Source organism: Psittacula echo (assembly GCF_963264785.1).
Source record: "Psittacula echo genome assembly, chromosome: 10".
NCBI lineage: Eukaryota > Metazoa > Chordata > Aves > Psittaciformes > Psittacidae > Psittacula > Psittacula echo.
The window spans coordinates 6553045-6674940 of NC_137741.1; the positions used below are offsets into that span (position 1 = coordinate 6553045).

Here is a 121896-nt window from a genome sequence, read left to right on the forward strand (position 1 = left end):
CATGCAAAGGACCAGAGTTCAAAGGAACTACAACATCCTAAATGTAAAACTCCACCTACACTAATTTAGGATAAAATATGATATCCTCACTTATAAGATACTGGTTACTGTGGATGATCCATCCATAACTGATTGGGTTTTTGTTTAAAGGCATTAAATAATGTGCTGAAATTTGCATTGCAAATTGTAGGACAGTGGGCTGTTTTTCTTTACAACTAGATCAAGCAAATTCCACCAAGGCCCTCTGTATACAATAGTCCAGTAGTGAAAAGCATTTTGGCCACCCTGGTTTTCATCCTTTGTTTGCTTAAATTATTTTCTATTGAGTGTAAGGGATGGATATTTTTGTAAAGTCACTGTTAGGATTCACAGATGAAGGTTTAAGGAGATTATTTGTGCTTTAGGATTTATTATCTACCAACATGCTGTTCATTTGCCTGATCTCACTAGGGACTAGTTCTTTCATTTGCAATTTATAAATCCTCATCTTCAGACATTCAGGTTTTCAGATAGCTGAATGTTGGAAACATCCTGCAGTTATTAATATCATGAATTTTCTCTCAAATGAACTAATAGTTTTTATTCAACTATTATTATATAAGCTTTATATATGATAGATCCAGTTTATATAACAGATAATGCTAACCTAGTGGCTTTTTGAGGAGTCACCTTGGAAGCTCTCCTTTAGTTTTATGCATATTTGATGAGGAATGCTGTTTTCTTGTGCCCTCTACTGATACAATTGGTTATCAGCCTTCCAAAAGCACAGTAGCTGAAGCTCACAAGCACATAGACTTCTTCCTTCCATAAACACTGCATCTGCTATGAAGAAGTCAGACTTGTGCTCTGTGTGACTAATGAGACCCCAAGCCTTGGCAAAGGTTGTAAACAAAGATGTGATTGAATCTTACATCAAAGCCTTATGATGCCCGAGATAAGTGACCGTAAATTGGTTGCAGTAGCTTATGAGGTCTTACACTCTGTGCAAGCAAACTATTCATATTCCGGTAGGGGCAGCTCCATGCACTATGCTTTGTTATATAAGTAGTTTATTCCCTGTAGTAGTCTAGATGTAAGCTGCCAACTGATGAGATTCTGCCACTTCCCTTCTAAGCAATATTCTTAAATTGCATAGGTCTAGCAGCCAGTGCTTGTAGCTGTTTTCCCCTGCCCCCGTTTGTTGCTAAGCTTCACGTCGGCTCAGCTATTTCCTATCAGATTGTACCAGAGACAGAACTGTCAGGTCCAGAGAGAACAGGAGCTGAGACTTGCCATGCAATAAGCGATAACCTTCTCATAAAGCAGGGTGCTTAAAACATTAAAATGCAAGAACAGACGGTGAAATCAAAATGCGAGTCTTGCTTGAAATGTCTGAGTTAGCTAAATCTCTATTCTGCTTTCAAAGTACACTGCCTGTTCTTTTTTAATTAAAGCTTGAAATTATTTTATGTATGCTGCATTGATTGATTTCAGAATGAGAGGAAATTTTTAAAATTCCTATGAGATAAAGCTTCATTATAATTAACCATATTATGTTAGAAATTTGAAAATAACCCTGTTTCTTTCTCAGTGGTTTTCTTCCTATTCTTGGCAAGCATTTTCCTATGCTGCATTTCTTGTACTATGACAGCCATTCTGAATTGCTGAAAGGCTTGAAACTCAAGCAGTTTGTAGTCAAATACCTAGATGCCTTGATCTGATCAGTCTGGTCTGGGATGCTGTAAGCTTCCAAAATGCAGTCTAACATTTTATAGAGCGGCTGCAGTCCCCCCTGCTTACCAAGGGCTCATGCTGTATTCAGTTTTCTCTGGACTATGAAAAACAGAGGACAATTTCCCCTTTGAAGTTTTATTATGTTTTCAGTACTACTAAATCAGAAATGCATGTTCTGTTATACTGTAATGTTGTAATATAATACCATATTTTGGTACTGCCAAGTGCCACAAGATTATTAATATTTCATGGAATTTCCTTCCCCCTGTATTAAAAAATAATACTGTCTTGTCTGACATTCAAAGGCTAGAAAAATGAAGAGAAACCAGAAAAAAGACTATGGAAGAGGCAAACAGTTATGTATCATTTCTGCACTTGTGCAAAGGTACTTTTCATGCACTAGAGAGCCATAAGATGCTGTGAGATAAAGCCTGCAGCATGTCAGGAATGATGAAACAGGCAAAGCCAGAGGCAGAACCTCTGGATCCATCTGCTATCCTCATGCATGTAGTGGGAAGCTTCAGTAGGTACGACAGAGCAACTGGGGGAAAAGAAGCCCTCTTTCCCTTTTAGAACTAGCAAATTTTCCCATTACACAACAGACATAGAGTGCTATACTCTGAGAATAAATTTTGACCTTGAAAAAGTCGAAGCGTTTGTCACAATACTAACCGTATGCACGGAAAGGTACTTGATTTTGTGCATTTAGAAGAGGAATTCATTCTTCCATGCAATGTCTAATTTCCTGTATTTCTCAGTCGTGCTTACTAAAACTGCTGACACAGGTATCTCCAGTTTTTATATAGTTGCAGCTGTTCCTGGCTAGATTTACTGTTTTGTTTCATGGTTCTACTAAAACTGTAAATGAGACCTGTTCATGAGGCATCTTGAACTACATACAGAAGTACCCATAGGGCATTGTATAAATTAACATTCCATCCATGAATGTAGCTAGTACTTTGTTTACATTTGGCAGTGAGAAACAGATTATGCTGAACAGAATGCTCACGTGTATGCTGAAGCAAAAGATTAACATACTAGTGATGGCTTTTTACAATCTATTTTAGTAGTGTTAAATTTAACAGTTTAAGAAACAACTAAGAATGGTGGTAAATATTATCAATATTTTTAGTTTAGCTAATTACATTTTTATGACTGGCATAGAGGATTTGAGTTTGTGGAATCTTCAGGTTTGGCATGGAGAAATAGAAGAATTCTTGAGTTGACTTTTGCTGTAACCTGTCATAACTTGTTATGCTGTTTCCAACTCTCTGATTTAAAACAAAACAAACTTATAATTTATTCTTCAGTAGAAAAGAGAGGAAAGAGAGCCCAGAAACTGCACCCGAGCACATGTGAAATAATACCATGATTGCTGTCAGTGACTATTTGGAGCAATTGCATCCAACGATCACCTAAGAATAATTAGGTCTTGCCACCTGGGAAGATGCTACAGAAAAATACCATAAGGGAAATATTAATGAGCTACTATAATCACCTGATATATAGCTATGAAATGAATTCTAGATAAACAGAAGAATATGGCCTCTTAAGCATACACAGACAAAAAAATGAACAAACAAATCTCTTCTATTTGTGTGTGTGCAAGGAAAAGAGATGCTCTTGAGCCTCTTCACCTTCAAACATCTCTGCCCTAGGTATATCTGCAGTCATATTTGTGAAAACATGGCTGCTCTGCATTAAAACTTGTTTTAGGTTTTATTTCAAACAATTTAAAATGAAAAATATCAGACTTTTCAGTGTTCCTAATGAATTCTTTTGCAGTATCACAGGGCCATATATAGTCTGATGTGAAGTATGTCATCCTTAATTGATGTCTGTGGCAAAGGCGTACAGTTGTGTTAAGGGCAGCACTGGTTAGGGTTGGCTGTTAGCTTCAGGATGAGGCATGGACAGGGACATTAGTTAATTCTAAAAACCTCTGTCAGACACTGTAGATCTAACAGAGATCATGTCAGAAAAAAACTCGAGTTTTTCACCCAGTTCTGTAGTTCAGTTTTACTGACACCATCTTTAGTCAGGACTATTCTTTGAATTTTCTATTGGTGCAAGAAGTGATATCAAGAATAGTTATAAAAAGCAGTGTATCAAATTATTTAGGATTTCAGTGATTTAGGATTAAACTGAAACCTTATCCAGGTGAGCAATGCTTGGAAAAAGAAGAGGCTCTGGGCATGTCCCATGTAATCTCAGGAGGGATGAAACGTCATAGCAGGTATTGATTTACAAAGCAGTGTGCACATTGAGCTTTTCTTTTGTCATTGTTCCACCAGTTAGGATTTACTGTGTTGATCAGTGGATTCAGACCACCTGTAATGCTACAGCATTTAGTATGTTTATTAAGGAAGCACCTTTACATTTACATGGAAAGAGTCCTTCAGTTCTTTCCTGAGATATGAGTGCTGTGGAATCTCCCACATGACTTTGCATCTCCCTTTACCTTAAATAAACTGCTCATATTGCTTTGGAATAGGAACATTTTGATTATTGTTAATGTTTGAAAGTGGACAACAGCTACCATCTTTTTCTTCCCAGTATTCTGACTACCTTTTTTCTTATTGTATTTTTATTTTAAAAACACTGATAATGTACACTTTGATCTTACAGTAAGATAGGAGTTAGGTGTCTGCAGTGTGTGCTTGTATTTTGGAATATATTTTTTCTATTTGGTTTCCACATTGGTACTTTGCCCTACTGGTTTTTAATAGTGTATTTATCTTTTTGTGTCCTATCATTTTCTCTTTAGTCATCCTTGCTTCTTAATGCTACAAAACCCATTAATTCCTTAATTGAGCTGCTGCAAATATGTTTTATAGCTACATAGTTATCTGACTTGGTTGTTCCTGATATGCTGCTTTATACATATGCTCCATTTTTGTCTCTCTTCAATGAGATTCTCTTAGACTGCTTCCTTAAATTCACCTAGACCTTAGTGCTCCATGTAAACAAAATAGCTGCCATGCTAACAAGTGTCTTCACTAGGTTGTTCAGCGAATTCCTCTGCATCATGTCAGGATTTTACTGCTGAAGAATTTTGAGAAAAAGGCTTAAATTCACTTGAGCTTAAATGAAAGGTGAAAAAGTACAGGGGGAAAAAAGAAAATCTCAATTAGACGAGGTTTGTCTTGAACAAAGATAAGCTGCCTGGAGGCTGCAGTTTTGCAAGAGTATAGTTGTAGTCTATTAGGCTGGTTGAGAATTGGAAAGAGCATTCTCATTTGTAATGCAGCATAATCAAAGCTGATGCAGATCTGCAGACCTGCACAACAGTGATAAGGAATCAACATTTTCATGCTGCATGAAGCAAAAACACAAGTAGTCTGGGGTATAACGTAGTGGGTTTTTGCCAGTGTTTCATTTACTGTTTGTAACTAGTGACATGCAGTGATTTCCTATGGACAGCATAGAAAATAATTGTGTTTCTGGATGCAAAGAAAAGATTTCTCAGGATGGCAACTAACAATTCCAGAATAGAAATCACTGGGTTTGACAGATTAGGCCCTAGTTCAGTAGCTAATCCTCAGCCCTCAATGCCATTTCAGAGCCTTCCGTTTTACTGCTTGTATAGTAACAGTGAAACTATTCACACAATTAAGGTTTTACAGGATTGGGCTTCTTCATTACTGAAGCACTAATGTTTACTTTTAAGAAGGTGCTTTAGTCCTTTTTTGGCAGACATTCATTGTTCTGCAGGCTGCTCCTTCACAGTTTACAGTGATATTTTTTGGTCTGCAGTTGGAGCAGAAGAGGAGAATGGAAATAAATAACGATAGCTCTTGTCATTATGGTTTGAAATTGAACTGATGAAATAGAATTATCTTTGCCTAGCTGCTTAAAATCTGCAGTGACTACAGTAATATGGATTAGAGGCAAATAGGAACATTTTGGAAGGGATTTTGAGAGACATCTCATCATAATCCTAATAGGCTACAAAACAAGTGATGATGTATTCAGGGCTACTTAGGATGGATAGGACAGAATTACATGTATTTGAGATTTTTACAGTTTAATATCTGTTTTCCACATAATGTACAAAGGGATCATTTACTTACTGACATTTGCATGATGTATAGGAAGGGTTAGGGTTAGAAACTGCAATGGAACTTAATGAATGAGCTATATACTCATTCACTGTAAATTCAGATTAAGTCCAGGAATTTCAATAATAATGTGGAGAAAATTAGTCTTCGTCACCCAGAAAAATATACTAATGGTGGAATAAAGATAAACCCTTTATAGGAACTGTGTTATGTATCTGTAGCTTTTTTCGTAGGGGTCTTAATTCACTTTTCAGATTTTAAATATTTTATTTGCTGAAGTCCTGAGTGCTCTGGTACTGTACAGTCTGTTGATTTTGCTCTCCATGCTACAGCTAACAAAATGGATGAAAGCATATGGGGATGATTAGACTAGGGGTTCTTCATCTTCACAGCACTGTACACATACTGGTTAATTAATCACTCCAGCACTGCTGCAAAATTATCTTCACTTTCTCATATCTGAACATTTTATCCATTTTTTTTTTTCTCAATAACCCCCCCAAACCAAACAAAACAACAAACAGACAAACCCACAAAAACCCCTCAAAACCCAAACCCCAACAACCAACCAAAAAAACCAAAATCACCACCAAACCCCAAAACCTATCAGAGAATACTTCAATTTTGCACAAGCAAAATGTTGATATTCTGTTTTATTTAGCATCTGGGACCTCAGAGTGCAGTACTTCATTGAAATCATCATGTATTTGCATATAGCATATAAATTAAGCCGGTGTGGTATTCTGAGTTTCTCCAAACAGTTTCTTCAGAAATCAGAGAAACAAGTTGTTGTTAAATTGCTGGCACAAGCAAGAAGTCTGTTCATGTCCCAGATCTGAGTAACTGAATGAAATCTGTCTGGTTTTACATAAAGGAGCTGAACAAAGTTTTAGGGTAATAATTACAGGACTTCAGCTCTTTCTTGAAGAAAAAAATCTTTTGAATTTAAGCTGACATGAAACATTTCATGTCAAGTAAAACTAAATAAATCAGCACTGTCAAATATATGTTTTTATTATTTACATTTTATATGTACACGGACAAGTAATTTACTAGCATGTGATTTTAGTGGTTCATAGAGAATGACATTAAGGAAGGTTTTAGTCACTGCCAAAACCACAGAGCATTGTAAGGAAGAATAATTAATGTGCAATTTATAATGTAGCTTTGGACTACAGAGGAAGCATCATTCAAAATTCTGTAACTGGACAGAGGCTTAAAGGATGTCTTCACACTGCATTATGTGCATTATCCCCAGCCTAAATATAATTAAGGTAGAGCCTGTCTAGTTTATAAGGAAGAGTACATATCTCTGCTTATTGGAGACATCCTTACATACTTTCTTGAAGATAACATGACAGTACTTAAGGCATTTAGCTCTTTACATGATCAATGTAATTTATGTAGTACCAAACAGAATTCCATCAAGAGGAATTTTATTTAGTTCTCTTGATAATTTATTTGAGAAAAGCCCACATACTGCCCTAAGACAGATCTCATGAAAACATATAAATACTTCAAGATGAATTGGAATAGGAAAACAGATTTGGTTTTTTGTTTGTTTATTTAGGAGGGGTATGAGAATATTCCTTGACTCCTGCAGTTTATAAGGTCTTAAAAGTATACTTTTTTAATGGTGATCAATCTATAAACTCTAGTGGACTAACTGATCAGAAATAAAATGTCTGCTCTTTCTGTAGAGTAACTAAGCAAGAAGTTGTCTTTCCCTGAAGCCCTCTGCTTCCCAAATTACTCACAGTAATAAACTCATAATTTATTAATAATTGTCAACTTGAGTTATATATTTGTTGTATGAGTTCTAGTCACTCAGAACTGCTGTAAAAGCTCTGAAGATTATTCCCCCACTGCCAAGGAAAAAGTCCTACATGCTCATTATCCTTACTATCCACTAGGCACAGTTTTTTTAAGCCTTTTGAGAGAACGTCCTTTGTGCAACATGGTAGCCTCTGTTTGCCTTGTTAGCCTCCTATTTGTAGGAGTGTTAGTGCTCTGTTTTGGTGGTTCCTTTACAACTTCATGCCTCAACCTGAGGATAAAGAGTTCTTTTCTGCCAACATTATAGAGTAAAGCATAGGCCCTTCCCATTCAAAAAAATAAGTTATTCCCTCCTTGACCTTTAAAATACATACTTGCTAAAGCTTTGACTGAAATCTATAGGGTTATTCTGCAGGTCAGATTTGCAAGGAAACCTGGCAGTGTTTCTGTACATGTTTTCATTGTAATGCTGCTTATTAATTCAGAGTGTACACATGTTTCTGTGGGTTTGATTTAGGAAATTGCTGCAGTATGGTGCAGTGGTACATCAGCTCACTGCCACCTTTTGGCATTGATCCCAAGAGCTGAATCTTATCGCAGCCAAGTTTTGCAGTACTTGTAAGCCCTACTGTGTAAAGGACTTGAGAAAATGAACTGATCTCTTACTGTAGATCTTAAGGACATTATAATAAAATAATGTAGAAATATAATCATGTACAGTGAGGTATAAATGGCAAATCGTATAATCCTAATGTACAAAAAATGCATCTCAATAAGCAGAGAGAATGTGTTTAGAATGCTATGGAACCAAGTTATTACAGCAAAATCAATTAGAAGTGATTGACCTCAGAGGCCTATTTAAATTGCTTCAGTAGGAAGCATTAGTATCTTGGGTACAGCCTCTAGGAAATGTGCTATATTAGCTGTAACTTTCACAGACTTTCAATAACAGAACAGAGAATTTGCTGAGTATGTTATAAAAGACTGTATATCTTAAAGCAAAATAGTTAAATAGAGTATTAACTTTAAACAAATTTCAGTTTTAGGAACAGCACTAGAAATTGTTTTGAGTCTAAAACCAAACCCCTTCCTCTAAAATTTTTCAAATACTTTAATTTCTCATTTCTGTTGTTTAAAATCTCTTAATTTGCATGACTGCAGTTGTAGAACATGAGGGAGACCAATAGTACAAAATTTGCAGATAAAAAAAGACAGACACACTGAAATACAGAGAACTTTCCTTTTGGTACTTCCTGTTGCAAGAATTTCAGCTATTTTTATTATAGAAAGTTCAGAATTAACTTCTCAAGTTGCCTGTAATGTGTGATAAGAGACAGAAGTAACAACATTTTGATGTAAATGTAGTTGCCCTATATAACACCTTTGTAGTCCAGTTTAACCAGTTTTTTGAGGACTGTTCTATCCTATTGCAAGACTAGCAAAGAAGTGATGTGGAGGATGGTAGAAAAGAAGCTTAAAAGGGTTCGACAGAGCTACGAAACAAGTTGGGAAAGTTTTCTGGTCATTAGTGAGAATTTCTGTCTCAGCCACGTAGTCTTGCTGCAGGTCACCTCAGACATAGTCAAACACATCTGCAAACTGAAATGATGGCTATAACTAGATCCTGTCATGGCTTAGTCACTTCCTCTGATCAGTCAAGGCAACACCTATGCGCTAAAAAAGACTTATTAGACCACTAGTCTTTGCTCATGCTCACTCGGGGCTGGGAGAAATCCCACCCTTACTCAGCTAAGCAGAGCAGTAAGCTCTGGAAGCTCCCTAGTCCTGTAGCACTGTGTGCTACAGTGCCTCCAGTACTTCGGCAGGCACAGAAGTGGTTGCCAAACTAGGATTCTGAGAACCCAATTATGTTACACTGGAGTAGCCCTAAACAATGCCATTATGAAACAATATACATGGTAATAATTGCATGATTATTCACAAAGCACTTGGAATATTAATGCTATCACTTACTCTAGGTGAAGTTTTTTCATGATCTGATCCAGTTTGTGCTGTGTTTCTCTGAATTGGAGTGTTTCCATTACCCTTCTTCAGAGATAATCTTTGTAGAGTCTGGTCTGAATCCTAAGAGAGAGGGGAAAAAAAGATATTCCAAATTAAGACATAATTCTTGCTATAAAGTGTTCAACTGCTAATCAAAAAGGGAACTATGTATGGAAAACTTAGATTAAAAGTAGCATTGCAAATAAAAGCAACCTAATTTCATCTACCAAACCAGTTTATCACATCAGTTTATTTTTTGTATCCTAATTATATTCTTATTGGTTTGATGAGGATACTTGGTAGTTGTCATGGTTTAAACCCAGTCAGTAACCACACAGCCACTTGCTCACTAATGTATATATAACATATGCATTCTCTATGCCTCAAATGTATATACTTATGCTTTAACCATATTAATTGCCATATTTTACCATATGCTTTTACCTAATATTAATACATTTAAATATGCATGTATTGGAACGAGCACATGGGGTTTTGATTCAGTAGAGATGTATATAAGGTTATGTGTGGTTTTACTATTAAAAGATTGAATTGATTTGTGAGTTTTGCGCCAAAAATGAAGAATCAGTAACATAGAAGTACTGTTGTCATTAATGTAGTGGGTGGAAACCCTTTTACAGGTCATTTTGTTTCTTATTTCAACTCCAAATACAACTTTGTAAGACATTGTGATCTGAGAAATGGATGCTGTTCCAAGAAATGTAATGTTAAGAGAAATGCATCTCAGTAACATCCTACAACGAACACATGCCTGTTTATTTAATCAAGTGGATTGTTTTTATTTCTTTTGATACTTCTGTGTGTAGGAAAAACACTATTACACATTTTGTGGAAGAAATTAGATGTTACAGCATTTGCATTGGCACATTATAAGTACTAAAGATGACATATATAAAAATTTAAGGATGTAGAAACCTACCCTTCCTTCAAGCTCTATTCCTCTGTGTTCTTTGTGCTGGTAGGCTGAACTTCAGTCATCTTATGACATATGTAGAGCTCTTTTGTTTTGAGACTTCTCATTCTGGTGGTCAAAGCTCAAAACCATCACTTTGTTCTCAACAGTCCTTGACATTGCCAGTATGATTATTTTTTTGAAATTGTGCCCTTTCCTGTCAGTCTTTCATGGCTGTATTGTTTTCTGTGGCCCTAAATATTTTTTTCAAGATACCTTCCCAAGGACTCTTTCTTTTCCTGTAGGAGTCTGTATGGTTCTGTCCATTGTTCTGGCTTCTTACCCTTTGTCTCAGTAATGTTAAACACAAATTCAGTTGCCCTTTCCAGACTAAGAATTTACACTTGCACCTCTATTTCAGATGTTGTGTTCTGTTCAAGATTTTAGATCCTTTCTCAATATTCCTGAAATAGAAACATCCCAGCAACACACCTCTAGAACAGAAGTCTTTAAAATCTGTACTCCTGTGTCTTCCTTGGTCATTGCAGGTAACATCGTTTTTTTACCTATAATTCCTGCCTGCAAACAGCATATCCCTTTTTGTGTGCCTTCTTAAATATAGCATATTCTCCTGTATCATATCCACATAAGTAAACTTCTTTTACAAATTCTAATTAAGTCATGTCTGATTTCTGTAATGCTTTCTCTGACATCAGTGAATGCAATTTCTCTCTTCTTATGTCCACTCAAGCTATCACTACAAAGATTATTTTCTCACATCTCTGGTGTGACCACATCACCTATTCTTTTGTCAGCACTGCATCCTTTTCCATTACAATAATAATAATAATGATTAAAAAACCAATCTGGTTGTTCAAATGAAAACCTTTAAAGTTCTTCCTCCTCTCTTTTATTTACGACTCCGCAACCAACTAGAGAGGTGGAACTTTATTACTCATTTGTTAAATTTTCTAGTCAGCTTGTTAAGCCATGCTGGCTTTTGCATATAGGAGGTATTATGAAACACTTGAAATTATTTATCCTGGAAATTAATTATGAAAATTTTATTTTATTGTACCTACCCCCCCAAAAAAAAAACAAACAAAAAAAACCCCAAAACTGCCAGAGGCAACTGAAGTGCTGATAGTGGTACTCACAGTGACTGACCGAATATTACTGTCTTTTATATTCTCCTTTGCAGGAGTCTTGTTGGTTTTTACTTTGTAACCGGACTATGAACTTCTTAGGATGTGGAAAAATCTTACTCTTTTGTATTTGACTCTCCATTGCAGCTACTATGTCTAGTACTTTGTAATATGAATAGTAAACCATACTAGACTCAGTTAATTTTCTGTGACTTAGCATACATGCTGGCACAGGAAGGAGAAATGCGTTGATTTCCCATCTTTCTCAGGAGAGAAGAAAGTATGATATAGCTCTTTACCAAATCCATTTCAGGTCATTCTTCTCAGTTGCTATTGTACTAATAATTTCTTTTGTCCAATACGATAACAGGCAATTTAAATTTAACTTGTATCTTTCTCCAGTAAGAATTACTAAAAATGGTTATAGAGTATAGGAAATCATCCCACTTCCTCTAGAAGGCAGCACAAATTAATTCCTTTTAGATAATACATAGATAAGCTATGAAATAAATAGAGTAAGTAACTGGATTCTACTGCAAATTTTCAGCTTCTGTATGCATGTCATGTCCATTGCCTTAACCTATTTAAAATTTGCAGGTATGATCTCTAGGGAGATGAATGAGAACTTCAGTCTTCAGAAGTTTGTCAAGGCTTGTATTAGAAACATGGAAAGGAAATAAGTTGTGCATAGAAGAGTGCCTGTGTTTCCTGGTGTGAGATACCTTGCTTATTCTAAGTCTTAACAAGTGAGATAGTTTCAGATTATCTGAAACTTCCAAATTTTTTTACTAAAATTTTTCCTTTTTCTCAGATTTCCCCCAGATATTACTCAAACTTTATTTATTACTTTTCTAAGGTCATGACATCTACCTTGCTTATAGGCCTAGGAGATTTCCTGCCATTGTTCAGAAAAGGTTGATTTCTGTATGATTTCAATGTAAGGAGTATTCACAGGTGACACATCTATGTCAAAAGCAAGCTATTTAACCACAAATTAAAAGATTTTGGTATTGTCTGTACTTGAACAGATGATGCCCTTATTCATTTTGTAAGCATAAATTACTATTAAGCTTAAAATAATTTATTCATTCCTTAGGACTGTAGCCAATAGCTTACTATCTAGCTACATGAGATTTCACATCCATCAGCTCAAACCGTGATATGAAAGCAAAACTCAGCTCTTGGAACATTATGTTCATTTTGTGACACTTCTGGGAGGACTTTAGGCCTCTGAATCATTTCTTTCATTTGTGAAATAATACTATGGAGAATCATCTTACTATAAAAACTCAAGCATGATTCAATACGTATTACCAACATAAATTAAAATGAAGCTACACTTGTGGAAAAACAGTACAGTAGAAATTGCTTCAGGCCACTTCCTATATATATTGTAATTTCAAGTAACTTACTGCTAGTTTAATTTTCTGATTTTTTAAAGTTCCTATAAAGCTGAGGGTACATTTGAAGAAAATTACTGTGTACTTTGGTTTTTCCTGTTCTTGGGTACATTTTGTGCTCAGCTGTTTGGACAAATTTCAGCTGAGGTGTGAAAACACAGTCAAAGAATGAGAAAATACTGTTGAAGGATGACCGTAGAGTAATACTAAAGCCTTTCAAATCCTACAGGTACAGGATTTATAAGCATATAGAAATAGAGTGCTCTGAGGCCAATACACAGTCAACAGACCTGTGAAAAATCAGAGTCTACTAATTGTATAAACCCTGTGAAAAAAGAAGCATGTTGATACCCTCTAAGTCACTATCCCTTGTCTACACCAGTTTATTCTAATACATGCATTTTCTTCTATAGGGAATCCCTTGTCTACCCTTCACTTTAATTCCTTTGATCCTTCTGTACATCAGTTGAGCTCCAGAGAGGTGTGTCCAGCCAGGTCACAGCCTGGACTGCAAGGTCCTCACTGCTTGCATGCAAGACTGATCCTTAGCCTGAGCTGGTTGGTTGTTACTAGTCTGAGTCTGTTGCAGCAGATTTGGTCTGACTTTTCTGTGGATGTTGAATGGTTGTGTGATGGACTTTTGTTCTTTTGGCTATTGGGTTAAATTAGAGAACAATATGTTGGTTTTGTTGGGGTTTTTTTTGGGGGGTGGGAGTGACCATCTATGTAGCTTACCTTCCTTAAAAATGGGCAAACACTATTTTTTTTTTTATATGGACATGTTACCTGAAATCCAAAAACCCACCGAGTCACCTTATGCTAGGAATTGTCAAAATATAGTTGGAATAGCTGTTCTTAATACATGAATATTTTTACTTACGGACTTCCACAGTTTTACTCTAAATACTTTGTCCCAATCTGTAACTGTCCATATTTCTTCACTAAACAGTTCTTCTGCATGTCAAGAATAAATCAAGCATAGCAGCAATATCTCTTTCCTCTAGCCACCTCTCCTTCCCCTGTTTGGTTCAGGTGCAGCAGAACAAGAAACATTGCAACTTAGCTGTCCCTGGATCCACTTGCTCCAGGAACGCTGAGCTTGGCCATTAAGCTAGCTTTCTAGCTGCCACAAACCAGGCTACCAACAGGCTCAGGTTTCAAAGCCATTTTCAGTCCCTGTCTCTGTTGATTTCTTGCACAATAATTTCCTAAAAATGCTCTGAATTCTTATAAGCTGTCTCTGGGTACAGAGGAATCAATTTCAATATCCTATTCTGATATTACTTATTTTATTTCAAAATATTATAAATTAAAATACCGTAAATAATACATTTTTATTTAATCCATTGTTGTTCTTTAACAAATATGTACATGTGTACTTCAGATCTGGCAGATACTTGCCTAGATAACACTTGACTGAAAGCAAACTAAATTTTTCTCAAATAAGCATGCTTTAAGAAAACTGCATAATGAAACAGAAGATTCTCTTAGATTTTAAACAGTAGTTTTTTAATTTAGTTATGCTTTAATTTTCACTCTGGAATTAAGAGTTGTAATACAGTTTTTCTGGGCAGCTGGAGGCATCTGAAGTCTCTGGTGTTATTGGGCAGCGAGAATGGAGATTATTACATTCTCAACAATAGGATTCAATTTCACCTATTGGCTTAATATAGGGAGTACTTTTGATAAGAGAAGTCTATTGTGGGGAGGAGAAGAGCAGCAAAGGCTATCCTCCAGGAGGCTTTGAGCGCTGCCCCAAGCCCCTATCTTGCTAAATGGTCTTCCACAAACTTACCTGAACATCAAGTCTTTCTACACTATGAGTATGTTTCAACTGAACAGTAATGATGGCAGTGGAACATCTCAAGTCCCATGACTAAATAATGTTTTAACTACACTCCCTTCAGTGTATACCAGAATAATAGTTTTGTGCTGCTTACTTCATCATCTCTGCTCTGGCTTTACTGCAGTTTACCCATTGATCTTGAATTGTGGCACCTCCATTTCTGCCTAAAAGAAACTATGAAGTTTGCTCACAAATAACCATGCGTGTTACATACTCTGTTGGTAATGATTACTCTGAAGAGAAATGCAGGTAATACCATGTCTCTCTTCACAAGGGAAATACTTCTATGAACATGTTCTGAGGTGAATGGTAAGCCTCAGTGCTCAACTTGAGATAGTCTGGCACTGTCTGCTATTAAGCCATCTGATTAGCTGGGACTCTTAGCTGCTTGTGGGAGCACACTAAAAGTAAAATGTCCTTCTTTGTCCTCTGTTTGGTGACAAAAAGCTGTGGCCAGCAACAGCAGTAGTTCTTCCTCCAAACAATTAATGCTTGTGTGAATCACAAAATTTACATGCTGAACTGCAGGGATACAATTCCACACTACATATAATAGACCTTTGTTTTCGCTGATCATTTAAAGAAGGAAACAGAGAAACATGCATTGTTTCTGAGGCTTTGACACACTGAAAGTGAGAGAGTAAGGAGCATACAACTAGGTCTTCTTTTAGCGAAAATGATGATTGTTAGGGAGGGAGGAGAAAATTGAATCAGAGTTCTCCCATTTAAAAGTGTTGTTAGTCTTGGACAGAATTCCCTTTTTTTTTTTTTTCTGCTGCAGTTGCAATCCAAATATTCTCCAGCATATGCACAGGAACTACTCCAAGGAGAACAAAAAAATACCAATCTGAAATAGCCAGCCCAATCCAAGTTTTATAGACTAAAGAAACACTGGCAGTATAATTTATTTTAATGGACGTATTAAGCTTTCACCATCTGTTCTGCCCCCAATTATGAATGCCAAAAGAACATGTTTCACAGTTAAATGAGTAAAAAGACATTATTCATGCACTTACATGTTACTTCTACACTAACACTTCTGCAATGTTCTCATACTGCCTACGCAATTCAGAGCAAGCTGCTTACATCTGAAATTGAACTTCTTGGTAAAAAGTATTTTTCAATAACTGTTTCAGTGGGAGAGTATTTAATATAAAAGGTATTTTTAAAGAAAAGTAACTGGGAGAATGAAAGCCTGTTGTATTGGTAATAGCTTCTTGAAGGCATATATTTATATTTCATATTAATCCCAAATTTTTCATGTGGTTGTCAAAATTAAAACTAAGCAAAATTACTCAGGTGCTCAGTGTTTAACAAATATGGTGCTTTTAAGCATCTTTTTTTGTCACAAGCTGAACAAATTTTTTACAAAATAAATTTGAAGAAGCTATGAAATTACCAGTCAATTCACAGAAATATCTGCCAGCTATTTTTCTTTTATCTCTAATCCTGTATTGAATGTGTTCTGTACTTATATAAAATTTCATTACTTCAGGGAAAAAATAAAAATAGATATAATAAAATTAAAAAGCATTAAAAATAAATTTATGTGAAGTACCCATACTTTGCTGAATTAAAGTGATCTAACAGGGGGTTTCTAACTTGCAGTGGAGGAATAAAGTTGGTAATGGATTAGGATCTAGACCTTTGAACTGGTTCTTGGTATATACATAAGACTTTAGAGAAAGGTGGAGGAAATAGAGAAACCAAGTCATATAATGACTTGCTGAACAGACTTTGGAAAGTATATTTTTCTCTACTTTCCTGCATTTTGTTCCCCTTGTCTGTCTAGATGTGTATGTTATCTGTGTGTGTATACTTAGAATTTCATCCTGTAGATGTATTGACTGTATGATACAAGAGAGAATCCTGAACTGTTCTTCCTGCATGAGACAGCTCTGCACCTTGGTCAGTCTTTGCTAGCTGGCACTGTGTTCAACACACAAGATAGTTTTAGCATTATGTAAACTAGTATGATATTAAATACCATATGACATCTGATATTGCAGATTTTGCCATCCTTTATCATGCATTTAAGGAAAATAAGAGAAATTGTCCCTTTCAGTCTTCATAAATTATGCCTTGTTTTGGTCTAGCAATTTAGTGCTTAATATGTACCCTGTAAAGACATCAGCTTGACAGGAAATGGCAGGAAATGTCCTTAAAAATAATGTTGATTTTGAAATAAACATAACCTATTTGTTTCTGCAAACAATCTGACATGACTTCCTAGACTGCTTAAGTTCAGAAGGACTTCTATTCTAGACTTCTGCAGACTTTTTTTGATTGTAGGAAACTAGACTTTAAGCTTGTTGAATGTATTTTTTTCCCTCCTTTTTCTGGAACCTGAACTATTCTGAAGTTGAAACTTTAGTCTGTAGCTGTTGACAATGCCTACTATCTAAAAAGAAAGAAAGGATAATACATTCATTTTTCACTTTCATGTATGCTTATGCATGGATATATGCGTGTGAGAATATACCTCTGTGGGCATACAGGAAACTATCCAAAAAGACTTCTATGTATGTGAGTACATCTGACATTAAAAAGTATATTGGAAAAGGAATCCAGTGTCAATTGAAGGCAATGGAATAACATTCCCCAGTACCAACAGGGGCTGAATTAGGCCTCAAGTAAATCTTAGCTGAACTAATGCACATATACCTTTTCCTTTCCTCCTCATATTTTTACACACAAAAATACTAATATTTTCAGGGGAGAAAGCTCCCTCCCAATGAGTACATTGGATGCAGAAGTCTAGGTTACTCTAAATTTTGGCACAGTATAGGACCCTACCTTTTGGTATAGAATTTTGGGGTTTGTGAAAAACCTGTTCTGCATGCTCCTCAGTTGTATGAAACTTTCTTTTCCTTGCATCCTCAGCAATGTGAACACCCAACCCATACACGTAACCCTGTAAGTCTGAAAACTATGTATTTTTTTCATAGAATCACAAAATGGTTTAGGTAAGAAGGGACCTTAAAGTTTATCCAGTTGCAGCCCCTTGCCGTGGGCAGGGGCACCTTCCACTAGACTGGCTTGCTCAAAGCCCCATCCTACCTGGCCTTGAACACTGCCAGGGATAAGGCAGCCACAGCTTCTCCGAGCAACCTGTGCCAGTATCTCACCACCCTCATGGGGAAGAACTTCTTTCTAATGTCTAATCTGAATCTCCCTGCTGTCAGTTTAAAGCCATTCCCGCTTATCCTGTCACTACAGGCCCTCGTGAGTCCTTTCTCATATAGATGTGGGCAGAAACAGCTGGTCAGAGACTGTAGTTCGCTTGCCATCAGTTTTCGTTGTATTCCTGTTGGATGTTTTAATTTTAACTTAGGAGAGAGGTTTTAATGATGAGATGAAAGTAAGTAGTTTAGAAGCAGTAGAAATTACTTGTCTATTCTAACTCCTTAGCTGAAAAAATTCCATTTTCTTATAGCACCATTTAAAATTTCCTGGTTTCATAATGCAGTTTTTTTTTTCCTTGAAGCGACTAAGTATTAATTACAGTAAATTCTATGCACATTGTTTTGAAAAGGAAAAAGGAGATTGATAGACAAGAAGTTGACTAAGAAATTTAAAGGTTGAATTTTGTGCACAGTCTCTGTTTTGATGGAGACACTGTATGTATGTCTTTATATACATGAGTACATGTAGAAATAAGTTCTTGGGTTATTTGTATAAAATATGAACATTGAGAAGAGGAATTGTTTTCTGAAGTATCTTGTGTATTTATGCTGGCAATTATAGAACTGCTTTAATGAGACCTGTAATATGAAAGCTTGAGAAAACACATGTTAACATATATCCAGATCCAGTACAACTATGAAGCAAAATCCCTTCTAAGATGGAACAATACTTGGATCATCTTTCATTTCCCACTTTTCATTGTCCTCAACGATCTGGAGCTCCTGAATTCTCTCGGAGACACTATGCAGTATTCTTTTTTTTTGTGCACTCTCTTTAATTACAACAGTCATTAGGAAAAACACTGTCTGCTGTCAATGTGCTACATGAGCAGGTCGATTTGCTAGTCACATAATTTTAAACTGACTGTTGTTCAAACATAAACTGATTTACCTTGTGTGCTTTTGTTCCCTCACTTCATAATGTTGTAGGTATCTGATGCAGATTGTTAGCAATGGTAAAAATTAAGTGTTACTAGGAGAATTAGATACTGCCTTAAAATAATTACTAAGGACAGATTTTTCCTTGGTGTGTTTTTATACTGATTTTCTAAAGTCAATGATTCTACATTCTGTCATACTACCTGAACATGGCTGAAATTTTCAGGCAGAAAGTGATCTGGAGATGCAACTTATTTAGGACAGCCTGTTATTAACAGCATGCCTGCAGTCATTTTGAGCCCACATTGCTGGTGTTGGGCAGAGACACCTACAGCATTGCTACTGTAGCCTCTTGTCAGCTTTGCAGTGTCAGCGTGAAGAAATTCTTTTGATGTGGAAAAAAATAGAAGGCATTCAGTGTGTGCTTAGCACCATTTGTGACTGTAACCTTTAAAGTGATACCGTGGCAGCCTGTAAATATAGAAAATGCTTTCTCCTCCAAAGAATGTTTCCTTAGTAGGACTAATACAACGCTTATAGATGACCGCAATGAGTAAAGGAGCAGCTTCGATTTAATTTGGGTTGGTTTTTTTGGTTGTTGTGTCCTCCTCATCTCTCTCCCCCCGCCTCCATCCCCCCCATTTAACAAATTCTTGACTGCTAGCATATGTTTTTCTGTAATTTGAATTAACTAGCCTCATAGCTGCAAGTTAATGAGCTAGATGAAAACAAGCCCTTTCTCCTGCCTCCTAAAATAGGTACTTTTCCAGTTCCAGTTCTTCTGTTCTTGCACGTTTTCAAGTAGCCCTTGCACGTTTTCAAGTAGCCCTTGCAAATAATGAAGATTTAAAAAATGGAAAACAAAGTGCTACTCTCAGAAATGCTTGTGGCTGCCACCCAACCTGTGCAAGACCAAGGGCCATGACTACAGCTGGTTAAAATTGGCCAGGAAGAATCTCAGAACCAAATGCTATTAGCACATACACCAAGTGGTGAAATGCCTCCTTTCCTAGATGTCACTGTCTCCTGGTTGGCATTACAGAAATAAGACTCAATTAAACCACTTTATCTATAGTACGGTATAGCAGTATAGTACAGGACTTTTAAATATATTACGCATGTGTTCTGCATGAACTTAAAGAAATGGCTTTTACAGATATGAGAATTCAGAGATAAAAGCAGGTTGGTTCCTGTTTTGTTTTTTTTTTTTAAATTAGCACTAAGGAAAATTCTCTTTCCATTAATTTATTTGTAGCACTCAAAAGCATTTATATTTGCATCAGTAAAACAAATTAAGGACATCCTAACTAAATATTAAAACTGAGTTAATGCAGAGGCATAGTACAATACCCTTAACCTTTCAGAAGCTGGAAATGCTTTTGAGAATCCACGTCAAGATTCAGGAAGGGTTTGGAAGCAAAATAAACAGGGCTTTTTTAAATAGCTTGCATAGCTCGCAGACAAAGTATAAGGCCTTTTAATTTTTTATTTAATATATTAAATATTAATGTATTTTTATATTAAAATATTAATATATTTTTAGTTAACATATTTTAGATATACATTGTTTCAAATTACTGGTTACATAGTTTTATATTAAGATTAATAACAGTATTTATTGTTTATTGAAGACTAACACATATCAGTTAGGATCAGAATTTTTTTACTGGTGATAAGCTCTTTTAACTCTGCCCCATCCTCAAAGTCCTCACCAATAAAAAAATGCCCTGAACCCCTTTGGTTTCCACATTGCTTGGCAAATGGTGAAAAAGAATCAGTATTAATTTCCTTCTATTTGGTATTTGAATAATTACACCTATGAGATATGATGGGCAATTGGATAGCTAAGCTTAATGCAATTTGCTCCTCCAACTCTTACTTGCTCCCAAAAATATGTACAGTCTGGGCATGGATTCTCACTCTGTTCATTTTTTACAAATGATTGTTCTCTTTTATTGACTGGAATAATCATCTTATATAAAAACTGATCGCATGAAAGCTAAATAATGATTTCTAGATTTGGTTGGGTTTTTTTTTTTGTTTGTTTGTTTTTTAGTATTGAGCATTTTAGTGTTATTTCTTACTGTACTTTACAAACCAGGTGAAAATTCTGTCCTTTTGTTCATAAAGAATAGCAAAAGGGCTTAGGAAGTTTACTGGAATGTGATGCATCATATTTAATTTTTTATTTGTATTATGTTGGATGATTGGCTTCATAGATGAATTGTGCAAGACATCCGATTCCCACATAGTATTCTGTGTTGTTCTTTCAATTCAGACTAGTAGTGCACAAATTAAAACACTGTGTGTGAACAACAATATATTCAATATACATCCACACTAATTCCTGACAGTTTTCCAACTCTGTACTGCAGATAACCAAGCAAGGAGTTACAAAAGTGGCTTAGTATAGCTCGCAAGCCCTGTGCTGTGAGTGGGAGCTGCTAGAGCAAAATGCTAATGATTCAGCTCTTCCTTCAACTCTTCCCTTACCTTGGGTGTCCCGAGCTTATGGCTACATAGGCATGCAATCATGCACAGAGACCATGACTATTAAAATGGAACAAGTAGGATTCCCATAATCAAATTGAGAAACAAAATTAAATTGGAAATGCATTTTTTCTCATCAGTGGTAATTCAAGGAGGGTCACAGTAGTGGTGTGTGTTTATGGATATTTTCTAAATCCAGGTACATGGAAATTTGCTTTTGTGGCTAAAATGTTAAACTGGAATTTCAGTTGAATTTTAAATATTTCTGATTTATTTTTATTTGATTTCTTTTTATTTTTTTAGATGCATGTGTGAATTTTATTCAACTGTTCATGTTCTGAAAATGTTTCTATGTGTTTTATTTAGCCAGTGAAATTCTAATTTCTCTTCAGCAGAATCTAGGGGAGTGTTTATGACTAAGCAGGACTGACATTCTGAGCAAGATTACCACTGAAAGTAGATAGAGTAAAAATTAGGATATTTGGATACAGGTTTGGAAAATATTTGGAAAACATTAACAGGAAAGCTTGATAGCTAATTAAAAAAAAAACAGCTTAAAGTAATTGAGTTGATTCTTATTTCCCTCTGCCAACTTTGTTTTTTCGTATATGCAAGTGTTTCCCCCCTGACAGTGATACTCTCTTCTCAGCAACCGTATGAAAGGCCAAGCAGAAATTGCATATGTACAATCTTTGGAAATACTGAAATTAGATAGACCCAAAGCTGCAAAGATAAACTAAACATACTGGAGAAATTAGTTTTGTTACTCTTTTTTGGTCACAATATTCTTGCAGGGTGGTAGTTATAAGAAAGAATTATATATATGGCTATTACAAGTTGAAATCCTTCTAAATAACATGATAAAAATATTAAAATAAAGACAGTTTTTTGGTAAAAGCTGAGTTGTAACACTTCTTTCAGGCATTCCTATCTCTCAGGAACAGACAGCATACCCTGAATGCCATTTAAGATAAATGAATTAGTAAACACGTTTTCTAAGTGAGTCAGGAGCAAATTTTATCCATTGGAACAACACTCTATAAATTCGTAGATGCATTATAGATGAATGCCTTTGATCCCTAAGCTAAGCATCCAGGCAAAAGATAGTCAAGATGTGCAACAGCTGTGATTTACTTTGAGCCAACAAATCTCATTATCTTTGTGTTACCAAATGTTAAATCATTGGCTTGAGGCCTGCTTCGAATAGCATTCACAGCTTAATCATAAGAAAAAGATGGTCCTTATTTTGAAGAAGTATATATATTATATTTTGCGACAGAGACATAACTTTAGCATTTTGGACAACGGTTGAAATTACAAGAAACCAAAGCACAAAAAAGGAAGATGTGTGATAGAATGAGATGTGGAAATCTAAAATTTAAAAACATCTAGTCTATAACACAGATTACCAATGCACTGTTCTTAAGCGGGAAAGATATGGTATAGTTTTCATAATCCCAACACTTAACAGAGTTCAGTTATTTTGCAGTAAGACCCACTTGTATGGCTTGATAATGAAGTTGACAATAACAGGAATGGAATGAAGGATGAGGGAAGTTTTAAAATATGCTGGTAAAAAATAGAATAAACAGGAGACTGCTAAAAATGTGTTTTTTCTTTACAATGTGGAAGAAACGTACTCCCCTTTTCAAAGTCATTAATTCAGAGAAGAAAATGTGAATGTGAGAAAGGATTTGCACTGAGATTTAGATTCATGTGTCATATGTTGATGGAATGAAATTACAGTGCTTTTGAAAGGCTCACGATGCAGTAGCCTGGAGACTGAAGTACCTGAGGCATCCACAATGTAGACTTAGTACAAGCACTTGAAATAACCTTTTTTTTTTTTATTTCTTAGGCAGCAGTCTTCGTATATGGAGATAATTGTTTTAAGGTGTAAGATGGACTGCATGGTCAGTGTATGGCAAGCTAACAGTTTTTAGCTGTTCTCCAGAAACTGTCTTCATAGGTTTCTAAGTACTCATACATACTGGTGAGAATAATGAAGACATGAACTTGAGTATCTGTAAGCTAGCAAAGGGTACTGCTATGAAACTTTTGAAAAGTTTGTTTTTAAGATAAAATGAAGCCTCCTTATTTTTCTGGTTATGTAGTCAATCATACTAAATAAAAGATGGTTTGCCTGTAATTATGGCAGTAGCTGTAGGACTTCTCCCTGAGCAGCATTTTATTCTTCCTTGGTTGAATATTTCGTTGAGAGAAGGCTTGTTAGAGAAACACTGGCCATGAAAAAGGATGGGAAATCCCAAATCAGTATAAAAATCTCTTCTACACTGTGTTTTACTGAGCGACCATAAAGAATTGTTGTAACTGATACTAACTTCTGTTGGGCTTTAATACTTGCTAATGAGATGCCACAGTGCTCTACAATTGAAATGCAACACTGTTGAATGTATTTCTCATAAGGTATTAATGTTGTAGAAAGCATGTTATTCTTATGGTTTTGTGCTCCTTTTTTTTTTTTTTTAATGAATTTCAGAATGATTGCTTTGAGCAGCTTCACTCTGTAAACACCTATTACATCTCTCCTTAGAGACAGCAAAATTTCGTGGAACACTTCCTCAGGTTAATAATTTCATCTTTGATTGCTAATTTTCACCAAATTAATATGATGTGATTTTTGCAGTGACTTTGTCTGGTATGTCCTGATGACAGTGAAGTTTTTTGTATTTGGCATTTTTTAATTTTAATGAATATTTCCAGTGATAATTAACTATCCTCCATGGACAAAAGTCTCTTTGATCTAAACTGTGGATCTCAGCAGAGAAGAGATCAGATTCTCTGTAGTATTGATTACAAGAGAATTTTGGCCTAAATGTTTAGAAAATTGATGCATATGAACTTTAATTTCCTATCAATCCAAATTTAAATTTATACAAATAATGTTTTTTTAAATACTCCTAGTAAGGATTCCTAAATTTGCGTGAATATAAATCAATATTTAAAATTGATACATACCTCCACATAAATCACCTTAACTTATCTGAAAGGGTAGGACTATCTTACAGCTATGCAATGGCAGAGTTTGTCTTACGTAACACGCTGTGCTGGCTTATGAGGAAAAATCATCAGGCCCAGTACCCCATCTCTCAAATGCTTTGGGAAGACAGGAACAGAGTAATAGCTAGTGAGACTTCCCCAAGAGCTGCCTCCTGGTTTCAATGAGTTTGGGACTAATTTTTTAATTTCTTTTTGCTTAGAACAACTTCTTTGGAGAGAAGAGACAGATTTTTTGTCAAATTCTTTATTTTTAAAAAAGACTTTAAATGAATCTCAAATAAGTGAGACCTCTTGTACAGAAGAAAAATGCAAGTTTATTCTGTTTTAGCTAAGAGACACTTCAAGGTAGGTCTTATTCACTGAGTACTCTGTCTTCTGTAAGGTTAGGTCTGGTCTGCATTTTTCAATGCTATATTTTCCAACTTACTGCTTTAAACTTAACAGAAATAAGATGTGTTTGACTACAATGCTAATTTGGGAACAGGGAAATACAGGAGTAGCTCACAATTTGGGTACTTTAGCCTGGGTCTTCAATGGATCATAAGTGTATTATTATTATGTTTTGAAATCAGACAGGCAGCTCCATATGATAAGGATATGGGTCTTACACCCTGATGAACTGCTCCTATTCTCAGAATGGAATGCTTCTGTATATGCTTCGCTGTACGAAGGCTGAAATACTATTTCAGGTAAACTGTGCAATACACAGATATGAGCCTTAGTTCTTCTGGATATACTAACTAAGGTCCAGCCTGCTGCTTGAATCAGCTTGAAAGCAGTGGGTGTGGTATTTAATAAATTGCCCTTAGAGGTGGGCACTGCTGGACCTACGATAACTTAGTGGAAATCAGTTCAAGTAAAGATGTCGAACTACCGTTAGTTTTCCCTTTATGCAGCATGTCCTAATCCCCATAGCCATAGGGAATGGAGAGCTGACAACAGAAGCTCGCAATAATTCATTTTTCAATACCCATTTAAGATGCAGAATTCTTAGTTTAGAATACATATCCTTCATGGGCTCACACACAACAGCAGTATGTATGTCAGGTCACTGTGTGTCTCTAATTCTGATACCATATAATTGTTTAAAGCATTGTGGTCAGTGCTTTGTTTTCGATAACAATTTATGTGTAAACCTACTGAGCTGTAACAGTATTGTTCAGAGCACATTTAAATTTTACAGTCAAAATACTATTTTAGAAGAAATGGCCTTATTTTCATAAGATGTATACATACAAATTTTCTGCTGCCTTCTTATGGAAAAGCTGGTGGCTGTAAAACTTTCAAGCCATCTTGACTGTCTGCTGAAGTGACTGATAGAATATTTATCCTCTAACTAGTTGTTATAGATTAGAGAGGATTTTACTGATGTGCAATTTATGCCTTAGAGACAGAGAGAGAAATCTTTCTAATCTTACTTCTCAAATGAGGTGATCATCCACTATAGAGCAGTATGCCTGAAACACAACGAGCTGCAAGTGGCAGATTATTTTTTCAAAGGTTAGAAATGCAAAATCCCGTAACATAGTTATGGGATTCCCTGCTAAGAGAACCTCTGACCAAAATTATCTAATACACGTATTAAATTTTTATTTTGTAAAATGTCTCATAATTTAACCCTGCAATTTACTAATTCTGCTTAACAAAGGCAGACTCTTATCTTGAATTAACATAATAGTCTTTACCCTTATTTTATTATTTCAAAAGGATTTTTATTTACTGAAATTAGGTAGCAGCACAAGTATTTGTATGAGTTTCAAAAAGACAAGGTTCTGCTACTAGGAGCAAAATGCAACCTAATCCTTTGTGCTAATTGAGTGAGGAAGGTGTTAATGGCTTTCAGCAAGATTTTAGAGGTTTGTTACTGGGAAGAATTTAATGCAATTTCCAGAGTACTCCTCTATAGTTTCACTGCAAATACTACTCCTCAGTGATATCTATTCTTGACTGTTATTCCACTAGCAAAATCTCTTCCTTATTTTTGTTTGTTTGTGGTTTTTTTTGGGTTGGGTTTTTTTTTGGGGGTAGGGGGTGCAGAGGAGAGGGGGGAGACAAACACCCAGATGTGGTGAATAAACAGCAATCCAAGAAATCATTTTATACTTTTTGGACCATGGTTAATGATTAAATTTTGACCCGTTAGACCTACCTGATTTCAGCTAGCCAGCTGGAAGAATAGCTAATATTAAAAGCCTGTAGACTACTAGCTATACCTAATTGTTATGCCTTAGTAGATGCTGCTTATGGGAAATGCGTCAATTGTTAATGCCTTCACATCTAATTTCTGTTGAGGTTTGACTCATTAAATTGATGTTATCAGTCCTTTCCTGTAACCTTTTCAAGAAAATTTCATTTTTTCCTATGATAATGTTAAGTAAGCACCCATGGAACTGTTTGCAGGACTTGAAGGTCAGTAGTAATAAAAAGAGGTCTTTTTGAAGTGTTGCTATACACTGAGAATCAAGAAGCTGCAAAATTTGAGTGTAAATGTTTGGTTGTGAACCAGTAACCTGATAGCTAAGCCCCGAGTTATTAGAAAGTTGAGCAACTCCTTTCTTTTACAAATGAGGCCTTTCCAATGACCTACCTCCACAGCTATTGTAAATTGGCAGTCTGGATATTCCCTCTAGCCATCTAACCATTCATTGAATGGATGCTCTTGGAATAAGGTCGAGAATGTTTGGCTTACTGTTCTTAAATGGTACAGTTTGAAATGTTGTTGTGCTGAATCACTGGTTTCATTTAAAGTGACCTATTCTATCCCTCTATTACCTTCTAACAGTATTATTCAAATAATATATTTTATTTAATTCTGCCTATAACCCGAAATTAGTATTCATGAAAAGAAAGCAACAGTTTTGCATGAGGCTGGGGAAATCATGTTGCAATGATTAATTAATTGCCTGTGGTAAGTATTTCCAATTTTATTGTGTTAAAAACTTTAACAGATGCATCATGTAAAAAAGAAATAAAATCAAAGAATCTTTACTTGATAGACTGTAAACTGAAGCTTAAAATGCTAATCAAGTAAGTTCTGAAACATTAATTGCTTGTACACCATGTATTTTTAAATAAGTTTAAGAATTTCTTTTCCTTCCAAATAGCAATATTACACAGGAAATTGCAAGCTGAACATACAAAGAATACAAATTAGCAGGAGATAAGAAGACTGGCAGACTTCTGAATAGCCTCCATAGTCAGCAGAAAGGTACCCTGCAAAGCATTTTACAGCTTTTTCATAATCCATTTAGGACAGCCTAAAAATTCTACCACAGCTCTGGGTGGATTGCAGGTTGTCTCAGAGTAGCCAGAATGTGCTTTAATTGGATTGGCATATATTCTTTATGTATATAAAGACTATATATACTTTATTGTTCCTTTATTCCTGTATTTCTTTCCCTTATTCCTATACATCCTATACTTTCCCCTTATTCCCAATGAATTAGAAAGTACTTATGATAATCATAAGATACTAAAGCTTATATTAAATATGAAATAAATTTTGAAGTTGAAGCCTCTGCAGAGCTATCAATGGAGTATTTGTGTGCAGGTCAAACACAAGGGATACTTTTTTGATATTTAAAACAGAACTTGGAGCTGAGCCGTAAGAATCGCACAAGAACAGGCCGTAAGATCTCACTGCCTTAATTTTGGAGGCTCATCTTACTCTGTTAAATAAAAATATTCTGCTTCCATCCCTCCCTCAGTTTAAGATATCTATAATATATAATATACTTCTCCTGTTTTTTTCTTTATAGCTGGCACAAAACTGCAGAATTGATACTAGTCCTAAAATCTTTACTGGAACAATTATATGGATATGGCACTAAAGGTTTAGTATTCCTCTTTGAGCTGTGGAATTAAACTCTAAAGAATGCTTCAGCCACATCAACAATAAATGATAATTAAATATTTGATTACACATTTTTATTACTTCATCTGTAAATACAAAAGCTACATTCAGTTGAGATATACATTCAATTATACCATTTCCGCAGTGGCATACAATTTTACTTGTCTTTAGCATATCTTTGTCTCTGTTCTAGTTTCTGACGGTGGGTTACAATTAGAAAGCATTTTTACAATGCCATTTACAAGGTAAGTATGGCATTTTAAAGGCTTCTTAGATTAAGCCAAACAAAGCAAATATTACAAACCATGAAAAGAAATGCAAGAACACAGTTGAGAATGTACAATCTTTTCAAAATATGAAACATAGTTTATGGCATCTCAGAAACCTCTTGATGTCATCTGGTGAAGAATATGAAAGGAAGGTTGTCTGACCTGTAGGAAAGTAATTCTAAAGATTTCATTCTCACATAAGGTAATGAAACATTTCAAGCAAGCCTGAGGGCCATACATGCTATACATGACTTACAAAGGGGTAGAAAGTTATATCTCTTTAGAACCAATTTAATAGCTTTTTCTTTTTACTGCATATTTAGGAAAATAAGGATTATTGAACAATTTCAGGGAAGTGAAAATTGCATGGGAATTTTGTCAAAACAAACTCCCCTTCAGATCACTAGGCATGTTAAATGAAAACTGTCAGAGAGCTTGTTTTGCTCCCACTAGACTGCTATTGAGCTTGTGAATCAAGTACATATGTAAAGCAGTTCTTTAAACACAGTCAGGAATATTATTCTGGGTATTTCACTTTCTCACCATGTTTACAATTGTGTGCCATTTCCCATTGTTAATGCTAATTTAATTGGTCTTTCTCCATGGTAAGAAAATAGTAAAGATACCTTTCTACACAGGTGAAAAGTTGTAGAAGTGTTAAGTTCCATAAACCCTCACTGCAGCTGTCTGGGATTAGATGCAAGGAACTCAGGAGAAAGCTAATGACTGTAACAAGCACTGATTAGAATAAATTCCAGCTGTAAACCAGTAGTCCTGTTACTAGGAGCAGAAGAGATTGGTTCCCCTATGCATACTCCTTTTTACTGCCACAGAAATGCAGCACGTGTTTTCTGGAGATTGATTTCCTTTTCCTCTCAAAATCAAGCTGAGGCAGGGAAGTTTAAGAAAAATAAAGCAAAACCATTATTGAAAGGAAAATAATTTGAGAAACCTGTGTAACTTGGGCCCTTAATCACTGTTCTTGACAACAGCAATGGAGCTTCAGTGATGCACCGTACAACACAATGAGCATTTGCTTGGCTCAGCAAGATAAAGTTAGTGAATCCTGAGGAGAGGAAAGAAGGATACAACACTGACCCCATGTTCCCAGGAACATGTATTCTCCCCCCAGCCAGAAGTTGAAAAATGCACATGGAGTGATACAGCATTTTGACCCAACTGTCCACTATCAAGGAGGGAGCTGAGGTATCAGAAATAGGAGGCAGTCTTAGACCAAGCACAGGAAATGACCTGTTGACTCAGTTGAAGCCCTTACTCATAAAGTGCTTCTGGATCCAGCAAGTCATTACTCTTATCTTCACTTCAGAGGATATTGGAATAGTATTAGTTAGAAGTATATTCTCCAATTTCAAGAGCTTTCTCAGTAACTGATATGTGAATATTAGCTATGAAACCTTCTAATACCATGGATACCCTGAGAAAATTAGGAAATCTTTGCAGTAGGTGACTTGGAAGGCTTCTGCACAGTAGACTGAGTAGCAGAACATTTGTATCTATTGCATTTGTCAAAAAACATCCAGGTTCTGTTTTTGTCCTTCTAAAGCCTGCATACATTGAATGCAGTTGTCATCAACATAGATAAACTAACATCTCTGTAGGTGAAAAGACAGAAGAGTCTGGACCTCTGGCCATCAGGTACTAGTACCTTGCTGTGTGACAGGAGACAACTTAGAAAAAGCCTAGACAGAGAAATATTTTAAAACAGAGAAAACAAGCTAGGCTACCTTGGCTGTTCCAATATTTGAATTAAAATGCAGCTGTCTGCAGCTCCATAAAAGCAGTTCTCAGACTTCTGTTTGAAACCTGTTTAGTGATTCAGATGTGTCAGTACAGTTGTAGAAGTTCCATTTCACAGCTGAAGGCAATATAATCAGTGCACATTGTCTGCAATTCAGGCTGAGAATGATAAATTCTGCCTTTTTATTTTAATGGGATTTATTTTAATTCATTTCCTAAGAAGTAGTGCCAGACTAAGATGGCAAAGGTAAGGAGGCCAGCTAGAACTGTAATTGTTGTGCAGGATTGCTTTGCAACTTCAGTTTCCATAGCATTAAGGTTAGCTTTGCCTCTTACTGAAAAGTCAGGCTTATTTTACCTCCACTGGGAATATGTGCCTCATTTCAGCATGCAGGGGTAAAGTGCTGGTTTCAGTCATGGCCTCAAACTGAATTAACTGAAAACCAGTTTCTTAGTCCTTCTAAATATGTCAGAGCTACACATGCTTGAGAGGAATTTCTTTCTCTATTTCATATCACCTATGCCCTAAAAAGTTTCCAGTCTGCCACTATTGAAGTTCTTCCTTTACACTCCACTCCTGCAGTACAAATGCTATACTTGCACGTGGCACTGGTGGGGGAGAACCACAGCTGCTGCCATTAGTGCTGCCCCACTGAGAACTGTTCCCCCAGAGCATCTGATCTGGCAGTTTCCCCACAGCTGCTGTAGCTGCCATACATCAGCCATCCATCCCTCCCTTTCTAGGCTCATATCCTGTCTCACCACTGCCCTTTGGCTCTCACAGGACACACAAATGGCTTCCTGTGAAATGCAGTGCTGCTATGCAATATCTGACATGGAGTGGAATTTTTTTTGCAGGTAAGTAACATCTATGAATATTCAACTACTAGAATTTATGAAAGAGGATCACTGCAGTGATACCCCTTAAGGCAGTTTCAGGGCCTAGATACTAAATGAAGATTCATAGATGTGGGTGGAAAAACTCCATCACACTGTCTGGTTAAAAAAGGGTTCTCTTGTCTCCATATGCTTTAGGAAAAGGTAAGTAATGAGATTCAAATCGTGCTTGTTACATGCTTTGTGCTTCTTTATCTTCAGCTACACTGTAGTGACTTGTGTGTAGGGTCTACTGCGCTGTAAATAGACTGCAAGTATTAGTTAATATGGAGAACATTTCCAGTGAGTAGTGGACAGAGCCCACTGCAGATGAGAACAGTTCTTTCCTTGAGACACTAATTTGTTTTGTTCTCAACAAGAGATAACTTTAAGACAGATGAGGTGTCTGTATTTCTTTCTTGCATTGCCATTCAAAAATACACTTTTTGTAGCACTTTGACTTGTTTCAGTTTTAGGCTCATTTGTATAGTGTGCTCACCTGTTCCTGATATGGTCATATGAGCAATTTAGCTGCTCTTGGGCAGTTTTTTTGCAGCCTGTGCAGAACACCACAGTCTTGTGACTAGATTGCTACTTTAATCCAGTTTAAAATAAGTTTTGTTTTTACTGCAGTCTCAGTACAGAAACATCTACAGTTTGCAGTAAGTAAACTTAACTAAATGAGAGGCAACACTAGTTGACTTGGTGCTCCGAGATTCTTAGAATCGGCTCCGAAGCAAGAGCTGATACCTATATATACCTATACTGATACTTAATGTATGTTAAAGCGATTGCAGTGAGTGTACAGATCATATTGAGAAAGTCTTATAAGTCTGCTAGTTTTTCTAATAGTGAGAAGGTGCAAATAATCACTGGGAAGGCTCTGCCTTCTCCAATTTTCCAGTTTGAAACTTCACTTTGAGTATACTATTTACTTCAAAGCTTTCTGTCAAGACTAATTCTGCAAGGTATCAATAACTAAAAAGAGCTTCACAAACTTATTTATCAAATATTATCTAGATTATTTATAATATTTATTTCTATAACATTTATCAAATATTATCACTTATTATCAAATCTATTTATCAATAACTAAAAAGAGCATTCCTTCCACATCTTCTGTGACTAACATGCATCTCTGCTTTGTATCTCAGAATCTAGAATCAGTGTTTCAGAGAGAGCTTAGATTTGCCACATGGTGCCATTGCTACAATCCATAGTAAAAACAGATTCCTGGATTTAACACAAAGTAAAGGTTTGGGGTTTTCCTTGTGATATCAGAAATTCTGCAGGGATATCTATGAGGTTTTATGTTAGTGACAGGATATTTTTGTTAAATTCAGATTCCTAGGAAATTAATGACTATATAGCTCCTTTAATTCTCTAGCTCCATGGTAGCTTTATTGCTCTAAGTGTGCACCCAAGACTTGGGAAACTGGTTATGTCAAAATGATCATTGGTTGGCTGACATGCCTTTGTTATATGCATACAGTAAAACAGAGCTCTGGGATTTCTGCATTTCAGAAGCCTATGTCTGAGCTCAGTTTACTCCAATTAAATAACTGCACAGGTCAAGCTTACCATAAGAATACAACAATGAAATACAGAGAAACATGCATACTGAAAGTACATTGTTCCTCCTACACAAATCACACACAGCAGATCACAGTTGTCAAGCTTGTCTAGAATTAGACATTTTCTTTGACTATTTTTGTTACAGTTCATATAATCTCTGCTTACTTATTTAGAATCCAGTATTTAAACAAAAATACATGATCTTATGTAGCACAAATATTTAGTGGGAACAATTATTGAGCTTTTATTGTGTCTTTTTGTCCTGGCATATAGAATAGATTTTTTGAAAAACAGTCTTGCAGAGGAATCTAGATAGACTGGAGTATTGGTCTATGAATAATGGGATGAAATATAACAAGTCAAAAAGCCAGATTCTACACCTGGGATGGAATAACACTGGACAAAAGTGTAAACTGGGAGAGGAGTGGCTAGAGAGCAGCCCTGCAAAAAGGAATCTGGGAGTGCTGCTAAACCTCAGGCTCAGTGTAAGTGGGGTGCCTGGGCAGCCCCACAAGAGCAAACCGCATCCTGGAGTACATCAAACCCAGCATGACTAGCCAAACAGGGCAGTTACACTGCTGTATTCAGCCTTGGTGCAGCCTCACCCGGAGCACTTAAGCTGTGGTCCCCACAACTTAAGAGGTGCGTGAATGTCCTTGTGTGTGTCCAGAGGAGGGCAACCAAGCTGGTGAACAAACTGGAAGGAATGTCCAGTGAGAAGCAGCTAAGGACTTTGGGCTGAGGGGCAACCTCATTGCTCTCTACAGCTGCCTGCAGAGAAGTTCTGAGCAATTCTCCGTGGTATTCAGTGATAAGACATGTGGGAATGGTTCAAAGCTCTACCAGGGGAGGTTTAGACTGGACATTAGGAAGCATTTATTTACTAAGAAGGTTGTCAAACACTGAAACAGGCTTCCTAGAATGTGGTTGATGCCCCAAGACTGTCAGCATTTAAGAGGCATTTGGACAAGGCCCTTAACATGTTTTAACTTGGTCAGCCATGTTGGTCAGGCTGTTGGACTAGATGATCATTGTAGGTCCTTTCCAACTGAAATATAGTCTGCTCTATTCTAAACCCAATATTTGGATTAACAATGGGAGGTACTTAATGGCATACTGCTGGTAAGAACTGAAAAACTCGTAAGTGATTTAGAACAAACAAACCAACCAAAATAACACCACCCCCCCGCCCCAAACATTAACAGTACTGCATTATGCTTTAGTGTCCTGTGTGACTGCCAAGTTAACAGAATTATTTTCCTTTAGTTTCAGTAAGAACAGGTCAGATTTTCAGTACACATTAAAGAAATGCCTAAGCTCAAAATTGAAGAGCTCCTTTATACTGCACAGCGATCAAAGCATGACCCCATAATGGCAAGAAGAAGAAATTGAAAACTAATTTCAAAATTCAGCATTAATTCTCCATCAAATTGACAGAAAGGAGCCTATAATAGAATACATTTATGCTAAATATAGAACTGTCTCTTTATCTGTTCCTTTCAGAGTGCTAGCTGTTACTTTGAATTCATGGTTCCTAAACATGAACATTTTAAAAGTCTCTGGATCTGGTTTAAATTTCTACAAACACATCCTTTTTACCAAATAAATCTGACTGTGTTTTTCTATCTTCCCTACAGTAATTGCTTAGAAATGATTGTCATATAAGGACTTGGCTATGGCAAACAGGAAACATCAAAGCACTACTGCCAGCATGCTGGATCACAGAGCAAGAGCTTGCCCTACTTCATCTCACAACAGGGAACCTGAAAATGAAGAAAGTGACCTTCCTATTGAAGATTATGCAGCAAAAGAGGCAGAACTAGCAACTGTCAGAGCAGATAGTCCTCCACCTGTAGAACATGAGTGCAATGATCATAGTGCAGATGGTGATTCCAGCTCTGACTATGTGAATAACACTTCTGAGGAGGAGGACTATGATGAAGGCTTGCCAGAAGAAGAGGAGGGGATCACATACTACATTAGATACTGTCCAGAGGATGACAGCTACCTAGAAGGAATGGATTGCAATGGGGAAGAGTATGCTACCCATGAGGAACACCATGTTGAAACAGATGAATGTCAGGAAGCTGTAGAAGAATGGGCTGAAGGTAAAATTCAGCACCAAGATAAAAATGAGGTGATGGACAGGCAAGAGTGGCAGGAGGGTCAAGATAATGGTGCTCAGACTTTGGAAGATGAAACATCATCTTTGGAGATTCAAGATCAAGAAGAAAACATACAGTATTGTCAAAGTGAAGGTGGCTATCAGGACTATTACCCAGCAGAGACTAATGGAAACTCACAGGGAATATCACCATACCATTCCAGAAAAGAGGATGCAGAGCTGGAAGAGCAGGAAGAGGACATTGACCAGATTGTTGCAGAAATCAAAATGAGTATGAGCATGAGCAGTATTAACAGTACAACAGAAATGAGTCCAGAGCACACTGGGACTGAAAACATGGCACATGACTATAAAGAGACTTGTTCAAAGGGGGAAGCTGTTCACAGTGCTAACAGGCATGAGGGGAGGCCAAAATCACTGAATATCCCATCTGCTTCTAAGCACAGTGGAGATACGCCTCGAGGTTTTAAAGCAAAGTCAAGAACTCCGGAGGACAGGCAGAAGTGGCCACAAGAGCAGGTATGAGGTTCTGTGTTTAAGCACACTGTCAGAAGCATTATGCAAATGTTGTTAGTTATTCTAAACAGAATTAAGAAGCAATATTTTTACTTTTTTTACTCTGTATTGCAGTCACAGCTACATAATCACATGTTCAGAAAAAGGTGCTTAGTGTAGTCAGTTTAGGTGGAGAACTGGAAAAAAGGTTTTGCACAGAGAACAGACAATTCCAAGTAAAACAAGGTATTCCAGATGCAAGGGGCAGAACTAGTTTACTTATGCTCTTATTATGGGTGGTGACACACTAGATAAACTTAAAACTGGGGTCAGCATTGAAATAGTCAAGGGTAGGGTTTTTTTTTCATTAAGGGTTCCTGTTCCATTGCCTGAGTGGGTTTTAATTTCTTTTTGTTTGCAGTAGAGCATATGTCAAGGCTAGATACTGCATATGTTAAAAACAACTGCAACAAGTGCCTGCATATTGCTGTGGTTTTGTACTGGCTGATCATATCTTGACCTTGGCAAGAAGGAAGAAAGACTTATTAAATTTGAGAGGTGTAAGTTTCCTGTTTCAGCTTTATGAAATCTATAAATATTGTGATTTTCTATAGTTAAGTGCCCCACTGTGAAACAGTTTAATCTAAATGATTCAATTAAGAACAGACATTAAAATATGTCAGTCCCTCTGAAAAAAGAGTAAAAGGAAATCAAATGTTGAAGTATACACTGTTGAAACAGCCAGATCTTTATTGTAACTGTGAACAACAACAAAATTATCTTAAAGGGATATGTTCAGATTTCTCATATCTACAACAAGTTTTTAATATTAATTTCTATATTGTATTTTCAGAAGTACAATTAGAACCAAGTTGTGTAGCTTAAAATATTCAGTGCCTTACTGCCAGCATGGAAGGTCTAGTTTGTGTGGGTAAGCTTGATGATCTTGAATGGCTTGAATAGTTGGTACGTATAGGCTAGGAACAGAGAAACGTAGTTAGAATGGTTTAGACTAATGGTCTTTCTGGCACAGTACACCAGCAGCTGCCATTGGGAGTGTTTCTGCTTTTGAGTTTTGAAAGTTATTTGCAGAACAAAAGAGAGGAGGAGCTCATGAATGAGAAAGTGATTCTTCTGTATGATTCATTAAGAAATTGCTGTGTCTGGTTTTGGGTTTTTGGCTTTTGGGTTTTTTTTTTTCCCTCCTAGGTGATTGCTAATTCAAAACAATTTCATTTCAACATATTTTTGTACTCTTTATTTAGCAGAGGTTGAGCTGAACTGCGTTGTAACTTTATCATTATTGCCAGACTGCTAACAACTGGGGGTTTTGTAACCCCAAGATATTGATATAACTGCCACTGGTATGAAAATAAAGGGGCCTAAGTATTTGTGAGTTGCCTGTCTGAGCTTTAATTGTTATTTCCAGGCAGTCTTGGGCCATGTCTTTAATAACAGAGAAAGTGTTGCTGTGAAAGGTAGCAACTGGCTGGCATGTAGCTATTTTCTACAACCACTCTTCATAAAACCCTCAAAAATATTGTCTGATGGATGGAGCATTAAACAATACACAGTATTTCATTCCTTCCATATTTGATGAGAGAAAGTAGAGACGCATCCAGAGATGCAGCAATATAGGTACCCATTTCAGTTCAGCAAAAAGGTATAAAGAAACTGGATGACAAGGCGTGCATGTAATTTGAAAGAAAGGAGATAGGGCAAAGCTGCTGTGGGCATCTTCACTGAAGAGCACATTGGCCTCCAAGACATAAAGGTGTTGAAGTAGCATTTCTTGTGGAGATATGGAGGCTCTCAAATGGAGATATGAGGAGATTTTTCCTCTCTCTCCCTCCCACCCCAGAAACCACCAGGAATATAAAAGAAAGGTTAAAAAGCAAGTTAAGTAATCTTTGGTAAGCTGTGTTCTGTTCACCCACTGCAGTTGCTTATCATCCTCCACTTTATATAAAAATCAGTCTCATTGTGAGGGGGTTAGAACAGGAACACAGTATGCATTTCTGCCAAAGTGAATTTTGTACAGGTCCTTGCACATCCTTAACACAAGGTGTGGCTGAGCCTTCTTTAGCATAGAGATTGGACCTTGAAGAATTTACATAAAGCACAGAGGATTTTCTTCTAGGACATTCAGTTCTTTTAATATCTACTATAAAATATCTAAGGGATGGATGCAATTAGGGTACTGTCTAAATGAACCTGTATCTCATGTGTGAAACTGAGAGTCATTATTTTAAATACAATAAAGTTCTTGCATAGTGAAAGGAGAAAAACCCAAGGCCATTGTCAGTAGACTTACCAAGCATTATTTGCAGATAATTTGCTTGGGAGATCCTTGTTTTTTTCATCTTGATATAAGACTACCGTTACTGCATGTATCACACAGTACAAACCATCATGGTGACAGCGATGACACAGAATCATACGTATTGAATATGGAACAATTTTTGCCCCAGTTCTCTAAGTAAATGTAGACTGAAATGCTTTGAAGTTAAACCAAGATACTATCTGTGTATGTCAGTTTTTGTAAACAATAAGCAAACAGGAATGTGCAGTTAGTGGGTTTGTGCACATATGGTGCTGTCCTTAGGTTTTTTTCTTACTCCTGCTCCTCTCTTCCTTTCCTGCCTCCCATAGGTAGTAATAGGTAGTAATACTGCTGCATAAGATTTCAGATTAGTTAACAGCAATTGATACACACTACATTTTTACGTACCTGTAAAACTACAGTTATTAATTATTAGCCCATGATAAATGCTAGCAATCATCTTGCATGCCAAATGTTAAATAACCAGAAGACAAACACTATTTTAAAAGTTCTGGTTGCTAGATTTGCTTTCAGCAATTAATTACCAGAGAACAGTATTCACTTTTAAGAAAGACCTAACAATCTACAGAGACTGGAAAACAAAGCAAACCTTGCTTTCAATGTGGGTCAGTCCCCACTCTTAAATATACATGCTTCCCCTTGAAAACTTCAGGGATATTTGAGCATGCCTGTGTGAGCCTTTACTTGTAAATACCTCTAGGGAAGTGCAGAAGATCTGCACTAGTTAAGCCTGAGGGAGACCTGGAATGTTTAAGGTGTGTATTTACTCTAACTCACCGCTTAGCACAACTTCTATTTCTTGCAGGTTTTCCATGCTGGTGTTATTTAAGAAAGGTTTTTACATCTAGGAAGTTGAAATTGCATATTTTGGGTATTTTATGACAACCATGGCAAGTGCAAGGTCCTACACCTGAGTTGGAGCAATCCCAGGCACGGCTACACATTGGGCAGAGAAGAGATTCAGAGCAGCCCTGCAGAGAAGGACTTGGGGGTGTTGATCGATGAGAAAATGAACATGAGCCGGCTTCAGTGTGCGCTCGCAGCCCAGAAAGCCAACCGTATCCTGGGCTGCATCAAAAGGAGCGTGACCAGCAGGTCGAAGGAGGTGATCCTGCCCCTCTACTCTGCTCTCATGAGACCTCACTTGGAGTATTGTGTGCAGTTCTGGTGTCCTCAACATAAAAAGGACATGGAACTGTTGGAACAAGTCCAGAGGAGGGCCACGAGGATGATCAGGGGACTGGAGCATCTCCTATATGAAGACAGGCTGAGAAAGTTGGAGCTGTTCAGCCTGGAGAAGAGAAGGCTGTGTGGAGACCTCAGAGCAGCCTTCCAGTATCTGAAGGGGGGGGGTGTGTGTGCTATAGGGATGCTGGGGAGGGGCTCTTCATTAGGGACTGTAGTGACAGGACAAGGGGTAACAGGTTCAAACTTAAACAGGGGAAGTTTAGATTGGATATAAGGAGGAAGTTCTTTACTGTGAGGGTGGTGAGGCACTGGAATGGGTGAAGTTGTGAATGCTCCATCCCTGGTGGTGTTCAAGGCCAGGCTGGACAGAGCCTTGGGGTAGCATGGCTTAGTGTGAGGTGTCCCTGCCCATGGCAGGGGGGTTGGAACTAGATGATGATAAGGTCCTTTCCAACCCTGTTCTATGATTCTATAAACTCAACAACTTCGTCAAGCCAGGAGTTTCGCTCACCCCCATTTGACATCTTAGTAATCTCAGACTGAGCCAATTGTTAATTTATCTGACACATGAAATTATAAGCAAAAAATGTCTTGATTTTATATGTTTCAGCTTCATGCAGAGAAGTCAAACAACCTATTGATGCAATTCCACTGAATTATCACAGTTTTTATTGTGAAATAGACATGAATTAAGTGACTTAGGTATATCTTTGGGTAGAGTAAGGAGGAAGAGGAACTGAATGGCTCATTCAACCAATGATAGCATACAGTATGACCAGAAATCTAGAATTGATGTGGTGTTCCTGTGCAAAAGTAGTTACTGTTGACTTTAAGTCTTTTTTTCTTTTTGGAATTCTGTTGCATTTTCACAGCTTCAAGTTTATCTAGAACATTGCTGTTTTAACTAACAATCAACCTGGGAACAAGTTTACTGAGTGAAAAATGCAAGTACTTTCCTGTTGCAGATGAGTGTTTGTACTGCTTAAAATGGGAACAAGGGTTTGGTCTAAACCAAGCTTGAACCACAAAAAGCTAGTCTTAAGATCTGTTCACTGCAATGTATCATGTCCTGCTTCCTTTCCACACAAAGCAGTATGGTGTCAGGCAGTCCCAAGCCCATCTCACTGCTCCCTGACAGCATTTGGAACTCTAGTTTCTCCTACTGCACCCATAAAATACCTGCAGAGAATGATGGCATTTCCTATTATTTTATTAAGTTAATGCTAACTCTTAGAGTCAGGTAGCATAATTAAAAGAATGGTAGAAGCAGTCAAAAAAAAAATGTTAGCAAAACGTTGGGCAGCAGCTGAAATAATACCAATGGAAGATGGCTTTTCACTACTGGAACAGATAATTAAGTAGTTACTCCTCTCTGGAACCTCATATGTGGTAGTTTACTTTGTTGATCCCAGCTGGAGTCATGCTTTTGTGAAATACTAGCATTGGCATGGCCTGAGTGCTACTTTTGATAAGTAGGGACTGAAGATGACTATGGGACTCAACAATTGAGCACTGACCATCTAATCAGTCCTTTGTTCATGTCTCATCTATTTAGATTTCAGACCGCAGACTCCTGAGTATGCATACTGTCTCCTACCCTATTGAAACAGATCTATTTACCAGCAATAAAAGATTAACAGCACCAGCACCCTACCTTCACTTACACCCTTTAGAAGAAAGGGGGATTTGCCATTATCACCATTAATAAGGACCTTAGAGGGAAGTCTGCTTTTTAATGCTGCTGCCTGTGACACATGAATCCTATTGCTCTCATTTTTCAATTCAGTTCTTAGTTTACACATTTGAGAACCTTACCAAATATGCTCATACAAACTTCCCTGGTAGGTACCTCACGAGCTTGTGCAGTATTAGTCTCATTTCACAGCTTTCATATAGGCACTTTTTCCCCTTACACTTTTCAACATGGACATTCAGAGACAGGTAAAATGCCACTAATGAATTTGTGAAAGAAAATATTACAAAGTCTTTTTCTTCCCCGTTCACCAACAACTTTGCACACAGCAGTGCAGCCACTGTGTTTTCTTTACCTGTATTTGTAGAGCTCAGTATTGGCAAAAATATTTGAGGTTTACACCCTTCTCTTGGCACAGGCACAGTGCTCTTCTGCTGTAAAGAGCCCAAAGCTGGGAGTCTTTTGTCCCCCAGAGATCTCAGCCTTAGGACAGTCTGAAGCAGCCAAGGTGATAGCCATTCAAAAAAACTGTATCTTAGGAATGTCTTACTGGAATTCAGTCTAAGTATTATGGGATGCATTTGATGGAATTTGTGGAAAACACAAGAGTGTAAAGAAAGAGTATTATGAAAGCTCTCTGCATTCTCCCATGTGTTCTTCTAGGCAGCTATGGGGCAGAAATACTAAAAGGCTATTACTGAGTGACAGTTCCCAAACTTTGCAAGTGTAAGTACTTACTGAGAGGAGCTGAACAGCCCAAACCTTCACATTCTCAAACAAAACCAGTTTCTCTGTGCTAATTGGCAGAGTCATGGCTTTTTATCAAGTGCCTGACACTAGGAGACAGCAAAATCAATGCCTCTTACCTGTAGGTGCAATAGAGAGAGTCTTCTCTGGGAAGTTTAAAGCAGAAGGCAAGCATGCACTTCAAATTACATCCACATAAAACCACACCATTCAGCACAGCCATTTCTCCAAAAGTCTTATTATGGCTGGTTCCCAATGTGAAATATATGCAAGGACAAAAAAACCCCAACACCCAAACCCTTAGTTCTATAAGATTATAAAGATAAATTGGAGATTGTTTTAATGTTTATTGAAATTGGATACTGTATTGAAAATCTTTTGTGGAATGCTTAGATCCCTAAACTTCTAATACTTCTCTTCATAACACCAGTTCTGTGCTCTAGTTTGACTTGCTTACTTGGAGCTACTTCTTTGTACAAATATTTTCCTCTTCTGACACATTCTAGCAGCACCTCTAAATTAGCACATAAGTAATGGAATCTTTGGAGAGAACAGAGTGTGAAGTCTGGCCTTTTTTTTCTGTGATCAGAATCAGAAATCCTTCAGCTAGTCCAGAACTGCCTCATTCAGATTCTATCTTTGTAAGCGCATCCTGCTGGGTCAAATTGCTCCTACTGACAACAACATGTTACTGATGTTACAATAACTAATGCAGCAGCTCAGTAAGAGTACATAAAGCTATTCCCACTACACATCACCAGCATCTTCAGAAGTTATTTCAGTCATGTAGTTTAATAGGAATAGTACCACCGTAATAGACTTGTTATCATCTCTTGATTCAAAAAGATGTTTTGGATGCACCTTGATGTGTTTCTATAAACCTAGTAGTGTTTAACAATCAGGAGGACACATGACCAAACAGTAAACTGTCTTCAGAAACCAACAGAGGATAACAGAAGTTGAAACTAGAAACTGGAGTTTTGTCCTTAACTGACATTGATGAACACAACAATAGTCATCTGTTTTATCTGTGTTCTAGAGAGACAACAAACCTGAGTGAAAGGTCAAATAGGTCTTTTGGTTTACTTGTGCAACAGGTAACTTAATAATCTAGTCTACTTAGCACAAAATATCTCTTTTCCAAGAAGCTTAGTAGGTTTCAAGATTACTTTCAAACTACTAAGCCAGTATATTGGTTTCTCAACACATTATTTGATAATATTTGAATAACATTGCTAGTAGAGAGATTGACAAGTATGGGTCATAAGCCTCATTATTCAAATGTTTAAGCATAGCAATAAAGCCTTACCACACCTCTGAGCTGCACTCAGTGCTTTCTTACCAACTCTTTACCAAAAGGATTAATAATTCTGAAAATAGCTCATCTTCCATGTCTCTCTCAGACAAATTATACCTCCAGATAATTCAAAAAAAGTGACTAACCTGCTGTTTTCCAGCAGATCGTTCTCCAGCAGGAAAGTGCTTCATCAGAGCTGAGCACCAGCGCGCAGCATTTGGGATCACAAGTAGCACCTTTGAGGAGAACTACCTTGCTGAGATGAACTTTTGACTGAAAAGCTAAACAGCTTACCCTGGAGTAAACAGCTAGCACAGCTGAAAACCAGCAGCACTCAGCCCTCACCTCCAGCTAAGAGAAGCTTTGATGTTGTAGGAAGGAGTGGTTATAAAGGCTATGGTTGGGAGTCGCCCAATGAGGCGCAGGTGACCCCAGGGCAGCAATCGGCCAGCAGGACCAGGTCAGCTGGGGCAGGAGCTGCAGGCTGATTTCTGAAAGATGTGCATAGATGCTTTAGTGACCTTAAACAAGTAGAGTCTGAATTTCCTCTCAGCCTAAAGGTGGCATTTTCTGGTGCCTCACATTCCTTCATATGATGCTGGACGCTGCCTCCATATTTGCTCAGTGTCAAAAGTATTAATAATGCTACAACTTTAATATTTTTACATCTTTCCTTCGCAGAACCTGTCCTCTTACCAGATTCTTATCCTAGAATAAGAGACTTTTAATATAGCTGTACCTCTGTTTTAGTGTGCAGTCAATTCCAGACTTCTGGTTTAGCTTTAGATCCTATTCTAGACTGCAAGTCAGCATATAAAGTATTTATAATCCCTTAAATGTGCTTTTTCTAGCTATCATAACATTTAAAACAAAAATACTGCTCCAAATTAGTTTAGCCATGGAATAGAATGAGATTTGTCTTGTCTCAAACAGAATAGCGTTTATAAGCAGAATATGGTAAGCTAGCCTAGTACAGCCATATAGACAGGGCACTAGTCAGTGGGTTCCCAAGTCTTGGTCCTCTATGTATCTTTCATGTAGTCTTTTATTTCCGAAAGTCCTTGCTTTGTGTATGTTGTCTTACCTGAAAGTAACCCAATGGCTTACTGAGCTATTTTGTTCAGCTGACTAAATATAGGAATAATTTGTCTAGTGATGAACATGCAGACTTTGATTGCAGCTACATACTGCATTTGAAAGACAAAAGACAAGGAGCTATGTTCACATGTAGCTTTCAGGCTCACCCTTTGACACAGCACTGGCTTAGTGTTTTCCATCTGCACAACTGTTGATGCAAGTTCTTACTTGTGAAGTCTTAAAATGGCACTGGCATTTAAGCACTGTTTTTTATACATAATGGGGAAGCTGAGACAAAAGAAAAGTGAAATATCCGAAATCACCTTAGTGTTCCAGATTTCTAACACTAAAAACTCTTGAGTCATGGAAACTTCTCGGTTTTTGGTCTGTATGGGACATGGGTGCTCCCTGTGCTGGGTACTGCTGTTCTGTGACTTGTCTGGAGAAGAAATTCCGCCCCTGAGAATATTGAACTTAATAGAAAAAGTGTTCTGTAGTTTAAAGACGTAGTATTTTCCTTGTGTAAGGTATTTTCCCTCTTATATTTCTTCAGAAGCCTGAAGTTGTGCTGCCAGCATCCTGTAGGTTTGCTTGGCCCAAAAGGAAGGATATGCCATGAGGTTGTAGTAAGGTGGGGGTTGGTCTCTTCTCCCAAGTAACAAGTGATAGCACAAGAGGTAAGGGCCTCAGGCTGTGCCAGGGGAGGTTTAGATTGGATACTAGAAAACATTTCTTCACCAGAAGAGTGGTCAGGCACTGGAACAGGCTGGCCAGGGCAGTGGTGAAGTCACCATCCCTGAAAATACTCAAAAACCATGTAGACAAGGCCCTTAATGATATACTTTAGTGCTGGACTTGGCAGTCCTAGGGTAAAGGTTGGACTTGGTGATCTTAAAGGTCTTTTCCAACCTAAATGATTCTATGATTCTATGATCTCCCATGAACACAGGATCCTACACTCAGTGCTGGCATTCTGTTTAGCTCAGAGACAGCCATTAGCACTATTCTGATTCTATCCAGTTCTGAGAATTAATACAATTAAAAATTCTGACTTTGGTTTCTGAACAATTTGAACATGTCAGCATTTGGCTTAATTTCATGTGAATAATTTGCACTGAAATAAAATTAGTTTAAATCAGTAGTGTTAACTACTGCTTAGTGATAACTGAAATGTCTTATTTACATCAAAGTAAATCTTTTCTCATAATTAAACAGCTCAACATTTTAATATGAAGCTTCATGACAAATCACTTGTAAAATAATGAGAATGTGCTAAATGCAGCTTCATATGGTAATATTTTACAAATTTTTATTAAAATTTTATGAATGTAATTTAATCTGGTGAAAAATTTCTGAGTATCTTTGCACCATCGACTTCCACTGAAATCTCTACTTTGTTTTGAAGCTTTTTAGAGGACAAAAGGATTTGAAATCCTTTCTCTTTTTTCTTACAGATGTGCAATGGTTTAGAGCAGCCAAGGAAGCAACAGCGTTCAGATCTCAATGGACCAGTTGACAATAATAACACACCTGAGGTAGGTACCTTGGGCTGTTCTGCTGCCCGTCTTCCTGCTGACAGCAGGCACGGCATTGTCAGCTTTCTCCCTCACACACAAACACATGCATACTTAGGCTCTGTTTCTTTTCCTGAACTGACAATAAATACCATGTCTGTATATTCCAGAAAGTCTTTGAACTATACCCATGGATTTGATGTTGCCACATAAATTTTATATGAGTGTTCATAGCATATGCTCAAGCCTAAAATTTTCTGATGATATACAGAATAGGCAGAACACTTCAGAAATTATCTTTGTGGATTATTGGAGAGCAAAAGTGGCATCAAAAAGAAATTGGCTTCTGCTGTGAAAAAAACACAGTGACATGCAGACCTGCTCTTGTCACTGAAGACTGGAGCAAAGATGACATCTAAGAATGCAGAATGAGGTTATGCTTGAGGCTAGACACGATGAAATTAAATTCAGACTTAAAAGCAGAAGTCTGTTATCTCAAAAACATGTAACATATTTAGCGTATAGCCTGTTACAGTAACGAAGAGGCACATTTCTAAAGCCTTTTTCCATAATGGAGAAATCAGCCTCTTTCCTGGAAATAGGAATGCCTGAGGAAGCTGGCAAAAGATGAGCAAATGTAAGGATGACATCTGTTTATTGAGAACAGAGACAGTAACACATAACAAGCCCTTTTGTGGCATCTGCTGAGATTTAAGTGTAATGCAGTGTACTGTGCAATCAGGCTCTTTTCATTCACTTACCCAGAATCTTGCTTTGTAAAATACTGTTAAGTGTTCCTAATTGGAAATTGGGGATATCATTAATAGGCAATGTGATCTAGTGGACAAACCATTGGACTGGAAATTGCTGGTTTGTATTGCTCATTTCACAGCTGACTTCCTAGGTAATTTTCATGTTCTTTTCCCCACCCTCCCTTATTTTTTTGTGTGCTGTGATCTGCTTAAAATGCTTTGAGATTCCAGGTAAATGGCACTATGTAGCTATGTAATTACTGTGATGCAATGTGTTTCACTTTCCTAAATAGTGGCTATGTAGAAGTTACACACAGAAATTTTATTTTTTTTAAACAAAGGTCAGCTCTTCAAATATAAGATGAATCCACTTCAGTTGGTGAAAATTTTGTTACAGCTATACCATTTTTATTTCTCAACAGACAAAGAAAGTGTCTTCATTTCCAAGTTTTGTTGATGGTAAGTTTTATATCATCCATAGTTCAAGTAGGATAAAATGGAAGCAAATGTTTTAATATATTTCAAAGATCACAATTCTAAAAACCAGTCAAACGCATGAGAATCCTCCCTCTTGCAATGGGAGCCTGGTGGTGATGAAAAGGAAGAGCAAGTAGAGCTTTCAAATAGTTAAGGAGAAGATGGAGAAAAGTACAAATCTGGAAGGGGGACTAAAAAGGTGGTAACAGTGGGCCCCAGCAGGGTGGAGATTTATGGAGGTATTAAGAGCACCCTGTTCTTTATGGTTTTGTCCAGAGGAAGGAGTCATTTCACTGTTCAGAGCAGCTCCTGTATCACTTTGAATGTGATGCCTGTTACGGCACTCTAGGAATCTCAGTTGGTGGTACAAATGAAAGATTCTGCTTATCTGATGAAAAATAGGGTAATCTAATCATCTGCTTAGGAAAGCCACGCTTCCATGGTTTTCTTCAGTCTCCTTTGCATTGCTGTTAGGTATTTTCTGTTTGGAGTTAAATAAGTTGTTATTAACACAAAAAGGTGGACAGAGATAAAATGGGATTATACTGAAAACATTATTCCTGCAAAAGAAATGTCTAACACTGTAGCATGAGAAAAGTAGGAAACTGCCAAGGATATGACCCCTTATATCTGCCATGAACACACTCTTCCTCACAATGGAAACCATAAATTAAAGTTAAAAACTTAATTTCTAATGCCATTCTTAACTCAGGGAAAACGTACTGCAATTTAGATTAACATTGCAATGTCCAACACATTTTTCTTCTATTCCCTGATCTCATCAGCTTGACTAGCAACTTCTCAACTAGTCTACTTCTCAGCTTGACTAGCAACTTCTATTTTTAGTAATTTCCTTGAAGAGCTAGAGCAAACGGGAAGTTCAGAGGTTGCTCTTTCTACACAGATTGGCATCTGAAGGAAATCACATGTAACACGTGGCATGGTACTGGATAACAGGCCCTAAATAGAGGTAAATTAAAGGCATTCCCCAAAGGTGGTGGAGACAAGAAAGCAAGTGATACTTCGTAATACTCATCTACTGATTCTATAGTGTGGAACTATAAAGGGAGGCCAACATGAAGAGAGCTCTAAAACAGACTAGAAAATTCACCCCTCACAGGGCTTGCAGATACAACTGCATATTTTAATCTTATTGGGATAAAAAGGTTATGTCTTTTTCTTTCTTTACCAGTCATCTCACTGCTCTGTTCAGAAGGGGTCAGTATACTCTTTTAGATAGCATAAAACTTTTTCTTTATTAGTTCTATTGTTTTGTTATCTCTGATTTATTTATATTACTTGCACAGTATGTGTGGATAAGTGAACTATTAAGCTTTTTCTATTGCAGGTATTATATGGCACTGTCTAATACAAATAAATATGTAGCTCACTAGGAGCTTAAGATAGCTAACATGACTGCCCTCTGAATTCAAAGCAAAAGTAAGAGTTCTAGTATTCATTTGTATGTAGAGTCCCAAAAGGAACAGGATCCTATTCCACATAAGAAAAGATTCTGCCAGCTAACAGTCCCTGTTCTCCCCTGAGGTTTGACAGTGATAGCACAACCATATTCTGGATATAGTAATATTCAGCTGTTCAGGCACTTAATTTTCAGCATGACTTCTTATCTACAGTACCTATATCTATATCTCTATTGATACATAATATTTTTTATATGCCATGTGAATGCAAGAACTACTTAAATAACAGGCCCCAAAAATGCTGGAAATGTGTCCTTTTGCCATTAGAATTGTTTCAGTAGTAGTAGCATTACATGCTTGTAGTGGTAATCAGTTCCATGTTCAGGGGTTCTGACTTTTTTGCTTTCTGTATTTGTCCTATCACCATAAATCTGATTCCCTTGTACAGTAACAACCATCATGAAGTAAAGAAATGGGCCAAAATATGGAACTTGTAGATAGCCGTTCTGCAAGGTGAGATATGCCCTGTGTCCATTTACTCCTTATGCAAAATCTGCTGCAGTGCCACACACCCTAAGGTCTCATCACTTCATGGAGTATGATAGTTCTCAGCAGAATGTTGAAATGGCTTCTGTGCTCTGAGCACAGTCTCTAAATATTGTCTGAATCCTTGGTTTACACATGACTTTAGATAAATATAAAAATATGTTCCTAAGAGATTATTAAATTCAGTTTTGCTGAATTATTCAATTAATATTCTCTTTCTTATTTGATGAATGCAAAAGCCAAGTTAATTTAAAAATGTTTAGACCTAGTCTGCTTAGTCTAGAAATACGTTTATATTTGTTGCATTACAGATCAGCAGAAAATCAAGCAGTCTCTATTGCATCGATAAGACAGTGCAGAAATTTGCAGTTATATTTTTTCAGAAATAGGTATCTAATGTTTAAGCACCAATATTCAACATGAAAATCCAGTCTTTGTTCACGTCAGACTAATCTTCAAGTTTCAAATCTATTTCTTTCTTCTTCCCTTCCTCATTACTAAGCCTTACACATGCTTACAGTCAAGGGCATCCTTAAGTGCTCTGATGAGCTGGGACCTCAGCCAAGTCTGCGTTTTTATATTATTTAAAGCAGTCAGAGGTAAGGGAAGAAAACACTCAGGTAACCCAATTTGATCCTGGCAATTTTCAATACCATTCCATCCTTCCAACAGATGTCTTATTTTACTGACAATTGCTTACACTGCCTTCATGATGGGAAAATGTATGTTAGAAATGCCTTTTTTTTTCCTGTATGGCTGTTGCTATAAGCATTTTATACATGCAGTTTTTTCATACATGATGCTGCAGATTTTGTTGCTAGCATAATGATTCTGCAAAAAATCACTTCCTAATGCTATGAAGAGATGAAACTATACCAAATCAAAAAAACCCAATCTTTAAAGAATCTAAATAAATAAAATTAGGATTATAAAATTGCTTAAAACAGATTACTTCCATGTTCAAGAAGTTTTCCAGACAAATTAGTTAAAAACACCATTGCTATCACCAAACAGCCGAAACATGAGAAGAATTTGTTGTTTCCTTTCTAACACTCACTAATTTCACAGACTCCTAAGAATCTGGTGGTGATTACCATTTCATAGATCTGAACATGTCTTTGAAAGTGCCTTTGACGTAGCCTATCAATGACTTAGAAATCAAGAAAAAGAAGTCTTGCTCAAAGATGTACAAAGCACCAATATAACCAGAAGTGGGTCAAATTTGACAGTTCTGAAAATAATTGAATAGAAAACAAGCTTTCCTGAGCTCAGTCAGAGCTTTGTGGATGGAAAAGTAGTACGTTAAGGGACTGGTGTGTTTTAAAGAACTAGCAGAACTTTTTTTGTTACTAGATCCTGCAGACTCTTGGAATTTTGGTCTTTGCTTGATGTAGTAATGACTCTACTGGACTTTGTACCAACAATTGCAGTTTTGCCTGTCTCACCAAAGTCACTATGTAGTTAATACTAAGTGTGTGCAAAGGCATTTTGCTGAACAAAGGCTAAAATCTGAAAAATATCAAGTTGTTTTTAAGTTCCACTGTTTCCCTCTCCTTTTTAACATGAAATTTTTCATATTCTTTCCATGTCCTCCTTTTCTGTAAGTGCATTTTGTGACTCCCCTGCTTTCAGAGGAAAAGGCTCTATGATCTGCTGTGCAGATGCCATGCTTAGACTGTGAACATTTTATTGAACTTCTGAACTGAAGCCGTTTCTCCAGCTCTCACTTTATACAATCTGCATCAGCCTAGGACCTATGTTTTTCTATCAGTCTGTCAATTTAGGCCTTATATGTGCCTAAACAGCATCAAGATGCCTACTGTTCTTGTTTCCTGAACTATCTTAACTGTGAAGTTTCATGGCAGACATTTGCTGAAGCAAAGTACACCTTTGTGCCCATTGGTCATCAGTATTTTTACCAGAGATAATATTTGGAGACTGTGTACTTCCACAAATATCTCAAAAAATGTGGAAACACAAATGTGTTTGGATCATGCTAAGTCATACCTAGAAATAGTAAAAGTTACCATAAAAGCATTTCTGAAACTTGCAAATTATTTCAATGTGTTTATTGGTGCAGCAGAGGAAAAAATTTCCAGTGATTTCCCTCTAGAATTCCACAGTCAAACCATTGTGCAAGGTTTTAAATACTGTGTGTTCAGATAGTAAGTTTCGGGTTTTTTTAAATAATTATAGGGAAAAAAAAAGTTTATTTTACACTAGATTTCTTCACCTGTTTCATATTAGAAAAGGTATTAAAAAGGTTGTTCAAGCCTCAGTGTCCTTTATTTAATTTCTTATCTCTCTACTGTCTTTTGCAAGGTAGTAACTGTAAGTGTCTCCTGTCAGTTCCAGGACCTTGTGAACCTGAAGACCTCATTGACGGAATCATCTTTGCAGCCAATTACCTGGGCTCTACACAGCTGCTCTCTGAGCGCAACCCTTCCAAAAACATAAGAATGATGCAGGCCCAAGAGGCAGTGAGCCGTGTTAAGGTAGGATATTTCTGTGGTTTGTAGAATACCCTCCAGTCTTTTGACAGTTGATCTCTAACCAGTACGGGATCTGCAGCTTCAAGTCTATTCCAGAATGCACTTACATGGGTATGGATATAGTACTGTAAATACCATTAGTTTCCAGTGCTCAGAGCTTATTATGAAAATACATACAGCATCTCTGAGGAACAAAATATGAATTATTCCAGAGTCCATTCAAAATTGTCTGGAAGCTGTATGAAGAATTCAAGACAAATTGCAGATTACAGTTAGGAAATACTCCAGTGGCAAAGCACAGGATATTTGTTTGACTGTGGTTTTACTACAGATTGTGAAGATTACTCTCAGTATATTGAATTATTACTTTTTTAGGACAAGAAGATTCATTAATATTGTGTTTGGATTTGGTGTTATTTATAGTGAATAATTTCTGTGTAAATAATGTAGCATAGGCTGTATCATACAGCTGTTTAAAAAAACGCCTTTTCTGGTTAATAATCCAAGTAGGAGCTTTTTCTTTCACAATTTTGGGGGGATTCCTCATAGAATCATAAACATAGAATGGTTTGGGTTGGAAACGACCTTCAGATAATCTAGTTCCAATCCCTCGGCGATGGATGCCTTGCACTAGACCAAGGCCTTGCTGCCCAAGGCTCTGTCCAATCTGACCTTGAACACTGCCAGGGATGGAGCATTTACCACTTCTTTGGGCAACCCATTCCAGTGCCTCACCACCCTCACAGTAAAGAACTTCTTCCTTATATCCAACTTGAACATCTCTTGGTTTAGTTTGAATCCATTACCCCTTGTCCTGTCTCTACAGTCCCTAATGAAGAGCATCCTGATAGGATCCCCAGCATCCTTATAGGCCCCCTTCAGATACTGGAAGCTGCTAAGAGGTTTTCTCCAGGCAGAACTTTCTTAGCCTGTCTTCATACAGGAGGTGCTCTAGCCCCTTATTATCCTCATGGCCCTCCTCAAGACTTGCTCCAACAGCTCCATGTTCTTATGTTGAAGACTGAATACACATGTGGTTAGAAAGAGGTAGATTTAAATGGTAATAGAAAAATTACATGCTTTGTCAGTACATGTTTTTGAAGGAAACCAGATTGGGAAAATCATTTACTTAGCAAGAGACTGATGTTTGATTTGGCATTGAGAAACAAATGGAAGGCAAGAAAGGTCCAGTTCATTCAACTTTACACACCTTAGAATTTCTATTTAGCCCAATGTGATGTCTAAAGCAGTAATTGTTGATTGCAATTAACTCTCTAAAAACTGTTTCATGTATTAATTAATAGCAGTCCTATTCTGTCAGAGATACTTGGCTATTTTGTTTTGTTCATCAATAATTTGTAGGCATGTGATTGATATAAATAGAACACCTTAAGTTTAAAATAGTGCATGTACTGTCATTTTAGACTGCTGTACATTTAGCAGGATAAATGTTATAGGCAGCTGTTAACAGATAACACTCTTTGGTACCAAATCTTTTGTAATCAATTGACAACATGCGTAATGTCATTAAACCCAGTTATGCTTGACAACTGCACAAGGTATAAAGAAAGCTTTCTCTCTAGCACATTCTTCTCCCACTACCCCCAAATTTTTAAGAGTCTGGATGCATAGTCAAAAAGTCTCCCCGACTTCCCACACTGTCTTTTCTCTTTCTCTGTGTGTACATCTGTCTGCATTCTTTTTTTTTTTTTCTTATGCTACTCCTCAGAGGATGCAAAAGGCGGCTAAAATCAAGAAAAAAGCGGTGTGTAAACTGTTTTTCTTGAATGCTAATATTTGCTTACATTTTTGTTGTACATGTTCTCCTGTGCGTTCTCACTTGAGTGCTGTGTCACTATGGGTCCTCATAAAGCTGTCATTTTGGTTTCTTCTTCATTAAGTAATAGAACAGTGGATGGAATAAAATGAACTCATTTTCTTCATTGTTCATTTGCTGGAGTGCCTTTCTGCTGCTCTTCTTCTGTTGAATACCTATGATTTGTTTAGTCCAAATAGATAGCCAGTGTTATCTGGGAGATTTTTCTTAATGTATTGCTTATTTTTATTTTACTAACTAAAGCAGTAAAATGCATTTCTTGTGCCTGTGACTTACCGTATATTTATTATTGATATTTAAAAACAAATAAAATAAATTTACTAGGTAGTAGCTGAAAGAATTCACACAGGAGACATTTTACTCCTCTAAAAACTATACCTCAGTTACCTAAATAGAGGTGACAAAACTATCACTAAAATGAATCTTGCTCTTTGTGATGGTCTTGGATGAAATCAATCCAAGTAATCTCTGCCAAAGTATGTGCTTGTTTTGTATTTTGCTGGATGAGACTTAATTCAGATTAAATTAGTCTAAACGAATTACAGGCACAGCTAAGCCTCTATAACTACAGAAAAGAGCAGCAAATACATCATTCTTCCTTGCACAGTTTCACCAAAGAACCAGTCTCTGACCTGGAGACTGATGCCTGCTTTTAGCACAGGTGATACAGGCTGTGGTCATTTCATTCTGAGAGTGTTAGCACAGCTGCTGCCAAATACCAGTTGCAGCAGCACACTGGGGACAAATAGCCTAGAGGAATAAAAAGGTTCCTGCTGGAACTCAAGAATATTAGATAAGCGCTTGGATGATGCTCCAGTGTGGGGTAGCAGTTGCTTTGCCACTTTCTTCTGTTTTCTCACATAAGGAGAGCTAGGACTCACACTTAGGAAGGGGTGTGGCATTACACTGTAACCCTGCTTACTCTGTGACCATGTTTTCTTACAGGATACGGAACTGTTTCCCTAGTAAGCAGTGCTCAGAAGCTGAGGTCTAAAAGTCAGCTGATGGCTTTCTGTGTTTTGAGAGAAATACTAGTTCAGCACTCAGCTCTTTACTTTCTAGGAAAAAACCCTAACATCTATAAAGCCCTAAACCCCACCACAGTACTGAGCACCAGCCTGCACTGCTTTTGGTGAACTCACGGAAGATGGCCAGGGCTAAGCAGCTGATGGAGACTAAGTCACTTTCTCAGTTCTACTATCTAAATTCCAGCACTTCAAGTACTGAAGTGCATCACTGAGACAGTGGGGAAGAAACAGCCATGCTCTTCCTCCTGTTCTGGCTATAAATAGAAATATTATTACTTGAGCTGTCAGTCCCACAGGCTCCACAAAATTACTATGCTTCACTTTTTACATGCATTCTTTGCATGTATTTAGAAACACCTTTGAATAGCCGTCTATAGCAGTTTAATAGTGTGCTCGTCCCACATCATGTTATGCTTGAAGTGACCAGTGAATTCGTCATTCTAAAGGGGAAATTAAAATTTCCCTTGTAACAAAGCATCTGTCTTTTAGACTTCAGAGGGAGATTCTCAGGCCTTGACTGAAGTGGATCTGTTCATCTCCACACAGAGAATCAAAGTTTTAAATGCAGACACACAGGTAAGTTATGATTAACGCTTCAAGAATAATGTTGGGTTACACTGTGCTCTTATATTATTAATGTGGAAATTTACTAAATTTGGATAAATTCACTGTTGCAAGAATATAGCCATGTTAGATCTGCTATTGTTGTAACACTTGCCATTTGCCAAGATAGTAATACTGACACTAGTTTTGCTTATTTAATGTACTGGAAAATGTCTGCATGTTGCTGAAATCTGTAATTCAATTTAGGAAAAGATTCAAAGTCTTTTAGGAGTGCACGTGTGCTGCAGTTTCAATACTCAAATTTACAGTCTAATAGGGAAGTAATTTGCTGCCTTGAAGAAGCTATTTTTAACATTTACCCTCCATTTTTTCCATAAATCACATCTGAGCTAGCATCCTATTTGCCTAAGGTAAATTATTAGTTATTCATATTACAGAAGAGTCTGGAGACCACAGTAACAATCAGCCTCATCATCTAAGAATACATCCACATATATTCAAGAAGAGGCACTCTTCATATGATGTTTTTTAAAGGAATTTACAATTAAATACATATAATTTATACATGGATCTCATTAGTATAATAATCTCACAAGATCTCTTAGACATTTATTATACTTACAGAAAGTCTTGAAATGTTCATTCTTATGGCAATTCCCTTTGACAAGGGCAATTTCAGTGATATTTTTGCTTTGGTTTTCACTAAAAAACTCTGCTGTATGCAGCTAACAGCGACTGAGAAATGGTAAGACCTGAAGTTACATTAAAGAACAAACCATTTAGAAAGTGCTTAGTTGAGATCAGAAAATTTATCTTATCTTGTAATATTTGGGAAAATGGAGTGACCTTATGCTTTTCTTTCAATGATACTCTTCTAGAACTGATGAAGGTAATATTTAGTATTTTTTATTTAGTAGCAGGACATACCAAGGATTATAGGTAAGTTCAACTGTCAGAAAGCTATCAAAACAAACAGACCCTTTGTAGGCAGTTTGTGAGTGGAGATGAGCAAGAGTCAGCACAGATTTGTCAAAAGTAAATCATGTCAAATCAAGTGTTTTCTTCTGACGGGGAATGTTCCTGGCACAGACATAGCACACATCACCTGATGACTTACATAAAGCTTTTATCGCATAATATTTTCTAGATTATATGATATAGATACAAGAGCTACAAGCAGGCTAAAAAATTCCCAAGAGTATACTTATTTCTGATATATTGCCATATAGATGGCAATATAAAGAGATAAAGAGCAGACGAGGACTCACAAGCATGTTTCTTGATGTACTACTGTTCAATACTTTAACATACAACTTTGAAGATGGAAAGAGAAAATAGTTATTGAACTAATATCTTGGTGTATAAGACCAGAGTTCAGAAATATCATGACTAACTGAAGAAATGAGCTGTAACTATAGGAGATACTTCAATAAAGATAAATGTAGCACTCTACATTTAGGATTTTTTTTTTTCAATTAGCATATAATTTGTTTTTCTAACAATGCAAAGCATGAGGGAGCTACTTCTTCCTGAAATTTGGGAGAGCATTACTGTCTTTCAATATGAGGGCAACAACAGCATCTTCAGGAAATGGATGATTTTTCTTTTAACATAAGCAGATGTCCTTAACATGCCACTAGAACTCCCAAGAGATGGAGCCAGATGAGGAGTAGAATATTCCATTTAAAATGGCAGCAGTGTTTACAATCTGCTATCCATAAATCATCCATGATAACCAATACCACTATTTTTATGGCTCAGCCTTTTTTTGACCTCTTGGTAGATATGATCATCCAAAGAGTACATTATCAAAGCTTATGAGTACTTTTTGCATTAGTAGAAAATAAAATACTAATAATTATCAGCGTAACGATGACTACAGTTATTGATAAATCAACAGCTTATAGTTGGAATGTATGGCAGTAAATAGCTAAGTTCTCTTTGTTGAGTAAGAATTAGTCTTAGTGGAAGTCACTCTTTACCTTCTTTAGATAGTTCAGCATTTCAATTAGACACCAACCCTTTTAAACATAAATAAGGAAAGTCCTTTGAGGCAGACCATAAACACTTTGTCAAAGTAACTGTTATCTTATTCTTCTGATTCCACTAAGATTTCTCGTGCTATAAAATAACAGTGCACCATGAGGAATGGTGTCTAGTATGAGCTGTTCCACTAGATGACAATAGCAATATTGGAAATTATTATAATAACAAGCTCTCTGGTGTTTGCCCTGGGTTTTTGGTTTTTTCTTTTCCTTGCTTTATTTTTACAGTGTGTTTCAGAGAGCTGTAAGATTTATTCCCATGTCTTTTTAGCATTGCTGCTGGCATGCTTTTGCATGTTTGGCTTGGTAATATTTTTCAGTGCTAGTGAAGTTTCCTGACTGGTGTAATTACCATAGGTCTATTTCAGCTGCTGTGGCAGCTGACAGAGACAATCTGTTCTTTCATGGCTTTATCAATTACATAAAACGTATTTCTGCAATGTGCCATCCATGTTTGAATCCATCTGTAGTGTTGTATAGCTCACATAAGATAGCAGCTGATTTAAAATGTACAATTCAATATTATAAAATAGCATGCAGCAGGGTTCGAAAAGCTGAGTAGCACCAGTAAGGTGTATTGCTACATCGGAACATGGCCAGCTCTGGTGATTCTGTTGCCCTCAGCAACAGTAGGAGATGGCACCCCTGACACTTTTAAACTGCCTATGCATTTAGTTACTGAAACTAGCAAAGAAAAAGACAGATACAGAGGTCACAAAAGTGCATGTGCAGAGCCTCTGGTTCCATAAAATTGGCTGACTCTTTAGGTTGTGTCATTCACATTCCCACAGGACTACATCACTTGAAAGCTTGGAAAAGTGCTTAGGTTTTCCTCCTTCAGGTGTTTGGGCTTCAGGAGGGACAACAAACAGGATTCTGAAAGAGTTCCTTAGAAATGAAGGGAGATACTGAGGAAGGGAAATTTGGACAGGAGAAGATAGTTTGGACAGGACAGAGGTTTTGAGAAAGGCTAAAAGAGGCAGAATTTCTAAGGACAAATATAAAGATAACAAGGATAGAATGGATGGGACTAGAGAAGGGATGTGGTAATGGACAGATAAGCAAAGATGGAGGGATTCATGGGAAAGTAACAGAGAAGTAGAGAGAGTGAAAATAAGATAATGGTAATGGAAAATAGAGTGGAATGGAATATGAAGCAAGAAAGGAAAAAGTCACAAGTAATTCAAAGGTAAAGACATGTTTATAGTCACTATATATTATGTGTCTTATTCCTAATCCCAATTGTAATTAAGAAAACCAAACCACCACAACAAAACCAAACAATACAAAACCCAAACAAAGCAATAATAATAAAAAACCCCCAACACAAAACCAACAACCAAAAAACCCACCAAAATATCCCAACAAACTTTGTGTAACTTCTGTGAGATAAGGACAGAAAATCTTTCTTGGCAGGTGAGACTAAATGCATTCATTTTCCCAGTCCATTCACTCTTGTGTACATTGCCTGTCTGATTACACCCTTACAGAACACTTAGTGCAGGCTGCTGAAAAACACTGCAGAGCCACTAAGATCCTGCTGAGATGTCCATTATAAAACATTTTTCCATTCTGAGAAAGTGCTCTAATCCTGAGCCCCTGCAGCCCTCAGAGACACCCCTCAAACTATCTCTTGACCAACATCACTTTTCACAGATAAGCTTAGAACATTTCATTTAAACGCTGAGCAGAATCATTACAACAATTTTATGGGTAGTGATTCTCTTCAGTAAGGCAGGTGGTTCTAAGAAACAATAAGTATTTATATTTTTCTCTCTCTGTCAAGTTAAATTGTACTGAAATTGTTAAAATAATTACTTTTGTTGACTTGAGAAAATCTTTCTCTCTTAGGCCTTAGAGATTTGTTCAGCTAATGGCAAACTAATACCTAGCTGCTTATATAAAGGATGCTGTTGCTTGTATAAATTATGAAAATTGTGTATTGCCTCTCACTGCATTGCATCTTTTTTTTGGAATATTGTGTATCAAGGGAAACCCTGCCACTACGGACACAGCAAGGAGGGTATCTCAGTTGTCTATTATGATTTAGATGAAAATTGATCTCATGCTGCCCGATGGGATATTCTGGTGCACATCAAGAGCCACAAGCAAAAGAAAAAAAGAAGCCTTCTTAGTTAAAAAGAAAAACAAAACAAACACCAAACCTGCAGTCAATTCTTCTTTCTTCACATTAGAAATATCCACATATATATCCAAACAGATGCCATAAGCAGCAGACACAACCTCAGTGCTGGCCAAAACCAAAGATATTTTAGACACCAGAAAGCAAATTACTGACTTAAAACTAAGAGAGATCACAAAGTAAAGTGGAACAAATTGACTCAATAAGTATTTTTTAATTCCAATTCAGGAAGAATTTGGTGGCTGTTTTTAGGTGGAGAAGAGGGTGAGAAATAGGGGACATCCTCAGCCAGTTTGATCTATAAAACTTAGAGAAGTTGTGGCTTTTATTTATTTTTAAAGGAGAAATCAGGTAGCTTATACAGGATCTTGAGTAAAGCCTGTATGAACGTACAAATAATTGTCTAAAACATTGGTGTAAACAGATATATAATTCTGTTTATCTTTGCAGTCTTAACTGTATCAAAATCCTTTAAATCATCACTGTAGTGATGTCACATATATAGTTTATTAAAGTACCATTATTTTACATATAGCAGCCTTTTAATGAAAATGAGACTGGTGGCTGCTGTTAACTTATTCATAGTTAATGCTGAGTACAGAAATAATAAAACTTACTGCAGGTTCATCCTTAGTGTTCTTGAAGGTTCTTCCTACTGGGACCTCTTTGCTCTTTAATGTAAGAAATAATTAATATTGAATATATGAATTGGAGATTGGAAACAAAAGATAAAATAGTAATACCTGAAATAAAACCAGTTTAGTGACAACATTTCCTTCTCTGGCTACAAATATCCTCTCAGTTTTCATTTGTCCAAGGTAACTCGATACTTAATCAAAGCCATGGAATAACCATACATTCCTGTGAGAAACACATTTGGAAGCAGTAGGTTGGGATTTCCCTGCTAATAGCAGAAAGTAAAATAATAGTTTAAAAGACTAAAGTAATTAAAAGGATGCAGAGCTCAGGGATTTGTGACAAGAGCTTTTTGTATTTAGTACTCTTAATGTGTTCTTAATAAGAAATACTCACTAGGATGAAGCTTGGACACGTTTCCACTTGAATTCATTCTCATAGGCAATGGCTCTTCTGAGTTGGGTTTTCCCAGCACAACCCAATGCAACCTAATGATGTTGGAGGGAATTGGTCTAGCATATGGGCTCACAGTCAAAATCCTATTTGAATCAAACTGATCTGAGGTATGTAGGTAGCCAGAAAAAAGTATGAATAATTTCACCTACAGAGAAGGTGAAATACTGTCCTTCATAGCTGTTTGCAAGGAAAGTAAGAATTGAGAAAATGTTGCCTTAGATATTATAGCTATTATAGGATGTGATTAAAGAAAATGGTGAAATTGTAACATCTCATATATTTATGACTTCTCTAAAACTTGTTCTGTCATTATGAAATGCATCTGTTTCATTCAGCAAAACCAATACAAAAGGGAAACATAATTTTCCAACAGCATGAAAGTGGTTATAAAACATTACTATAGATCTTCATTATTGCTTTACAGTAGGAACCATGTTGTATTTGCTCAGACAACACTTCTGTCAAAGCCAGTTTCCTGAAGAGCCTTTGTTATTCTCAAGCAACTGGCCATCAAGGAGAGGGAAGATACAGCATCTGTAGAATAACAGCAGGCATGTGTGAATAATGATTTTATTTCTATTTGCTTTTTGTAGGAAACAATGATGGACCACGCGCTGCGCACTATCTCATATATTGCAGATATTGGTAACATTGTGGTTTTAATGGCACGACGTCGCATGCCAAGATCAGCTTCTCAAGACTGTATTGAAACAACACCTGGTGCTCAAGAAGGAAAGAAGCAGTACAAAATGATATGCCATGTCTTTGAATCAGAGGATGTAAGTAAATGGAATTAAACTTACTTAAACAACATGCATCATTTAGAGAATCTCTGAAATTACATCTGATTTCTTAAATTAATTTTTGTTGTCAGTAATCTTTTTGAAGCTGCAGGTAATCTGTGGAAACCTTAGCCAGTTGTTTGTCCATATTCATACCTCTCTCAGTTGAGATACAGCTGCAGTTAAGCAGTACTAAACATTTCTGGTGACCATTACATATGAACAGCTTTTAGTATCATTACTGTCATACCAATTAAAAAAACAATACTGAGATTTTTGGTTACAGTCAGAAGCAGCAGGTGACAACCAAAATCATCAGTGCATACATGTCTGTGGAGGCATGTGCAAGCAGAGCATCCATTCTCTCATCACTCTTTCAGAATTCAGGATTTGTGTTAGTCTTTTCTGTAAGCTATATTCCCTATTGGTACAAAGCCAGTGCTCTCCAGTGTTTATTGGAATGGGTACATAAAGAGCATATGGCTGCTTGCTGCTGCAACATCGTGGTGAAGGCAGATCAGCAGGGTTTGTAAATGAAGTTCGCAATTTTATTTTGGATGTAATGGATTTTTTCTATACAACTGACCTTAAAGTGACTTTATATCCATACTAACATAGCAACTTTTCAGGATCCTTTATTTTGACTTTGTCTTAAAATCCAATATATTTCTTATTTCTTATGGTTTCAGTGGTAAACTGTTTATTAGTCCTTTCTCCAAGATGTGTTTTGTTCTACATTCCAGGCACAGCTGATAGCTCAGTCAATCGGTCAGGCTTTCAGTGTCGCTTATCAAGAGTTTTTAAGAGCGAATGGAATTAACCCAGAGGATCTCAGTCAGAAAGAGTACAGCGACATCATCAATACCCAAGAGATGTACAATGATGACCTCATACACTTTTCCAATTCAGAAAACTGCAAAGAGGTAAACTAGTTTTGCAATTTCATTTCAGATTGATCTATTTTTTTTCAGAGGAATGTAGTTCTCATGGAAATACTGTTTGCATTTTAAGGATGTCTACATCTCAAGATGCATTGCTTCTTCAATTCTGTGCTACTAAAGTAATCTTTATAAGTTTTATAATTTCTTCTTTCCATTTTCAGGGTCTTTCCGCTTCCATTCATCAAACCAGTAATAAAGTACATTTACATCTGACATAGATAAGCCCTGTGCTACTCATAGTACACAGTGTAAAGTGTTTTTACATTTCACCAATATAGTGATACAGAGAGATAACAATACATTTTGATGCACACTGTAAGCAATTTCATACTTAATAGATAAAATGACCAAAAGCCCAGGATGCTGTGGCACTGGGCAGACCAATTTCTCCTCCCCTACTAGAACACCAGAAAAACTGCCACATGAAATAGAGTTTCAAATTCATAATGCATGGCAGGGCAAGGATTTCCTTTAAGTAGCCCATATTACACAGTTGTAACTATATACATTTGATTTTGGAAGTAATGGATTCTTTCTCTACAATAACAATATATTTAACAATGTGCATTTCATACAAAAGTCACTGTCTGGGCTTTCCAAACCAGAATGTGGTGAGTGCAGTTGCACCCAGATTCTGGTTTGGTTTGTATTGCTGCAGTGTGATAGGGATTGTGCCCATGTTCCAAAGGTCAGAGTTTCTGTGCTGAGTTCCAAGTCTATCTTGCTTGGAGATGAACTGCAGATTGCTTAAACCTTCAGTCACAACTTTCCTACTTACACGCCCTTCTTCTGGCATTACAGGTTCTTTTGTACAGCCCACATGTTCTTGTGAAGAGAGCATTTTCCACCTATACCTGCAGATAGAAAGGTTATGATTTGATGTGTGGTTTTATATGTCTGCAGTCACTAGATATCAATAGAATGTTCATGTGGTCATTATGTGCCAACACACTGGACTAAAGGATCTAATCCAGGGTGAATGATCAATTTTATGACAGAAATGAATTTTGGCCATAAATGGCCATACTTTTTCTCCTGGTCTAGTGGGAGGTGTCCCTGCCCATGGCAGGGGGGCTGGAACTAGATAGTCTTAAGGTCCTTTCCAGCCCAAATGTTCTATGATTCTATGTGCATATAAGCATGACAAAATACTTCTTGTAGCAAACAAGTGAAAAATCAATACAAGTAGTCTCGGTTTAACTTAGCATCGGAACAAAAATACAAATGTATCACATTTCAAAGGTATTAAGAAGGTTATTATTTTTGAGGCTCCTTTGCTTCCTATTGGTTTATGTATATCTGAACAATGAAAGAGTTACAGCATACTGATTGGTTTAAAGTCTTGATAGATAGCTTCAGCAAAAGTCAGCTGGCCTTTATGATTTCTGTAAGTACAGATGTCCCTGTCCTTCCACATTTGAAAGCCAGCAATTCACAGTATTTGCTTAAAGAGTATGTTCTCTCCTTAGGCTTTTACTCCTGTAAAAGTTAGATATGCTATGATCACTGAACAGTTAACATCACCATATTTGAGGAGAGGTCATAATTTACATTACATCAGCACATCAGGGGTCTTAGAGTAACCAGTTAGGCACAAGTGTATTCAATAATAATAATAGTAGTAACAACAACAATACTAAGAGATCGTTGCCTGAAAATAAGGACAGATAAACTCTAAAATCAAGAGACAGCCTGAGCTGATGGCAGAAGCGGAGCTGAACTTCCAGGCAATGCCTTAGGCACAAAATGTTACAGGCTGACAAGTTCCAGGATGGATAAAACTTCCTTGGCATTCACTCATTCATTATTCAGTTCCACCACTTCTATAGAGTTCACCGCTGTGTTAGTTTCTTCCTTACTATAAGATTTACATGACCTTCAACAAACAAGTGGACGATATCCCTGGAAAGAAATAGGTATGTATTACACAGTTTTAACAGCATTTTTGAAGTCACGCTACTACCTAATGGCAAAGAATAGAATTCTTTTAATTTGTAGATGTTATTCAGGAACAACTGAGATGCTAGTGCTCAAATTTAGATGAAGACAAGCAAAAAATGTGTGGTTTTTGTTTTGTTTCTTTTTAATTGCAGCTCCAGCTAGAAAAGCAGAAGGGAGAAATTCTTGGGGTAGTGATTGTGGAATCTGGATGGGGATCCATTCTACCCACCGTTATCCTGGCTAACATGATGAATGGAGGCCCTGCAGCCCGTTCAGGAAAACTAAGCATTGGAGACCAAATTATGTCCATTAATGGGACCAGTTTAGTTGGTCTACCTCTTGCAACATGCCAAGGGATCATAAAGGTACCTCAAACTTACAAATATATGCTCTAGATTTTAAGCCACCAGAGATGTAATCTTCTGTCAGATCCTGGAATTTGATTCTGGAGATCCTGAAGATCTCTAGCAGGTATGATTTTTCATATCACTGAAAAAAACCCACCCCAAAAAGTAGTCTTGTCACTAGCAAAAAGTAGATTTGGAAACAGAGATTCAGGGGTGATAATGTACAGAAACCTAGGACTGGATAATTGTACTGCAGCTTTGTTACTGGACAATTAACAAATGGGTCCAGGTCTGAAAAACTTGCCTAAATGAAGTTACTTAGCTGTCTTCAAAGTTTCAGGATTCCCCACAGCTTCCAAATTCAAATCAGGATTAAAATCTACTATTCTTCTTTGAGCACCATGTAGAGGAAACGGATGGGACTGGTAGACTACAAGACAGATCAAGTGAATATATGAAGATTCCCCAGACACAGTGGAATCTCTGAGACTACATCTAATGTTTGCAGATCTACCAAGAGCAGCAGCAGGAGATTAATTAGCCAGACAGTGGTAAAAGGCAAGATGTAGTCAGTTTTGGTCTCTCTTGAAAATGTTTCTTGAAACTTCTATCGTAATTCAAGGCAAAATTTTGATATGTTTTGTTGGACAAAATAGCTTGTGAGATAAATAAGTTAACAACAGGTATCTATTAAGACCAGGTGTTCTTTCTTAGATCAGGTGCTTTACACTCTTGCAATTAGGAAACCACTAATGAAAGAGCAAATTAAGATCCGTTTTAGAAATGTTAACTTTGGAATGTCTTACAGGGTCTCAAGAATCAGACACAAGTAAAACTGAACATTGTCAGCTGCCCTCCTGTTACAACTGTCCTTATAAAACGGCCAGACTTAAAATACCAGCTGGGCTTCAGTGTACAGAATGGAATTGTAAGTTTCTGTGTTTGGTAATTGGTTTGGGTTTGGTTTTTTTCTTTAAGGAAACACACAAATACTGAAAAATCTTTGCACATGACCCTTCTTGTACTGTGATCCCTTAGTTTATCAAAACTTTATAATCACATCTCTGAGTAATATAATGCAAAAGGACAACACCAGGAGAACAGTTACTGCCATTCTTGAGAGACTTTTCCACATAATACAGCCACAATATTTATAGTTCCGATTGTTTGATGTAGTATCTGGATCACCTAATTCATGTATAACTATCATTACTGTGCCAGACTTGCAAGGAGAAGAGTTATGCTGAAACAGGCTTTCACAATTACTGCATTCTAATCCTAGCTCTGATCCTGTTTCTCTTTTTTTAACTTTCAGCGCATACTCACCAAAACGTTTTTCTTCTGGTGTGCATAGCTTATTTGTATTATGTGGCAGTGAGCGTGGGAATGTAATTGTGACCTCCTCCTCTTAAAACTAAACACCTCTCATTACAAGTAATGGTATAGGTTGTGGCCCAGGTATCTCTCCTTTGCATGCTGCCGTTTCCCTACAGTAACAGCAGCAACAGATAATAAATGTGGTAGGTAACGCTTACCCAGTGCAGCTCAGGGTCCTTCTCTCATGGTTCTTCCTTCCCAAACCATTCTCCCGTACCTTTCCAAAGCAAACTCCCAATACAACTAGCTCAGGTAGCCGCCTGGCCCTTCTGGGGCTGATACTAGCATTAGGAAGTGTCTGTAGTGCAGGACCATCATGATCTCCTCTTCCTCCAGTCTAGGAAAAAAAATAATCAGGCTGCTCACACAGAAAACCACATCACAAAGGACTGTGGGCTCTGGTCCCCTGTTCTGTGAAAATCATCGATAGAAGTTGCCAGATTTCTGTTGCCACCCTTGGAAGAGTAGCAGGTAACTCTATAGGATATAGTTTATGGGTCTTACCGTGCTTTAGGAAATAGAAGGCTCATGAATAGATTTTTATCTCTACTAGCCATCTTTATTTCTGTACCTAAGTTTGAAGTGTTCCTAAGATCACATATCACGATGTGGTCACAGCAGAGACTGGTATAAAGAACACTGCTACAAGTCCAGCTGGAAGCACTCTGAACGATACCTATATCCCAGGATGACATCCTTTAGAAGCAGAGGTTTAAAGTATTTGTCATGTTTGGGATTAATGTGCTGACACTTGAGTAGAGAGAGTTCCATAAAAAAATACAGAAACGTCAGGTGAGTGGCGTATTTCTGTCCTCCTCTGTCTGTGCTTAATCCCCTTTCACCTATGGGTATCTGCATGTCAAGTGGGTATGGTTATTGCTGGTAGCTCACTCTGTGTTAGGAAATCCAAGTCTTGGCGTAAAAAGGATGAAAGGGATAGGATCTAGTTTTATGAGATCTCACAGAGGGTGCTTAGAACAGCATGTAACACTGATGAGGCATTATTTCCTAATAGCTACCCTTTTTCCATCTAGTATGCTCAGATGGTGCTATGATAGAAAGACAAAAATAAGGAACAATGAGCAATACTACGGTGTCTTTTAGGAGGCCTGTCTCAGCATTGGTGGTGTTGGGTTAGGGCACGGGAAAAGAATCACGCTGAGAAGGATGAGAAGCATATCGTGTCCTCACATGTGGTGTCACATAGTGACAGCATTATCCCAGCTAATGATCTCGTACATAGTTGGAGCCTTAGTTTAGTGAAATCTGCACTGTGGCTGTTTCCTTGGCATAGCGTGCTCACTCCATCTACTGGTCATTTGTCACAATCGCAACACTGGATGGTCATAATCCATTCCAGTAAATGAGTAACATTTAGATAACATCCAATATAAACTTTACCAAATTCAGCATAAAAGTCGTTCTCAGGTAACCAAAAAGAAAGCTTTTAAAGACATTTAATTTATGAAGAGTCTCTGTTTGAAAACAAAAGCCAATGAGTAAGGAGAGATTAACATCTTTTGTTAAACTGCTACAGACAAGCTTTTGGGCCTCTAAGTCCTTCCTAAGACTAACTCCCTCTTACCTCAGTAAACATTTGAAAATATGACTCTGCAAGTACATCTCCCTGGTATTTTGACAGCAAACTTTTCAAAAGCGGTTTTGTAATTGCCAGCAATTGTTCCGAATTATGGCATGATTTAGAAAGAATATCCTTATTTGTCAGCTCAGCATTAGCACAATGAAGAAATAAATGGCTTGCCAGAAGAGGTGTAATTAACTGTCTGTTACTGCTATGCCCTCACCCCAATATGCATGCAGCTGGTACTTGTTTCTATGCTCTCCTGACAGCAGTTTTGCAGTGGTCCCTTTCCCCACCTCCTCTCATCTGTGTAGTGTGTACAGCTGTACATTAGTGAGTAGCCCATAAACAACCTGGACATACAGAAATACTGCCTGAATTGGGTTTTGCTTGCATAGGGTATGAGGAAGATGCAAAGACTGGGCCGCTGCAGGTCACTGTTTCCTATGTGTATTTTGTACAGTTTAATTAATGTAAAGCCTGCAGTGTGCTTCACGGAGCACTAGTAGTGCCAGCGTTGGAAGTTTTAGTTAGGGAACAGCACAACAGCATAAATCAGAGTGTTAATCTTGCAAAATTCCTCTTCCACTTTTGATCCAAATATTCTTCCTGGGTCTTGACAGCTACTGATGTATCTTTACTGCATGTTTATAAAATGTATCTAAAATTTGAACTGTAAAATAGTAAGAACAAAAGAGATACTGTGCATATATATGAAACAAATATGAATGTTTCGTGATGGGGAGGTAAACATGAGATGATCTGTCAGCCAATTTCTGAAAATCATTATGTTACACTTCTTTTAATATTGGGATATTTAAATAGAAGTGGTCCTCTCATATCACGTCATCATCTTGTTCCTTAGATTATGAAAACTATATGGATTACCAGTTGTATTTTTACTGCTAATTAATGCACCATTTCTCAGTCTATCTATCCCATTCTATCTCAGATATTTACCCCATTCCTCACTTTGGACAACTCTATCTAAAAATATGGTAAAACTTTACAGAATGGACCATTTATTCTTTCCTCCTTGCCTTTGTTTCTATTTATTTAAACTGTCCGGGGAAATAAGATACAAGGTTTGAATAGAGTAATAAAAGGGTGTGAGATAAGGATTTTAAACATTTTAAATGTTTTAAGCCTGGCTTAATAGGTTATATTTATGGCATTTACACAGAGTGAGTAGTTAGTCTGCCTTGCACTGCTCTATCAATGTTTTCCTACACAATGGGCAGTTGCAGTTAAACTGATGGTGAAGCTTCTTAAGTTTCACATCTGAGGCATTGCAGCTTGTCTAAGACATTGCAGAATCTGTAACAGCTGAGTGGATTGAACCAGTACGGTTTATACCTTTTTTACTTTTTTTTTTTTTTCTTTCTTTTCTTTCTCCAGTTTACACAGTAAATGGAGTGCAGGCTTTTGCCTACAAGAAGACTGAGATCCATCATGCTTTATTTAATAATAATGCAGCTGTCACTGTGTTCATGAGTAGAGCAGGCTAAACAATCCTGGCTGAATAGAATCCTGCTTAGTGGTACTGCTCAGCTTAAACTTGCCAGCCCACTGGCTGGAGACAAAATCCTTAATGCTCCTCTGAGTGAGACAGGAGCCATGTAAGCGTGTGCCTTAAGTACAGTGTATTTACATCTGCACCGACTCCAGCTTAACAGGACCTATGATTCTAGAGAGCAACTGGGGCTCTGTGTCTGTTTCTACCTCATTAAAGGAGTTTTAATGCTCACAAAAAGAAAGCCTACTCCCTTCCCTGCAAGGGGATCACATTCTTGAAGGAAGAGACCACTTCTTATGTCTGAGGCTGTTAGAAAAAAAAATTTCACTGATGGTATTAAAAGTGCTTTGAGAGCACACAATGAAAGGTGCTCTGGATAGATAGGCAAGCCATTATCTTTTCCTTTACACCATCGGAGCACGAGGTCACATTTCCATTTGCTCTGAAAGTTTTTATTTCAGCTGGCTGTACTGTCTCTATTTTCTTTCATATCCTGAAAAACATATACACAGGGTTTCTTTTGGCACATTCTGATTTCTGATTGCTGCATTAACAATCTTCAACAGCAAGGAACAAACTCTTATTCTAACAGTGAGTTGAACTGAGAAGCTTTCTATAAAAGAGAAGATGGGTGTAGTACAGCATATCGTGCCGGCTATATGATTAAAGCTGACAAGCTGCAAACCAATATATTATACATGACTGAAGTTCAAGTCAAAGTCAGTTCTGTGAAGGGTCCTCATGGTGCCTCTATCCATAAAAGTCCATCAGAAATACTTCATGAACCGCAATGGTTAAAACTCAGCCACTAATGATAGTGTGGTAGAAGATAAATCTCACTGCAGGAGAAAGATTTAGGGTTTTTGGGGGTTTGTTTTGGGTTTTTTTGTTTGGTTGGTTTTTTTTCCTCTGAAGGTTGAGAAGGGTCTTATAAACAAAACTATGTATTTTTGCTCCTATATATTTAATAAATATTTGATTTATTAAAATATATATATTTATATTATTAAGATATATCTATTATATATAAAAACCTATATATTTTTGTATCAAATAACTTGAACTTGAGTAAGGAGGGACTTCATTTTTTTTTTATAGCATTATTGTTATTTGTGAAGAGGAATTTAAAGGAAACTGCTAGCGTCATACAGAAAAGATTCTCGTCAACCACAGACAAAAGTTTCAGTTTCAGTATATTCCAACTCGGCCATCTCCCCATGTACTGTGTTTTTGAATTAAATTACAAATTCACTAGGGACACAAACCACATCTTATCATATCTGTATTTAGCTCCAAGCAAATTACCAGATCTCAGCAAGCAATAATTCTTGGCATAAAATTCTAACTATCCACAGTAACTGCAGAAACAGCCATCACTGGATGCTCTAGCACGCCTTTCTTTTCCTCCAAGACCAGACTTTCCTCAGTAAACAAAAGGTGAATCTCAGCACTGCTAAGCTCTGCTCAGTTCCACAGATTCAAGCCAGACATTATCTGCTTTATGAGCTGCACAAGCTTAGTCATCTGAAGTAATTTACCAACAATTTCTATCTACCATACAGCTGTCTAGTCTGTCAGGGAGGGCCCTGTTGCAGCACAGATACTATCACGGAGGAGGAAACATTATTTTAAATTCTCCATTCTGGATTCAGATTTTTCTGTCTGTGCATTATGCATGTTGCAACAGCAGAATAATTTTCAGTAGCAGTGTCTGCAGGGACTGTGCTGGGTTAACTTGTGCCTAGCTCTTTACTGGTACCTGCAGCCATCAGTTGAAACAGCGGCTTGACTTGCCTTCTTCCTCTTGAGCTCCCTATGGCCAGCAGCACTGTAAAACATGGAGAAAATCAATGGCTCTGGAGAGCAGAATGCCCTTTTTGAACCTGCATAGGCAGAGGGAACTGTGCTGAACACAGCCTATAAAAAGAATCAGAATATGTGCATTTCATAGAATCATAGAGTGCTTTGGGTTGGAAGGGACCTTTTAAGCTCATCCAGTTCCAACCCCTGCCACGGGCAGGACACCTTCCACTACAGCAGGTTGCTCCAAACCCTGTCCAACCCGGCCTTGAACATGGCCAGGGATGGGGGAGCCACAGCTTCCCGCAGCACTGTGTGCCAGGGCCTCACCACCCAAAAAACCAAACAAACCCAAACCAAAACTCAACCAAACCAACATTTAAAAACATGTAAGTATTGCTTAGTACTTTTCACAAGTATCCCCTGGAGTCCTTTGAGTGTCAGCACTCATTATGATATATTAAATGCTAATAACTGCTATGTTATTTAAAGTTTAATAAACTTTGCTTTCTTTTGGCAGATTTGCAGCTTGATGCGAGGTGGAATAGCTGAGAGGGGAGGGGTAAGAGTAGGACATCGTATTATTGAGATCAATGGACAAAGTGTTGTTGCTACTGCTCATGAGAAGATAGTACAAGCACTGTCTAATTCAGTGGGAGAGGTAAGAAAACAATCAAATACATCATCAAGGAATTAACTGTTGAAAGAATATATGTTTCATTAAACCACCACCTAAGTAAATTGGAGTTGAGCACTAATAACAAATAGTTAACATTTTTTGAACAATTAGATGCATACTCACTACAATTTTTCCACTCATTTTCAAGAGTTCCTGGCATGATTCTGACCCTTCTATCAGCTCTTAGAATTAAACCAATTAAGGGAAGAAATCACTCAACAATGTTAGCTATTTCATGTTAGCTAAAAAATGTCTCTTGGCTTATCATTATAACATGTCGTAGAAATAAATAAATAAATATTCAAAGGGCTGAGAGATTCAAGATTCAAATGTATATATCGCTTAATCATTTAATTTCCCCTGAATGTCTCCAACTTACCTTTGGAATAAGACATTGCTCTCCAGTGGTTTTAGAGAAATCAGCAATGAGTGAACAAGATCCTGCAGTTTATATGAATCCCTACTGAAGGGCTGTAACCAGAGTAAGGTATAACAATAGAAAGCCTTTAGGTGTCTTTTTAAGCTGTGTGATGTTACATCATGTTGTTGTCATTAAAAAAACCTCAAACAACAAAAAAACCCCAAACAGGAAAAAAACACCGCACACACAAAAAACCAACGACAGCAAATCAGCTTGTTAGAACCAGAAAACTCTGAACTAGAAACATTCGTAACATTCACAGCTATAGAAACCAGGACAATAAATGTACTTATACCCCAGGGAGAGTAAGACTGGCCCTTATGGATTATTTAAAACTAGTAACAACTCTGTTAATGCCTGTGTAACTCAATTGACAGATTCACATGAAGACTATGCCAGCTGCCATGTTCAGGCTTCTAACTGGGCAAGAGACACCCTTATACATCTAGCGTGTGACTCTTGCAGCAAAGTAATGATTCCATCAAAGCTGAAGAGAATTTTGTATTTTGTAAGAACGAAAGGCTTTGAAGCTGACCTGAGGACTCCGACACAAGGACCAGACAGGTGTCTCTGCCTTTTCTCTCCTTCCTTTTTATTTCTTTGCCAAAAACTGATGAGAAGGATGGTCCAGGACAGTAATCACTGACAGAAACCTTTGTAAAGCATTTAAGTATTTTGCAACATCTTCTAAACTTTTTCTCATAAAAAAACATATTTATTTGTAACCTTTATGTGGAGTGATGTATGTATGTATGTCTGTCTTGTTTGATAACACGGTGAATGTGACTACTTGATGAATGAGACCGCAGGAAATGGTAAAGAGAAGCAATTAGAGAGAGTGATGGCTGCCTCAAGTTAGAAAAAATCCCAGTCCCAGAAAGTGATGGCTTTGCAGAATTATAAAGCTGGTGCCGAACACATGGTATTTCAGTGGCGAGGAATGTCTGCAGTTAAAACTTTTAGACTCTAATGTAAAGAAAACCACTGTAGTACTTGGTATTGTTATGACAAGTGTAACCTGTTTGGCAAGGTGTGAACATAAACATGTAACAAGTGTTTCATATGCTAAATAAAGAATAATTGCCACAAGATTAAAATCAAAATATTTATTTAGATACATATTTATTTTTAATGCTTGTGATTTTTATGGTTTAACAGAGTTATTTCATGGATAACTTATTGCACAGGTTGTGTAATGTTTGTGCTGGGCTGGGCTTTTTTTTCTTTAAGTTTTGCATATTACCTTCTTGATTCTATTAGCTCAAAATGGGAAAGCCATGCTTACCTGTTTCTGTCTTTTATACAGCATTTGTATTCCTAAGGCAATGTGTTCTGAATGTAAATTGTTTTGACAAATAACCTAGCACCATCAGCAGTATTAGAATGTGTATAGATTAAAAAAACTAGTAGTAAAGTTGTATTTCTTCTGACATAAATGTTAATTGGTGTAACTTTTCATCTAGGCTTTTTTTCTTGGCCAAGGCCTTGAAGAAAATACACTGTGACTTAAGAAGCCTTACCATGCAGTAACTAAAGAACTTTAGATGACTGTACTTGAAGGAGTAGTGTGTTGCATGCAACTGACCTTAGGAAAGAATTAACCTACTATCACTAATAAATCTGAAATAATAAAGGAAGCTTGCTTATTTTGTTTGTTCTGTAAGTTTACGTAATGAAAAAATCCAAGTAAAAGACCATTTAATTCTTCATCTAAGTGCAGTTGCAAAGGTAATTTTTTTTTTAAAGGAATTAATCTCTCCTATTAGGAATTTGTGTGTCATTAGTATCCTGAGTAGATGCTTTCAATTACCATACCTTGTTGCCACTGGATGTCACTGTAACTTCACATCAATACAGAAGCATGCTATAATTAAAATACATTAAAATGGATGATTCTGTAAAACTTAAACTACCCATCTTCAGCTACATTCCTTTGTGACCTTTTCACAGGATGTCTGCCCAGCTCAGAGTGACACAAATGAAACCAGTGTATGATTTAACCTCAAATGGAAACTAACGCTACTGACAAGCACTGCTGCAAAAAAAAATAAACCCTTGAAACGTCAACCTGTGGTAGGTTCTTTAAGAGAACCTTTTATTTAAGGCCTTTCCAATTTCCTCTGAGAGAGCCAGGATGAAGCTTGCACTGGAAGACGTTTTTGACAGACCTGTGTTTGTGCTGGTAAACAAATTAGCATTGATGATAATTACTTTTGGGTTATTTTTTAAGATAAATGTTAAGTAAATCATAAAGGCAGCAGAACCACAAGGACATGTTTTAGTAACACAATTGTCAAGACTGCTACTTGGAGATTGGAGTCAGTTCTGTTTGAACTAGTGTTCAAGGCTCTTCTAGATAAAAATTCATCTCACTTCCTATCAGCATTTGTAAGAAGTCTGTGAAATAGGCTTTTTGGAAATGCAGAGTTCAGAGATTTCTTCCCTAATGCATCTTTTGGTCACAGTTTGCAGAGCTGACTTCAATGTCAGTTTTCAATAGCATACACTACTCCTTTAATGAACTCATGAGCAATCAAAACAGAGTAAAATAAACCACACTCCAGCCACCACTGCAATTTATAAAGGCAACATGGGGGTGGGGAGGGAGCGTCAGGAGGGGGAGTTTAATAGGACAGACCAGTTAGCCTGGCATGAAAGACACTGGGAAAATGGGTTAGAAGCAGCACTGTATGTGCGTGTGCATCATCTTTATGTTTCTATCCAAATCAGTTGTTGAGAACGCAAAGTCCAGAAACACTTTTTATTAAAACACTGATCATAGTTAAAACACTTTGAGGTACATTAAATAAATACAACTTTTAAGTTGTACAGTCCTTCTCTGGCACTTTCGCAATGATTTTCAAGAAATGCTAGGCAGCATTAGTAGCATTTCTGTAAGTACAGTGAAATAAGCACGTTTCTGGTTGGGAAAATGTTTGTTGAGATCTGACTACCAAATCAGTTAAAATTTGCAAAAATGAGAGCCGAAATTTACATTCAGAAAAACAGGCGTTCTCCTCCTGCTGTGTTAAAAAAAGTGGAATTCCGAAAGAAGACACTTTTTCCTTTTTAAGTCATCCACTACTTGTATTTCTCCCAGTCCTGGTTTCTTCCATAATTCTTTTTGCTGGAATCACATACCTGTGAATATTATCAAAGAATGGTCTCTCGGCAAACTCCAATTAAACTGTGAGGCCTGTCCCGCTGCAAATGGTGAGTGATATAGGACCTACGTGAGAATGCAACTGGGGAGCTCAAAGCGCCACAGCTCTGAAGATGAATTTCTTCTTGAAGTCTGTTTCTAGAGGTATTCACATTTTGCTGGGAACTTGCGATTACCTGTTTAAAAGGACAGGAATTGAGAAGTTAAAAATGGGGAAACAGGGTAAGAAATGTTTTCATTTAAAAGTTCAGTCCCTGAGTATTAGTTCACTTGCGTTATCTAATAACAGAACATCTGCAGAGGAGTTCATGCAGCCATCTGGAGAGCCTCTCACTCTCGGTATGAGATAGAACTGTTCCTCACAGTCAGTTAGGGCTGAGTACTGGCTACCAGAAGCACAGTCAGGCTTGAAAGGCATCAGTCATCATAGCTATGCCCAAGTATTGAATCAACAATGGTACAAACAAGGACTTTTTTCTCTCTACACAAAAAGGAAACCTGTGGAAAAGGTGGCAGCTCTGCCTTCTAACTGACAAATACAGGTTTGGTGCAAATTACATTCATCTCTTTCCTTGAAGAGATGCTAGCTTTGCCAACAGTGGAAGGTGACTAAAACCTTGCAAGCTTGGTAAACAAACATTTTGGTGTTCATAGAACTGTCAACCTACTTCACAAATCTGGATTATACAAGTATTTTACCAAAAATTCTGTGGTTTCTTAAGTAGATTGCTGGGATGCCCTGGACTTTCACTAGTTAGTAATGGGTTTTGTCTCAAAAAAACCCCACAAGCTACTAAAATAATTTCTTTAATGCAACAGAACGGTACGTCTCCCTGGACCTAAGAAATCCACACAGGATAAAACCTGGGACGTTGGTTTTATGATCCATAAAAACACTCACATTTTTTACATTGTTTTGTGAGAAAGTGTTTTTTTTAATTTGAAGAAAACAGTTTTCAGCTTTCTAACCTTGCTGATTTAATGACCTATACATTTTGTTAAGCAATAAAACTTAAAATTTAATTCCATACTAACACTATTAAGTCTGTCATGATAGTGCTGCTCTTCTACTCGTGTGACTACAGAGGTTACAGATACAGTGGTACTTCTGTGTTCTACTTCACAGCTAGCAAAACCCAATCTTTCAGCAAGCTTTACTGAACACTGTATGGTTCCTGCTACAGATCAAACTATCTCACATGCTGTTTAATTGTTATTACATCCTATTTTAGTACTTGGCCAGTTTCGCTCATTTGGGGATCAGCACCCTAATACCATAGATATGATGGTATCTCAGAAGAGGGGGAACTGCCCCCAGGCACTTATTCTTAATTGTCTGTACAGCTCTGAAAACCCTACAGGTACACTGAACGTGGTTAGTGCTAAGAACATTCTGCTTTTCAAATCTGCCAACAGAAAAAAGAACATCATTTCCATAGCTATCATTCTGGTAACGAGACTAGCACGAGGTGATTCATCAAAACCTGCAAAAAAGATGTATTACTAAACACACATTAGATAATACAAGTTCCTGCACGACTACTAATTCCCTTGTTTTATAGGATTTCTTCCAGCCCTTGTGTCTGTTTTATTCTCATTCAAGGTGAGAAGATGCATTATTCCTCCATTTGGAACAGCAAAATTTCTCAATTTTTTCTTAAGACTAGCAAGAGTCATTACCATTCTTCTAGCCAGGAGTAAAGGTAACTGCACTGTTCTGTATCTCTACCCATTCTTTTCAGCTAATAGCTTATGCTGTGCAAATACATTTGCCTGAAAAAATAACAGAGCCAAGTCAGTTCTGTGTATCTCTCTGTGTATATTCACCAATTCATGTATGGAACAATCACAGGTGCAGAAAGATGTTGGAAATAAGAGAGAATGATTATCATTGTGTAAATCAGTTCCCTACAGATCTCTTAGGATATTGCTGGGTCCAGCTGAAGAATTTAAAGTGCATTTATGAGCACTTCAATGTAAAATGCACTGCTGCCCAATAAATGTAAACAATTCCTTACTGTAAAAGAAGGAATTGTCTGAGCTATTTAAAACTGTAAAAAGATTTAAATACAATATTTGGCTATCACAGTTGAACAAATCTTTAAACATACATGGCCTACCTGGTCTATAATATTGGCACTGAAGATGGCTTCTTCCATGTGTCTTTCATCAGATTTTATCACTGATCGTATGCTATTCACTACATGACGTACTTCTGGGGGGAGATTACAGTTTGAATGTTCCAAAAATTTTGCCACTAAAATTTTTGTGTCTTTGTAAGTCTTAAGGTCCACTAAAGAGTATGGTCGCTCTTTTGAAACTTTGTGCAAAGCCTTTGGCTTCAGGTGTAGATCAAGCTTCCTTGCATCCCTTTGTTTTCCAGTTGGTAGGAAACTGCTCAAAGAATGTTGACAAGCAGAGGCAGCCATATGAGAACCAGAAACAGGAACTAAAAAAGGGGGGGAAGAATATCTTTAAAATAATAGTTAAAAAAAAAAAAAAAAAGAAACAAAAAAGGCAAAACACACAGTCACAGAAGTTTTTGCTTTGTCATAAAATGTCTGTTTTGTCTGGAGAATAACACAATCTATACAATTAAGGAAACACTGCAAAATGTGTCATTTTACCCAAGGGTCAAGAGTAATGCTTTCCCATGGGCAAGAAGGACTGCGTTTAGGATGAGTGGCTGGGTAATTAAAGTACTTCACAAACCACAGCCATTTTTTGTTACCTCTGCTTTCAGGGACATCAGCTGACATTAATGGTAAGGGAAACGCCAGCTACCCAGTGTTTTAACATCTACAACTTGTAATGTTTTAGCACACACCCCCCACCCCCTCGTCGCCCCAACTTTAAAGGTAATGTTCTGCTTATTTCTAGGCCTCACAAATTGTAAGCAGTGAATAATACAAAAGAGAGTAAGTAGAAAACAGAGAGAGTAAAAATTCTAAACTAAAACAAAGGACTTCATTTGCAGCATTTATTTTCGCTCAAAGGCTGGTTCCATTGGCACTGTACATCATACACATGCTGTTAACTAAGTGATTTTTCTGCTCCAGATTTTCCAGAGCTTCTTTATCAGAAGCTTTTAATTATTTTTAAAATAAAAGAAGCAAACTGTATAATCCTGCTGTACAAAACTGATCCTCACCTGTTTCTAATGTAGCTGGAGATAATCCTGCATCTTGACACTGGCTACATATAGAAGTCCAGGCACAATTATCACCTTTAACCAGAGAGAGAAAGAGAGAAAGAGATAGAGAGCAAAAGAGAGAGCCCACAATCAGGCCCTGCTATCCTCTGCCCAAAGCAAAAAAACCAACCCCAACATTGGAATCTTTCAGTATCTCCTTTACAGAATGAAACTACTCTGAAGAAATACTACTTTCAAGATGTCCACTCATAGAGATGTTAGTATACACAGAAAAGTCCTGTAAGCTGTTAAATGAATACAAAGATATCGTTTCTGCTTGATGATTTCCCCTCTCTCACACACCTATCTCCTTCAGGCTTCTAACATCTGAAGCTATGGAAGGCTTCGTGCAAGAGGCAGACTTATGACTTTCCTGCATTTCCTTAGCAGTTTGTATTAGAAAATGGGAAAAACAAGAAGAATGAATCTCTCTACACAACCAACATTTTATTCAGTAGTTCTAACCTCCTTTCTTTTATAGATACTCATTCCTAGCAGGACAAATGCTATACACAGCAGACTAAATTAATGGTCAGGTGACTGCTGTGGTTATCAATGATTCAGTCAATAGCAAGTGGTTACAGAGCACCTACAAATAGCTCTGGACACAGTTGCCTTCTGGAATGCCAGCACAAGGCTCACTGATGATGAGATCAGTATAATTACCGCTGCAGTCTCTTGGATTTCAAGCTTGTGACAGTCAAGATGGAATAAACCTTCACATTTATGCAAAGGCTGTTGACATCTGTTTCCAAAACTGTTTTCAAACTGTTTTGAAAGTCTAGGTAGATTATATGAGATTTTCTTCCATATCTTCAGGGAAAGTTCATAATGAAAAGCTGGTATATTCCTCTCTGGTAGAGTGGATAATTAAATTAAGGTAAAGAAATGTAAGGTGCCACAAACATAGAAAATCTGTAAGAAATTAAGGGAGACAGCTTCTATTCTGTCTTTAATTTACTTTATTATGCTGAAGTATTGCAACACATGAATCATGGCATGCTTATTATGAGAAGACACTTCAGAGATTCTGTCTTCCCACCCATTTATTATAATTCTTAATGTACTGCTGGCACAGTCAAAACTGTACTACCAGACATAATCTCAAATTATCTGGAACACATGACACTACAGTAATTGCTCAGGCACTTAACTGATATAGCCAAACAGTCTATCATATTTGATTGCAAATTAAGTTTATTGTCACAAGCATCAGTGCTAGAAGTTCATTTTGTCCTCCTTTGCCAAGATAAATGTTACCGGGAAAAGACAGGAAAACATGCAAATCTACAGTATGTCTCTTACCTGAGTTATTAGTGTTAATGACACATAGTTACAGCTCTATCTTTCATATGGTCAGTCTATTTGACCAGTTGTTCTACTCCAAGATGACTTTAAAAAGTAAGGGTATGTTACACATGACTAAAAAGAAAAAAAAACCCAAACCAAACCCAAACCAACCCAAAAACCTCAAACCCCCCAAAATGCCAACCAAACAAAAGAACACCAACGAACTCCAAAGGCTTTTTCTTCTGTGTTGATGGAGCTCAGTCGGTTCCCTTTATCTTTGCCTATTGCTCAACCCTTTGGATGTATTTTAAAATTCTGCAATAAAAAAAACACCAATAGCCAGTTTTGAGAAATCCAGATCAAATGCCTTTTTTAAAGTTACAAGGACTGTAAAAAACTTCAGCTGTGCGCCACAGCTTCAGGGCTGCTACATGTCATCAGAATTGTGCTGCTTCTCACCAATGTATGACTTCCAAAGAAAGTGCAACAAAAAGCAGAGGAAGGGGAAGTGATGTAAAGTTGTGAAAATCTTCACCAAGTAAAATTTTACAAGCTGTAGTTAACAAACATGCAAATGAAAACAACACACCTCTAGACTCAACTGCTTCTGCTAAGGATTTCATTTTAGAGTCTTCTGTGGGGAACAAAAGAATGGCAAACTAGGTAAGCACAAACACATTCCCTCCAAGTTACTCCTCTTGCTCCCCCTCTGCTTTGTGTAGATCAGTAACTCTAGAACCATCCCTACTCCTTTATTACAATCTTTGCTAAAACCAGTTACATCTTGGTAATGTTCAAACTGTACCCCTCAAATCATGTAGGGCTAAGAACTTGGAAATAATTCCCATAATGCCACCTCTGAAGAAAAGATGATCGATGTATTTAGGACAGGTTAAAAATGAAGGCAGAGCATCTGTTCTGCCAGGTGTCCCAGCAGTCAGCTTAACACGTAGATATGGCTGCCTACAGCAATCTCTCAACACTACTCAGAGCATACGGAACACAACACCAAAAACCTGCAGATTGGGATCCAGAAGAGAGAGGGCTGTTCTTATCTTTGGCACAGCAGAAAGGATTCAGAAATTCCTACTTAGTGTCTGCATGACAGCTTCATAGCACGTCTACCCTAGCTGAGTAAATTTCCTAAAATAAATGCAGACTTCTAGATTAAAGATTTGCTTTTCCTGGACAGGATGTGCCAGATTTCTAAGGATAAAAGTCATGCAATTATTAAGCTAAGTATGAGGTCTCTGAAATTTACAGAAACAGAATAATGATGCAAAAAGTGTAATAGAACCAACACATCCTCTTCCTAAATGAAACCAGCATTTTGTCCACTTTTGTTCAGAGCTAGTCACGTGATTCTTCCTCTAAAGCCCTTAGAAAGCCCAGTGAATGAATCTGGAACAGCAGAGTCTATGACATCTTACAAAGTTTGTAATCTTTTTTTCAAGCCACTTTTCCAGGTTACCAATATGAATCTCTCATAACAGCTTACATCCTTTTGTAACACCTGCACCTTTCAAATGGTTTAGATAGTTCTATGTCCCTCTGATCGAGCCATTCTCTAATACATCAAACTTGTCTTCTCCACTAACAAGCAGATTTTTACAAAGGTAACATTGTTCAGCTAACAGTGTTCCCTCTTGTCTTCCCTACTTGCCTAAAAAGAGATTCATAGCAAAAGATGCCTGTCCACAACAGCCAAAAGCTTTCATTCTCATTTATCATTTTCTCATAGGCTTCATCTTTCATTTCTTTGTAATTAAAAGTTTTCACTGTACGCTCAAACTCGCCACTATGCAGTCGCACTCTGCCTGCCTCTGACTTGTGCCAATACCATCAGTGGTACTGTCATCTTCAGAAAACACAACCTGCTGTACTACGAGCATGACAGCTCAGGTAATCATTTCCTAAACAGACCCCAGTTACTATTCAACTTCTTAATTTACTTTCTCAACATAACAGTAACAGAAAATTTTCAAAAGACGCATGGAACTAAAGCCATCACACATAAGCCAACCCTCACTGGAACACTTTGTGTAATTTCCAGGAGCACCAATTGCTACATAAATCACACACCATTCATTTGTTTCATGCTCCACCAGCCTTGAGGTACTATACCTACCTTCTGCACAAGATGAACATGATACAGGGTCACTAGTTGATCGGACTATACTTGAACTTCGGCAATTTGTAACATGATGCTGCTGGACCACACTCTCATTGCCGCTTATGTATGACGAAGTATTTGTGGGCCCAAAACAGGGAGAAGTCTGGGAAGGGACAGGAGGCTGGCTAACGTCTGCACAGCAGATCTGCTTTTGCTTCAAAGGTGGTGTGGCATTGCTCCCTTGAGCAGAATTCTGCAGTTCTGACAGGCTGAAATTCTCTGAGGACCAGTCCAAGGACCTGCCATAGGCACAGTTCTTTTCCAGTCCTTGAGACCTGTCAGTAGAGGCTTGGCTGTGGGAACTATCATCCTCATCAGGAAAACCCTCAGAGTGAGTTCTGTGGAACCTGCAGTGAGTGCTGCAGCTCTGGTCCGTAGGCCCTTTGGGGGCTGTAGAGCAGGAAGAAAGATCTGCAGAACACAGAGACCCCTGAACTTCCAGCGAACAAAGATCTTCAGAGGAGTAGCTACGTTCAGGGATATCAACAGTCTCAGAGACCATAAAAGAGGTGCTCTCAACAGAAACTGCAAAACAAGCAGAGAAAAATTAAGACTTCTTGCCCCTTTTCTCTCCTCCCCCCTCCTGTTCCCCCACTTAAAATGTAGACTCTCGTATGTGGATGTGAAATTCACATCTATGTATGATTTTAAGGAACTAGCTTCTGTAGAGACACAGCAGCAATTGTTAACAGCAGCACTTAAAAACTAGGGTCACACTCCATTGCAGTTGTCAAACAGCAAGGCTTTTTTAAAATATAAATTACTATTTAGCAGGAGTTAAAGGTGGCCACTGGTGGCTCTGGAAACTAAAATCCTACTTCACAGAACAGATTCCCTGTGTGTGCAGGAAGAGAAGCTCCTCACTAATCCATTAGGCTATCAGTCTCATTCTGGATGCTAGGTGACAGAGGACTGTTTCTGTTTCTTGGACCACTCTGTCACCACCTCTCTGCCCATAAGCGCACTAACTGAGAACACCTTCCAGACTATTCATCAATACAACATGAATGTGATATGGAAAAAGTGTTTAATGGAAGTTTTACTAAAATACTTATTTCATACAAACTGCTTAACATCTCATGATCCACTGAGGCTGTAATGTTTCAAAAGCTCTCCATAGAAGCAGACATGGTAAGGAGGCCCATTTTAGTAACTTGAACTTTAAACAAACAGGCTCTGTGCTGCTACTCATCTACTTGCATTCACAGCATCTACACTTTAGTCAGCAAGCTTCTTACTCAGGCTTCTGGAAGCTGTGCAAGAAATTACTACATGGAAAAGGCACATGGACTATCAGGAAGGCACGCATGGTTGCTGACCATGAGAAGCAAATTGCCAGTTACACATGTTACTCTTCAGAGAGAAGCAACAGTTGCCACATCTGCCTCAAAGGGCTTCACAAAGCATGCTCTGTTGAGCAGAACTCTCCTCTGCATTTCCACCCACATCAGTTGATGACTGTGAACAATCTGAAAGCAAATCCTTCTTTACCCATGGGGAGGGGCAGAGAAGACGGAAAAGTCCACTCAAAACCCCTACTACATCTTTCTCAAGTAGACAAACACAATGCTATGATCACCTTGTGCGCTGAAGTCCATAGTCATGTTCCTCTCACCCAAGCTTGACTCTGATACTTGCTGATCAGTACCAGTGACCTAAATGAAAATTGTTCATTGAAACAGCACATTAATCTGCAATTTACCACAACCAAGTATATAGTGCTGACAATCTTAAAAACGCATCTGATAATGTGAAATAACTACTATCTAAAGCTGCTATTCAGACTGAACGCTATTTAAAAATACAGTATTTTACAATGTCTTTGTGTCAGGAACAAATGCAGGGCAAAGAAACATGCTTAAAGCAATTCTTATTTTTTCCAGAACCTACAGGCTAAATTCATCATGAGTTCACAGGCAGCTGTGACTGCAGGCCCATATTACAAAGCTTAACAGCTGCAATGTTTAATGGCTTTATTACAAACAATCTCTTTTTCACAGTCTGCATTTTCCATATTACACGGTTTTCCCACCACACTTTATCATCCTCAAACAGGATAGAGAAAAGCAGAAACTATAAAACCAAGCACAAGAGCAGTATTTTCTTTAGTTATTTGCTGAGATACTAACACCTAATGTATTTTTAGGCCACACATCATCATTGCCACCAAAGGTGGCCAATGCAGGATGCTCTCCAGCCCATCAGATTGCTGAAGGGAGATAATACTAGGACTCACCCTTTTTTTCAGAAAGGTTGGATTTAAGTGGGTAACTTCCCTTCACTTTTGAGAATCATGTGAACACAGCAGAGAATCAGTCCTACTGGAAGGACTTGATCCATAAACACCTGAAATTTAGGAAATCTTCTTTCCATTGATTTTAGCAGACTTTAGATTTCACCTTATTGCCAATCTCATTAGATTTTTCGCAATTCTTTGGGATCATGATTGTTTAAAAAATGGTTCCAATAAATAGCTGGTAACAATACATGAGAAAAATATAAGAAGTCAAAAGGAATGAGACTGATACCATCTTTAGCAGAAAACATCTTATCTACTTCTGTCTCCAGGGCCACAATTACCTAGTGAAAGCTTATTATGGTTGGTGACACAACCTAGAAATAACCACCAGTCACCTCTGTGAAAAACTAAGAGTTTAATCTGTAACTGGCTGTCTAAAAAACTGAACGTGACACTATTACTCTGACGCTATTAAGGAAGAGCTTCCAGTGCACATGGCAGTGTAGATTAATGCACATATATACATATATATATATATATATATTCAGAGCTTATTGTGCTAATTAATTTTTTTCTACATCTACCTATCCATAGCTTACTGTGATCAGGGAACCTCTGATACAAATTTATTTTTTAAAAGTGAAGTCTAAGGGTCAACAAATACAACTCTAAAGAAAGAAGAGTACCAGGCATACTTTAACACAGCAATAGTTTGATAAGAGGACTGGGAAGCAAAACAAAATCACTCATGTTTTTACACAATTTGTTTGGAAATTGGAAATTTCTTAAAGGATCTTTCTTTATGGAAGCAGAATATCACATCTGTGGTTAAGGACAGAAAAAAAAAAAGTGGTGTCATTCAAGCTGCAGACCATTGCTGGGAACTAACTGTGGAACTGCTGTGAGCTAACTGGAAAAGTAAGAAGTGTTCTCATATGTTCTTTATTGCTGGAAAAAATCTTATCAGACTGTGGAAGAAATTGTATGTTTTGAAGGTGCTTGTTTCTTTTTAAAAATCTAGGAGTTCTTTTTAAATCTATGTGGTTTCATACATTCTTAATCATTGACAGGAAAGTATCTGCTGAATATTTGTGCTGAAACATTTATTGACTACCTACATTCTCCCAGTCATCTGGCAGCTCTAATGACATTGTCTAGTAACTATAAAAAGGCCTACTACTGATGAAATGAGTTACATGCAAGGCTGAGTTTGGCTTACTTTGGCAAAACTGTACTAGTGAAAAAGAACCATCTGTAGCTTTGATCTAGAAAATTTAAAACAACATTATTGCACAGCATATAACGGAAATCTAAGGCTTGTGAAAAAAACTGGCTTAGCAACTCCTGAAATCAAAATATTGCATCTCTCTCAAAAACACCACTCTATTTTACAGGCAGAAGAAATACACACATTGTACTTACATGCCTTAGTTCCCTATTACACAAACACTTCTAGATCACAACAGTTCAATCTTCATGACTTTTTTGTTCCCCCTCTGTGTAGTTTGACAAAGGGAACAATTACAGCGCTGACGGATTTCTCTTTGACCTGGGAATAAGACAACTAAGCTCATGTGACACAAGCCACTGAGCAACTATCAGTACATCTTTTTGGAACAGAGCTAGTACAGAGCACACTATGGACCTAAGGGGTATTCCAACATGGCTGGGAGACAAAACTATTTTACCTTGCAGTTAGGTGTTAATACCAATAGTCCTTCAGCTCCCCTAGGGTAAGGAGACATGTCTTAGGGAAATTACAGAGAGGAACTGTTCTCAGCACTCTCCTCCATGCAATCAGATCTGTATCAGTCTTTCACATCCTGTGGAATTTAGAGGGATGCACAAGCTCAGCCACCATCCATCACATCCCTTCACAGGCTCTACCTCAATCAGAGGTTCCTACAGAGGCTGAAAACCCTGCAGTGACATACCTAAAGACACGGGGCTGCATAAATAAGATAATATTTTTGGAGGTGACTTGCTACTATGTGAATTAAAGGACACAGTCTCTCAGCTTAACTTCTGGATGCTTGCTCATATACTGCAGACTATATTGTATTATAGTTTTCTCTAATTACAACTGCTGGAAATTAAAAAGAAAAGAAACCCAAACAATCAAAAACAAACCTCACAACCAAAACAACATGACAAATAGATGGTACAAATGTACACACACAGAAATTGCTTCTTGAGACCAAATGGAAGACTGTGAATACTCCCCCCTCTATAAAATCCCCCACATACCGAAAAGCACTCATAATCTTTATCTCTTAAGTGCTTCTTTGATAGCTAGCATCCTTAACAGTGGGAAAACATGAGACTTCAAGATTTTGTGCATGCAGAAGAAATCAGGGATATAATTTGAATTTGGTTTCTTCTACTTTTTTCAGTATTTAGCCGTATTTTGTAAAACACAAGCCACACACTTATCAATGTGTTAAGCTTTCTGGTTTCTTCCTTTGCTCTTTCTCCATTCAAAAGAATAATTGCTGAATATATTTTCTATGTATTTGGAATCAATTAACCCTCTTGCTGGGGAGAAGCAGAACCATGGTTTTAATTGTAGGAAGTAACATGGACAGTTCAGAGTTTTGGTTCATATAGGAATGACACACGGTTTCATATGGGTTCCTGCACAGCCTAGGGTAACAAAACCTTATTGACTTGCACATAATTAGACATAAAGCCAGTAAAGACAGTCACTAAGCTATCAACAGGAAACAAGCTTGGATCGCCTACAGGCTGGTAAATCTTATAAAGTTAGTGGCACAATTCACCCAGAACCCTGATCTGTTTGCTCTTACCTTTTCTTTACCTGACTTAACACTTTGCATAGAAAACAGTGTGAAAACCACTTTTTCCATAGTCATATAATGGGAATTCCTAATCACTACAGATGACAACAGCAATTTTTACTTAGATGCAACCACTTAAATTAGCACTGATATTTGTTGACCATCAAATGTGTGAAATATTGAGTCTAATTTGATACAATTTTATAAAACTCTAAGGGCCTCAATTCACTTAAAACCAAACAAACCCTACTGCCAGTAAGTTTGATCAGTAAGTTTTTTCAATTATTACATTATTACCTAATGGTTACTAGAAGCACTTCTGTAGCACTTCTAAATCTCTGCAATGATTTCCGTTGCAAAGCCTGAAATTTTAAGGGATTTATCAATCTAGTTATTTCAGTTCATACTGTACTGTAGCTTAATGCCATGCTATATGGGAGCATTTGCATCACCTAAGAATTTAAGACTCTCATTTTCTTCCTCTTGTAGACCTAAAACCGTCTTAAACTTTGGCTCCACTCCTCCACTTACAGACTGACTGGGACACTGACTGCAAAAAAAATACATTCAGGATTTTGTTGTCAAGAAAAGTAAATGGCTACAAAGTCACTGCAGGCTTCAGCAAGCATTGCCAAAATACTACACTTCAGCACCTGTTGTTATCTTGCTTCTACAAGCTTCCAAACCAGCAATCATCAGGTATATATAAACTACTCCTGGTAAGAAACTATATAATTATCAGCATTTAGAAATTAAAAATCAGCAGTAATTTTCACTTGTGATTAGGACAAACACTTCTGGAACCCAGGTGGCCAGAGACGAATAGGCAAGGCACTGACACTGACATCCCAGATGTCAAAAAACAACAGTGAATGCATCTACTCAGTAAAACTCATGCTTTTCTTGCAAGAGCATGACTTTGCTATTATATCTTATCTTGTTAAACTGTATTTTTGTTACATGCTGGTGCTGTTGTGCTGCTGGATGTCGATGCTCATGCAAAGTATAATCCCAAGTACAAGACTGCTCAAAGTGATTTTCTGCTTAAGCATAAATAGACACTTTTCTAAACCTTACTTTGAACCACAAATAAATTCTTATCACAGATATGATACTTCAGTTCCCTCCAAACAAGGTATAATTCATAAGACTTTTGCCAATTTTTTTCTTTTAATCACTGAAAGAACTTGACTCCTTCAGGGCTTGCAGGTTCCTCTGAGTTACTGCAAAGGAAGAAGGATGAAACTTGTATTAAAAAGTTTTTAGGAAACAGACGGCCTTGAAAAACTTCAATTTTGCTGTTCAGAAAAGGATTTCACTCACAAGGAGTTTATACCAATTAACTGTATTACAGCCAAATAAACCAAAGGTATTGCAATGTTTGGCCTGTTTATTGTGGTGGTTGGTGCAGGGTATGACACAAGGACTTGTCAGTCACAGAAGCCGCAAAGTTAGGCATATCTTGGAGGTCTTTAATTGCATTTTTGTCAGTGACTGTGCACCTCAACATTCTTTTTTTTTTTCTCAGACACTTGTCTTAATTATCTTACTAATATTATTGAGTATAATAGTAAAACCATATAATTTCTTTTTTTTTGTTTCGGTTTCCCCCAACATGAACAAAATCACTAGCAAGCATCTCAATTTTACATTTTGGGGAAATGCAAAGTACTCTTGTCTGTAATTTGGGTGCAATTTGGCAACCTGAACACACACTTCCACAGTGCTCTATTACCAACAGGTAAGCATTATCTAGAATGTTTGACTCATTGAGTTTTTATTGATGCCTGTGAGAAATTACAGTTTCTAAAAGCAATTTTAAGTATTTTGCTATTAGTGACAGCTGATTCAACTATCCCAAGTCACGCAAAACTTTGCTCAAATTAGCTTTAGCTGAACATGTGGCTAAGTTGTAATTCTAGTTTCAGTTCAGTTGACACCATAGTAAAAAATAAGACAAAAAAGTGTAATGTAAATAAATACTTGAAGTATCCTGGGTCCTTTCTCAAAGTTCAGAATCAAGGTGTTACAAGCTCTCAGGAGTAACTGTTTCTGCCACAGAACAGCAGAAGCTATTAAGAATTGTAAGAGGCAGAAGTACAAGCAATAGATACAGAATTACTAGTTGCTATTTCTTAAGAAGAACATGTCCCTATGCTTTTATCATTCAAACCTTCCCCATGTATGTTTTCTTATCAGGGAATCTAACACTGAAGCAGGAATTGGTTTCCAGCACTTTGGTGCCTGACAGGAGCCTCTTTATGGAGGCTGTATCTTACAACTACTAAAGCATACATTTGGCACGGAGTTCATGGCATCCTGTCAAGACTAGAGCATACCATTATAAGAACCTAAACTATTATCAGATGCTCCCAGTACTTTTCCAGAACAGGATCTGAAAGCCAATGTAAGTGGGGCACTGCAAATGTGTATTTTTAACTTTGCTAATCTGAGATTATTTAGAGATTTTTGTTCAGAACTTTCAAGTACATGTCCTATCTACACATAGCACTTAAAACAGGAATTAGTCATTATCTTCGCTCAGATCACATGCAGAGCAAAACCAAATGTCCCATGAGCTCCATGCTATATACACACATACCCAAACATACAGGTATTGTTAGCATTACATGTCACAAGACACACAGTTATTTTTTTCCTTATTAAACCTACACTGCTGTACTGAGCTCCAACCAAAAGTAGTATATTAAATTGAGGCAAATCCACAATCATCAGCAGTTGAAATAAAAAATATTTTACAATTGGAGGTGTTTTTAAGAAAATTAACCTGCTTCCTAATCAAGATTGCTTATTCCCTGTAGAAATTTAGAAGTGTAATCTCATTTTAAAATATCATTATCCTTTTCAAGAAAGGAAAACCACTGTGCTTCAGTGGTGCCAATCCATTCTTCTAGGTTTCTGTTACTGACTGTTCAGTATCACACAACTTCTTAAACAGATTCAGCTGAAATATTACTATTCATTAAGATTTGCCCAAACATGCACAAGACCACAAAGAGGATTGTTAATTAAACCCTTTTAAAAAGAATGGTGTGAAAAATGTGCTTAAAGAACATAACTATTTTCTAATGCTTGTTCTCCCAAAGTACAATTAACTCCTACATTATCTTAGATCATCAAATTTATCTAAAATTGTTTGGGATCATGAAAATTTGAAGACTATGTAAAGAATTTCCTTTGGCTTTCCTTACCTGACTGGCAGGCGTCTCTCCAATCACTGCCTCATAAGGGGGGGGCAGCTCAGTTGGATACATCATTCCTGGGCTGTTAATGGTTACTGCATATAAAGCACTGAATGAGGAATGAGGGAAATCCAGATGGAGACCTCTGTTTAAAAACAGAAACAAGCAAACTTAATAATTAAGAAATGGCATTGGATTTATTTGGTGAACTACCTACAGCAGTGATGTAGTGATCTCTGAATTCAAAGCCAATATACCACAAATAATAATACTGAAGAAATTTAACAGATAATCAAAATGAAGCCCTCATTCACAGGGCTTCATTCGAAAATCTGTAGCTTTAAAAATTCCATTTTATTTTGGGTAACAGCTGTCTCTACCAGCCCGTTTTGCAGTCATTCAAGTCCTTCACTACTCCACATTAATACACATTAACGCCAATGATTTCCTTAGAAATTAAATCACATATTCAACTTCAGGTGTATAACATTAACAGCTATGACAGGATCTCTGATCAAAGCAGATCTCTGCTTTAAGTTCAGATATTGTTCTCTTTGTCTTTGCTAATTTCAATCACTTCTCTATTACAGTGGTGCCTTAACGCAAATATTTCCACGTGCATCCCAGTAATTTTCAAAAAAATGTATGTAAAAAATGTATGTAATCTCTCTGGAAAAGAAGCACTTAGTCTAAGTGAAGGATACTACTTGGCTTCATATTCTTTGAAAGAGCTTCATATTCTGCATCTCAGAACTATGCAATGACTGTAACTACAGGGAAAACCAATCACCTTTGTGCCTCTATCACTGGTGTGCAAGTATATTCTGGTGGGTAGTAGGGTGGAGGTGGAATTGGTGGTATGAACTCATCAAAATCCAAGGTTTGATGCAAGATAGTTCCATGTGGAGTCATACAGTCAGGATTCGTAGAATGTGGCCTCTGCGGCAGAAACTGAAAATGAACAGGTTGAGTTCCTTCAGATAGTAGAAACATCAACAGCAATATAAAAATTTTAATAAAAGGTCAGTATTAGCAACCCTGACCAATTTCCAGTATCATTAATATCCATACTGAAATGAAACAAACACTTCTGGAAGTGTAAGAATACTTGAGGTAAGTGAGAAGTGTCAGTCAAATTGCCAAAATATAACACAAGGTTTTACTAAAGATATAGAGAGGCTTGTGCCTCAAAGTCATCACTCCTAGGATGCAGAGCATAGCCATTTAAAATTAAGTAGCTTTTCAAGAAATACTTCTACCTTATAATGTAAGTTTATTATAGCACTAATCAGCTGTATTTCAATAACTGAATAACTGGTGAACAAAAGATACAACTAAAGTAACTATTCACATGCTTTTGTTTCCAACCTGAGATGCCTTGTGCTTATAAAGAAAAAAAGAAAAAAAACAAAACCCTCAAAAAACCCCAAATAAACCAAAGTAGAAACAAGCTACTGCATATTCACTAAATTTTGAATAAGACAACTACAAATATCCCACTTATTTTTCATTTCCAAACAAGAGGCCATTTATAACTATTATTTATTATTATTGTAACATAAAATAATAGCTATTCATGGTTTGGTGATATCAACATTGCACACTTAAATGAGATATAAAGGTTTTAAATACAGGTATGAAAGTAAGAAAGCGATTCACTCCATACAAACATCTCAAAATGAGAAAGAAAATAACTACGCTGAATAATAAAAGTACTACTGAGAACTGCTGTCAACATTTGTGATAGGAACCTAACCTATCACAGCTTCTAGCATAGCAGTGATATCAAAAAGTCATTCTTACACTTCAATATCAGAAACACGGCAGATTAACAAGTTTTCTAGCAAAGGCTTAAACTACTTCAAGATGGACCATTCTGCAGAACACACGGAACACCACCACCTCAACCTGGCTTTATATACTCCCCATGGATAAAAGAGGATCAAAAACCTAAAACCATAGAAGAATTATTTCTTCTCTAGGCAAGCTTCTGGTGTCACATCGCTTTTCTTGGATCAGTAGATGACTTGGTTTTAGCTTCTGCCTTTTAAAACAAATGTGCTAAGAAAATCTGCTGAAGGCACATTTGGTTTTTTATACTTGAAAAAGAGAATATATGTCTTTGTACTGTTGTCTCATTACATTATTGTTTGGTTAAATCCATGATAAAGATTCAAGAAGCAGTGAAAGGGAAAATGCTTATGCTTAGCAGATCCTACAGATATAAAGTAAATTATCTTTATTTTCAATATGACAGTTTAATATTTTTCACTTTTTCAAATTTAACTTGGTGCAGTTATGCTGAATTTACACTGCCACAGAAATTATATTGGTCTTAGGTATTTAAAAAGTTGAGTTACATCTTAATTCTACAAAACTCATTCTATGTATGTTGTTTCAAAGATCAAAGCTGTAATAATGCAATACAACAGAAGGTAAGGAGGACCAATTTCAATTGTGAAAATGGCTCTCTAGAGATACTTTCACAAGTAACTATTAAATAAAGAACCCCTTCTGCATAAATCTGCAGAGTTGGGCTTGTTCAGCCTGGAGAAGGCTCAGGGAAGATCTTATAACAGTCTTCCAATACCTAAAGAGGCCTACAAGAAATCTGGAGAGGGACTTTTTATAAGGGCATGTAGTGATAGGACAAGGGGGAATGGTTTTAAAATGAACGAGGGTAGATTTAGATTACACATCAGGAAAAAAATCTTTACTATGAGGATGGTGAAGCACTGGCACAGGTTGCCCACAGAAGCTGTGGATGCCCCATTCCTGGAAGTGTTTAAGGCCAGGTTGGACAGGGCTTTGAGCAGCCTGGTCTAGTGGAAAGGGTCCCTTGCCCATGGCAGGGGATTGAAACTGAATGAGCTTTAAGGTCCCTTCCAATCCAAACCATTCTATGATAATACACAATATCGTTGTATCTTACAGACAATCAATGAGCCACTGTAATTTACTGATGGCACAGGTATAAAAGACATGATACATACACGATTTACATTTTGTTACATAAAATGTCTGATGCTGTTAAGGCCACTCTTTCCTGTGAGATATGATGCTGTTAACCTGAGTACTATCAGACATTTCTATAGGTTTGTCTTATAGAATAAAACTACATTTTTGCAGTCATTTTTTCTAAACTCACCTCATCTTTCAACAACCATTTCCCAAACTGTAACATTACATTAACCGGCGAACACCAAACTTCTACTCTAACCAATACAACCATCAGCCTGCTAGCATCCCAAATTCGTTGAAGAATGTTTTAGGAAAAAAGGAAGACAAACTTCAACTTTATAGTGACCTAGAAACTGTCTAAAAAATTATCATAATGAAGACAAATATCTGTATGCTCTAGCTCACATTTTGTACCCTACTTGATTCCAGCAAACGCAAGATTACACTCATTTCCTAGTAGAACTGATAATTTGGGTCATTTTTACTGTCTGGAAATGAAACCATTTTCTTTTACAACTTTCTTTACCTTCTCCCAAACTATATCCATGTACTGGCATGCAACACAAGCTTTGGTTTGCACCAGAGAACATGCACCTCCATCTCTTCAGTTCTTGAGTTTTCTGGAGCTTGTTTCATTCAGCCATATATAGGAAGCAACACTCAACATTCCTCAGAAGGCAGCAATTAAACCCATAACACTTTTACAGTGAGTGAACTATCAGCGTACGTTTTGTGGGGTGTAACAGAAGGAAAAGGTTTTACACAGGGTAGAATACACTGAGGGTCAAGAGGGAAAAGACCTGATATTTAGATGCATTTCAGTTTAACAGCAGTATTACTTACATCCCTTTCAAGAGCCTTAACCATGAATACAAATAATGGCAACGAACTCCATGTGACCAATGCTGAAAATGAGTGGCAAAACAGACATGAAACATGTACATGTTTATAAACAACATGTTTACCTGTGTGATATCATCCTGCTGGAAGGCACAGAAATTAAAGTGAAAAGGCTGTAAGAGGAAAACTAGCAGGAAATGAAACAATAGCAAATATAAGGGATTATCACAAAGAACAGACATCCTTGATAAAAGTCAGAAAGCTACTAAGTGGGAATTAAACCACATCTTATTCCACACTACTCTACCTACTAACCTCTACTAGGCTGCAAAAGGTAATTCTTCCTACAGTAAAATGTACTTTAAAAATCTTTAAGGGTTAGTCCCAAATGGTGAAAGCTGGCATGAGCTCAGCAAAGACTTAATACAAAGGCCATAGGTAGGAAAAAGCAAACAGCTCACAAACCTGGACTAGGTGGAGGAACACTGACATATGCTTTCACAAGGAAACATTTTTGGTACTTGAAGGCAGTTGTCACTAAATAATCAGTTTCAAAAAGCTGATGGCAAATAGGATAGGTAACAACAATAACTGCTGAACTGAAAATGGAGGTGGCCTGTTTGGTTTCAAGTATAAACAAGATCAAGTTGTATTCAACATCATTATGGAACAACTCACAAAGCAGGTCTCCTACTGAGGCCTTTGGGACTAAACTAATGGCCACTGCAGAAGAAATGGATAGAAAACAGCTGCAGATGAGGATAAACAGCAAAAAGCACCACTGGTAAACACTGTAAATAGCCAACAGTGTTGAAAGTCTGCATAACTTTATAGCTATCAATAGATATTTTGAACATATTTACAAAATGTAAATAGATATCCCCTGGCTCTGGAAATCCCAAATACTCAAATGTTTCAGTTGACCACCTGGAGCTGTTGGATGCTGGGAGCTTTCAGGAATCTAACAGGCAATGAAAGACAGATCTAGAATTCATGCTCTTCTTCTAGGAAATAGCCAACTTTATGTTGAAGCTTGGCATTCAAACATGCAGGTTTTTTCTCATCCTTGGACTAAAGATGGCCTTACTGTCATCTGTGGAACGTGTCCTGTACCTCATAGGCATTATACATAGATGACTGCATGTGATAAATGGGCTGCTACGTAGAGCACACATTGCACACAAAATGTTGTATGTTTTAATTAGGCACGCCTAACTTGACAGCATTTAACAGCCTGATTTAAACAGTTCTCATTTTTATTTCATACTGAGGACTACTTAATTTGTTACTTGGTTTGCAGTTATGAGGGAAGAATAAAACATGCTATCTGGTTGCAGCAGGGTAAACAAGAAAGCTGTAAAATGCTGCAGTTTTGTACCTACTTCTTGGACCTGAAATTAATACAGAAGTTAGCCACGGCATCACAAGCAAGTTGTTATCAAGCAGAAAGTTATAAACACAAATGTTAGAAGCACACCCCTTCCAGCAGGAGCAGAAGAGGTGAAACTTTTCTGAACATGCAGTTATGCTCAAGGGTCTGTGTGCTGCAGACCGAGAACTCCACATAGCCAGTGATGTAGGACTGGATGCCAGCGACCTTCTCAGCAAGCTTAGAACCTGCAGCAAGACACACAGGCTTTTACTTCCCAGTGAAGAAAGCAGTGCTTTGTAGAATAACAGAGCTCTCAGATTTTAGCTCTTCAAGGTGAAATAAACACCATTAGATAGATACAAATGAGACTGTAAAACTCACTAAAAAAAGAAAATTAAAAATTGCTCAGACTAAACTTCCAGGTCTTCACTGAGAGGCCATCCAAAAATTGTTCACTGAAGTGACCAGAATGATTGCAGTTTACTATTTATGTTCTGAATATTTTAAATATATTCAAATAAAAGCTGACAGAGAAGTCTCAAGGAACTGAAGAAACAGCAAATAAGAATTATAATTCCCTAATGAAACAGCTACCCAGTATGATACAAGGTGGTAAGTCCTTTTTCCTAGTATCTGTAAGTCATTTATAAAGCACTGCTAATTCTTGGGAATGGGAAATAAAAACTTTTAATTGCATACAGTTAAATAACTGGCATGTCATCTATAGTAAAATCTCTCCAATATACTTGGGTCTATAATTCTGTCTTCAATTAACTGTTCTCCTCCTGGACTGGTTGCTTTTTTCCTTTTCTGAAACACTTGAATCAGTATCTCCTGGAGGGAAATGTAGATACTAAATGACTACAAGAACAGAAGGATCATGGCTGACTCTTCTAATTTGTCCCTGATCTTAAGTGGAAATTATAAGCATAGAATGATTTGGGTTGGAAAGGGCCTTAAGATCATGTAGTTCCAACTCCCCTGCCATGGACAGGGACACCTCCTACTAGACGAGGTTTCTCAAGGCCCTGCCCAACCTGGCCTTCAACACTGCCAGGGATGGAGCATTCACAGCTTCCTTGGACAGCCTGTTCCAGTGCCTCACTACTCTCACAGTAAAGAACTTCCTTATAACCAACCTAAATCTCCCCTGTATAAGCTTGAACCCATTCCCCCTTGTCCTATATCACTACAGTCCCTGATGAGGAATGCCTCTCCAGCATCCTTGCACGTCCCCTTCGGATACTGGAAGGCTGCTCAGAGGTCTCCACGCAGCTTCTCTTCTCCAGGCTTGAACAGCCCCAATTTTCTTACCTTGCAACACAGAAGATATTTTGATAAGGCAAATAGTCTCAGTTTTTCTCCTCCACTATTTCCAGCTGTTGTGTCTATGACCATCACAAGCCATTAGCTCTGCAGTCTCAGAAGGACTCGTCTGTGACACAACATCTTTCTTGAAGTACTGACTGTATTTTAAATAGTATTAATTATTAAATACTCTTATTCTACCAATAAAATGAAAATGGTACATTTTCTAAAAAATGGCAAAAGCTTTCCTTCACCAAAGGTTTCTATTTTACCTTTTTATTTATGGTGGAATAATGTTTGTGAGGGGAATATTCATTCAATCATGTAAGGTCACAATCTAAGGTAAACAAACTAAAACATCCATTCATATAAAGTAACAACCATAAAGTAACTTTAGGATGTTTTTATGAATGTACATCATTCGCAATGCATTTCTCTAAAAGAACTATCACCTGCACTTTACAGTACCTTTAAGTGAGCTCCATGCCAAAAAAATTTAACATTTAGGTTTTTATATAAGCATCTTTGTCTGTGACATGGACAGTGGGATTGAGTGCGCCCTCAGCAAGTTTGCCGATGACACCAAGCTGTGTGGTTCGGTTGATACGCCGGAGGGAAGGGATGCCATCCAGAGGGACCTTGACATGCTTGTGAGGTGGGCTGATGCCAACCTTATGAAGTTTAACTATGCCAAGTGCAAGGTCCTACACCTGGGTTGGAGCAATTCCAGGCACAGCTACACGTTGGGCAGAGAAGAGATTCAGAGCAGCCCTGCAGAGAAGGACTTGGGGGTGTTGGTCGATGAGAAAATGAATATAAGCTGGCAGTGCGCGCTCGCAGCCCAGAAAGCCAACTGTATCCTGGGCTGCATCAAGAGGAGCGTGACCAGCAGGTCGAAGGAGGTGATCCTGCCCCTCTATTCTGCTCTTGTGAGACCTCACTTGGAGTATTGTGTGCAGTTCTGGTGTCCTCAACGTAAAAAGGACATGGAACTGTTGGAACAAGTCCAGAGGAGGGCCACAAGGATGATCAGGGGACTGGAGCACCTCCCGTATGAAGACAGGCTGAGAAAGTTGGGGCTGTTCAGCCTGGAGAAGAGAAGGCTGTGTGGAAGACCTCATAGCAGCCTTCCAGTATCTGAAGGGGGCCTACAAGGATGCTGGGGAGGGACTATTCATCACGGACTGTAGTGACAGGACAAGGGGTAACGGGTTCAAACTTAAACAGGGGAAGTTTAGATTGGATCTAAGGAAGAAATTCTTTACTGTGAGGGTGGTGAGGCACTGGAATGGGTTGCCCAGGGAGGCTGTGAATGCTCCATCCCTGGTGGTGTTCAAGGCCAGGCTGGACAGAGCCTTGGGTGACGTGGTTTAGTGTGGGGTGTCCCTGCGCATGGCAGGAGGGCTGGAACTAGATGATCTTCAGGTCCTTTCCAACCCTAACTATTCTATGATTCTAAATAATAAAAAAATATGTAATAACTTAAGAGCAATTCTCAGTTAATGTGAAGTTGCATCCTAAAGGGGGTTTTTATTGCTATTTCACCTAGATAAGAGGTTAAACAATGCCAGCAAGATACTATCCTCATGCAGAGGATACTCTATTTGCTTTTTATTTAAAATATTTGAGTAGAAATATTAACTACAGCATATTAAGTTAATGACATCCTGAATTATCATTATGGGTGATGAAAACAGTAATTAAATGTTACAGCTTGCATGCATCATTAGTACCTTATTTCCTTTACAAAATAACAGATTAGCTTAGATATCAAATCACATGAAGAACAATTTCTAACAGCAATGGTGACAAAACCAGAATACACTGAATGATATCAGTGCCAGTACTTCTAGGATAAGAACTGTACGAACATACAGAGTGGAAGAAGGACTGGAATAGGTATACTTAATGCTTAAGCTTGGGCACAGTGGGCATAGTTTCTTGTATTTCTTTAATTCAGACAGCTACCTTTTGAAAAAAAGGGTGAATTTTTGCAGTAGCCATTCATCAGACAAAATGCAAACTGAAGCTGCCTTAGGCAACAAATAAAATATCATGGAAATGACAGCTTGGTTATTAAGAGCTATTTCTTCACATTACAGAACCTTGATACGATCTGATTTGATACACATACATCTGCTGGAGGGGTGTGTACACAGAAAGAACAATCCTGGGAAGCCCTGTAATGGACTGCAGCCTTAAACCGTCTAAATTAGTAAAACATATAACAACTGCTCTTTCAATCTTTACCTCTCTTGCAGCTTTGGTACAATTGGTAGGGTGTTTTTTTCTTTTTCTTTCCTTCCCCCCTTTTTTTTCCCTGAGCAACTGTGAACACTTAACAGCATGAGAAAGGTTAAAGTGAAGTGAAAAACTGGGGGTACTTTCTGAAACAGTCAAAGGAGGAACAACCTAGGAAAATGTTTTTGCGTTCCATATGACAGTGCAAAAGTAAAAACTGAAGGAAACTAAAATATAACACAAAAATAGTTTTTATTGTTTTGCAGCATTTTTTCCTTAACGCTTGAAACCAAATATTTGTTTAGTGAGATTATTTTTAACCAAAAAGCTCCCTTCAAATTCGTTGGAAAATTTAATCTGTGCTTATTAGTGAACAGCTTGTGTTTAAATTTTCCAGCACATTCTTATTAAAAGACTGCTGCATCAGAAGGTAGCAGTTTCCAACAAAATACTGCCAATTTGCTTGTAGGAATCAGATACCCACTGTATGCAACAGTTAGCAAGAAAGCAGATACTAATAAACCATTGTTGCATATTTTCTTGAGACCGTATTATACACCAGCTCTATGTTGCTAGGCAATAAAAGCTGAATAACAAAGAACAGCTTCATGGCAGAAGAAAACTTGAAGTTATTCAAAATTTGAAAAAAAAAAAAAAAGAAAAAAAATCACTATTCTAACTGATTAATTTCTGAGACAAGAACATATAATACAGCACATGAATCACAAAACTGATGACAAATGATGTCCCAGGAGGATCTCTCTATTGCACTATACTTTTGCTGGCTAGGAATTACATTTTTATGCCTCCTCTTCCTATAGGAGAGCCTATGCAGCTTTTGAATACTCCAACAACAGAGGAAAAGAATCAGCACAATAATTAAAACCTTTTCATTTGCAGTCTTAAACTTTCAGCATGGTACAATCCTGCTAAGAGAAGATGCATACATACTTCAGTGAAAAATAGAAGGAAAAAGCACAAATCAAGCATTAACAAGCAAGAATAAAGAAAGCAAATCAGATTTCTGGGCGCAGCAAAGCAGAAAGGAACTGCAGATCATGGGACTATAGAGATTAAGGGACAATAGACTGAAAATAGTTGAAAGAAAAAGAAATCTTCAGCTGGTCTAAGTCAGCGTAGCCTCAGGGAAGTTACGCTCACTTAGGCCTGGCAGGAATCTGGCAACCTGAAAAAAGAAAGAGAAAAACTTAGGGATAAACAGTAAACACTGGGATTGAGCAGAAAGATGCAATTCCCTTCTTCTGGGGAGAGGGAAGAAAATTCTTGTCAGTGGAGCTGAAAGGGTGGGAGAACAGACAACTAAGCAAGAAGACATAAAGGTGGAAGCACAAAGCATAGGAAGCAAAAACTGACATAATGGCAGCATCACCAGGTGGTAAGCAAAGAATTTAGGGAAGAAGTGAAAAATGAAGTAGGAAGAGAAAAATTATATGCTTTTAGGGTATTTGAATTCCTATTGAAATGACTGCTTCTTGCACATACCCATCAGAAGCACTTTAGTATCATTCTTGGTTCACTGTCATCTACACATTTATTCTGAGATTATTTTTGCCAATTCTGCTCGACATCCAAACCAAAGTTATTTAAGGAGCACTCTTTACAAGTCTCTACAAGCACGCACAATGTGAATACACAGACTGCTATACAACAAAATGCATTTATGTACCATTTGTAGGCATTATGCAGACATATATACCTAATTTATTATATCCTCTACTATGTGAAGGAAACACCAGATCACAGATGAAGATACTCTTTAAGTTTGTAACCCAGTGACTGGAACACTTGTCTAGAAAGGACACGCTTTGTTGTGTAAATGATTTGCAGCTAACTTGTTGGGCCAATATTCTATCTATGCAAACTTTTAAAAAACAAGTGACTTACAAATGACTGGTACCAGGTTTGTGTGCTTCCCTTCTCTTATAAAGCAAAGAATAATTTCCTACATTAGGTAATAATAGAGCTGGGTCAGAAACAATATACTTGGCCTGCAAAATACAAGGATTTTAATTTTTTCTTGTTTGTTTCAACATTACATTGAAATCTGAAGAATCACAGTGGTTTTTTTTTTTGATAAAAAACCCTATCCTTGTCCAACCAAAACAAGACAGTATCCTGTAATGCAGCTGGCTATGCAGAAGCCTAATGATCCTTTCCTCTTTGGTTTTAAACATAATTGCTACTCTGAAGCTTAAACATGTTTTCCTTATGAAAACACTGCTATTGGCACAGGGCTGTGGAAATCCCAATTCTGAACTCATAGTTCTCATACCAGAAAAGTAGCAAAAAATAGTATCTCAAAGCTAAGTAATTGCTCTGGATAGTGTAGAAACTGAAGATAATAAACATGTAAGGATGCAAAGTTTAATACGAATATAGCTCCACCTTGCTGATAACCTTGTTAACAAAAAATAACATACTCCCAATTGCAAAAGCCTGATTACAAATCCCTAATATTATATGTAAACATTTTAAACACAGCAGCTGTTCACACTGCATACATCTGTATGCTATATTTACATAAATGCATGCAAATAAATAAAACACCCATGTACACACATGTTCTAACACTACACAAAGACACACAAACAGGCTGACATTTATAAGCAAACAGCAGGTATAAATGAGCATACACAGATAAGGACAATATGTCATGTTGGACAATAGCCTGTGTTGTCACTGAAACATACTCACCATTTGCAGAAGATCAGAAGAAACCATCTGCATGCAACACATTGCTGTTGCCAAAGCACAGACAATGGTGGAGATGATATTGAGAGCGCACACACTGAACAAGAGGTCCTGTGAAAACACATGCATCAGAATATCATCTCTTAGGGACACAAAGGAAGGGATATATTTTTAGCGATTTCATAATAAACGCTATCAACTGCTCTCAACTGATGTGGTCTCAACTGCGCGGAACTAGCTCAGATCATACTACTTTTTTTAAACCACTCTGCAAAGAAAATAATTACAGAAACAATCATCTTCCTCTCCCCACTCCTTACAATACATTTATTATTAGGTATTTCCTCAGAAGTACTGATACTTCAAGTTTTCCAGTTCTCTGAAAGAAAAGACAAATTAATGCTTTCACAATTGACTCCAAGCTACAGTTGTCACAAGAAAGATACTACAAAACAGATTTCTGATGAAAAACAAAACAAAAAATCAACATCCTCCCCCAAACATACTGAAATTTTATTGTTTTGGTAGTTGAACTCTACAACTTAGGGTTGTGCATTAAAAAACTCAATGGAGATTCTAGTATTAAATAGATAACTTTATCCTTTATTACATACTCTATGCATCTGAAACATGTTTAGATACATGAGAAAAGCAGTGACTACATCACGCATTTCACCTTGTGTTCATGAAATACGTGAATATGGCCACATTGGTTTTTTCAAAAAAAATCAAACTTTTAAAATAAAATGTAAATTTATGTTTACTAAGTAGAATAAAATAAACATTTGAATTTAAACTGAAACATTTTTATAGCAGGTGTAATTAGAAAAAAAAAAAGCATCCATCTCTTCACAGGGTTTTTATTTTCTTTCCCAACAGCCACTGCAAAGGAGCACTGATTTAGCATGCAGACGACATTTCAAAACTACTATAATCCTTTTACAGCAATTGCACAGCTGATGTACATTTGACAATTATGTGGCCCAGTTAGTATTCTGAACAGCAGCAGAAGTATTTGAGAAAAAGCATCACAGAGAACAGATGAAAATAAAAATAAAAACTGTTAATATACCATGAACAGAAGCACTCAGTGTATAAAGAATATTCTGTAGGATCAAAGTTTAAAAGAGTATCTCAGTCACTGCCGGTACATTGCTTGCTTTCCTTTGCCAACAGTACTCACAAAAATTATAGAAAGGTGCAGATTTACTCCTGCCACTGTAATTGCATGCACCTCAAGTGATCTTCATTTGCAGGCATGGGAACATGGCAGACATTAAATGGGTCAAAAAATTCTAGTCATTTAGTAGCTTACACTAAGTCAGATTTGCTCTTCCTGATCTTGTCAGTGGTCTTCTGTCTTCTTGGCCAGCCCATCAGCCAGGCAAATAATGAATCAACAGCATCAACAACAAAATACCGGAAGGGCCAATCTCTAACTCACATACAGAAGGTAATACAGAGAACTCGCTCAAATACAAGGTCATACAGACCCACTTAGATCATTCAAATGGAGGCAAACAGGCAAGCAAATCCCTAGAGATGCAATTAGTTAACAGTGGCACATAAAGAGATTAAGATCCTGCATGTTCTGGTTTCCATATGTAAACCTAGGTAAAGAATACCAAGGCAGAGACAAGACCTAGGGCAGAAATACAATTATTTCCTGGGAATAGGAAACTCCATTTATTGCTAACTACAGCCCTTTAGAACCAAAAGATTTAGCTCATCTTAATGCGCAACTTAATACAATTTATAATAAATGATAAAATCTACACCACCCAAGTCCTGGAAGGCAGACACAGGGACTGTGAGAATGAAGACCTTGGGCCTATAGGAGAGGATCTGGTTCGAGACCATCTTAAGAACCTGAACGTACACAAGTCCATGGGACCTGATGAAATCCATCTGCGGGTCCTGAAGGAGCTGGCAAATGAAGTCGCTAAGCCACTGGACACCATATTTGAAAAATCATGGCAGTCAGGTGAAGTTCCCGATGACTGGAAAAAGGGAAATATAACCCCCATTTTCAAGAAGGGGAAAATGGATGACCCAGGGAATTACAGACCAGTCAGTTTCACCTCTGTGCCTGGCAAACTCTTGGAGCAGATTCTCCTGGAAGACATGCTAAGGCACATGAAAAACAAGGAGGTGCTTGGTGACAGCCAGCATGGCTTCACTAAGGGGAAATCCTGCCTGACCAATTTGGTGGCCTTCTATGATGGGGCTACGGAACTCATGGACAAGCAGCTGAAGTCATCTACCTGGACTTGTGCAAAGCGTTCGACACTGTCCCACATGACATCCTTGTCTCTAAATTGGAGAGACATCAATTTGATGGGTGGACCACTTGGTGGATAAAGAACTGGCTGGGTGACCGCACGCAAAGAATTGTAGTCAATGGCTCCATGTCCGGCTGGAGACCGGTAACGAGTGGTGTCCCTCAGGGATTGGTGTTGGGACCGGTCTTGTTCAACATCTTTGTCGGTGACATGGACAGGGGGATTGAGTGCGCCCTCAGCAAGTTGGCTGATGACACCAAGCTGTGTGGTTCGGTTGATACGCTGGAGGGAAGGGATGCCATCCAGAAGGACCTCGACATGCTTATGAGGTGGGCTGATGAAGTTTAACTATGCCAAGTGCAAGGTCCTACACCTGGGTTGGAGCAATTCCAGGCACAGCTACACGTTGGGCAGAGAAGAGATTCAGAGCAGCCCTGCAGAGAAGGACTTGGGGGTGTTGGTCGATGAGAAAATGAACATGAGCTGGCAGTGTGCGCTCGCAGCCCAGAAAGCCAACTGTATCCTGGGCTGCATCAAGAGGAGCGTGACCAGCAGGTCGAAGGAGGTGATCCTGCCCCACTACTCTGCTCTCGTGACACCTCACTTGGAGTATTGTGTGCAGTTCTGGTGTCCTCAACGTAAAAAGGACATGGAACTGTTGGAACAAGTCCAGAGGAGGGCCACAAGGATGATCAGGGGACTGGAGCACCTCCCGTATGAAGACAGGCTGAGAAAGTTGGGGCTGTTCAGCCTGGAGAAGAGAAGGCTGTGTGGAGACCTCATAGCAGCCTTCCAGTATCTGAAGGGGGCCTACAAGGATGCTGGGGAGGGACTATTCATCACGGACTGTAGTGACAGGACAAGGGGTAACGGGTTCAAACTTAAACAGGGGAAGTTTAGATTGGATCTAAGGAAGAAATTCTTTACTGTGAGGGTGGTGAGGCACTGGAATGGGTTGCCCAGGGAGGCTGTGAATGCTCCATCCCTGGTGGTGTTCAAGGCCAGGCTGGACAGAGCCTTGGGTGACGTGGTTTAGTGTGAGGTGTCCCTGCGCATGGCAGGAGGGCTGGAACTAGATGATCTTCAGGTCCTTTCCAACCCTAACTATTCTATGATTCTATAAATCAGGATCCAAAGAGTCTTTAAGACCTTCATACAACTTACATGCCTCAGATAGGCTCAACATCATGATGGATATTTCTTTGATCTGTTCCTAAAGATCCCACAGCTTTATCCCACTATTCCAACATTTATCTTAACCATTAGCATCCTTCTTACATCCATCCCACAGTTGCAAAGCATTGCTCCTTCTCTTCCATAGCTTTTGAGAACAGGCTCTTATACAGAAGACTTTCATACCTTTAAAGTCTATTATCATGCTTGAAATCTTTTCCTCCTTTACTGCATGACATATACCCCATTCCTCCAGTGCTCAGCTGAGACCAATTTCCTAGGCCTCTGATGAAATATAAAACTGGAACACTACCAATTTGCTCTAATCATGAGGCATATTAATATTCCTTTATCTTAGTAAACAAAGTTACAACTGAATTACTTTCTTCTATTGGCTGCCTTCTAGAACCAGCTGTAGAAAACCCATATTAGTTAACCAAAGCTGAAATCCAGCTGTAATACATGTAATAATACATGCGTTTGACATTAACAGCAAAAACTCAATGTAATTTTAGGTCTGGAGGGGAACATGACTTACAGCAGCCTGCATATGCAAACAGGAAGGAATGTGAATTCCTAAAGAGCTTTGCTTCCATATATACAACATCTCCAAACTCCTAGCTATGAAAATCACTATAACACATTAACCTTCAGAATGAGTATTCATACACCCTTTATTCATCAAATACATAAAGCACCAAGTCAAGTCCAGAAAGTTTCTCTGAAACTTTCTTTCAATATGTAACCACCTGCCTCAAACTGTTTGGTAAGGGCTTAGGACAAGTTATAATGGTCACACCAAAGGACTTTAGGTGTAAGGTAAATAAAATTATATGCTTCACGTTAATTGTTATTTGGGAAAAAACACCAATAGCCTTGCTTAATTAGACTTGTTTTACCAAACTATTGCAGGATCTCCCTAAATCCTTTGCCATACCCTCTAAATACAGATTAAAATTCAAGCCAAAAAACCCCAAGAATCTTCATAACTCAGGTGCAGACTTTGGAAAATATTTGATCACTCCCTTGCCTCTTCATATCATTACAATCAACTGTACTGTCAATTAAGTTACACGTGTGAATGTCAAATCAGGAAATTTAACATTCAATACAGACACACAACACAGATATAGCAGTATTACCACACAATATTCATTCTTTGTGTCAAATATTATATAGAAAATTATCCAGCTGTGCTGCTTACACATATTTGAGAAACTGTATTTAAACCTATTTTGCTCTAAAAAGAAACGAAGTACAGATCAATGCTTCCTGTCCCCACTTCTGTCTCCACACCTATTTACAAAACAGAAATTCATTATTTTTTGTGAAATGTGTAACTTATGTCCATATTACCAAAAATGTAAGTTATACAGCACAAACCCAGTATTGAAGAGTTCTAACTTGTGCAACATTATTGAACTAGTAACTCTTTACAACACACTCACATTTGGCTGGCTCAATAGATTGTTTTCCTGTGGAAGTAAGAGGTTCATAGTCTTTGAGGCTCTTAAGTCCTTTGCACTTCTGAAAGCTTAGTCAATATACAATAAAAGGAGTAAAATAAGCTTGCTGATGTGTGAAAAGAACACTACAATCAGTAGCCTTGAGCACATGGATCTACACGTCTAGGCTGATCAAGGGCTAAAACTAGCTTCAGTTCTGCAATTCTGTGAAGATGACTTTTTTCCTCCTTGATTGACTCCAATTATGATGCTTATTTTCCTATACTACCGCAACCTGAAAAGAGATAGTGAGCAGTAAAGCTTTTTCACCCATGAAATTAGTGTCTGTGTACCTCTTTTATTCGTGAATTCAAGGACAACCCTTTTATAACTCTAATTATAACTTCAGTTGTTCTGACTGGGTATGTCTGAAAAACACTAGAAAAAATAGCTGCTCCAATACTTTTTGCTTTTTCTTTGCTTACCAAGAGCCAGTTCTGAACCATACAGGTCTCAAGTGCACATTGAGCTGTTAATGGAGAAATGGTCAGTGCTTCATAAAATAGATGTAAGTTATGGAAGTACAATACAGTACACTATTTTACATGTATCTAAAATATTTACTGTAATTTAAAGGAAGCAGTGCACAGCTGCTACTTATGAAAAACGAATTCAAAAAGGTCTTCCCTGCTTGGAAGCGAGTTTGTGTATTTCTCATCAACTCAGGTGTCTATATTAAATTTAGTACTGGAGATAATATTAGTTAGTGACTCCTGAAAGACTCAGGTTCCATAAAATGACTGGCCAGATATGTAATGAACAGATTCCAGTCATTCAAAAAGGCAGATTTTCAGCCATGTGAGGAGCTCACAACTGTGTTCATTCATTGAGTAAGCTAGGAACAGAAAACATTCATGAGGAAGGAAAAGCATGAGCACACTATGCCTGTTATACCATTGTTATCTAGAACTTTTGAACACCTGTAGTTCAATTATTCAGACTACAAAGCACACACAGAAAAGCTCTATTTTTCATGGTACCTAGTATGGTAAATACTTCCTGAGCAAAGAAGATACTTTCAGTTACCTGAAATGACTCCACCATTTAAAAACTCTCATACGAAATAATTTATTCTATACTGAGCTTTATCCAATATCCAAGTAGATTATAAAGTCTTTAGGTAAGTCATTCAGCAGAATTAAGTAGTCTGTATTTGATCATGTATCAAATCTGAGGAAAGCCCATTCTCATAACTCTAAAGAATATGTTAGGAGTCATCCTCCTCTGTTTTGCAAGTGAAAGCATGTTCTTCTGAATGGAAAAAAAATAAATTAAAACATGCGTGGATTTGGTCATCAGGAAATTCAGTAACAATAAATTTGGATTCAAAGGAGAAGAAAGATTCACAGAAGAAGACTGCAAGAACCCCAAGTTACATAAATCTCTAATAATGATGCCTAGCTTACAAACTAATGAATGGAATCAGTAACCTGAAAAAGACATTTACTATTTACTTTGTATTTTAGCAGCTCCAAAACAAATATTTCTGCTGAAAATAGAGGGGGAAATCAGTTTTTTTCTGAGCCAGCACAGTCACAAAAACATTCTACACAAGCACTTCAAGTAAAGTAGGAAACAATTATTTAAATAGCAAATTCATAAATTAGCATACATGACCACAAGTATTCCGGGCTGTGTTAGCTGTTGAAATTGTTAAAAATACCCTACTGGATCATTACTAAACCAAAGCAGTATAACATTCTCCTCCTACATGCAAATATCAGACAGTAATAAAGCATTACAAATTAATTCAAACTAAATACCTAGCTTCATCTTCTCAAAATACAATCTCAAAAAGATAAGCTTTGTTGCATGTATGTCTTTCATAAATTCAGGATATTCTGAGTTTAGAAAGAAGGAATAATTTTTGCAAATGAAAATTGTGAGGAAAATTCAGTCCTTGTACTTTAATTAACATTTACAAGAAGAAATTTTAAGGAACTGAGTTCATCTACAAATCAACACATTCAGGTCACACACTATGCCAGCATTTCATGCTCATTCAGAGGTAACACTGTTAAAAAAAGGCATTTCATTTGTACTGTTCTCATATTGGAAAAGACTTTTTATGTTGCCTGAAGTATAATCAGCAGCATAACTCAGAGATTATTTCATTTTCTGTTTGTTTACATACTTGTGTGTGTGTGTGTAAAAAAGATTTACCCTCTTGCATTTTTTCTGGTTTTACCTGAATAAAAGCCAGCTTGCACAGCATTAGGAGACGAGTGAGATTCAGTTGAAGTAGTTAACTAAACTGTCTGGCTGTTTTATGCAATACACTGCTTTTAAATTTCTCCAGCGGAGCTTCAGCTCTTTATAGTTAATTCAAGCCTACTCATAACAGGTTTGTGCTCCTGTCCTGTTTCACGGTCCTGTTAGTAGTCTACAAACCCTGACATCTTTGGCCATAAACTTCTCCTTTATGCATTAGAATCACTCCTCTCTTGTTTGGACAGAAGGTATGAAGAGCAAAATGAGTTCAACTGAAGACTCTCAGAAAGTGAAAAAATACTCAATTGCTTCCAAGCACAAGGTAACATAATGTTACAAAGTGTTATTTGCACAAGATCTATTGGTTCTGGCAAACAATTTATCTTAAGTGACTGTTTCTCAGATAATTAAATAATAAGCCTTTTATGTTTTACCCAAGAGATTTCATACGCTTGACCTTTTAAGATTTTAAAATGTCAGGTTCAGTAAGATTCCATTAATTTTAAGGTAAGGCATTCTAGATATCAAATAAAGTTTACTTTCTTTTTTTTGCCATAGCTTCATGGCTTCAGCTCATATTTGTCTTTTAGGAATTTCATTGTACATAAAAAAGTTATCTTTTTACTGTGAGAATAATGTTCTCTCTTCCTCTTCAATTAATTTTGTAAGACAAAAGTCTGTATAAGACTTAAGTAGTAGAGGACAAATATCTTCTAATATAATCATCCCATAAAAATAATTTTTTCTAAAATCATTACATATTAAAAGGAATATCCTGAGGCAAATTTCCTTGTATAACCTACAAAATGTTATACATAAAGGTGTATAAACTTAACTCTGATACCCTACACTTTCTCTCCCTTTGGCTCCCGAAACAAGCCCAATTGAGCTTTTGGTACTACAACATCTGATCTCTTAAAATCACACTGTAGTTGTTAATTACAATTACAAAAGGTGAGCCTTATCACTATCAGTTGCTTACCTAATGAGCTGTGATCTTTTTTTCTTATGGGCTTAGTAGAATGCTGTTCTTAAATTTACAGCCAGGAATACAGAGCTCTCAAAGCCAAAGAGAAAGCAAGTGTAGAATTAAAACTGAAAAAGATTTAAGAAACTTTCTGAAAAAGCTATTTTCTTAACTACCTTCTCCTGAATAAAAAAACACTAAACAAGCTTAATTAAAGCCGCACTCCTATTCATAGGAACTCCAGTACTCAATCAGTCCTCTGCCAGTACAAGAAGATACGTCATCAATTTCTTTTATAAAAGACTGAGTTTTGTTTTAAAGGAAATAATTTGCCTTCTACTCCAATTGCTGTATTGGTCAGAAACCTTACCCTAATTACCAGCATATGTCACTTCTACTTGCTTTATATGCTGACAATGTCGTCAAAGATGAACAGTTCTTTTCCCTCACATTAAAGTTTACATTACTAACATTTTAACAGCAAGCAACCATATGCTCCCTCCATCTTTACTTTCACAGGATCCTCAACTCAGCTTTTTCTATAAAACAGGTTCATATTTTTGCATGTCGTAAATTGAAGAATGAGAACTTATTTTCCGTTGTTACCTTCTTGTAACACATTTCACAAACTGCACCACTGAATAGTCCTGAATTTAGCATTCCAAGTAGCACTTAATTACTATTTTTGATCAGCAATGTCAAGTTATGCTTCCTTTCCACTTATTAAATTCCTGCTAGCCAGTAAGCTTTTACTCCCAGTCCCCTTTACCATCCTCATTAAAACCTGAGACAAAGGTCTTACTTAATTTGAGGGCCATATTAAATTGTTTTAATTTCTACCTGATCCTTATTACTTTGTTGTTGTTCTTTTTTTTTTTCTTTTCCTTAACAAAGCTGAAGAACTTTTACTTATTATGTATCTTTTCCAGGATTTCTAACTGTTCTGAACTTTAAAATGCAGTTTCAAATATCAATGTAACAGCATTTTCAGGCCTCAAATTACCGTCTAAATCTCTAAGATCCTTCTCACATTAATTTTCACTACTTTATTATATTCTATTAAACTTATTAAAATACATTCTTTGAAATTGAGAGCCACAGATACAGAGTTAGTTCTGTTGATCATTAAATTAAACCTAAAATGAATCACTTATCTGTCTCCTAACCTAAGGTTCTTTTCTTTCATGGATTCCTTACCATCTTCCAAACCAATCTAACACCATGTCTTGCTAGTTTGGTAACAATGAAGTGAAACCATGATGTGGACAATTTAACTGGGATATAACTCGCTCATACAATATTCTTAATATTTGCTCTCAACTTTTTATCTAGGTACTTCTAACAAAATGCGACAAGATTGAAATATCTTACAATATTGCAGGGCATTCTGTAAGAATGTCCCTGGAATTATGCCAAAAGAACACTTACTATTCTCTTCCAAAGCAAGTTCCATCTGAAAACTGCTAATATTTTTTGTTAACAGTACATCATAAAACACTTCATGATTCTGCTAATACTTCATGTTTCTCTGCAGTCTACCATAACATTACTAAACAATGTCAGCCACCACACCTTTGATTCTAGCTTTCTTGAACAGCAACATCAAAGACGCCTGTTCTTATATCCTCCAGCACCAGCCATTGAATCATAGAATGGTTAGGGTTGGAATTTAAGATTATATAGCTCCAATCGCCCTGCCATGGGCAGGGACACCTCCTACTAGACCAGGTTCCTCAAAGCCCTGCCCAACCCGGCCTTCAACACTGCCAAGGATGGAACATCCACAACTTCCTTGGACAGCCTGTTCCAGTGCCTCATCACTCTCATAGTAAAGAATTTCTTCCTTATATCTAACCTGAATCTCCCCTGTATAAGCTTGAACCCATTCCTCCTTGTCCTACCACTACAGTCCCTGATGAGGAGTGCCTCTCCAGCATCCTCATGGGCCCCTTCAGATACTGGAAAGCTGCCATGAGGTCATGCAGCTTCCCTTTTCCAGGCTGAACAGCCCCAGTTTTCTCAGCCTATCTTCATACGGGAGGTGCTCCACTCCCAATCATCTTCATGGACCCCCTCTGGACTTCCTCCAACAGTTCCATGTCTTTCTTATGCTGAGGTCACACTTCTTTTGATACAGCCCAAATGTAACCTCATAACCAAATGCAACTCTGTTCCTTAAATAACTGCTAACAAAACAGTTACCTATATAAATAAAGATATTGAGTGTGTAACATAAAACCATTTTCATGCATAAAAGCACTAAATTCTGTCAAATGAAGATTTTTTTCTCATGTAAGAGTGCACAAACAGCGAGAACACTAGCTACTCCTCCTCTCATCACACACTTCTGTCTTGCTAAGAGGTCACTACTTAAAACCAAAATAAACTATTAATTCTCATAACACACCTTTAGAGTCAGCCTCACAACATTACACTCCTGCAGAGGGTTCAGTTTCAGCGTTTCTCCCAGGTTACTGCAGCCTGATGTTTGATGCTGCATTTCACAACAAACACAGACACCATCACTGTCAAATTTAATCTGTGGAATTAAAAAAGAAAAAGTCAGAGAAAGTATAAATCACCAGAAATACACTTAAGACTCTTCCCAAAAGTTATATTTACAGTTGAGACAATAGTGACTACTAAATGCAAAATTAAAATCTCTATGCAGAAACCCCTGAAGCAGAATGTCTTCCGTTGACTAATACAAGCTATAAAACCAGGTAAACTGCAGAAAGAGGATACAATACCAGAGTGTTACCTTTTATGCATCTTTCTGAAAAAAATTTATTTTCCAGGGGCAGATGAAACCAGGGTAACTCAACCGAATAAACATCAAATCATACCCAATGGGAAAAGACAAAAAATAATAGAAAAAAGGAAGAAAATACATGAAGCAGTCATGATCACAAATATAATTTATGCTTACAAATATACATGGAAAAATAAGTATGAAAGAAACCATGGCACATATCTGAGAAAAGAAAACACAGTATGAAGAAAAAGTGCAGGAAGTAAGAGGTACATTTAATCTCATATATATTTTTACTTCGGTAAAGTTTTGCTCTCTTTTCCTATGTTCAGTTTGTCTTGAACACAATAAGCATTCAATGTTTTTACACTGCAAAAAGCATTATGTATTGCCTTCTTCGAAGACTTGCATTAAAGCATGTCTTGCTAAGAATACCAAACCCTGATCATTCTCAAAAAGTAAATTAAAAGTATCTATGTGTGATTCTAAAATAATCCCATTCAACTCAAAATATTCATTAAACTGATTCTGACTTCCTCATTTAAAACCACCAACAAACCAACCCTCCAAAACAATACCCACAGAAATGTTTTTTTTTTCCCCACTTATTTACAATAAAGACTTCTTTTTTAAGCAAAAAATTAACCCTGTACATGCTTTTACCTAGCTTGTTAATGTGAACTGTCATTGCGTGAGGCATTTCTATGTGTTTTCCATTCCCATTTTTGCAGGTTATTTAAAGTGCTAACAATGGGATACAATACTTCACTTCTCCAGGTCATTAGCTGCAATCCAATCTGGGTTAGAACTAGAAAAGTAATTAGTATCACATACAAATGCAAGTTCCTTGAACTATAAGTTTAAAAATACCAGATCCCAGGTTTCTGTTCCAATAATCAGTGTTAGGAATGATATTAATGAGAAACTTCCCTGGCTTTCCACGTGAAGTATAAAAGGTTCAATGTACCATTCAGGTATACTCAAAGTAAAGACAGAAACAGAGTGGCTTGATGGCGAGAGCTCTGAATCACCATGTTATTTACTCTTTTACATTAAAAAAAATTCCAGGCGCAAAACCACAAAAATGCTACTTTAATTCAAATTCTTTCCTCAGATGTAGCCAATTTCCTGAACAAAAATAGATTGCAGCACTCCTTGTAGAATTACCTTGTATAGCCTTACATGTAGAATAATTTCAACAGATTTTTTTCTTACTGCTTAAGACCTTGAAGAATGTTTAAATTGTTCATATAATCTTAACAGCTATGTATCTCAATACACATAATTTTTAGTGTGATCCATATCGGGCTTATCTAGTACTCTCTTACATGCTGGTGTCCAGAACAGTGCCTTGAAGATCAGAAATAAGACTCTGTTAAAAAAACATAATAAAATTCACCAGATGAGATGCAGAGGAATGAATGCTTGCCATGATGAAGGCATGCTCAGGGCAGGATGCTATCTCAGTAGGCTTCAATTCTTGAGACTTCAGACTGCCCTCTAGCCAGCACAATTTGTAAAAGACTTAAAAAAAAATCTGGGTCTTTAAATTACACCATTTCCCATATACTCAAAGGCAGCACTGGAGATAATTGTCTGCAGCAACTCACAGAGAGGGGTCATACCCTAAGCCACAGACACTGTAAAAGAAATAAAGAAAAAAAAATAATAGTTCCAACACCTTTATAATAGTTGCATTGTTTATTTTTAATTAGCATACAACTTAGTTCACAAGGCTGGTGTAACAGTTTCAGACAATGGGTTTTTTTTTCAATTCCTGTAATCTTTTAATACTCTCTTTTAAAAAGTGAAAGATCAGACTAAACCCAACTACACGGTTTATGATCGGATAGCCTCAGCTCGTCAAATCAATGGAAAACACAAACCACTAAATGCCACTGGGGAAGTCTTGCTCCTGACTCTCTCTGGAAATGGTTTCAACTGTTCAATAAATGTTACAGACAAAGTTCAAAACTTACACTTTGAATTTAGAGCTGTGTTAAATTCAGTGGCCAAATGCTACAGCACACCTGCTATAATAGCACCAGGCATACAGTAAATCAATGTAGTCTTCAGCTGCTAAAAGTTTTTATACTGACAGACTTCAAATTTCTACTGCAAGATCATTTATTCCTCTTGATTTATGCTGCCCCAGTTCAGTGAAAGATGGACACTGACTCATGATGGCATTTCTAATATGAAATACAGATCCTGAGTCTACTTTTATCTCATGTAATGAACAGGTGTCACAGAAATAAGGCTGAAAAGGCCTGGTCAAGATTCCCAATCTATGAGAGATCCTCGATTAATTCTGAAAGATGTTCCATAACTTGGTTCTGCTCAATAACTCTCCCTTTAATTCAATTCTTAAAAACAGCTAAGAGAGAATTGTTTACATGAAAGTTCCTGCAGAACATCAGAACATCTTAACAGTCACAGCATATTCAAAAGCACCTAAGATTTGCAACCAGACTGCAAAACAAAACCCTATTTTCATCTTAGGCATATGTTTTTGGAGAGCTTTTAACAATTTGCCCTATTGTGCACTTTTTCCTCCAAATGGTTTTGAAGTGACATCCTTGCTAACATGCTTTTGTAATGAGGAACAGTACAAAAGACTGAGCATGTCATTACATTCCTGCTTTCAACAATAGAGCAGGAAAGCAGTTTTGAGCCCTCATGCTCTACTGCTGCCTCACACTATTGCAGATAGGGTAAAGAACTCATACAGCTACCCTGTGACCTAAACAGTGTCAAAACTACCTTTACTTTTTTTTTTTTTTTTTTGTGAGTAGTTTATTTTTAGTCTATATCAGACCTCAAATGTCATTCACTGTGTGGCTTCATAAATATAGAGAGGAGAAGAAACAACAGAGCTACACTGGCACTAAGAAAGAAGCTGGGATTGCTCCTTCCAGCTGCAGGGCTAACATTTAGCCAGCCTCAGATACAATTAATTTAGCAGTGCCTCCAAAACTGCTCTTTCTCCTGTGCTTACATCTTTTTGGTTGGCAGAGCTCAAGAGTGAAGCATCCCTCATTTCATCCCCTGCACATACTCTCCATCATCCTATATGTATATATTTGCTTTCCACTTTGTTATTCTTACTTATACTAGTAAGAACAGTCAGTAATCACAGTACAGTTTGTGAACCTTCATATTTATCACAGTTTCACAGTACTTCCGTCATCCTGACTTCAAACAACAGTCTGAGTTGCCTATATGCATAAATTGTCTTTAGAGTTTATTTTGGCTTGCCAAAAATCAGTACTGTTACTTCAAAAGTGATAAAAACCATTAACATCTGCCTTTATGTAGCAAAGGATCAAGAAAGCAAAGGATCCTCGAACAAAGCAAAAAGAGACTTTCAAACTTACTAAAAATACATACATGCACACACACAGAGGCCCCTATGTTACAATAAAGTAACAAAAATGTGCACAGAGCAGACTTTTTTTCATTTGTTTCAATTCACCAAATTCTAAGTATTAAAGGTATCTTAGCAAAGAAGAAATTACTACTGAGTAATTCAAAACAAGGCAGTGAAGTACAAGAAAACCTCACGGATATGATTATGGGAAGGAGCTTATAGCATTATAGCAGCTTACACAAAGAGAAAGAGCAGGAGGATCCAGTAAGGAATAAAGTTGAGTGGTAGGGAAATAGCAAGAAAAAAAAACAGCAGGTGAATAAGAATTTAAAAAAATACATATATTTTCCTGGAATTTTAAAAATTGTTTTTCAATATGCACAGAACTGAACGTAGCTGCAGCATAAAATGGAATACAAAAGAAACCTCAGTTCTGGAATGGGGCTATGCCATTCATCTCTATGTGATAGACAACTTCTCTGAATAAGCAGCTGTAAAATTGACTAAAACTAGAACATTTATTTTTAAATTAATAAGTGACATACAATAAGACACGGTACACACCTAGTAAAGACAAATAAAGACTAAGAAATAAGACATCACTAACAAAATCCTGTCTTGTGTATAGAATATAAACTAAACTATACAAATTGCTCTATCCACATGTTAAGCAAAAGCTTTAGAGATTAATTTTTTAATTTTTTTCAGACAGACATTTGTAAGACTGAAACGTTGTTTCTCATACCACATTAAGGAACAGCTTGAATGTGTAACTGCTCTGTACACATCCTACTCTCATGGACTGAAAGCAGTGTCTGGCAGTTTTGGCAGCTGATCTACAGCTAACTATGGGGAACGAAAGTCCAATTAAAATTTCATAACAAGCCATTAACACTAGTGATGGTTTTTTGTTCCTCAGTGTTGTATATCGCTAAACTGCAGGATAAAGAGCACAAATATTAAATTCACAAATTACACATTCAAAATGCTAACATATGGTGAGTACATATTAACACAAATATATATTATGGAAGCTACAATAAATCCCCAGTGTTTAAAGCAAAATAAGACCTTTGTGTCTCATTCTTTTTCTTCAAAGAACTACTCTACGTGTAGAGAGCTTCTGAATTTAAACTCCACAATACAGTAGATACTGTTATCACTTTAAAGCCATACATACAGCACAAATGAGTTTGGCAGAAATACTACAAGTAAACAAATTTATTCTGAATTTGACTTTTGTACTGTACTGTGCTTGGAAATTTACTAGTATATTTTTGTCTGGTACTCTTACATAGGAAGTTAACTACATCTCAAACTGCCTGTCAACAACAGCTGGATTTTGACTCCTAGCCCTACATGGCTGTAAAGTAAATCTGTAACCTAGAAAGGCAATCAAAGGATTTAGAGCTCTCTGTACACCCAGTCCCATAGTGCACAGATCTACAACACTGAAGTGAGCCATCTAAGGCATTAAAATGAAATGTAAGTTTAGAATCTGGTATTTTCCCTTTCTGAGTGAAAAACAGTAATAAAATAACAAAATACATTCAACATGATATGAAATTCTGTCAAATCCTGTGCTTAAACATAAAGCAGCGTTCTTCACTACAGTACATCTCTCCCTGTTCTTCTACAGGAACAGACCTCTAGAATTTCACATACATGAGGACTTCAACATGGTAGTGTAACACATTCAAGTGCAAGCCCCTAGCCTGACTGAAATGTGATTTTGAATAAGCAAAATCTAAAACGTAAGGTCTGGGCAAAAGAAACTGTTGCTTTGTTGGGTTTTTTGTTTGTTTGTTTGTTTGGTAGGTTTTTGTTTTGGGGTTTTTTAATTATGGTCCAGCAGAGAGCCACAACGGACTTAAACTGCTCTCAGCTAGAAAAATCACACTGTGGCAAGGCTACTTAGCTCCTTCATGAAACTACATCATGGTCTGAAAATTAAAACTAGCAGTTTGAAAACTTGTTTTCTCTTCTTTTGCCAGCTCAGCATTTCACTAGTCCAGAGGTAAATTTGCACATTCCGTCTGCAGCAGGAACAAAAAGCTCAGGGAAGTACAAATGAAATCTAACTGTTGCCTTTTAATTTACTATCCAAGTACACTGGCTTTGAAAAATGGAAAACACCATTTGCAAGATTCTTGCTTAAGTGACAATCTTCATTAACCTGGATAAAAAAGCAAAGGCATCCTTCGAATTCTGCCACAAGAAAACAAATGCAGAAAGCACCTCCTCAGGAAGTTCCTATGTGCCCACCCACCAAATCTCTTAATCCCAAAATGCCTACCCCAAGGGCAAAGCCTACTTCTACCTGCGAACCCTCTGCCTAGCCACTGAAAGCATGCCCATGATACAACTCCCTTCCTTCACTGCTGATTAGAACAATACTGGAGAAGGCAAGATCATGGAGGGAAGAAGGGGGGCAAATACACAGTCAAAGAATCCAAGGCTATTTTAAAGTTCAGATCAAATGAGGTCCCGTCAAAATCACTGAAGTTAGGAGATTTTGGAATAACATAAACTTCCAAGCAGAAAACACCCAAAAAAAATGAAACACAACTTCTTCAAAAAAGCTAATGGGGGGGAAGAGAAATCCTTCCTGAATCAGCACATTTTTTTTTTTTTTTTCCTTTTCTAAATGCCATCTTATCCAAAATCAATTTATTCCTTTCACTTTCCATCAGTGGTCTGAGAATGTAACTTCACAGCTCTGTCACTGCTTACTTCTGCAGCAGTAGTTTTCCTATTAGAGGTGGTGAGTCCAACTAAAATTGAAGAAGAGACATGGGGTACATAACCAAAAGAAAGATCACTGAAGATAACATTTAAAAGAGCAAAAAGACTTCTGGTTGACTTGGGTCTTTTTCTTGGTAGTGAACATCTAACCACTGGCTACAGTCAGTGCTGTCTTTGTCTATGAATGTGCTAATTAAGCAGAATTTTGCTTATATCAACTTTCTGTTCCCGGGTTCAGCTGTAACAGTTATTTTTCTCCTTCTTAGTAGATGGTGCAGAGCTTTGTTTTCAACTTTAGCCTGAGAACAGTGCTGATAACACTGAAGTTTTTAGTTGTTGCTAAGTAATGCTTACTCCAATCAAGGACTTTTCAGTCTCATGCTCTGCCAGTGAGGAGGGGCACAGGAAGCCAGGAAGAAGCAGAGACAGGACACCTGACTAGCCAAAGGGGTATTCACACAAACTAGCCAAAGAGGTATTCCATACCATAGCAGGTCATGCCCAGTATATAAACTGGGAGCAGCTACCCAGAAGGCCCAGATCACTGCTCAGGTCAGGCTGGGTATTGGTTGGCTGGCTGTGAGCAGTTGTACTGTGCATCACTTGTGTTTGGTGGTTGGTTTTTTTTTTTCCCATTTTAGTTTTATATTCTCTCCCCTTGTTATTTCCCTTATCATTATTATTATTGGTTGTTTTGTGTTATACCTTAGTTACTGGACTGTTCTTATCTCAACCCGTGGGATTTATATTCTTTCAATTCTTCTTCCCATTCCTCTGGCAGCGGGGCAGGGGGGTGGAGAAGAGGGAGGAGTGACTGAGCAGCTGCGTGGTTCTGAGTTACCAGCTGGGCTTAAACCATGACACCAACAATGCCACTTCACTGATTGTCATTAACTTGATTTTCTTCCTTTTGTCCTACAGCTCTACTATAGCTTGTATTAGGAGAAAATGCTCCCTTCAATTAGTCTGAGTCTTTCTGCTTGGTGCAAAGGCATATGAGGAATCCTAACTGATACATTATCACAATACATCCCAGAACAGAGATCATATACAGCTAGGTGTGTTATTAAATGATAAATGCTGTCAACATGTTCAAACATAGACTCCAAAAAGCACATACATAATTACAGTTATCAGTAGTCTGAGTAGGCAACTCAGATTTTTAGGCTTAGAGATTTTTCAGTAGCCTTTGTTGAGTAGCCATGTTTTCTAATGGCTGTCTAAAAGCAACTAGAAAAGCAGACACACACACAGAGCAACACCCATGCATGCACTAAGCTGCAACAACACCAATGGCACTGTTCTTACTACATGCATTCTTCTCCATCTGAGACAGAATTCGGTGTTTAAATTCTATTCACCTGGCCTACTGGACATCTGTCAAAACCGTGTCAGTACTGACACTGGTTACTACTGAGTCAGGGGTGAAAGACTTAACACAGAAGTACAAATGGATCCCCTCAGACATATATACACATATACACATTTTTTTTTTCATTTATTACTATAGTTAATTAAATGTCAAACCCAGTAAGTAGTTAAGAACATGTTGGTTCTGAAAAAATTTGTGTCATACAATACAGAAATTCTAGGGGATTTTGTCAACTAATCAACCAACGAGCCATTGAGCAAGGAAGAGGTAAATTCACATTTCCAAAACTCCAGTCTTCCTTCCTTTACTTTTCTTTAGGGTTTTGATACTATCCTACATGAGAGATGTGGCAAGATGGTATTGCTTGAGAACACAGAACATGACGCAGCAACCAGCGGAGCATGATGTCTAGATATAGGCCTAAGATATTCATTACAATGACACTCCAGGTCAAAATACTATGCAGCGTTCGAAAATTCTAGCAGATAGGTCACAGAATATAGTTATGTAGTTGCATTGTATAGTTAGGAAAGTTTGTTGCATGTAAGTTACGTAGTTGCACTGTAAAGTTAGGAAATTCATTCTGAAAGACTATTCTTTCTTCTATGCAGATACAAAGCCATTTTTGTAAATCTTCATGGAAGTCCTGATATCAAAACAGTCCCTCAAAGTAACTTCTAAATAGTCCTAATATCAAAGCAAGGATCTCAAATTAGTAAGACTCACTTCAAGGATCTTCCACAAAAAATACTTATGATACTTCTTTTTTTGTGTGGAAAAAAACCACAAACCACCACCAAAAAAAACCCCAACAAACCCCCCAATAAAAAAAGCTAGCTTCCCATAGCACTCCAAAGCACAGCATGATACATCTTATAAGGTTTTTTTAGAGTTGATTTTTCCAGCTCTGCAACAGAATGCCTACTCCCCATCAAAATGAGAGCCAAAAACTTTATCAAGAGTTTCCCAGATGAAATACTTTATAGGGAAACCCTCCCTTCCTGTCTTTGGGTCACTGCTGGTTTACCACTATCTGGCTCCATCTATCTGATTCTATAAAGCCTTTACCCAATCATACCTCAAAATCACAAGCACTGCAGAAAGCTTAGCAGACTACCTAAGCTTTTCCAGACTACCTAATTGCTGGAGCTGCAGATACAACCTTCTGAAACAGGATGAGTTACGTGAAAACTAAACACAGGCTTAAAAGCTGACTAAACACATGAAGCCATAGGACAAGTCAGGCCCAAATGGTTTCCTGTTCTGTATTTTTCATGTGCCTTTCAAAATATTTACGAAAACATTTTATATTATTTTAACTTGTTTTTATTAAATATATGGTGTACAAACAGAAGCCTGAAGGATTTTACTGGGCAGGGAGAGACAACTGTTTTGTTATATACTTAGTGGGAGAGATTTCAGACACAGAATTTAGTTTTGTAGACATTTTCACAGGTTTCGGTGTCTTAAACATATACTTAAGAAAACATGTTCTTAAGTGTTAAGAACATGTTATTTTTTCCTGAGATACTAACAAAGACTTCAGATATACTGTACCTCTTAAAAATTTAGAATATGCCAGATCATGATAATTTTTAGCATTTTGTATTTTATTTAACATAAGTAACATACATTTGCTTTGGAAATTAAAATAAAAAAAGAACTAATCTAGGTTGGCAAATAAAATATTAACATCCACATACCAAAATATTATTTTCAGTACATCTTTGAAATATATTGGCTAAGGACCTATTGAATGAAATCCTGATACTGCTGACATCAAGTGGAAATCACTGCATTGCTTTGATGTAGCCTGTATTCTGCCTATTTGGTTGAAGTGTCATTTGTACCATGACACTAAGCAGGAAGGTGTTCTAATATTAAAATTTACTTTTTAAAGTGACAAAACACTGTGAACACATTAGCACTTTTAACTCTCAAACTTTTCCCAACATGATTTTTCATGCTGTAATGTCTATAGATGGCTGTACTAAACACATACTGTTTTGAAAACTAAAGGAATATGTGTGAAAAACCTAAACAAATGAAAAACAAAAATCCATTGACCTTTATAAGAGACTTGTTTTCCATTACTCACCAACTGACATCCTTCCAGGGACTTTACCAGCTGAGCATTCTGACAAGAAAGAATGGAACCAGCCAAGTTCAGCATTACGCACACTGCAGACAGCAGCATGAAAAAGGTTATCTGGAAAAAGAAAAACCCAACAAAAAACCAAACAGCCTATTATTATTCACTGGAAGAGGCAAACAAGAAAAGCTATAATTTAGACATACAAGAACTTTCAACCTGTCATATAATGACAGGCTGGACATACATGGATGGTGACATTTATACTTTTTAAAGAAGAAAGAGTATTTAATCTGACAACACGCAGACTCTCACACTATAAGAGAAAGTTAAAGCAAAACTAGACTTGACTATCATCGATTTCCCTCCAGCCATTTTAAAATCATCCATTTATCTCTCACTTCTGTGACACACTCTTAAAATTTAATGGGCTTTATGAATGAGGATTATTAAGTAGTAAGACTTGAAAAAAGTATTTTTATAATCAAAAGTAGTCTTAAAAATTTAAAACCCTTCTGATGAGGATTTCAGTATCTTAACCAGGAAAAGTATTTGTGAATATCACATACTGTGAATTTGTACAAGTTGGGAAAAAGGGTGAATAAAATTCTGGATATATATAACTACCTAGTTTTTGAACAACGATTACAATTTGAACAGCATCTTCCATATCAACTACCTATTGTGTTAATTACTCGTTTAGCCTCTTTTCAAATTATGTTAAAACAGTCATTAACTTGATTGCATCATCTTAAATACCATTTTATTGCTTTAACTGTAAAAAACCCGGCCCAGTGTGGGCAGGCAGAAAGCTCAGTATGTAGGGAACTCAGTATATAGGGAAATAGATAGGCAAGAGCAGTAAGAGACCAAGAATAAACATGTGCTTAATATCTGGCCACCTTAA

The 121896-nt window shown here is 37.3% G+C and overlaps 2 protein-coding genes across 3 annotated transcripts; one reads left to right on the plus strand and one right to left on the minus strand.

Annotated features, from left to right (window-relative positions):
- Positions 1 to 34439: 34439 nt before the first annotated feature.
- On the plus strand, positions 34440 to 71476 carry APBA2 (amyloid beta precursor protein binding family A member 2; the record flags this gene model as incomplete). 2 transcript variants are annotated; one of them, XM_080626518.1, is made up of 12 exons in its annotated part: positions 34440 to 35408; positions 45185 to 45265; positions 46419 to 46455; positions 50790 to 50935; positions 52662 to 52697; positions 54287 to 54373; positions 60235 to 60420; positions 61167 to 61346; positions 63458 to 63670; positions 64461 to 64580; positions 70448 to 70588; positions 71405 to 71476. In XM_080626518.1, the coding sequence occupies 12 exons, from the start codon at positions 34440 to 34442 to the stop codon at positions 71474 to 71476; spliced, it is 2268 nt and encodes a 755-aa protein (XP_080482644.1). The 2 variants fall into 2 exon arrangements, with proteins under 2 accessions (XP_080482644.1, XP_080482645.1); XM_080626519.1 differs by lacking the exon at positions 52662 to 52697.
- A 2704-nt stretch (positions 71477 to 74180) lies between these two features.
- Positions 74181 to 121106, minus strand: ENTREP2 (endosomal transmembrane epsin interactor 2; the record flags this gene model as incomplete). The annotated part of the gene is made up of 11 exons (XM_080626180.1): positions 120996 to 121106; positions 111066 to 111197; positions 100524 to 100631; positions 93013 to 93030; positions 89877 to 90037; positions 89096 to 89231; positions 82426 to 82501; positions 80802 to 81371; positions 77342 to 77416; positions 76311 to 76639; positions 74181 to 74366 (listed from the first exon to the last, which is right to left on the minus strand). Exons 1-11 carry the CDS (start codon positions 121092 to 121094, stop codon positions 74181 to 74183), a joined length of 1890 nt encoding a protein of 629 aa, XP_080482306.1. The 5' UTR covers positions 121095 to 121106.
- Positions 121107 to 121896: the final 790 nt, after the last annotated feature.